Genomic DNA, 117,202 nt, shown 5'->3' with positions numbered 1-117,202 from the left:
CATGTCTTTGTTGACTTCTGTGTTTCCACTAATGTGTGTTCAGGACCCTTATCCTTTTGGAACAATAAATTGTCATACATTTAAGATTCTAGGTTTAACTTTTGAGGGAATCCCTCCAGTTTGTGAAACACACCAACAATGGCAGCACAATCGAACACAACAGTTTTTCTTCATCCCTTTTAGCTTAACCAGGAGACTAGTTCCTGTCAATGTTAAGGAACTGGAAATGCGGATGACTCAAACTAACCAGGGTAGGGGATTTTTATTTTATGGACCTGGATTATCCACTTCTGCTCAGCACAATGCTGGAACCCCCAAGCTTGATAGTTGTATGCGTCAGCCTATTTTACTTCTGTTTGTTTCTATTTAATGTCATTTTTACTTCACTTTATTCAATGATCATATTTCCTGTCACTGAGCCCAAATATATATATTTCCGTTTGTCTTCCTATAAAGCTTTTCTGGAGGAGGCATTAATCAGTCGTCTACAAAGTCCAATCGGGTTTGAAGGTGTCTGCTCTTGTTTGGTGCCATCTGACTAATTTATGGAAAACTCAATTCACTGACATAGCAGTTCAGCATCTTCCAATTTATAGCCATTTCCTGTCTATTCAGGTTGAAAGTTTGGATCTGATTTAGAGATAATTCTGTGTTTTAACAGGGCAATGACTCACAAATGGCTTTAGGATGTATAGTTAGGCTTTTACAATCCAATTGAATGGTTGTAGACTATTCTTTGAACCCAGTTCCATCTGAAGGGATTCAAATGTACCTCTTCTGCCTAGAAAAGAGGTCAGTTACCTGCAATGGGCCAGATGCATGTTGTTGGCTATAGAAAGAAAAGGTTAAAGGTAACTCTTTCATTTCTGGGTGGATCATCAAAATAAGTGGTCCTCCTAATTGTTAGTCATTCTGGTGATATGTTTAGGTAAGGCCGTCCTACATGCTCGTCCCCATCTTTTTTTGTTCATGCACACTTTTCAGGCGTATATATGTGTTGGGCTACGGCTTCAGTCATTGAAGCTCACCTTTTTCACCGAGGTTCTTTGAAAACGGCCGAGGATTGTAAGCGAAAAAGTGTCTACGAAGTATATACGAAGACAAAAAAAAGGCCTCGGAAGAGGCATACTTTGCACGGAGAGCTCTCCTTGCAAAGCATTATGGGATTTGCTATCACAGCGGCCCATTATCGCTACACGACAGCAGCGACTTATAACAAAGATGGCACAGACCCTGCATGTTTGAGGAGGAGATGTGGGACCAACTGGGAGCAAAAAGTAGTGATAATCTGTCCGAACAGACAGCTAACTTCACTATAAAGTCCACTATATAGTCTTCGCTCTCTATAGTGATTAAGGGATCTGGGGGTTAGGGCGGATTTTCAGGCACAGTAAGCTTGTATGACCTATAATAACAGCAACTTTTAAACAGAGCATGCATAAGGAGAAATGGGCAAGCCATCCCCCCTTTTTCCTCCAAGCTCGGGTATGGCCTGGGAGTTTGAGGGTTCTGCACAGTATCTTTGCTGTTCCTAGAACTGCACTCTTCTGGAACGAGATGTCTGGTGTATTTCCAGGGAGCTGCTGTAACCACTCTTAAAGTTTGGCGGTCACTGCCCCGAGTGCCCCAATGACCACAGTTAACACTGATGCCTTGACCTTCCAGGCTTTCTCCAGCTCTTCTCTGAGCCCCTGGTATTTCTCTTTCAAGTTCCTTTTTCCTGAAGTTGCAGTCACTTGGTGTTGCTATGTCAACCACAATGACTTTCCTTTGCTTTTTGTCTACCACCACAATGTACGGTTGGTTTGCCATTGTGTATATATATATATATATATATATATATATATATATATATATATATATATATATATATTAGTGCTGTCAATCGATTACATTTTTTTAATCGCGATTAATCGCATCAATGCCTAAGTTAACTCGCGATTAATCGCATTTTAATCGCACATTTTTTTCCTGATTGAAAATCATTTAAATACTCTCGATGACATACAAAAAAAAACATACAGGCTAGGTTTGTGCCAATGTTCTTTTTTTTAAATGAGAACAGGTCACAGATACTGATTTATGCCATAGAAACATATGGCAAGAAGATGGGGAGGCATGTAGCAAAAAATAACAAATATGTAGGCAAAAAAAAGGCCCTGAAAACAGGCTGATGTAAAAGACAGTCTTTACAGTTAATACAGTCTTTTGAACAAAGACAAGCATTTTACCCTACTGCTATAAAATGCAGTAGAGTTAACATTAGATGTTAATTAACCAAGATAATAATGAACAATTTTCAATCAATACATCAAAATCAATAGACCGACATTACTAGATGGAGGTAGTCTATGCTCTAGAAAGTTACTTTTCAGACTCTTAACAAAAATGAGAACACACACACAAGCACCCACCCACCCACACACACACGCGATACTGACCTGTGGCGTACACAGACGGCGAGAGTGCCGTAGCAGATTCCATTTCAGCTCAGTAATCTGTTTTGTCAGCGTATTTCAGGTTGCTACTAGTTACCAGACACTCAACTTGTTTGTTGGTGGTGGGGCTTAAAGAAAAGGCACTAGCGTCACCCAGTGTATGAGCGTCTTTTTCCCTTGAGGAGCTCCGCTCTCGAAGCCTATGAGAAATGCATAGACTGGGGGAAAATAGCCCCGCCTTCTCGCAGGCTGCAGCGGGATGTACTTGGAAAATTGTACCACATAGCGTTAATCTCACGTTAAAAAAATTATCGCCGTTAAAATGGCCTCGCGTTATAGCGTTAATAACGCGATAATTTTGACAGCACTAATATATATATATATATATATATATATATATATATATATTGTAACCTCATAGGATTTCAGAAAACAAACAACTTCAACAGTTCTTGCTTTTAAAATATAGAATTAACTTTTATTTATCCCTGGAAAAATATGGCTTCCATTATTCATTCAAAGTCAAACATTAATGGCATCCTTGGCCATGGTAATTTTATATAAACATTATCACTATAAAATATTTTTTCTTTTGTTTCACAATTCTCAAAAAAAAAAAAAAAAAAACAATCAACAGGAACCAAAGAAATATTATCTTTTTCTCTGGAGAAAAAAGATATCTTTTAAATGTCTAATTTACACTTTAGTTTACTAAGCTTAAAAAGTCTTAAAATAAAACCCTGATTAGGAAATCCCTTATTTCAAGGAACTGGCGGGTAATCAAAGCTCAAGTGCTTAAACAAGATTGGAAACACACTACCCAAAAATACAACAAAACAAGCATTTACAGTTACAGCTCCCTCATGACTGAGTTCATTACATGAACCAGATGCTGCTGGCTCACAATTAACCCTGCTCTAATTTAGGCACAGTTACCTTGTGCAACTCTGAATCTCTGCTTTTCATGTTTACACATTCTGCCTGCAAGACTCCTGTACAAATCGGTGTCGAAATCAAGATTTAATGCACAGCAGACCGTATCGGGCCTGTCTGTCTGTAAAGCCTTTTTCGGCAGGTAATCAGGCTGATGGGCTGCAGGAGCATTACAGGAAAAACAGGAGGTGGGGGCAAAAAGCATGCTTGATTTATAAATACTGTAAGCAATATTTCCAACTGTCCCATTCATAAACTGCCGGACAGTTTGAAGAGGAAATGTAGCAGCTAGATGTACCAACTTCATATGAAAATCTATCTAAGATTTTTGACTTTTAAGGTTCTTTTTCTTCCCTTTTAAAGTTATGTTTCATATACCTGACTGTACAAGTGAATCTCAATGAAGGAGAATACAATTAAAGTTAAAAAACAATATTGTGGATTTGATTAAATTTTTTTTAATTTAAATTATCACATTCTAATCAATTCTAATAAATCAAAAAACTCACATTTTATGTAGATTCATCTACCGTATTTTCTGGGTTATAAATCGCTCCGGATTACATGTCGCACCAATCATTAAAGTGCATAGGTCGCATTTTAGGGGGAAATTTATTTGATAAAATCCAACACCCAGAACAGACATGTCATTTTGAAAGGGAATTTAAAATAAAAATAGAATAGAGGCAACAACCGGCTTAATAATTGTACAGTAAGCTAACATTATCCTCTGTATCTCTTTTAAACAACTCCACCAACTCCAAATTTTCTTTCTGCGGCTCGATTACCGTTTTCGGACGCAAATTTTTTTACTTGCAGCTTGTAATTTGCAGGATAGGATTTTCTTTTAAGAGCCATTTTTGTTAAGCCTTTCTCAGTTGTTTTCATAAGTTAACGGCAATGTTGAAATTATCAAAACATGCCTAGAGCGCCCTCTTGCGTTTTGGTGTGAAAATAATGTTAAATTATATAATAATGTTTTAATAATTTCACAAATAACTTCCTCAAGAGTATAAGTCGCACCCCAGTCCAAACTATGAAAAAAACTGTGACTTATAATCCGGAAAATACGGTACAATAAAGCTCAATTGATTTCTGTTATTCTTAATTATGTCAGCAGTTGGAGTTTGATGTCCTCCAGAGTATATAACACTTGACTGTGGACATTATCTTTTATTGATAACATGGCTAATTTGTTTGAAAACTGCCTTCAAAAAAAGGGTATTAAAGTCGCCTCTGCACATTTTTTTCTGTATTTTTTTCCTTCCACTTAATTTTTCCATTAATATGCTTGAAGACAAACAGCTTCTTTTTGGAATACCCTCCTTGTGGACATGTCAGTGACTGCTAACATGACCTTTGTCCAGAAAACAGTCTTTCCAGTGATCCTGTAGGCCAGGTGTTTGGTGTTGGAGGAAGATTTTAGCCTGCAGATTTTATAAAGCTCACTTTATAAAATAAAAACAGAACCCGTATTTCACACACTGTGAGCCATACTCATTAAAATTAATTGAAATAAATGGTTGAAATGTCAGTGTGTATGTGTAATCAATCTATATAATGAGTTTTACTTTTTAAAGGGAATTACTGAAATAAATTATGTTTGCAGTGATATTCTAAATTATTGAGATGCATCTTCATTTGCTAGTTTCTAATTTTTTTTTTCCTGAAAAGCACAACAATTCTTCCTAAAATCCCTTTTCCCATAATAATTTTTCATCAAACCATGAGAACCTGTTTACGACTTCCCCACTCGACTCTCATTTTCCAACATCAATCCATTTCATGCCTTCAAGGCCCAGTTAGACATTTATTCTCCCTTAAACTGATTTTTCTCTTCATCTATTTTTCTCTCTCTCTCCACCCGCCTCTCGTCCTTCATCGCCCTTCCAGCAGCTTCATTTTTCCTGGAAGCCCAGCTGGATCAGTGTCTGCATCAGAGCAGAGTCCTCCACAAACCTGGCGTCCACATTTTCATTCTCCTCGAAAGGGTTCAGAGCTGTTCAAGAAAAGAACACCTTAACTTCCTGCTCCTCTGTTTTGAAAAATGCTTTAAAGACCTTTCCGGCAGGATATACAGGTATACTTTACCTTGTGACTCGATATCTGAGAGCATTTTAGCCAGATAGGTTAGAGGCAGAAACTCTGGTTTGAAGCCAGGTTTGTCTCTCCAAGTCAATGCAAATCCCTGAGGGGGGAAAATATTTTATAAAAGTAAAATATCTGTTTTGTAAGGTACACATTAAGACTTCTCTATAGCAACACCTGAGAGAAGTCATAATAACTCATCTTACAGATAAAGCTGGCTGAAAGTTTAGTCTTTAGAAGCTATATACCCCTGATATATCAGTATTATTTATTTTCTAGGTTTCTTTTCTGCAGGAAATATATGCAGCCTCTGTTGGAAACTGTACTGTTACCTTATTCTTGTTGTGTTTTTCCAGCAGCATCTTGACATAATCTCTTGAGATTGAGGCTGAGCTGACAGGATGATCCCACATATGGTATATCCTCTGCTCCATAGGCTACACACACAGACAAAAAAAAATACTTTACATTTTAGGCATGTAGCTCATACTTTAACCAGTAATAGGGAGTGAAAAAAAGATTTCCCCAAGGCTGTGACCAGCTGTCCCTTTCTATTTGAGCAAATGGAAGGCAACAGTGTTATCCAAGGGGGGACTGCTAATGAGGGGTCTTGGGGAAATTGTTCTATTTTTGGAGACACCAAAAAAGCACAACAGTCATAAATCAAACAGACAAAAAAGGGAGGATACAGTAAGATGACATGCTTATTTTTTTCTTTTCAAAATGCAAGAAAAGATGTTGGTTAAAAAGCTGCTCAATCACATCAAATGGATTAGTCTTGGCATTTTACCTCATTGTGTTTTTTTGGTCCCAGATTTGACATTTTTAGTAGCTCTCAGCATTTGATATAATCGTAAATTGTGTATAAATGTAGCATGACAGAATCATTCAGTCGGTTGCATTGTTTACATTTAAAGCCTTTGTGTTAAAAATATTCTTTTTTCTATTAATGAGCTCTAGATTGTAACTGGTCTTAATTAGCTTAAGAAAACCTTTTTATTAGGATGTGCTCTGAGGTATTAAAGGGATTTTGCTGGTTTACTCATGAGTAAACAAATCCTTTTTAGAGATATAATTACTATTGCAAGACAAAATTGAAACTCTTAGTTCCACAGGTTTCTCGCTTGTCATTGACTTTGTATTTCAATGTTTGCAATTTATACTTTTACCATGATTATTCAGATTTATCTTCTAAGAAACACCAGAAAATGAATAAGTCAAATATCTCCAACTGAGCACCTCTGTCTTGATCCTTAAAGATTTAAAATAAGGTATGCTTAATGGATAAGGCAACTTTTTCTCTTTCCTTTTTTATTTCTTTTTGCACATGCATTAGGTGGGCATGCTACCGGTGATCTCCAAAGATTACTGCACAAATTTTAAGAGATAAAAAACGATTCAAATGAAAGGATCTTGTGTGATACTAAGAATTGTCATAAAAGGAAGATGAGGTTCCAAGTCATGATGTTGGAGCTAATTATAAGAATAATTATTTAATTAATAATTATGGTTATACTAGTTTTTATTTTTAGGGCATTTATTATATATCTCGAAGTGCTACAAACAAAAGTAAAAAAATAAAATTATGCACAAAAAAAACTTAGAAGTTAAATATAAAAAAATAAATCTTAAACATGAGGAGAAAGTTCCATCATTTTTTTTTTTTTGCTGTAATTGTATAAAGATGAATTTCAGCCAGCCTGTAGACAATTTGCTTGAATTTTATTCTATTGTTAATCCAAATATTTTGACATGCTCTTTAAATATCTCTCCATTATCTGTCCTTGTACCATTGTTTCCTTGGTGATCACTATGGCCACAGAGATTTGTTTATGTAACTTTTGCGCCTGACATTCAGAAGTGCCAACAAAAAAAACGAACTCTGCAGCTGCAGTTGAGCTTCAGATCTGGAAAATGGCTTTATAGGTGGTATATGTTTGCATTTGCATATGCTCCACCCTTGAGGAAGGCACACAGAAAAAAGTTTGCATGCATTCATGGCTGTTCAAACACAAATCACTTTGTCTTTTTTACAGCGCTTTGAAGCCACACAAACCCTCTAAAGCTCAGGCCCTAAGTGTTAATACTTACCGTAGTTTTTTTGTAGTACCTTTTTAGTACTTCTGTAGTGGTTGGGTAATTGAAATATAAAACTTGCTGACTTTGTGCATCAGTCCACACAAAAACTCCTCTCCTTTACACTGCTGAAAACCAAAACGGCACTACCCCCTTAAAACCCCAGGACCTTTTCACCACATCTTCCTGTTTAGAAACACCAAATAAATTTCACCTGACTTTAAATGCCATTTTTTACTTAAAAAACAAACATATAAAAAAAAAAAAGTTAATGCGAAAGAATTGGTGACGGTTTCACTTGCTCTTAGGATGTGCGGTTTGATTGACAGCAAAGGCAGCAGCAAATATAAAAGCTTTCACCAGTGTCCTTGAAGTTACTGGGTGTACTCCACATTTTAGTGAAGGTCTCTAAAAGCAAATCCAAACAAGGATTCATCATCTCAGCTTGTTCCAAGAGGTAGAAAAATGGGATAAAAATGTTGTCCTGTACAAACAGGTGATGCTAATAATCTCAGTAGCAAAATATTGAGCAGCTCCACAACAAAAGGTTGTGTCCACTCCAACCTGACTATGAATGCAAATACACTATATTGCCAAAAGTATTTGCTCACCCATCCAAATTATTGGAATCAGGTGTTCCAATCACTTCCATGGCCACAGGTGTATAAATTCAAGCACCTAGGCATGCAGACTGTTTTTACAAACAATTGTGAAAGAATGGGTCGCTCTCAGGAGCTCAGTGAATTCCAGCGTGGAACTGTGATAGGATGCCACCTGTGCAACAAATCCAGTCGTGAAATTTCCTCGCTCCTAAATATTCCACAGTCAACTGTCAGCTGTATTATAAGAAAATGGAAGTGTTTGGGAACGACAGCAACTCAGCCACGAAGTGGTAGGCCACGTAAACTGACGGAGCGGGGTCAGCGGATGCTGAAGCGCATAGTGCGAAGAGGTCGCCAACTTTCTGCAGAGTCAATCACTACAGACCTCCAAACTTCATGTGGCCTTCAGATTAGCTCAAGAACAGTGCGCAGAGAGCTTCATGGAATGGGTTTCCATGGTCGAGCAGCTGCATCCAAGCCATACATCACCAAGTGCAATGCAAAGCGTCGGATGCGGTGGTGTAAAGCACGCCGCCACTGGACTCTAGAGCAGTGGAGACGCGTTCTCTGGAGTGACGAATCGCGCTTCTCCATCTGGCAATCTGATGGACGGGTCTGGGTTTGGCGGTTGCCAGGAGAACGGTACTTGTCTGACTGCATTGTGCCAAGTGTAAAGTTTGGTGGAGGGGGGATTATGGTGTGGGGTTGTTTTTCAGGAGCTGGGCTTGGCCCCTTAGTTCCAGTGAAAGGAACTCTGAATGCTTCAGCATACCAAGACATTTTGGACAATTCCATGCTCCCAACTTTGTGGGAACAGTTTGGAGCTGGCCCCTTCCTCTTCCAACATGACTGTGCACCAGTGCACAAAAGCAAGGTCCATAAAGACATGGATGACAGAGTCTGGTGTGGATGAACTTGACTGGCCTGCACAGAGTCCTGACCTCAACCCGATAGAACACCTTTGGGATGAATTAGAGCGGAGACTGAGAGCCAGGCCTTCTCGTCCAACATCAGTGTGCGACCTCACAAATGCGCTTCTGGAAGAATGGTCAAAAATTCCCATAAACACACTCCTAAACCTTGTGGACAGCCTTCCCAGAAGAGTTGAAGCTGTTCTAGCTGCAAAGGGTGGACCGACGTCATATTGAACCCTATGGATTAGGAACGGGATGTCACTTAAGCTCATATGTGAGTCAAGGCAGGTGAGCAAATACTTTTGGCAATATAGTGTATGTTCAGAGTGCATCTACAACCTTTTGTTTCAACTACTACACTAATGCCATTAATTTCATGCCACACGGGGAAATACCTCACATGGCCTATGTGAAAAATCTAAAGCACCTCTACCTGAAGGCTCCAATTTTTTGTCTTTTCTAAGACTTTTTATGCCACTGTTTATATTTAAGCAGTTCCAAAGAATCAACTGTGGTTAAAAACATTTGTATTAAATAGTTTAAGAGTGAGATGTAAAGTAAGGAAAAAAAATACCCCCCTTTCTTTCTCTTGCCAACCAAACTCACCCTGCAGAAGTCTTAGCAGACAGGAAGGGGACCAGAGATGCAAAACAATCAACATTCCTCTGATCACGTTGGGGATGAAACACGCACGTGCAAGCACACATGGAAGTTACATAAGAAGCTGAATACCTAGAGCCACCTCTAAATATACTCCTTTCTAAACAAATCAAAATTTGGCCAAGCAGCAATACCTCTGGTAGTCTCTTAAGGATGCTGAACTTCAGTCGCTCATTGGCTTCACTGTTGTCCAAATCTGAAAAAAAGATGACAATTTTGTAAAGTATTGAATTAGCATGCAGCATCTCATTGAGATGCATAATCTGAGGAGGAAAGGAGAGAAACAAAAAATTAAACCCCAAATGGAACACAACACAACTTAATACCAGTAAAAGGTAGAATTCTTCAAAAATCCAAGTTTGTTTTGAGGGCAGTTTTTAGACATTATTAAAGGCTATCAAGTGTCAAACATACCCCCATATGCAAGAGCAAGAAAGAAAAAGGCTGTTTCCAGAGCAATGCAGTATAAGACAGCCACCATGCCAATCTGTCTCCAGTTTTTTTTTTTTTTTTTACCAGAAGAAAGAAGTCATGCTTGTAAATAATACAACTACATTCTGTCAAAATTTAAACTCCTATGGGATAGGGACAGAAAAAAGAGCTCTTCAAACAAATCTCACTGATGATCTAATTTGGATTTTGCTGGTTTTCTATGCTAACAAAAGCAAAAATGGACCAAATTGTGCCAGTACTGCATTTCTAATGAAACCTGTAGCTACATACGTTTCTAGGTCAGAGGTCTGATGTTGGTGTCCAGGTACACATCTAATAACTGCATTCCAGATGTTACAACATAATATATGAATCATCATAGTACAGTTGATCACCTCTCTTAAAGGTATAGTGGAGGATGTTCTTTTTTGGGTTCGATCATCAAAATAAGTGGTCCTCCTAATTGTCAATCATTCTAGTGATATGTTTACATAAGGCTGCCATACGTGCTCGTCCCCATTTTAAGTTACGGGTGATGAGTCTGGCATAGTGGAAAAATTGCAAATCTTTTGCAAAGTAAGCTTTTATAAGCCATGCAAACAGCAAGTTCTTAAAGAGCTTGCACGAGGAGTAATAGGCTCATGCCTGCTCTCGCATGCTTTTAATAGGTGTTCCCTCTCGGGAGAGGGTACAGGGTTGTGCATGTGCATTTTATTTTTTTTTTAAGTTGAGAGGGTGGGTCTTTTTTTTTTTTAAATCATGAAAATCCGGCACTATACCTTTAACAAAAGAACAAAAGTAGTAAATCAATTTCCTAGTTTTCTCCACATCTTGTTATGGGAAAAATGTTGCTACTTTAAACATGGCATGAGCATATGAATTCCTTTTTATTGCTGGTGCCTTCTGTCCAGACTAATTTAGAAAGCAATAACAAAATAGGGGGCTAATATAAATCCTTGAGGAACACCCATACATATGTGTGGTGCCGATGTATTTCCTGCTGTTGTGAATATGTTCTCAGATAAATATTTAAAGACATCAATTTATCTGAGGGGAAGCCAGCACGGCCTGTCTCTGGCTGTGATTAAATGTTTAAGAAACAGCAGTAACATTTTCACATATCCCCCAACTGCAGACAACTCTGGCATGAGGGCACTATTAATGACTTTTTCTTCTGCATTTCTCTCTAAAATAATTCTTCTAAAGACTTGCATTACAAAAAACGCATCAGAAAAATCATTTAAATACCAAACCGGCTGCTTATCTTCAGCATGTTGGCAACTGCATCTTTTATTTCATCTTGTTAATTATGTAAAATGTGGGTGAAAAAAATGATGTAGTCTGAGGTCAGAACCCAGCCCAAAGGAAAACCCGTCCTCTGGAGAGAGGGTTCAGATTTTCAACACCTGAGAAGCCAATTACAATAAATGAAGCACACTGCGTGTTGAACAGAGACCTGAATATCTGATTCATCCCCAAGGAGAGAAGCGCAGACCCCCAATCACTACACAATCTTTAAGTATCAATTTCTATCCTTTTTGAAGTTTAAAACCGTTCAGCTTGAGCGTGTTACACAGTCACAGTGTCACTGTTCGAGTTTTATTATTAACAAAAACATTTTGCCAGGAAGGAAGGATCTGACAAAGTTTCATTTGATTTGATTTAGGATTCGAATTGCTAAATAGAACCTGTCTTACTACATGAAGTAGGCTAAATAGCAAACAGCAGCACATTTAAGCTGGAGCTAAATTAAAGAACAAAGAAAATATTAAGTTTTTTTTTTATGTCCAGTGTGAGCTAATAGGGGAATCTTTGCATAATGAGCACAACACTGAGAAATGGAACAAATCAATCACAGTGTTGTTTCTGGTTGTTAAATTTAAGTGACAGTAACGTTTCCCAGAGTGCAAGTTCAGTAGAAAATGTATCTGACAGAAAAGAGCATTTAGAGTTAAGGCCTAAGGAGTAACCTTAAGAGATGCTTTACATTTCCTTGTTTTCAGTTGATAGTAGTATAAAGGTTTGCAAAAAGATAATGGAAGAAGAATAATGACCAATCTGATCTCATAAATACAATTTCACTAGTATTAAAGCTCTGTTTGATTAACTGTGGGCTGGAGAACCATTGTGTTTACAGGCGCAATCTCTTTAATTTAACCATTACTTTTTATTTTACATAGGATTTTTTTTTACACAGTTTATACAGCTACTTTAAACTACATTACTTTTTGTAATAAGATGAATTTTGTGGCTTTAGAGGAAAATTCAGAAAGTAGTTTAGGCAGGTGTGACCTAAAGTAACCTTAACTTAGATGACTATGGTTGACCACAACCATGCTGACAGCTGTTAGGCTCGTCAACACCAAAAAAACACTGATATGAAATAAGCAGGTCAGACAGAGCACTAAAACCAGGCTGAGACTAAAAAAGGCAAATGTGATGGTCAGACAGAGCACGCAAACCAGGCTGAGACTTAAAAAGGCACATGTGATCTTGTGTAAAGTGATCGTCATTCACATGCAGATAGTGAATTCTAACAAATATTTTTAGTGTGAATTTTATCTCTTCAGCTCTACAGACTTTGTGTTACAGTTTTGCCAGCAGTTATTTCATATTCTGGGGTGTTTTCATATATAAAACCTGCCTTTAGCATTTAGAAAAGGTCATTTGTCTTTATACATAATAACACATTTGGGAAAGTTAAAACGAGATAAATGTTGCAGCAGCTCTGACCAGTTTTCCTTTAACTACTGTAGGGAAATATCCCCGTACCGTCATGCATGCTGCCATTGTGATGTTTCATAGTGTAGGACAGGGATTCCCAATTCTAGTTATTAGGAATATAATCCACACATAGTTTGTTGCAACCTTTAATGGCACTTATAAGAGCTTTCTTTGAAAATTGGTTACCTCTTGCCCCTCTTCCATAAAAGCCACAGCTGTCTGTTGTTGGACTCAACTAATTTTCCCACCTGGGCCATGGATCTCTGATCACATTAACATAAAACTCTTATATTTATGTTTGCAATTGTGAAACAGACTTTCTGTTTTCCCATTATGAACTGGACGGTGCTCCATTACACATCCAAAGCTTAGAATATCATTTTTTACCTCCCTACCAAAAAATAACCCTTGTCCTTTCTAGTGTTCATTAATCTTAGATGTTTTCCCACATACCGGTAACTTCTTTAGGGAACTGCAGAAATACCACAGTTTTGTTAAGGCCTCTTAGAATAAATTACACTCTTTACAAAAAAAGAGGCCTCTGAAATTGTACAAATATGAAGAGACCAGACCTAAGAGGACAAATGGACCCTGCAAATTGAAAAGTTGCTTTCATTCACAAATGAACTTAGTCGATCTGAATCATGTTAAGAATCTGAAAGAGCTGCATTAGAGCAAGACTGCATAACTTTTTTTGACGCAAGAATTAATTTCATTTTAGATAAATAATGTTTCAGGTCCATGTAGTGCACTTGGTGTTTATCGATGCTCTGTAATATGAGAGGGTCGGCCCTATCACTGAATGTTTTGAACTGGACGTTGAGCTGTAGCATAGCAGTAAAATCCTCTGACATCTGAAACCAACTATAGACAATTCAAAGGTAAAAGCCAAGAGACAATGAAAAGGGACTATAACTTGAATCATTGTGCTAAAGGGACATTATCCTGGCCTGACGGTCTCACCTGGATAATGCTTTGAACCCTGAGTAGAGGATGGCATCTCTTAAAGTCACTTGAGTTGCTAATTCATCTTTGACAAACTGGAAGCCAGGCCCCTGCAATCAATAAATTCTGTCCTGAATTACACACCAAGACCACAAACCACTAAAGTGTGACACCTACTGCATAATAAGCCAGTCCTCTTCATAGAAGAGCATGTTCACTTAACCAGAGCTTCTCTCTGTTCCACTATGGCCTCTGTCCCTGGTATCAACACCTCATCCTCTGTGGCGTTTTATACCAACTGCTCCTCTTCCAGCACTTTTCTTTTGTCCTGCGTGCATCCAGCATACATCGCTGCAGCTGTAATTGCTACCCTCAGCTGCCTTTTGGGTATCCCGACTAACCTCCTCATAATCGTGAAACTCAGCAGTCGTCTGCGAGGCACCTCCATGACGAAGCGTCTCTTTTTCAACTTGGCTTTGTCAGACCTCCTCTCCCTGTTTTGCGTACTGGTTGCTGGAGTCATTTTTGCCACTGGACCCCATTTGCCACATAAATTGTGCCAGTTTTTCTTTTATGTCTTCTTATTCTGCGTAACCTCCAGTTCCAACATCCTGCTGCTGATAAGCATTCAACGATACTACAAGGTATGTCATTCAAACTCCATTATTGTAGGAAAACAAAGTCAAACTGTGGTTGTTGCCGATTATACTCATTGGCCTATTTAAGAAACACTTTACTGTTTTTGACAAAAAGGAGCCCACATACTTTGTATCTTTGTGGTGTTTACCGAAGGGCATTTCCTTTCCTTTATTTGGAGACAATTGCATTTTAAAGCCCCTGTAACACCTTGACGATTTATCCAGAGTATGCCTGACATCCCAGAATCTCCTTAAACATTGGTTTATGCCGAACTTTCTATATATCTTTTTCAATTTTGGGCGTATACATAAAGTTTTAATAACGACTTATGTCCAACGACAGCCTAACTTATGCATAACGCACAGCAGCATAATGCCCATAAAAGGTCACAAGTCAGTGTCCTGAGGGGGGCAGCGATGCGCCCGGAGGCGCCCCGCCTACATAAAAAGATTTCTTTGATCGCTGTAAAAAGAACAAGAAGGTTTGCGTCGCAGGAGATTCAGCGTCATGTCTGTTAGGACGTTTGTTGGTCATGGCTGTGGCCGTGAATGCCGGGAGGATCCATCACACTCACCTTCTCGTCACACTATGATGGGGATGAAGTCTGGAGGATTATTGCACCAAACCGCTGCCAATACACCATAATACAGTAGCTGTAACTTAGAAAGATGTAAGCTGTCGTCTGGAATATGCGTTATATGTTAGAGATAAGTTCTTGATAAGTTACGCATAAGTTATGCACAAGTTAATCATAGGTTTTAGATAAGGTAGACACCACGATTTATGAGTGACTTAAATTTAACCTATGTTAACGATCAAATAACTGTAACTTATGCCCCACGTATGGCATATGCTGGCATACATCAAGACATACTCGCCATTTGTCCATGTGTGCCAGCGTGCTTAAGCGTGCTCATAACTTATGCAACATATGCCAGTGTTTTTGCCAGATCTTTTGTACGCTGTCATACACTGGCTTTAATCATCAAGGTGTGACAGAGGCTTAACAGAAACACCTCATTACCTCAGTGGTCCACAATTTCAAGCACAATAACCGGAAGTCTAGAATTGCTTGACAAACAGATGGAAAAAATTTTTTTTTTATTTAACTAAGAGAAGAATTAATGAATAGTTTACATTAAACATTGTGTAAGACTATGTAAAGAGATATCTGGCTAAAACTCTTATTTTTTTATTTCCCAGATTCTCCATCACTCTAAGTGGGGAAAATTGACCCGAACATGGCAGAGGGTTTTACTTTCCTCTGTATGGATGCTCGGGGCTCTGCTTTCTCTACCACCTGCTCTTTTACTTAATGAAAAGAACAAGGGAGATATGCCATCCAACAGTAGCTGTAGGAATAAAGAGATCCACCCAACAGCAGAGCTAGTCTACATTGCTATATTAATGTCAGGTCAACTAGTTTTGCTGTTCTTTTACATAAAGCTTGTCAGAGGTGTAAAGAACATTAAAATGTCGGACAAGCTAAAGCAAAAAATTAATAGGCTCTTCAGTCGGATCCTTGCTGTCTCTTTGGTTGACTTTTTACCTCTGATTGCTCGCCTTGTCGCTGTTGCTGCCCACATTACACACTTAGAAATGTTGTATGATATTAACAAGTATCTGACATGTTTGGAATGTATTTACTTTTTAAATCATTGTATGAATCCACTGCTGTTTTTCTTTGCCTCTCGACATCAACTAGGAAACAGAGAAAAGAAGAGAAAGCTCTTCCTCATGGCTCTTAATGAAAGTTCTTAACAACAATCTCCTTTAAACTTTTTATAGGTGTGATATTAATACAAATAGATTATATTGGTGTGATTCTATGTGCCATTTTTCTTTTTTTAAAGGTGTATTTTGGCATTAAAATGGCTCAAGACTGAGCCTTTGTTCTGTATTTTCTTCTAATGTGTTTCCTAAAATTCCCAATTCTAGAAGTACTTAAATTATTACAATAAATTTAAGGAAAGAAGTGAATTTAGAAAATGATTTGTATTCTCTGAATAGTAAATTGAAAAATCTGCATCAACATTAGAAAAATTAAACAGATCTTACTTTCGCTGCCAAGCTTTTGGTATGTTTCCACTTTAAGGCTAGATTACTTATTTGCTATAACCCTAATATTTATCTACCTCCATAATCTTTGGACTATTTTGTTGTCATTTGGGTTTTACGAGCTGGCTCATTTTAAAGGTGCATACACACCGAATGCGGTGTCTGCAGCGAGGGCGGTGGATTTACATAGTATCTCTGTGCAAACCATGAGGGGAAGAATGCAGGCAGCAGTAAATTTCACATGGTAGAAGAGGTCACTGCTCTGCTCTCACCACGTGCTGCTAGACGGCACTGAGGTGATTTCAAATTAAAGCAGCACAAAAAACTGTTTCAACTCCACAAATCTGCACTAAAGCAGCACTAAAAAATAGACCACTTGGGTTCAATTGAGAGCTTAATGAGGGGATGGTTAACCTCTGTGTGACCTAAAATTATTATCTATAATATATCTGCAAAAAAAGTAGATCATTTTAGCTGTACAAACCTGCACTAATATATCATTATTTTGTCTCTTTTGTTCTGTGATCAAATTTTGCTCCAGTCCATTAAAGGCTTAAGTGTCAGACATAGCCTGTCCTTTTATAGAGCAGGTCGTGGCAATTTTAAGGAGAACTAGGCATCCAGTTTCTTCAGGGATCAAAATGATGATTTAATCTTTCATTAAACATTTTCTAAAGTTTTTTTTTTTTTTATTTGACTTCTTTAATTAGACCTCAGCCCAGTTCGAATCATGCCCTAACGCTTTGTTTGCCAGTAGAGTTTAATCGGACTGGGGCGGGTGCTGGGGGGTGTCTTTGAAACATTATTTGAATAACTTGAAATTTTTATCATTTTCAAGTTATTTAAAATAGGGAAATCTGGCCAAAATTTCAAGTTCATGAATTATTTTTTTTTTTTAAGTAGGTTTCATCAATCAGACCTTAACATTGTGAATGAGGTTTTTACACTTGGGTTTTCACCTGTTGGTATGTGAATAGCTCAACACTGCTCTTACTATTGAAAGACTGAGGGGGAAAAAGTGTTAATTTGTGGGATTGCATAGCATTTTTTTTAAGTCAAAGACTCTTGCTGACTAATATCTTAATTAAAATCAGTGGAACTAAAACTAAAATCTGACTGAAGTAGTAAGTATGAAGTAGTAAGTATTTAACCACGTTTTTGCTAAAATAATTTACATTTTCATCTAAAGACTACAGTATAGGCCAACACTAATTTGAATAGTTTTAAAAGTTGACACCTTTTAAATACCACATTAGATTGGACCAAAAACAAAAGCGTCTATAAAGCCTCGAACTCAATGTTTTTTTTTGGACATTTTGAATTGAAAAAGCTTCCTGGATGGGACGTGAAATGTCTTTAACTTGGGAAACAAAGTCCAATTGATTGTTTTTTAAATTTTTTGGAGTAACTATGACCTGGATGACTTAGGATCTTCACCAGCATTTTGCTCTGCATGATAACCAAGAAACAATTGCAAAGTATTTAACTGATTTAAATCAGTTAATATGTTTGTATGGATTAGATTTTTAAGTTTCTGCAGATAATTATTAATTTTTCTGGTAACAGATTGAGATGACAGTTGCTGTAAATTGATATTCCAAGACATTTGATTTAATTGAAAGTTTAAGTTTCTTATATAGAAATAACAATTAAAGAGAGCATGAATTATTTCCTAAGCAATATTATGCCAAAAAGGGGGTAAAAAAAAACATTTTACATGTAGTGTCCCATAGATGCAATTGGTTTTGCAATCTAGACTAACATTGAGTGAAAGCATTCCAGGCATTTAAAGAAACATCTTCAAATACTATGAAAAATGTTTGTCTGCGATCCGTTTTAAAGTTAACAAGAATGACAGGCTTTTTCCTTTCAAGGTTTTCTGCTTGCAGAGGACCTTAGCTGATTTATTTTGCCTTAAAAATGTGTCGGTGTATTTACACACAAACCTGTCATAAGACGAGACACGAATGTTTCGGTGAGCTGCAGGAAACCGTGGTCAATGTACTGTAGAAAGGTTTGATGAGGGAGGCAACGAACAGCAAACACAGCAAACAGGGTGTGATAGCCTGGAGAAAACAAAAGGATGGCATGAAAAAAAATAAAGGAAAAAGGGGTGAAATATTCATAGAGGTAAAGCTGACTTTGTGGAATGAATTGTATACGAAATATTGCACGCTAAGATTCATGAATTAGCTTAGTCCAAAGTCACTTAAAAATGAAAGCTTTACTCCTGAGTGACTAAGAGGAAAGAATTATGTACCAAACAACTGCAAACACTGTGAAATTAATTCAAATGAGTGAAAATGTATTCCCATCCTCCAGGAGCTTTGTCAGCATTCCGCTAATGCACAGTTCTGTTGTGCCTCGCTGGGAATGCGTGTTTTTCTTTTACGGCTCACAGGGAGACAGACAGGATTATAAGAACAAGTACAAATGTGATTGTGCACGATGCTACCAGGTGGGAGGGGCAGGCAGAGACTCCGGGTGGATTCCAATATCCGAAGCATGAAGTGAAACACGGCCCATTCAGCCGAGCCGCCCTTCTGCTTCCTGAAGCCCACAAGTCAAATCGAAGAAAAAAATAAATAAAAATTATAATGAAAGGATTATATAACTCGGGCATCAACAGTTTCCAATGTAAACACAGCAGTGCATGTGCCTCTTCTTAGCTGGAACGCCTCAAAGTTGTCTAAAGAGGAAACAGAACTACTTACAAGCACAAAACATGAGGGCCGAGTTTGTTCTTCAGCCAGGCTGACTCCAGCATGTGCCTGATGAGCTCCAGCTGAACACAAACACAAGTTTACATGTTTTGAGAAAGACATACTCCATTAGATCCAAATAAAATGTTTCCCTCAGATGAAATCGGCTGCCTGGAAACTTTGCAACAAAACAATAATTTTTAAGGTTATGCATGAAAAGATACAAAAATATGCTATTTCTGCTATAATGATTGGAAGGCCCATAAAATCCGGACCTTCAAAGTCCCGTCTCTGAGGGAAGGTATCTTTCTACATTAATTTTATGTAATTAGTTCAACACAAGAATCAAACACTTGAATTGTCTTATTAGCACAGAGTGAGATTATACAGAGTCCTGCTGATGATCTACTTATCTGATTTAGGTGTTAAAAAGGAGACATCTCTAAAAGTTGCAGGCCACTAATAAAGGCCTCTTCCCTTTATTTAGGTTGTATTTAGGTTTGTTTATGCCCTGCAGATCATTGCACTGGTTTAGCATGACCTTAGGGTCACACAGAACATCCTCTGGATTTTTTATAATTCTACCAATTACAGCAAGTCATGTATGCCAGAGAGTTTTTATGATTTTTGGGTGATTTTTTTATGTTTTTGAAATGTCTCAGGGATGCAGTTTTTAAAGAAAGTTCCTCAATATTGATGTTAACCGAGGTAAGTGAGGCCTGTAGGGTTTTAGATGTTTAGAGTCCATTTGTGAAGACCTGGAAGAGATGACAGAAACTGTGTTGCCATTAGATATACACGCAAAGACATGTCGCTATTCTCCTAATTTTGACAATACAAAGTTTTGCATATGCAGTATTTTCATTAAATAACAAATGCAGTTCAAATTGCAGGTGACGACGTTTGTTGAAGCGATGACTTTATCCACTTCAGGTCTTCTTCTTCGTCTTTTTACAAAGCAGTAAGGTAAAGCTGCAGTGACCCATTTGATGCAAAAAAAGATGTTTCCATTGTAGTTTTGCAAAACAAAAATGTCATTACTCAGTGAAGCGGAAAAAACGTTTTAGCGGAAAAATGTGAAATTTTTCCAAATTGCAGTATATTCATTAAAATTATTTTCTTTGTGTAATTATAGTTTGCAAAGTTTGATGGTTAATTGAAATGCAGCTAGTGAGCTTATAGAGTGATCATAAGTTAGTTAGCAACTCCTCGGAAGGTTAAGTGTTTTGTGTTTTCTCGATTCGTCCAAAAACCTTAGAAATTACCACTTTTTACCTCTTTCCTGAGTATGAATTAGTTTGTTTTTCATATGTTTTTAATTTCTTGAACTGATTTTGTTATGGTTCTCTCCTTTGGGACTTTGAGTTTTCAGTTATCTATGTCCTTCTCTTTTGTTGATCTTTGGTTTATTTCCATTTTGTTTTATAGTTAAGCAGTGTTTAGTTACTCTCTGTTGCCCGCTTGTGTCTGTCTCCTTTCCCCTAGCTCCCTTCTAGTCACTTCCATCCACATTTGCTCCATATCAGCTGATTAACCCAGTCTTTGTTCTGTCTCCCATATATACTCTCCCTCTGCAGTTCTCCAGTGCTGGTTCCTTGGTGTTACTTCGCTCCCCATGTGTGTTTTCCCTTGATGTCTGCAAGAACTCATCTTTGCCTCCCTCCTCTCTGCATTTGGGTCCTCAACCAACCTCCACCCTCACGTTGACAGCCCTACGATGTTAGAAAAGTTGTATCTGAGGTTTCTAAATATATCAGCCAGGTATTATTAGTATTCAAGACTAGGTGTAGCTAGGCACATTCATATTGTGCAAGTTGATTTAAGCAGCATTCCCTCCTTGATACATTTAACAATTACATAAAGGTATAGTGGAGGCTGTTCTTTTAAAGGAGAAGTCTGGTCATATTCAGTATTCAAACTTCTGAAAGTACTTTAAACATCAAATTATTACATACTGTTCAACGAATGTGTTTTGAATTAAGAATAATTTTAATTTGAATGTGCTTTACTTTAGACACCCATGTTTGTCAAAGAACACTACTGCAACCTACCGGTTTGTGACATCATGGTGGGGCATTGGCTGTTGAGCAAGTCCCAGTTCTATATCTGTGTGTTTTTGTCACGGCGTGCTATTATCCAAGTCATCTTGAAAACATTCTTCTTCGAGCTGTTGGCTACATATTATGTGTTTTTTCTCTGGCCAGAAGGTCGATGGCAAACCCTCCGTCTTCAAGTTGACATTCCAACGACCACGATCGCAGTAACTCGTCCGTGGAGGATCATGAATCAGAAAGGTGAAACAACAAAATTTTTTTTTTTTCACTTTTACCCAATGTATTAAAACATCCAACTGCCATGCACTTGGGCATGTCAGTTTAACTATAGCTCTCGCGAATTTCAATGGTGAAATCCTCTCAATCTTTAATAATTGTTGATGATTGCAGATGTGAAACAATATTTGAGCATACATTTTAATTCATTGAATCACCGCAAACATATTAGTTTTAGGTATAGATGTTGATCCATTGATCATTCCTTGCCGACCGGACTTTTCCTTTAACGGGTGGATCGTCAAAATAAGTGGTCCTCCTGTCCAATCATTCTCGAGATATGTTTACGGAAGACCATACTACGTGCTCATCCCCATTTTCACTTACTGATGGTGAGTCTGACAAAGTGGAAAAAAAGCTTGCATGAGCGATGCAAACAGCAACTTTTAAACAGAGTGTGCATGAGGAGAAATGAGAACGGGATTGCTCTCATGTGTTTAATAGGTGTTCTCTCTCAGGAGCAGGTAGAGGGTTTTGCATGTGCCTTTTTTTAAGTAGAAAGGGTCGGTCTTTTCAAAAATGTGTGGAAATCCTCCACTATACCTTTAAGAACTAAATTTTTTATTCACAAAGATTAAAATTGCCTGATATTTAGTGGTATCTGAAAGGAATACAACAAAAACAGAAGCAACCTGTAAGGGTGAAAAAACCTATTCACAGCACACCTTTTCTAAAATCTATTCTCCCACTTCCCTTTTCACCATTTCATTTCCTCTAAATAACACTTAACTCTCTCAGCTTGTTTCACAATATGTTTGACCACAACCGAGATCATCCTAGCGCTGGTGAGTTGTTTGAAAACAGCCAACGTTTTTTTCACCAATGAGTGTTCAGCTGTCTCCTGAACAATAACAGGAAGACAGTCCGCCTCATCCACATCCTGAGCACCAGTGGGAAACCTGCACCTAATGCCAGCGGCAACATCCTCCTTTGACCTCAGGGTAGTAGTTTCAATTAGCTGATCTTATGTAACAGATAAGCCCGGAAAAAGGGAAAAAAAAACGCACATTGCGTTTCTCTGGGCCTATTTTCATAACTTCCTAATTCCCCGATGAAAGCTGAAGTTTTCAAAACATACGTCATAACTTTTTCAGCATTTGAACACATCAAACAAATTGTTATTCCTATGTGAAGAGCTCAAATGAGTTTTAAATATTGGGATTTGCTTCCAAAAACTCACTAATTATTCAGAGAAAAGGTCTATTTTTCCAGCTTTTTTATGTCTTATGATAATGGTTATTATAAAGTTGTTGTTTTTTAAACATTTCTATATTTATTTAAAGGCAACCAAGATACAGACATTTTAAAAAGTCATAAAATAAAGCTTTTATTACAATACATAAATGATCAGTTCCTTTAAAAATGTTTGACATAATTTAAACAATTTTTCTTTTCAAAAAACAAAGGCAACAATCATTCATACAGCTACTACAGTTTTCTTATGCTATATTCACACCGGCCATGCTTTGGGCAGCAAAAAAGTGTGTGCTGCTTCCTTTTTGATGATTAAGGTCAGACGCACCTCAGGAGCATCTTTAACCCTCCTGAAGCTCGTCCAGTAAAGCGTGTCCAGATGCGTCTGATGCTTCTGCTGCTGCTGTGTTTAATGCCACAGAGCAGTTTTGCTATATTTGCTCTCATAAGCTGGTAAAAATTAGCTTTAATATATTTTTAAGTGAATAGTCCACCTAAAACTTAGTTTGTGCAGTCAGTTCATCAAGATTACAATCCCGTTTTCAAATATTATTTTGCTGTAGGGGCTGCGCAGATCCCCACATACCGGCAGTCCACTTGGCACAAAGTAGATATTAGCATTTTTCACATACGTAATCAAAACTGAAGGCACCAAAGGCACCAGAATAATAAAGGTGAACATATTTTGCTGGTAGGTTTCAACATTTTAATTTATTTTAGGCGTTAATATTGTGTTGCAGCGGAGTGATCATAGCGTTCTGCATCAGTAGTACTGTGTCTGACTCCCTGCCAGCTCCCAGATCAGCTTCTCTTATTGGTTGATGTGGTGTATGGAGTGGCAAAAGTAAAAAAAATTTCCAACTCCAGCAGCTGCTGCTTGTAAGGTGCGTAACGCGCCTCAGATGCTTAGAAGCTCATGAGGTGCTGCTCCTGCTGCTCGAAACGGGCTGCAGGACCTTTGCACCGTGATGCGCATCAACCATAGATTTTGCATGTAAACCAGCTGCTTCTGATGCTTAAATTGCATTTGGTGTGAACATAGTTAGGCCATATACCCACATGTAGGTAGGAGGCAACATCATAATTTGATAACATAGTTACTTAAGCAAAAATATATTGGAAAAACAGAAAAAATTGAAGAATATTTAGGTAGAATTGATTTGGATTCTAAACCAGTGAGTGAGTACAGCACGGCTGGGATGGCACATGCACAACTGACAAATTCCTATTTGACAAGTGAGTAAGGAAAAAAAGTTCAACTTTAGGTAATATAAATCAGAGGAATGAGTACAATCTCAGATAAAACCAAAATGGCAGCATCTGGGTTCTGTTTTTAATTCAGTTGCCTTGCAGCGAGAATGACTTTAAATTCCAGCCTGGGGTCTTTCCCATTTTCCCATTACTCACAAAACAAATGACATTAATATTCATTTGTTTAATCGGTTGGTTTAATTTTTTTATGAGAATTATTAAAACACAAATGATTGTTGAAGGGTAAGTATTTCATGATAGGATTGTTGCCCTAAAAAAAAAGCTTTTTTTTTAATGTTAAATAAAAAATAAAAACATTTTGTTATCCATAATAGTTCTACAATAATCCATTAGTTCAATAAAAGGATTTTTAAACATTTTTACTTAAGGCTACCAATTAATATGTTTGTAAAAACTCCCAAACAATTAGAAAAAAAATAAAATAAATATGGCAAACAGTCATAGACTCATGAATTAACATGATTTGGCCTTCACTGAAAAAATGAATAAGGTCTATACAAAGCAATTAAAAAGTAATCGGTGAGGATCTCCTGCAGCAGAATAAACAAACCCTGGGGACAGAACAACTTCTCATTTTCGGAAAGCTGAATATCGCAGCCAGTTTGATTTAATTGCGTTAGTGTTAAATATGTGAGCAATTCATACCTAGCAATTAGCAGGTTATTCTCTGTCTGAACTGTTTGTTGCAGCTTGGGCGGGAAATAATAAATATCACTGACAATAATGCAGAGTGGAGCTGTAATCTATCAGAACAGAAACTTCCCTACCTCCTAAAAGCTGTAATCGATTTCATCCCCTCGCTGTCCATGCAGCCATTAGTCTAAATAAGCACCAACAAAAGGAGGACATGATCTGTATTTGTAGAGGAGTAGTCAGGTCTTTTGTTTTTTTTTATTTGAATGATGACTTAGCCTGACTATACAACAAGCTACTAGGTTTGTCGTCTGCACTTAAAATAAAGTGACCCTAAAGGCTGATTCTGTTTGAATAATTCTGTCTCTATCTCCGTTCCACTCGGCTGGATAAACCCAGTAATCACCTCGTGTCTCTGAGCCGGCGCGCGGCCAGAAATGATTACACGGCTAACTATTTCGGTTACATTCAGCAGGATGTTGAAGGTGTGTGGTTAAATTCCACGAGCTTGTCACAGCAAGGGAGGATTTCTTCCTCTCCGTTCCTATTTTACCTCTGCGAGTCTCAAAAACTTGGCATTCTGCTTTCTATTCAATCCAAGACTTACCCTTGGCCTGATTTATACTGCCGCGTTGATGTATGCTGTATGTCTGCTTTCAGCGCCCCGAAACCGTGGGGGGATTTACGTCAGTGGAATATTAAAACCTGACTTTACAGAACCAACAGTCCCAGTGAGACCCAGGACAAAGGCCTGGTGTCTCCTTTTACGTGGAAATATAAAGGAAAGCATCACCTGCATTTAATCTATCAAAAGATAAAATAATCTTCTGTAAAGTAAAATATATACCTTTACTTCATTTGTTCTAAATAAACCAGTTGAGTTTCTTGTGTTAAATCCCTGTAATAGCTGTATTCAGCCTTATAAAGTGCTTTCATTTAATGCGTGCTGACTCTAAGCTCTATGATGTTGACTTTAGTAGCTCTGAAGAAACTGCAGCTTTAGGAAATATGCAAATCAAAGCCAAATATAGAGACCCTGACATGAATGTGACTTGAAAACCCGCAGGTTTCTTTGTTGGTCTTTTTGTATTCAGACAAGACAATTATCAGCAGCGGTTCATCCAACATTGGTGCATAAAAGTACTGGCAGAGTCTGAGTTCTATGAGACTGACAAGTTTCCCTTTTTATGAAAAAAAAATACTTTTTTAACACTTAACTTTCAGCTCACAAAATCAAAATAGTCACGTTCTCTGTTATTATTTTAAATATTTTTTTATAAGTGTCATTTTTTGGTGAAATACAACATTTCTAATACTCTATCTCAGTCAACTCTTGCATGAGCTTATTGTGCCGCCCCTACACTACAAATTGCATGCACACTTCCTTAACAGTGAAAATTAAAAACAAATGAATCAAAATGGGTCCTAATACCAATAAAATATTAGAAAATATTTTGTGCTTTTCCAAAAGCAAATTTGAAAGTTTCATTCTCAGACGTTCGTCTTTCCTTTAAAATGTTATTTTTGTCATTCTGTTGAGATAAAAGTGCAACCAGATGTTTCCTTTCAAACTCTTGCCAGTTCTTACCTGCCTCAGAGATGTTTCTGTCCAAACTGCATGGGAGAATTACCTGCTGACTACTAACATGCTCTCTGGCAACCCCCAACTGTCTCTGGTCTCTGGTTTAAAGCAGGTAAAAACCTTTAAACAGTCCTAAAGTATATCGTTCCTGTGTGTCTCTCACTTCGCATTCTTGGTGAAATCACAGAGGTAGATTTGGAAACGCATTATTGCCAAAACCTTCGTGTAGTTCTAATAATAGCAAAAAACTACAAGAGAAAAAGCTAAAAGTGTAGTGGAGGATGTTCATTTTTCGACTTAGACATGGACTCAGTTTTACATATCCTTTGGGGTTACTCCTTCAGGGAAATTCTGGTTCCAGTAGCTTTTATAGAGTACAAAGAGTGAAAGCAAGATGCCATTAAAGATAAAAATATAACAGACAAAATAAAAAGAGTGTATGTAGTACAAAAAAAGCATAAAAAAAGAAAGTTGTAATGTCCTGGAATATGTTTCCCTTAGATAGAAAAATATCTGCAATATCTTTCTGGGTGGATCTTAAAAATAATTGGTCCTCCTAATTGTCAATCATTCTGTTGATATGTTTACGTAAAGCCGTCCTATGTGCTCGTCCCCAATTTCACTTACAGGTGGCGAGTCTGATATAGTAGAAAAATTGCTAATCTTCTTTTGCAAAGTAAGCTTATATGAGCGATGCAAACAGCAACTTTTAAACAGAGCGTGCAAAAGGTGAAATGGGCTTGTGCAAGCTCTCGCACGTTCTTAATAGGCGTTCCCTCCCAGGAGTGGGTACAGGGTTGTGCATGTGCATTTTTTTTTTTATAAAGTGGAGAGGGCGGGTGTTTTCAAAAACTTGCGAAAATCCTCCATTATACCTTTTAGAACTGGAAGAATATAACCAATTTCAGTATAAACTTACAATATATTAGCTTATTAAAGTAGTTATTAAAAGAATCCAAATGTGTTCTCAGAATTTGTGTTTGGTCTCCAACTAAAAGCACTGCATGGATGGAGCTGTCTGCAGTGAGGTGGGCTGCACCTATGTTCTAGTGGGGGTGTGGAGATGCCTCCTTACTGTTCCCATCAGGGTCTGAGGCTGAGAGGGGTGTTTAGAGATTAGATGTCCAGCCTGAGCCCCCACAGTGTCCACCTCCTGATCCCTCACACAAATGGAAGATCACAAGGCGTGGAAAGACGACTCTATCATCTGTACTAGGCGTCGTCCTGCACCTCAATGCAGCAGAAACACTAATGGCTTGGGGTTGGGTCTCATGCACCCCAGGCACAATAGCATTCTTAATGCACATAGTCATTGACATCTAGCCTCATTACAAAACTTCACATTATCACATACATGCGCACAACACCACAGGAAGGGAGAGTTTGAGGAGCCTGGTTCCCTTGGTCGCACCCAGCCCCTGTGCCAGTTCATCTAGAATGAGGAGAGTGAGGATGACCAAGGGAATCTGACTGCACCATTTTTTTAAGTCATTTTCTTTCTACTGTACTTCAGCTGATAATATCTTTATGCCTGCACATGATTGTGGCATTTTTTTTTTTTAAACTCATCCTAAAAATTGACTTCAAATCCATAGCTACTCTCCTGCAATGCTTAAAACATCTTGCATCATGCAAAATGTATAAAGTATAGTAATATTGATCTTAATAGCGAGGCTTCCTTATCCTGGTTGACATGAAAACCTTTACTACAGTTTTTCTTTCATTTAAAACTTGAAATAGTAGTTTATTTAAAAAGCAAACAAATGTCTTAGGATATCAAACTAACTGAATCAACTAAAAAACAAAGTTTTTCAAAGAATCAGGACTAACATTTGGGGTTGTAAATTACAAAATGTGAAAAGCTTAAAGGGGTTTAATTCCCTAAAAGTACCTCTTGCTCACCACACCTTATTTTCCACAAGTGTACTAACTGAACGTTTTACTGTCTTCTAAATGTGTTTCTGTTCCAACATCAGGAGCCAGCAGCTTGCACCGAAACAAAGAAAAAACTTATGCCTGTTTTTAAAAGACTCAAAGCATCCTTTCATGGCGTCTAGCAGCCTCTCTGAAGTAAAAAGTCATACAGTTAAAGTGGCAGCCCACTGACTTTTTTTCACGGAGCCATTTCCACTTTGTCACTTAAGCTTTCAAGAGTAGGGGAAAATTGAAATAAATTTTACTTCTACTTGGAAACCACTTTATCTTTGAGCAACACACACACACACACACACAGTGTACCCACCAGTTTGGCTACATAGCTGACCACCAAAGAGTCAATCTTCTTCTTCCCCAGTTGAGGCAGATGTCTATTGAGATGTTCTCTAAGCTTGTCGACTGTCTGCAAATGCAAGATACACACGTTCGGTATTTTTAGTGTATTACGTTTGGTGTTGCATTTATTTGCATGCTGGGGTCAAATTGAGTCCACCATGTAGTTTTCTGGCAATTTCTAAATATTTTGAAGAAGAGGGGATAACGTGCAGATGTGAAACGATGAAGAGGGTAAAAAGTCTAAGAAGCAGGGCTAAAGAAGTTTCTAGTAAGATTATTGAGGGCTAAAGATGATGTAAGTAGAAGTTGTGGAGGGAATGTAGTGAGTAATATCAGTGGACTGGGTCATCCAAAGAATAGATTAACGGAACTCTATTAAATTGAGGCTATCTTTTTCTAAAAAAAAAAAAAAAAAAAAACGTGCTGAGCACAGGGAAAACTCCAAAGATATGAAATTGTCCATCAAACACTGCACAGTTTTAATAAAGCTGGACAAGGACCTTAAGACGCCTCTTTTGTAAAGAGTCGATTCATTTGAAGTGTAACAGGAACTTCACTATAACAGATGACTGTGGGGGGGGGGGAATAACCGGTTGTCAGCATTTCACCGTGGATTTTCAGCGATCTATATATCAACTTGGGTTATGGGACAGGGGGGAGCAGTGGCAGGAACTGTTATACATTTCTTCAGCAGACACTGGAAAGAAAAATCAACACGTGATGATTTAAATTAACATAAAGCATTTCAAAGCAGGCGGTGCCTCAAAAAGAGCTGCTGATAAGCTTTCCTGGCTCTGCTCTTGGATTTTGAATTTATCCTTTTGAAGGATCACAGCCTTAGAAGAGACTTTGAAACATTTTAGCACGATCAAAACCAAAGAAATGCCTAACTAAGATATTATCTACATTTTAAAGTTATATTTGAATCAATCTTTTTAAATTAAAATTTGAAACAACTGTACATGTTGTCTGTTTATTGATTAATAATCTGACAAACAGAGGTTCCTTAAAGAAGATTTTTTTACTAAATTAAAGTCATTGGATTAGATCTGGATAGAGCATATTGACAGACACATTTTTTTTCATCCTTAAATGCAAAATGTTTACATATTTGTTTTACAATTTTGTTATAATTTCTGCTCTGAGTTCCGCTGTCAGCTAAAAGCATGTCTTACCATCTCTATACTCCATTTAACTATTAATCGATCACTAAAACAGTTGAGGATTATTTAAATAATCGATTAATCAGGATCAGGATTAATCCAATTAATTATTTCAGCCCTAACCACTTGTAGCTATGTTATAAAAACAAGGAATGTTTCACTTGATGGAACTTTGACGGTTTGTAGCCTGTTACTGATGCCAACACTTGGTAAAGATCACTAGAGATCATAAATGGTTGATCCATATTGTTGAGAAGCAGAGGTTTAAATTGCTTCTTTTTGAACTTCCTGTTGTCACCAGTTGTGCTGCAGTAGTAATTGTACTATAGCTTGTGTTTGAACAAAAAATAAAAGGCTCAATTTTAGCTGTATTCTTCTTATTTTTCCTCTACTTCTTTTTTTTAATTACAAATCTGCTTAAAAATTGTCACATCAGCTTGTGTAGAGATGCATTGATATCAAGTAAGCCATCTCAAAATAGCGATTTAAGCTTACGTGACATTGATCTGTGTCTTGCAGGGTCTCCTGGAACAGTGAAAGTTCCAGATGTGGAAAAAGCTAGATATTTTGATGTAAACACCTTGCCGTTTCACATATTCTTATGTCCTACCATGTCAGGACTAGATAGTTTATAATGTTATGGTTTACAAATGCTTTTTTCAGCTTTTAAGTGATTACTAAAAAACTAGTCAGCTGGAAGGTCAAGTCATCGATTTCACTTTTGCTCCTTTTTAGACTATGTTTAGTAAATCTTCATAGTGCTGCATGAGGTATAATGTTATTTCTGCAACATGTAAACTGTTTTGTTTCTGCATTATGCATGCAGAACAGCATTCTACAATATGCCCAACAGATCAAAGCATAAGGGCCTGTCCTGAAATCAAATTAAGTTTGATGCAATGTTAAATGCATGGGAAGTATTATTTACCTAATGTAGCACATCTTCCTTTGACAGGAAGATAATACAGGAAGGGGTTGCAAACCTGCTAATCGACTGTGCAATTTACATTTGAAATTTTTCCATAAACGAGTAAATATCAAAACACCTCTTCACTCTTTTACAGGTTTGAATTTCTTTTTCGACCTTTAGCTTTAAGAATAACTTCAAGCTTCGGAGTTACTGAACAGCCTTCTCTCATTTAACCTGTCCAGGTCAATTTATATGCAAATAGCCCACCTCTACCATCCTAAGACAAATTTTCTATTTTCCACTTTTATGTGTTATAATATGCTATAAATATTTAGCATTTGCATAAATATTAAAATCTAAATGTTATCCTGCAGAAAAGACGACGAAGAGCAAACATGATGACCTTCTCAGAGGTAGTTTAAAAAGTTGTGGATTGTGTTAATTGCATTCTTTTCTACAAGATTAGATATATAATATTCAAATAGACCTTTTTTCTAATGCATGAGCAAAAAGCTTGTATTCGGGTGATTAATGTTTAAGCATTATCCCTATGTGTATAGAACGTACCCCTTGGATTATTGATTTAAGGTATTTAAAACTTTAACCACATTCTCTCCGATGCACTTTGTTTTTTGTTTAAGATAAATGCATGCAAACGGTGATGTGCAAAACTTCATGCCTTCTCGCCTTCGTTGACATCATCTTGCCTTGTCAGTAGAAACGTTGTTTCCTGTGCTTTTTATTTCAACAATATCTAACCACTGTGCAGCACATTTCTCTTATCTTAACGTAACAAATCCGGTATTTAAAAAGGATATATTCAATAGAAACTGTTCACTTTATCTCCATATCTGTTTAAAGGGCTCACGTCCAATTTCTGTGGCAGTAGGAAGACTTTTCGATTAAATGATGGCACCCTGTTGGCTTATCATATTTTAATTCCTTGCTTAGCACTTTGGTTTGTTCCATTTGTAAGCAAAAGTGAGCACTTTTGTTTATTTACCATAGCAAGACCATATGACTGGAGGTATGATGCTACACATGGGAGGAAGTCAGCTTTTTCCAAGCAACGTGTGAAAAGAAAAAAAAAAGAACAGAAAGAGGGGAAAAGTGCAAAACCAAGTGTGAAAATCCCCCCCAAAAAAATTCTATGCTAAGAGGGAAGGACATGATTAGACCTTGGAATATAGTATGTTTGTTTTCACCGAGGTAACCGATACGGCCAGCAGATGGCAGTGGCAACAACAATAAAGTTTGCTGATTGCATAAATTCTTTTTAGTCTCAAGGAGGACTAAGTAAACACTAGCAAACAATGGATGTATTTTTGCTCTCTTTTGACATTAACATACGGCTTTGAGCATTTTTTTAGATGTGACAAAGGTCCTTAAAACAAAATAGAACCAGAGAAGTTAGGATATTTTGGAAAATTCTCTTATTTTTTTCAAATAGTCGTCTAAACAAGAAATTTCTTTTGATAAAAAATATTTACTGTAATTTGGAAGTACGCCTTTGCTTAAATAGCGTGATAGCCATGGGCTGTTCTAGACAGGGGCCAATGGGGGCCAGTGCCCCTGTAGATCAGGTCCTGGCCCCTGTTGTGGCCCCTGTACTAAAGACAAAATACTAAGAGAAATTCTAATGATGAAATGTGCCGGAGCAGACATGGTTTCTGAAAGGTTCTTTGGATCGATTTAATTTTATTTCTTAAAAAAATTCTGTTTTACTAATTATTTAAAAACAATAAGGTGATAGGTTCAGTGATATTGAAATAGGATCCCAGTTTTCATCTGTTTTTTCAAAACAAATAAAAAAAATACTTTGATTTTATAGAAAACTATAATTTTAACCTAAATTAAGTTAAAAATATATAGAATTCCTAAATGATGCATGTATATTGACCTAATATTCCAAATAATAGCTTTATTTTATCTACAATTTCTTGAGTTGATTTTTTTTGCTATGCTAAGGGATTTTTATTTTGATTGTAACGATAATCCAAATGAATATTTTCAGAAAGAATACATAACATTTTAATTAAACCCAATTGAAGAAATTTCTCTTCATGCAGCTCTTTTAATATATTTGAATACATTGCCCGTTTTTTTTTTTTGCTTCATGCTTTTCTGTGCCCCTCCTAAAACATGCTGCCCCCCCCGGAACATTTGGTCTAAAACCAGCACTGGTGATAGCATAATATTTCATTTTATCAGGGACATATAAGTCTGACAACCATTCCTAAACATGGCAGTATGTTTGTGTGAGTGCAGACTTGTAGCCTTAGGCGGTTTTCTCACCAGGCCGATGAATGCCCTTTGTTGATGATCCTCTTCTTGAAAAAGTGGCACCAACTTTTTATCTACAGGGGGAAAAGAAAACACACATAAAAGATGTTTTTTATAACCAAGTTTTGATGCCAAAGCAATATAACTGCAGCACTCTTATAAAGTAGCAAACTTTCTGTAAAAACGGGAAAAAAGTAAACCTTTTGGCAAGTTAATTAGACAAAAGAGATGATGTCTTATTAATCAGCAGATACATTTGGTGCATTTTCTGCTTTAAAGATACATCTCCTAACCTCAGGGATTAGGAGGCAGCAACCCTACTGCGCAAGTCGTTTTATGTCTGCCTCATGAAAGCAGACCATGCTGGGGCGTAGATTCTTTGGACACACTTGCATACACAAATACTTTTCATCTTTGATCATTCACACAAAAAACCAGCCTTTTTGATGTTATACTCTGACATGCTACCAATATAGAAAGCCCAGGCCTGTTAGATTTACAATATGCGTGTTTGAGCTCCTATATGTTCTGCTGGAAATTTAAACATTTTTCACAAAAGGATTCATGAGGATCTCTAAAAATGTCCATGATATGGCACCCTAAATCATCACCGAGTTGAATGGATTTTATTTAAGTGTTTTCAGGCCTGTAGTTATCCCTAATGCACCTTTTCCTACCAAAATATTTCAGTTCACACACATTTTTTTTTTTTTATGAATAAACTTTAACAAAGAACTATAAACAGTCAGATAATTTGCAATTATCACCTGGTGGCACTAACCTTCCTGTACAGTTGGCAGTCTTTGTGTAATAACTGCGTATTCTACTGACCCTGACTAAGACACCTTTGTAGAGGAAACCTTTGCAGGTTTTAACTTAGGGCAAAGTACTAAAATACTAGGCAAACTACATATGCTATTACTTTTTATGATATAAAAATTTCAACTGTCAGTTTAGTTATTAAAATATATATATTTTTTATGCTGGAAAGTCAATTGTAATACATTTATGAAAATGTAATTATTTTGTTCAATGTAGGGCTGCAGCTAAGGATTATTTTGCAAATCGATTAAACCGTCAATTATTTTTTCGATTATTCGATTAATAATCGGATATTAAATGGTTCCTTAAAGAATACTTTTTACATAATTTAAACCAAGATAAAATTCGGATTTTCCCCCTGAGGAGTTCTGGATAGAGCATATTGACAGAAGGAAAAGATTTTTATCTTAAATGCGAAATGTTTACACATGTTTTTTTTTTTGGAGTGTCTATACTCCAGTTAGAAATTTATCAATTACTGAATTAGTTGAAGATTAGTTCACTATTTGATTAATTGTTTCAACCCCAGTTCAATGTTTATCATAAAAAGATCAATAAAGACAATAAAACAATAAAAATAAATTAAATGTTTTACGCATATAAGGAGGCTTTAACTGGCTATGAATTAGGCATAACCCTGAAAATTATGCATTTTAAGCAAATTAATAAAAAGAAATTATACATCCTAGCAAAATTAAACAGTGGTCTTGCTGTTACAGAAATAAACACAGCAGGTATTTCTGTTTAAAATATAATATTGTGAAATATAACTGAATTGAGTAACTTCAACCCTTTGACTTCAGAATCAGTTTCCACTTTAAGAACGCTACCGCTGAACTGTGTGGCTCTCTGCCATTGCCTTCCTCCTCTCAGTCTGTGAGAGCAGTCATTGCATGCTGAACACCCGCCCACATTCATGCCCCTCAGACAGTCTGCACCACATGTGGCTCCATCTATGCTCACGTCCTTCTTTTCAGTAAAATCAGAAAAGAATCCTCTCCCCACCACAGATAATGTGTTTATTAATGCAAGCTATTGAAACGTGCTGCTTTAGATTACAAGTAATGCAACATAAAAAGGAAAAGCTAAAGCAGTTACTACATCGGTCGTAATTACCGAAATGCTAATATTTTTTATTATATTCCTTCTAAGATATGTTGGGTATTTATGATTACATTTACTTTTATATAATGGGGAAAAATATGTTTAAAATAAAAGCTCTGAATCTTTTTAACGTACAACAGAAGAGAGATTGAAAATACTTTGGCTCACCGTCCAATTTTCATAACTATGAAGAGAAATCTGAAGGTAAATATATTATTATAGAAATTAAGCAATTATAAGCATGTTACATTGGCCTTTTTCCTATTTATTTTCACATTTTTGTGATTTCATCCACAGTTTCCCAAGCATCGACAGTTCTCTTTATATGCAGTTAAGTATTTCCAAGTAAACCCAGAGTGACTTCAGCAGCTGTAAATGATAATGGAAACAGAAAGCTGGAAAGAGAGAAGGAGGGAAGTACCTTATTCCCCACTGTTATGTAATTTTATCATTCTCATTGTTTTCTGACTCATTTTACTGGGTTTGTTTCTCAACTCCCTCCTGCAACATGAATTATTTTCAGTGAACTCTCCTCTGGGCACGAGCAGTACAGGGATAGGCAAACACACTTGTGCAATGTTTGCTGTTGCATTATAAACTAAAGTTTTGTTATTTGCGTCATGCATGTGGTGTGTGTTTCTTCTCAGGGCTTTTGCTTGTAAGTTTATGTGTGTGTTCTTTTTGCTCTGGCTTACCAAGACACCAGGTGTCGACCATCGAAAGAACCCTGGAAAATAAGAAGAAAATTCATTATAATTTCTTTTTAAATCTCATGACAGTTTTCTGAAGTTCAGACAGAGGAGGCACCTAATTATAAGTTGAAGTCTCTTCGTTTGATCTATGGCTCAAAAAGAGCAGAGTTCTATTTAATTTTAAGCAGACCTGACATCAGTCCTCGCTGCACAGAGGTGTTTGTCCATCAAACTGCTTCATCTTTAACTGCTCAGAGACTGAAATCACCACAGTATGTTGTTTCTAGTATAATAGAAAAATCTGCCGAGAGCAGAGCATTTGCATAAAAAGGAGCCAACCGTGCTGTGACATTTACACGTCAATCAACGAGAAGACGGCTGCTTAAATTAAGAATTTTTATGGAAAAACTTTCTATATTAGAACCATCTGACTTCCAATTGGTTGAAATTTTGATTTGTAGTGGCTTACAATATTATTTTCAATCTTATTCATGCATTTTCACTCCTATGCAGCATTTTTTGTTGAAGGCCTCCTTTAGTTAGAACTACATGCACCATACTGACACTTCAAAGACGGCGTAAACAGCCAAACGGAAAGCTGCTGGGGAAGTATTCGTGTTTTCATAAATAAGTAAATAAAAATAAAATAAAAGGATCAGAAAAAAAAAATTAATTGAAACTGAAGGGGCATCCAGCCAGAGGCGTAGTCAAAACCTTTTAATAAGGGTGGCCAGGCAATAACCAGCGTAGACTGAGGGGTGGCCGATAGTGGATCGGTGCCAGAACCTCATGGTCAATCTACACTGTTCCAACAGGAAAATTAACAAGCAAAACATCCATATTTTCTTACTAAAGAGAAACTACCCTTCCCTGCAGCCTTTCTAAACAAATAGACACATATATTTAAACATCCATGCTTTCTAGATAAAAGCTATAGCGGATAAAATTGTTTCAGGTTTGAGTTATGGGGCGAACATATTCTCCATCGTCATTACTTGCCTACTTTTATAAATAATCATTCTGCATAAAATGGATATCTACAAGTACTGATTTATAGATAAATTGATTATTTATTAAGCTTTTATTAAAATAGTTATCTAGGATTTCACTAGATGACTTGCAGAAACGCATATTTTTCTCTTTACCCCATAAGACAAAATCTAGTTCCTGAAAAGAGCATGAATTTTGTATTTATCATCTTTAATGTTAGTATATTGATGTGCAAATCCACATTATCCACACTGCTTTTGTTGTCAAGTAATTGCTTTTAAAGGAATAGTACACCCAAAACATGATTAGCCTTCATTTTCTACTCACCCCCATGCTGAACAACACTCTGGAGTACTTTTTTGATATCTCAAATGCATCTGGAGATCTGGGAGGCTTCTTGCTGTCTGCTGACATTCAAATAATGGAGGTCTATGGCGCCCGAGACAGAAAGGTCCATAAAAGTCCACAAAAAACGTGTCAATATTCCTCCATACTGCTCGTCCAATTTATTCCAAGTGTCCTGAGTGGGTAGCATCCAGAATTTACTCGAAACGAAGTCATTTAGAATGTTTTTAGAGCATAAACAGTAGTGTATAGGATTTCCTGAAAGCGCGCACCTGCGCGTTCACGATGCTACGGAAGCCGGCAGACCAAACCAGATGAAAGTGCGCATTCAGCGTCTGCTCTGCCAATAATGCAAGCGTAGAAGAAGAAATGTGCTGTTTACCTGTGCAAAGAAAGAAACGACGAAAGAAAATGTCTGAGGACTTCAGTGTTGAGGAAGAGCATGAGTTCTTTGCTGAGCTGAATGCGCACTTTCGTCTGGGTTGGTCTGCCGCGGTTTCCGTAGCGTCATGAACGCGCTTTCAGGAAATCCTATACACTACTGTTTATGCTCTAAAAACATTCTAAATGACTTCGTTTCAAGTAAATTCTGGATGCTACCCACTCAGGACACTTGGAATACATTGGACGAGCAGTATGGAGGAATATTGAAACGTTTTTTGTGGACTTTTATGGACCTTTCTGCCTCGGGCGCTGGGCACCTCCATTATTTGAATGTCAGCAGACAGCAAGAAGCCTCCCAGATCTCCAGATTCATTTGAGATATCAAAAAAGTACTCCAGAGTGTTGTTCAGCATGGGGGTGAGTAGAAAATGAAGGCTAATCATGTTTTGGGTGTACTATTCCTTTAATATTTAAATATTCAATTTGAGAGTACTACTTCTGCCATCATCTGTATTAGAGGGGGGAAAAATGGTAGGGGTGGCCAATGATTGGCTAAGGGTGGCCTTGGCCACCCCTGGCCCCCCATCTAGCTCTGCCCCTGCATCCGCCATCACTCTTAAAAAGTTAAGGCTGTTTATGTTATTTTAGGCAAGGTACGTGAGCAGACAGCCCGTCTAATTAACCAGCTGCTGTTCTTATGATCACATTTAGCTATAGTAAAAAAATAATTTCTGTATCGATTGTTTTCATTAACTACAAGTGAGAAACTGTAATAATGAACAAAAACAAAAGCCTTGACATTTTTATTCTATTTTATTAAGCTTTAATGCACTGATAAAAATAAGTGCATATACATGTCAACACAAAATAGATTCTATAAATGATATAAAAACATTCTAAAATAAATACCAAGTATGCATAAAAAGGTACAATTATTATTGATTTTTATGTTAGTATTTCTACCTTAGTTGTTTATGACAACTGAACAGAAATAGTATATTTATTTTAACTTAAGATTTCTTATAGTATTTTATGCACAGTTCAAAAAGTAACTTCATTTTAGTAAAATGGTAAATAGTTGTTTTATGAAATAAAATAATAAAAAATGTGCAATGTGTTTTTAAAAATATGTACCAAAAGGTAAAAAGATTATCTATTTTAACGGCCTTATGTTTTCCTCGTTTTCTACCTTTTAAATTTCATTACTGCAAAATGTAGGAAAAGACTAAAGCAGAGGGTTTTGGATACTAATTTTAATTAGGTCATTAAACCTATTGAATTATATAATTAGAAATAAAAAGTACCACATATACGACCCTCGAAATATCAGTGTTGCAAGCCTTCTGCGGTTCAGTTGGTACCTTACGAGAGAGATTTTGTACAGATAACGCAAATAACCTGTCATGCATTCCCTCCCTCCTGCTTCATGCTGGTGAGTTTGGTCCATATATTTCTTATCAGAGCTGCAGTGGGAGGCAGACCTACTTCTTTGTGTTCTCCTCCAAGTGATTCACATGGTTGGAGGCTCTGCTCTCGGACCTCTAAAACAAAAACATCACCATAATGGGAGGGATAAAAGTGCTCTGCTAATGTTTGACAAAACCAAAAGGTACAGCATGCTGACAAGGACAGCCAGAAAAAGATCCCCCCATAAACACAACACTGACTGGCATTTCTAGAATAGAAGGCAATTCACAGTAGTTTATATGCATAAAAGCTTTCTTACTTTTTATACACAAACACACAAATAAAAGCAGCCTGGTCCCTTACCAGTTTATCCCAGTCGGCCTGAATGCATGAGGTTCTGTATCTTGCGTTTGGATCGGCATTCAGATATTTTGTCCTCTCTGTGTTCCACTGCAGCTCTGACCAGAAACCCTGGAGCCGTCCAGCCTGGACGGCAGTATATGGAAATAAACAAGATCCGAACAGCAAGGACAAAATAGAGTGAGGAAAACTGCTAATTAAGTGCAATAATGATAATGATGAAAAGGATTTTACTTAGCCACCCTTTACATGTCTCTGATTTAGAATCAGAGTGTGTAGAATATGGAGAAAGGTTATGGACATAACATACTTGAGTGGAATGTGAACGTTTTACTATAGCCTAAATATTTCAGAACAGAAATGCAAAAAAAAAAGATCATATGACTTTAATTAAATCCCAAAACAACTGTTTCAACTGCCTCTGAAACAATGGATTACTTGTTACAGGTATAATGTTAACTGTGACATTCATATTGCCTTAAAGCGCAGGGAATATGAATGTCACAGATAGCTTCTCATTTAATGAAGCTCAGTCAGCTTCTTATTAGCATAAGAACGATGCTAATTAGCCTTTAGTTTTCACACCACTGATGTTTGTGTTTTTGGTGACTAAAAATGTATCCTAACAGCCTTATATGCTTTTATTGTAAGCCAAAGAAATTGCTAGAACCTTACTGGCCAGCAATGGGCAGAAAGAAGTAGGGGAGGAGCAAGTCTGTCTTAATTTTCGCTCCATGCAACTGAATAAAACTCATCCCTTCATCTAAAGATTATAATTTATTTAGATGTCTGGCATGTGAAGATAATTTCTTTAAACTAAGGGAAACGGTTTGATAGGAAAATATTACAAGATTAACAGTTTAAAACTTCCAACTAAAAAAAATATAATTTATAAATAAAAATTTTTTAGATGCATAAAAAAGTTTTTAATACCTTTCCGTTAAAATCAGCCTCAATATGCAGCTCAGTGGTACAAAAGACACCAGGAAGCTCCAATAAGCACGCTGGGACTTCCTGAAACAAAAACATAAAACACACTAAATGTTGAGAACAAGGATAATTAGAGGTCATAATTATATATATATATTTTTTTATATGATTTAAAGATTTCCCTTTAGCTTAACCCGAAACGTTGGCCTATTTACCAGACAGGGCAGACCGATGACGTCAGGGAAATCTGGGCTTGGAGCCAGAACTCCCATATACAAATCCACTGTTTGCACATCTATATGCTGGTATCTGTGTTTTCTGGCTTCACAGTGTGTGTATATACCTTTTTTTCAAATATTGATGAAAAGGGCAGGACCTTATCAAGGCCAAGAGACTTCTCATATCCCATTCTGGACAAAGATGCTGCATGAGGGGAAACACAAATGAATATCCAACTACAGCACCAAAACAAGCTATCAATAACAAACTTTGAGTTATATGTATATCTGCATTTATAAATACTTAACCACGAATGCAATCAAGGTACAATAAGATAAATAAATAATCCTTCTGTCTAAATTCTAGCATATAACTTAAAGATATTTAAAGGCCAATAAATACCAATTTATATTCAATGTTATTATATAACTTGGGTGTGTTTTTTTTTTGTTTTTTTAAAGTTGACTAACATTTTAAGTGTTTTGCTTTCTGGAATAACCCTGACATCTATTCTCTGTTTCAAGTACACTGTCTCCAAGGTCTCCGAAAAAATCTATTTTCTAACTGCCCAGATTTGTATGGGTGATTTGGCACAAGTTAGTGAGGAGAAATTTGAGAGATAAACAAACTTGATGAAAGAATTTAGCTTTGTGTAGACCAGATGTAAGCATTCTAGTGGCTACAAACTGAACAAGGTGGAGAGAAAAAAAAAGGAGTGCAGTAAGACTTTAAAAGGGAGAATGAGGGGTTTAAACAGACCTAAAATGAACTCTTGGATCTGATTGAAGGAATCAAAGGAGTTCATGTTGTCACACAGCCATTCGATAATCTGTAATGAAACATTCACAATAGAGTTGACTGTACAGGGAGGAAGTCTAGCATATGTCTTGTTTTTTAAATTACTGTAACTTTTAGAGGTTATTTTGTTCATTTGGGATAAGGAGAAGCTAAGCTAACTTATGTCAAAAACAATAGTCCGTTTAATACTTTAGGAAATGATTATCTACAGGTTGCGTATTTTAACATTTTTGTCTCCTTTACTATGATGGAGTATTAGGGCCAGGCTAGAGATTTATTCTTTTTAATTCAAGAATAAAGTCGTAATATTATGAGAATAAAGTCATAAAATTATGAGAATAAGGTTGTAACATTACGAGAATAAAGTCATAAAATTGCGAGAATAAAGTCGCAACATTGCGAGAAAAAAGTCGCAACATTGCGAGAAAAAGTTACATTGCGAGAAAAAAGATGCAACATTACGAGAATAAAGTCGCAACATTACGAGAATAAAGTCGCAACATTACGAGAATAAAGTCGCAACATAACGAGAATAAAGTCGTAACATTACGAGAAAAAAGTCATAAAATTACAAGAATAAAGTTGCAAGATTATGAGATGAAAAGTGGTTATACTGCACGGATAAAGTTGAAACATTACGAGAATAAAGTCATAACATTATGAGAATAACGTCATGAAATTACAAGAATAAAGTCGCAACATTACTAGAGAATAAAGTTTATTCTCATAATATTGCAACTTTATTCTCATAATGTTACGGCTTTATTCTCGTATTTAAAAGACAAAATCTCTAGCCTGACCCCAATACTCCATATCTTCACTGAATGTATAGAAAATGTATCCTCAGCATGATGCCACCACCACCATTCTTGAGACTTGCTGCAGAGATTTTAAATTGGAAACTACACTCCACACTTTTTATTAGTACCAAAAACTTTCATCTGAATTTGTTGAGTTTTCTCACAAAAAATCAGAAATTCTAACAACCTTCATGATAGACCAAGTAAACCTCCATACCATGCTGCATCTGAGCTCTGTGCTTTAAAGAAATATATTTCTGCTATATGTCCATTTGAATTAGCATCTTTTGAACGAAGCAGAAATATGAACAGGCAATTACTTTTATTAAAGGCAGCTGTCCCCGCTGATAAGGACAACAACACAAGCTGTGTGGAGTGTGATAATTTTTTTTGCAAGGTGAACTAATGAAGCTGTTGAGTCATTTAACCTTTGAATACATAATTCATTTCATCTGCAAGGGCAGCTGGGATATCGCATTTTCGATGGAATACTAATAAAGTCTTAGTCATACTCGGCATGGTGTCCAAACCAAATATCAAGCCGTTTATTTCTGTCTTTGACTCCCACTTGTCTTCTCCTCTCACTGGTTTAATCACAACATCATGTAATGTTTATGTTTCTGCTGCCTTTTTTTCTACCAACTCAAGGTTGACACCTACAGCTTGTATACAGAAGTGCAGAAAATGGGAGATTTTAATGGGATCTATGAATTACTCCCATGGAATCAATTTTCCTTGAGGAGAGGTGTCTGAAAGTGACTGTATATGCATTCTTCCTCCTTATTTCCACCCTCCCTCTTTGCCTCAAGGAGAGCGCATTGATCTTGTGTTGCCCAAAACCCAGCAGCAATCAATGGCTTTGTTTCTCTTGATTTTATTTTCCACAGATATTATTGAAATGCATTGCCAAATGCAAGAGTGAGCTCTGTGACTATGGATTTTAGAGGTCAATATATTTGTCCACACACTCTGTTATACTGTCTGCATCTGCACCTTTATTTCCAGCTTCGGGTCATCTCCCATGAAAACAAGGAGGCAGTGGAGGGCAGCCAGGCGATGAGGGTCGGTCCAGCTGCGGGGACACCTTGGGCAAAGGTGAAAAAGAAGAAAATTGCATTTAGAACATAAGTGGATGCAGATAAAGAGGCTAAAAGCTGACATAATACCACTATTAGTTTAATATGCAACACAAGACACAGGTATATATAGAGACGGACATAAATCCTTTTTACAAACAATAATCTAAGTAATGCTTTGGTGGAAAGTCCTAAACAAACAATTTCCTCAAGAATTTGAAGATGTAGAAATAGAGCCAATATCATCAATATCATGAAAGATGGTGGCGGCAGCATCCTGGTGTGGATGTGCCTCAGGGAGAGGGAAGCAAGTCAGGGTTATCCACAGATGAATCTAGAGCTAAATACATACTGGAAAGTCTGTTACTGGCTTCAAAAGTTTTTTTAAACTAGACAGAGGTGCACCTTCTTTTTTTATGGTCTAGTCAAAGTTCAGACCTGACTCATTTAGAGCTACTTTCTGATATTTTCAAAGTTCATAGTTATGTTATGCAGAATGTGTAAAGATGTAGGGGGTGTGAATACGTTTTAAGGTTTTCCACATGCATGTTTGGTAAAACAGAAATCCAAATGAAATGCTGACTCACAGGTACACAGAGGAAAGAAACCCAGATACATCTTTATTGAGTCGGATTGTTCTTTCCAAGCTGTCGGCTTCCAAACACTGATTATATTTCACATTCTGGAAGTGTATACGTACAAAAATAACTTTTGCCAAAAAGAAAATAACCCTCTGTTTCCACCTGACTGCTTCTTTTCTCGCAATGCTCCTCCGAAACTACCCTCTGGTATTTTTTTGTCTGCTTATTTTTAGGACATTTGAGTCACAATTCCTGTATTTCTAGACAAATGTTTTGCATGCAACTCACCCAGGACGTGTGTCTGATCTCAGTATCTGCAGCAGGTAAGCAGGGCTAAGCTCAGCTGTGTGAATTGACCCACTTGCCAGCTCCAAAAGATGAACGCTTGTTTCATTTTCTTTGTGCATCACCGTGAGAGCATCTGACTGATACGGAAGGCCTAAGTTATCATCCTGACCTTAAGAGGGTTGGAACAGACAGAGAAACATGCTTATAAATCCATTTTTATGTGCAGCCACCACTAAGCTTTGATTTGAGTTACCAGTTAGAAAAAGAGAATGACAGAGCATCTCATGCTGTCTGGTGTTGATGCAGTGGAGGAAATAACCCTGCAGATACACCAGGATGTAGTAACCTGCATGTAAAAGAAACAAAGTCAAATTTTTGGTGCATTTTTGGGATTTTTTTGTTTGTTTATTTTGCAAAAGCAGCAAAAACCAGAGTTTTTTTCTACAAATAAATCGAAATATCCTGCACAACCATTTCATACTCTCTTTCCTTTTACAAAAACAAATCTAATATGTTATTGTTGGGATTTTAATTGATTCTCCAATCATGTATTTGCAAATAATACATCTCGTTTAATGCTGGTGAAGATTCTCAGTCATTCCAAAAAAAAAGTTTAAAAAAAACACTGGACTTTTATTTCTAAGTCTGAGGACATTTTACATCCCATCCAGGAAGCTTTCTGAATTCAAAATGTCTAGAGTACTATCCGGCTTTATAGAACAGCCCAAAAAAAGCCTTGTTATGGCTTAGAAAACATGCAAATTGAACCAAAATGGGTCCAGCCCTTTGTAATGGGGAGATGTTAAGGTCGTTCTTGGCATGTAAATAACCCAAACTGGCCCATGCCTCTGTAATGGGGAATCATTAGGGTTGGAAGGGGAGAACTCAGGTTTCAGCTCTCAAAAACCTATAATGCAGCGTTAGAGTTGATTCCTTCTCACTGTCATCTCAATCTGCATCACCATGAAGGTGGTCAAACAACGACCCTAACGACTTCCCATTACAAAGGAGTGGACCTGTTTCGGTTCAATTTGCAGGTTTTCTAAGACATAACAAGGCTTTTGTTGGGTTACTCTATTAAAGCCTGGAGCTTAATGCTACTCCAGACTTTTTGAATTGAGAAAGCTTCCTGAATTGGAAGAAAAACATTTTTCAAACTTGGAAAACAAAGTCCAGTGGTTTGTTTTCAACTTTTTTTTTATACGTTTTGTTATCTTTTCCTTCCCTTTTACAGTAAAGTTTACATCTTAAAAGTATCCTGGTGTTCGTTTATGCTATATTGTGTGTGCAGAGACCTATGGGGATGAAGAGCGGATGGAGCTGGTGTGAAATCTGTGACGGTTTGTCGTTTCCAGGAGACACTCTGAACCTCTTGCTGCAACCTAAAGAAGTGAAGTGAGAGGAACCAAATATTTTTCCATGCTGAGGATGAAATAAGTCCAGGAAAGAGGTAAAACAGTGCTCACCTTTGTGAACTAAAACCACTGTGTAGGTCAGCTCCTGTTTTTCTTTTAGTGGCTGACTGTAGCAAATACACATGCTTCCTAAAAGGTCAAACCAGAACACAAATCAGTTAGATTATAACAAATCTACTGGAATTTCTAATCTACTTCCAAACAATTTATTTATCTCACATTTGTAAAATAAAAGAGCAAGAAGGAGAATATGAAGCTTCAAATAAATGCATGCATCACATAACGGTTTAACAAGATGTTGTTTGGTTTTGTTTCCATAGAAACCTTCTTTTTATTTAACAAAAACTCCCGAATTACAGTTGTAGATGTTTTGTAGGTTTGTGTTTGCAAAATGAAATAAATGTTTAAAAATAAAATATTTCTTCACAATTCAGGTCACAGCGATGAGGCAAAAAGCACAATGTTGAAAATAGTTACAAAAATAAAAAATAATTGAAAAATGTTGGTATTTCCAGATTTTATTGTCTATATGTTCCTTTCATTTTTCCACCCACCCCTATATGTAATTTCTTCCTATCTATCCTTCAACTTTCTGGGTTTTGAAATTATATATTTAAAGCCTTTACACCTCATTAAGAACATCTGTATCACTAGCTTATAAATAAAGTAAATATAATTCAGATGAACAAAGAATCCAACACCACAGTGGATTCTGTAAAGAACTGATCTTTTTTTTTTTGCCCCTGACAACTTCTATAGATGCTTTGTTCTGTTTTCTTTAAGGCATAGATCTAAAAAATAAATAAATAAAAAAAAGACAGAGCAAGTGGGGAGACCATGACTGAGGCTTTGTTGTTGACGAAAAAACATAAACCAAAAATACAGAACCAAAAAGATAACAGAAAAAAAAACAATTTCCTGATTTAAAGTGTCCTATTGTAAATTTATGAATTTGTCACCTAAGAACATATATTCCCACTTATTAATATTTTTAGTGGAATTTTGCAGTATAATAATTAATCAACTTCCACATAGAATAACAGATCAAGGTGTTTTCCTACTTTCCATTGCATTTATTTATCATAAAAGAATTTTGAAATAAGTTCTTCCTCTTTTTTCCAAATGTTTCATCAAAATGATTTTTGTGATTGAGAAAATGCAGTGTCTGGAAAAATGATGTATATCCATTTAAACCATTAACATTTTTTTCATGCTGTAAAAACAAAGTTCAAATCTGTTAGGGTTTTAAACGATAAATTAACACAAATTAGTGTTGAAGGAAAAGGATTCATGTCTTTTTTCATATCTACAATAAAAAGGAAAAGAGTTGCACTTGTATAAAACCCAGTAATCGATACGTTATGGAAATGCCTCGTACAATAGCCACAGTTGTCATGATCTTGGTGCTGATGACTCATTTCATTCACCTACCTAGTTCCACCCAGTTCTCATTACCGTTCATCTGATCCACCTGCTTCAGCCTCTATTTAACCAGCCTTCAGACCAGTCATCAGTGCCACAATATTTGAGCCTTTGGGGAGAGTTCTCTAGCGTCCCCGTGTTTACTGATTTCCTTATCCTGACCGTTCTGCCTCTGGACCTCTAACCCTGCCTGTTCCTGTTCTGATCTCTTTGCCTGACCTGTCTTCTGACTCCTGCAACTGATTCCTGACACCGCCCTGGATTTCCCTTTGGTACCTCTTTGCACCTCTAAACTCCTGGGTCTGGCTACTGAGCACCTCTGCGACACCGGCCAAAACTCCACCCTCTGGATTATCCTGCATTTCTTGGTCTGCTCCGTTCTGATCTCTTGCCTGTCATCCAACCTCCCAGAGACCAGCGCCTGGGACTCTCTGGAAGGCGCTGGCCGCGTCTCGTTGTCAGCCGACCAGCTGGAACCAACCTATTCCTATGGGCTCGGACTAAGCTATAAGACCAGGTTAGTGACTCGCACGTCCATAATCATCCTCTGCCAGATGGACATGGTCACTAATTGTTGTCTCCTCCTGCAGAGGTCCCTGCATTTAGACACCAAAGCTGTTCACTGCAGTTCTGCCTTCAATAAACCCGTTTTGTTAGGTCTAACTATCTTTCTGCCTCGAATACTGGTCCTATTGTTCTGAGCCTGACAAAATGGGCTAAATCTGTTACATTTACACATCCAGTGACTGAAATTGTTATAAAAGTGTTTAGGGCAAAATAGCTCAAGCTGATTCGGACTGGCTGGATAGCACGTCTGTAAACCTCAGTATAGAAGAAAAGCCTCACCTACAGATTAATCCTGCCATTGTGGGCTTGTTTCCCTGGAGTATGTTTGCAATTGTACAAATTTGAAAAACCATGAGTCCTTTTCCTTCCGCTTCATAGTAATTTAGCTTTTTCTTAGTTTACATATAAAGATATTTGTGGTTGTAATGCGACAAATTGTCACTGCAACAAAACCCTCTACCATGTGCTGTGTTTAAAAAATAATACAAAAAATAGAAACAAAAATATTACACCTGCTTTTTTTTCCCCCCAAACAATAAATATATGTGAAAACAAAGGACGTAAATATGTTACCGATTTGGTTTGTGAAGACCTGCATCCTAACAAGCTCCTGCTCAGGTTTTTCCACATGATAGTGGTCAAACCCCAGACTTACAAATCTGTTGGACACAAACACACACAGCCAACACTCAAGGTCAGGATCAATGCAGAATACAGATTGGTTTTGCAAGGCAAAAGCAATGCCTTACTTACCTTACTGTGCAAAAAGCATTAGCAGGCAACTCTAAAACGAGCTCCAACTGTTTAGACGGCATAAGAAAATTAGTGAATGCTAACGCACAGTGGTGAAAATCACAAAAGGTTTCTAACGTTATATTATTACCTACCACAGTATCACAGCTATGGCTTGGGTGGAACTGAATGCATCTCAGCAGGAACTTGTCCTGCGAATAATATATTTATGTAGCTTGTTTTATTTACAGCTTTTTAATCAGGAGGAAAAGGACTAAGGAGCAGGTATTTGTTATGCACCACCTTGCGAGTGAGATAGTAAAGCCTTTGTGTGTGTCCGTCCCACTGGACCCAACAGAAATCCTCTACAATCTTTTCCGCCGCTCTGGACAAGCGCTCGGGATTTGAGATCACCTGGTACACATACATTTGTATTCAGCCTTGCAGATGCACCAAATTTATAATGCGAAATCTCCTCTAGAGGATAACACACTCATAATATTATGGCTCATGTTGAAACAGTATTCTTTGCTCACAGCTTTGGTAAATGCATTACAATGATTTTTCCTAATTATCCATTGAACGTGTGCTTTCTTAGGCTTGAGAAATGTCCACACAATTTATCAGACAGGGCAACCTGAATGCAAATGACTTCTGTTTTACAAAAGAAGTTGGAAGAATTGTATAACTTACCACTCTGTAGCCTTCATGTTTGCTTAAAAGTACATGGTATAGATCCACATCTGAAACGTCAATAATTCAATGTTTCAATATGTTTTTTCTTTTCTTTTTTTAGATTTTCTGTCTGTTTTCATCATGTATTCTGCAGCGGATTTTTTTAAATATACACTTCAAAGAGAGGAAAAAAGCTAGAACTGACATCCGTCTTCAGCGAACAGAAGCAGATGGCTCTCCAGCCCCGATTTCCAGTCAGTTTCTTGATGGAGGAACTACAACAAACATAATGCATATTAAAGAAAGCCAACATACCATGCATAGAATTTTTCATTAATAAGCCCCTTACAACATATAATTTACTTCTACTGATATTGCCTTAGAAAAAAAGTTATTTTTGTAAAACGAGGAAAACACTGCTGTTTTTCTGACTTTTCTCTTATATTCTATATACCCAATTTGATGGGTTTACACAATTAATATCAGTTAAATAATTCAAATCGATTGCTAAAGCAATTAATTGGATTAATTTTGATGAATCAATTATTGAAATAATCGTCAAATATTTCAGCAAGTGATTAATCGTTGATTGGAATGTACAGAATCTGACACATCATTAGCTAAAAGAGCAACCTAATCAGGGTAGAAAGGATGGCAAAATTGTAAAACATGTATAAACACTTTGCATTTAGGATAAAAACCTTTTTTAGTGTGAGAATCTATCCAAAACTTCTTATATGGCATGAAGTATCAGGTTCACCAGGTTTTAATTCTGTATTAATTCTTCTTTAAGTCGCCCTTTGCTATCTGATTATTAATCGATTAAGTAAACAAATAATTGACAGATTAATTAATCAATTGGCGAAATAATATTTAGTAACAGTCCTACATAAATCCTTATGCTTCTAACCAATCCCTGATTTCCTTTTCTTGAAAATACCTGCAGGAACTCTACAATTTGATTTTTAGCTTTAACTGAGATCAAATCCATATTTAAAAAGAGAAATCAGGCGACATGTTTAAACCATACCTGTACTTTAACTCTGCAGTCCACTGCTTTGAGCACCTTGGTGTTGTTTATGGGATGGATCTCAATCAGCAGAGTCAGACACTTTGATACTAGACAGATAGGCAATGCGAAGAAATGTTCATTAAAATAAAATAAAAACTCCTGTTACCTCTAAAAAGGTTTTAAATCACTTAAAGGGCAGGAATTTTAAAAAGCAGCATGGTGGATGTTACTTGGTTTGAGTCGTTCCTGTCCCCTGGTGTTCTGTGCCAAGCTGACAGCTGAAAGTATAAAAGAAAAGGCCAACGTAATGCTGCAGAAAAAAAAAATATCTGTATTCATTAACTATGCTTTGCCATGCCTGCACAGAATATATAAGCTTCTTCCCTGGTTTTATTTAACACATTTCCTCTATTATAAAAGCATAAAGTCTTACACCTGAGTGGCTCTCCACATACACACCCTTACATTTGATGTGAGGGTGACAATCAGGTTTACAGAATGACTTTTCCTGCTGTTAGATCTGCATTCGTGCATGACAGAAGCTCACCTAATAATGTCTCCTCCTTGTTCAAAGAGCAGCTGCTGACACACACCTGTTTGTCGAAAGTGTAGAGGAGCTGACGGGGCAAAATACACAGGATTCAGTGTGTAGGTCTGCAGCTACTAGATGCAGCACTAATGGAGAACTCTGTATAAACAAACTGGGCACCTTGTTTTGTTTAGTGTTGGGGTCATATTTCCCAATCCTGGTGGTGCCTGTTGCTCCCTTTTAAGAACAGAACAGAATATTATGTTAGGGTCATCAAGCATGTGTGGTTAAAGGGATACTGCAGCTTCTTATACATCTAATAAAACTATACATCTAGTAAAACCTCAAGTTAATCATTTCTCTTTCTAAAGAATTAAGGAGCTAAACACCAGGAGCTGCTAATAAAATGTTAACTGATCAGTAATTAAAAGCAAACTGCTAGGTGTTTGATAGTACAAAATCAGAGCTTACTAAGGACAAAAAACTACTGAATATGGTGGCAGAGGAATGATTATTTGGGCTTAATCAACAGCAACTGTAGGAGGAGTTTTCATTGCAATTTTTGGGTCAACCAGGAACTCATCTGTATACAAAACAAGGGGCCAAGATGAACTTATTTCCTTTATCTTCAGGCGCCATAAAAGGGGACTTCAGTTTAAGTAGCACCCACTTCCTGTATTAATATGCTCTGGTGTTATGGTTCTCCCCTTTTGGACTTCTTTTTGAGTTTTTCAGTTATTTATGTCATTCTGTTTTGTGGGTCAGTGGTTTTGTGTTATATTTAAGCTGGGTTGTATTTCTTGAGTTACTCTCTGTTACCCCGTTGTGCCATTCTCCTTTCCCCTAGCTCCCTTCTAGTTACTTCTATCCACACCTGCTCCCAATTAGCTCATTAGTCCATTCCTTGTTCTATCCCCCATATAAACACCTCCACTGCAGTTCCTCACTGCTGGTTTCTTGTTACCTGGCTCCCTATGTGTGTTTTCCTCTGACGTCTCCTGTTCTTTCATTTCCTGTATTTTATTCTTGGAGTTTGTTTCTGTTCTCTTTTTTGATTTCATTAAACCTGCAAGAACTCAACCCTGCCTCCCTCATGTCTGCATTTGGGTCCTCAACCAACTTCCACCCAACTTTGACATCTGCTTAATGTTCCTAATCTGCTAAAAGCACATGGCTCTATTTTTCCATTTGGATATAACCAGAATGCAATAAAAGACATTACTGTCATGTAATAAAATCTGTTATTTAATCAAATTAAATACCTAAAAAGTGAAGTACACTCGGACTAGCGAAAGAAAATCCCAAACTCAGGCACTCAGAAGACATGACAGTCCTCAACCTCTAAGAGCTGCACATTCTTTAGGGGGTCTATCATTAAATATTCATACTGTGAAGCAAAAGAGCAGACTAGTTTCCAATTCTAGATACGATCCCAAAAATACCCAAAAGTGTCAAGCTGATTTATAGCAGAATAAAGAGAAAGTTTCCCTTTTTTTCATTTGATAGCACACACACACAGGAATGGTGTGCTATGAGCTATTCCATATAGGATGAAGCAGCCTTTAAAATGTGATCATATTAAGATACTTCAAGTGAAAGAGCAACATAAATAATACGGCATTTTTATATCAGTATTCTGATCAATAAAAATGTTTAATTATAAAGTGCTTTGCTCACAGAGGACAAGAATGATCACATGTATCATGTTGTGTAAAGCCTTAAAACTAAGCATGCATGAAACGGCTTTAAACCTAGAAGGGAAAAGTTTATAGAATGAAATTAGCTTAAAGTGAATCTCATGCAGAATGTAAAAACAATCAAATATAGAGCTTACCTTCCAAGAATAAAGCATACTCCCATCTCGTTCAGTGTTAAGGATTCGAGGGTCCACATCCTCTGAGTATTCTGGTGGTACAGTATTATTATCAAACCGTGCAAAGAATTCATACCCCCCTAAACTGTTCTACTTATATTCTCAACAAGATTTACATTTGGCTTTTGACTGGGCACTCCTAAAACAATAATACTTTATTTAAATAAAATGGCTAGATGTTATTCATCTGATGGATTCTGCATTGCTTTTAATAAGTTTTCTCTGAAGAATTGGCTGCATTTATTTCCATCTAACTTCCTATCAACTCTAACCTGATCTATTGTCCCTATTGATGAATCTTCTTCATAGAGCATGATGCTGCCACCACCATGTTTTACCATTTAAGCTTTTTTTCTCTAGACTGTTTTCTAACAGATATTTTTTTAAAGGTAGACTTTAAAAAGGGGATGACTATAAATACATGTTACACTATTCATTTTAATAAAATTATTCAGAAGAATCTAAGATGATTTCTCTCATTTCAAAATTGTTTACTACTTTCCATAGTATAAAAACCCTTTTAAAATACATTGAAATAAATGGTAAAAAGTAGCCTCCATAGAATCAGAGTCAAAATCATGTATATATTTTTCAATGTACACAATTTATTACTCACTAATTTTAAAATAGTTAAAAAAAAATAGACAAAGAAAAAAGTTAATATATAAAAGATCTGTGATTTGAAGTGCATTATTTTAAAACCATCCAGGCAATTTATATAATGCAGCATGACAGATAGAGCTCTACATATACCTATTTTCTTTAACAAAATTTTAAAAACTGGTGAAAAGTGTATGTATACAAATGCTTTATTACTATTATTTGCAGCTATAACAATTATTATAACGTTTCCGCTTTATAAAAGGGCAAACAGCTCCACCTGCTGTTGATTATGCGCATTATCAAGATGGCTATATAACAAATCACAGCTGCTCTGATTTCTTTCTAGCTGATTAAAACTTTTTAAAGATAGTTGAGTAATAATTGTTGATTGTATATTTAAGCTTAGACATATAAGTTCAATTATTATTTTTGCCAAATATCTCTGCAAACACCTGAACGCCTCACCTTTCACCCTGCAGACTGAAGCCTCTTTCCTGAGGAGATCAAACACCACATCTCTCTGCAGGTCAAACTGTTGCTTCAGCTTTAACATGCTTCATCCAGTCCGCTGTATTGTTTGTTTGTTTGTTTTCTCCAAATCCGCTCGCAGAAAACAGATTCCTTCTTAAACTCAGGCAGCTTACATCTGGTTTCCGCTCACATCATGTGACCCAGAGGGTTTTTAAGAAAAGGCTAAACTACAGACTGCACGGATAAGCTTAGATCATACTTCCTCTGGACTTGTCAAACTTATTTTTAATAACATGCGGAAACAGCAGGCTGTTTCTGAGTTAACCACACCCTCTCCTGGGATCACACAGACCTGCTGCCATTGGTGCGATGGAATGTCTCACTGCAACGCTGCAGCATTCCGCAGGAGAGCTCACAACTTTAGAGTAGCATTTGGTTCTAAAACAGACTATATAATAAATAAAATACTAGTTTAACAGATACACAAATATAAAATTATTCTGAAAACCTTTAATCTATCTTGGCAAAAGGGTAAAACTGTTGATTTTGAGGAACATATACTTTAGATGAATGGTATGATCTAATCAACAGGTCTACAAATTTAAACAGCGACTAATTAAAACCGGGAGCGGTTGTTCCTATAATTGGTGTTTTTTTGTTTTTGTTTTTTTTTTACTTGAATTGTTTAGTTCTTATTTTATATATTTATTGGACTATTTGACATTGTAATGCCTGTTGAAGGACTGAGTGTTTTTATATTGTTTTTACTATTTTTGTATTATCTAATTTTGTGGTTTTATTCTATTTTATATAATTGTATCTGTGCTATCGAGCAGGTGAATGTCATCTATCTATCCATCTAATCTATCTTTCTATCTATCTATCTATCTATCTATCTCCCTCCATATCCATCTATCTATCGATATATATCTATCCATATCCATCTATATCTATTCATCTATATCAATATATCTATTTACATCCATCTATTTATATCTACATCTATCCATATCCATCTATCCATCTATATCTATTCATCTATATATATATCTCTCTATCCATATATCTATATACATCTATCTACATCTATCTATATATATATCTATATCTATGTATAGCTGAGATTTTAATGATTAATAACAATAATTGACCTCATCATTACTATCATTGCTATTATAAACAATCCCTGTCTCCTGGTTTCAGGGGATTTATAATCTACCATCTCCAGTTTAGACAAGGGCCCCAATTTTTGTGCTCATTCACTCATGGAGCCCATATATTTCTCCTCCACTCTGACTCATTGACAGGTTAAATTGCTGACCATAAAATTTGTGACGAGTCAATTTTCAACACATTTTCTACAATGCTGTTACTTTGTTGTTGTTGTAATTGTTAGGTAGCTCATAGCTCTGGCTACGCCTTATGTCATGCTTCTTGTTGTAGACTGGTTGGGGGAATATAGAGGCCTATGGTTTCACTCATTTACTGTTTTATATCTTCTCACTGTCATGTTAAGGGCATTCATCTGCACCACAAAAATTGGTCTACACAGTAAACTGGCTACAGAGGAAATTTAACACCAATTTGGAGTGGAACCAGCCCTTATTAACAGAGTTATATTCAACTCTGTAGGAGTTAAAGTTACACTTGGGTTTGTTTTTTTGTTGTTGTTTTGTTTTGTTTTTTTTTGGGGGGGGGGACTCCTAAAGCATTAATACCTTTATTAAAGCCCTTCTATACGGAAGAGGATTAGGGCCACTGAAAAAAAAAAAAAAAGTTAACTGATTTTTACATTTTATTTCAGTTTAATATGGGAAAAAAGTCAGAATGAATTCTGAATTTAATCTCAGAATTCTGACTTTAATCTCAAAATTCTGACTTTTTCTCTCAGAATTCTGACTTTTTCTCTCAGAATTCCGACTTTAATCTCAGAATAATGACTTTTTTCCCATATTAAATTGAAATGTAAAAATCAGTGAATGTAAAAAACAGTGAACTTCTTTTTTATTTTCTCAGTGACCCTAATCCTCTTCCGTACTTTTATGATGCGTGTTAATATGGATTGTATGACGATATGGAGTTTATGAGCCATAGGAAAAATGTTGAACGATGTTGAACTTACACGCCATTTAGTCAGTCACAGTACTACACATTACAATGCTGCCACCTTGTGGTGTTTTTCAAAAAGCGCACATAAAATTCTTAACTTTTCTAAAGATGATTCAGTAATGTCACCGACCAATAGGACCAAAAACCAACAGCAACTTTGTTCGATACAAATTAATTAACGTTATCCTGTGAGTTTTAATAAAACTGTATTAAAGAAATAAAATTATATTTATATATTATATATAGTGGTTTTCTTATATAAAAAATTAGGTGAGTCTCATAAAGTACACAACAGATACCTTTTGAAAATAGGTATTAAACATAATTTCCATTGAACCGATAATTCTATATTATATTTTGGGGTTCTCGTGACGTCTTCGTATAGACGATCTCTGTTTTCCCCGAACGTTGCCGAGAGTAACCGAACAGAGTTTTTTGACGACCCAAACCCCGCCCCTTTTCCCGCCCGGTTCCGTCCGCTTGTCCTTCCCCTCCCCACTATCTGGTGCCTCTGGCAGTAGAGAGCGCGCGACGCAACACAACACACTGACAGCCGCGACTCACAACCGAGGAGTGGAAAGATGGAGCACAGAGAAACCGACTTCAATTTATTGCTAGCGACAGACTCATACAAGGTACGGTATCTATGACGGGGTTCGGAGGGGAGGCCGGGCGGGAACGAATTAAACCCGGTGTGGAGATTGATCTAGTCAAGGTGGTTTCATCAGCGGACCGGAGGCCGTCACGCCGCTCTGTACCCGGTGTCTCTTGTTTAACCGCAGGCCGAATTAACTGTAAGAGAAGAGCACTGGTACTGCTGAGGCAGAAACCCAGATATAGAGCATCTTTCTGTGAAGAGGCTGACTCCCACCCTGGGTTACCCCTGGTTATAATGAGTCGCCTCCCAGCCGGCTCGTGGTTAGCTGAATTAGCCAGCTAGCTTATAGAAGGCGCAGGAGGTTGAAAGAGGGGATTGATATAAAAAAAATTAAGGCTAATATTAGCTCCCAGCTAGCAAGTGCTTTATTCATTATCCAGATGAACCCTCTTGGGTAATATCTCCCTATCCAATGCCGAGTGACTCATTAACCAGGAGGGACTTTCGAGAAATCAAAACTGAAAGTTAAAAGAGAAAAGCCCGCAGTTACATTTGTAGTGCCTCGAGACCAAAAGCAAAGTCATGCGTTTCATTTATCTGCTCGGAAAATTTCTACCCCAGTTAGCATTCTAGTGGAGGCCGTAATGGCAACAATATAAGGCTACTAAAAACACCAGCTCTTAATTACAATGTAAACAGAGCATTTGTGCGTGTAGTGTTTTATAGCACGTTGCCAGTGGTTGCCATGCACAAGGGTCACGTGACATCAATGGGATGCTGAAGATAAATGCAGACTGCCAACAATAAGAATTACTATATAATTAACTGGCATAACTGAAAAACTCTCACTAGAAGCCTCATTCTTAAATTAAGAAAAGAAAAATCATAATATTGAATCTATTTATTTGTATAACATTTTTAGGATGATTTCTAAAGAAAATACTTTTTAGACCAAGAGATATATTGTAATAAATGTATACACTTCTCATACAGTATATTCTAAAGCTAGAAGCTACAAATAAAATGGGTAAATACAACAAAAATGACTGTTTCTTTGTATAAAAAACGTTTTTCTTTTAACTTTATTTTACATATCTTTGACCACATTGTAAGACTGCAGGTTATTTGGGGGTTTATCGTTACATGAATCAGTGATACATTTGAAACCATGAACTGAAAAACTTAAAATATTATTCGAACACGATATCAAACTTTATTTAAATTAAGATTTAAAAGTTAATTTTCATTATATTATTACATAAAGATGGTACTTCCACTCACATGTTAATAGTATGGATGTTCTTTTTTATCATAAATGTAAATTTTATACACAGGATTATTATTTTAGTGATTAGATCTGTAAGATTTCAGAGTCTGTAACCTTAAATTTGCTCTAAATTATCCGTAGAACACATTTAGATGGGAAAACGTGGATAAAAGTGGATAGAGATTCAGTGAATAATCAACGAGCCCCTCTACTCTTCCCGTATCTCCTAAACTTTTTATATCCTGGGATGATAAGAGCTGTGCAGAGGGCCTTTTTATAGAGCCAGGTCTCAGATAAGCAAATTTATTCCACATTTAGTTTGAGTAACAGAAGAATAAACTGTTCAGCTTTAGACATGATATTTCATGTATTTAAATGAAAGCCCCAAAATATTTTTTGGTGGCCCAAACTATTTTCAAACGAATGAAAATACAAAAATGTACTTATATGATTTTTTTGTTGTTTTTTTACTTGAATTGGTGTATTGATAAAAGAGCACCTTTTATAATTAATTTAATGAGAAATTTCTTAAATGGAGAAGTTTAACTGAGGAATAGGGTTGCAGTATTTGATAACAAATTTAATTGGAATTTTAAAAAGTTAAAAATAAAAAAAAAGTTAAAATTAAAAATGAAATCTTTTTAAAGTGATTAAGAAGATAGTGGGTATTTCTTTGTCATACTATCAAATACTGTCTTAATGGTATGAAATGATTGCCTGTAAAAGTTTTTTTAAACGCCTGCTTTTATCATTCAGATATTTGTCTCCTTTATTAGATATATGTTGGAAAATCATACATGGAAATTATCTTTTAATAATTTTTTTTTATTGCTACCTGGGCTTAATTACATTATGAGATACTGGACTCTGCTGCTGTGTCATCTGATTGGTTGTCCTGCACAGCATGTAAACCAGGGGTGCTCTAGTCTAGTGATTCCCAACCAGGGGTACGCCTGCCCCTAGTGGTCTGCGAGGGCATTGCAAGGGGTACATGAAAGTATTTAAATTTCCTAGGTGGGAAAATAAAATAGGGCTGGAATCTTTTTTGTTTTGTGAGGAGCCAATTAAAAAAACAAACAAGCTTTTATCAACCAAAAAGCTTTTCTTATATGTTTGGGTTCCCGTTCAGCTTGGACAAACATCAAAACCAAGCAGAGGAACAGAATGGATGTAGAGAACAGCCTAGTATCGGCTGTTTTTCAAACTGAGCTCATCCAAGGTTTATCATATGATTTTGTTTTGTATTTGTTTTGATTCCTTACCAACTTCCTGTTTTTTTTATTTGAGATGGGAAGCTTAAACTGCCTAAGAATTAAATGCTCAAATTAAAAGATTAAGTAACATACTTTTTATTTTATAACCATTTCTTGTATGTTCCACTTTTGGACAGTCATCAATACTTTTGACTGAGATGGTTTACTCATGCTCAAAAGGTTCAAAAAAGGTTGGGAATTCCTGATCTAGTCCAGTCCTCAAGAGTATCCATCCTCTAACATTTAGATGCAACTGTTCTCTAAAACACCTCAACCTAAAGGTTCAATCCCCTCATTTATCTCAGCAGAGGCAGGGCAACGAGCCACTCATTTGATTCAGGTTTGTTAAAAATGGGATGCATCGAAAAGTTGCAGTAGCTCTTGAGGCCTGGACTTAAGCACCCCTGATCTAGACTATAGATGATGTGCAGCTGATGTTAGCCAATCACGTGACACCCTCGACTCCGCCTCCTTGGACTGCAAAACAAACCAACCTTACATAGAAAACAACAAATCTCTTTTCTTCTTTTTATAACAGTTTTTGGCATGCTGAGTGATTTAATATGTACGATGGAGAGATATAAAACATTTATGACGTACAAGTGAGCAAATTTATTATCTTCACAGCCGATCAGCGCCAGCCGCAAAACTAATGTGTAGGTGAAGAGCATCTGGTATTAACTTTAATTTAGAGCAAGTTACAAAAGAATGCAGCTTTTAATGTCAACTAACCCATCCCCCACCCCCCAATGTCAGCAACCTGGCCTGTTCTAATGATCACTTCGACAAGCAGAGATAACCAGCTGATCTCTAACTGAAACTGCAAAGTGTGCTTATGTAGAGCAGAGGATGCGGAGATGAGAGAGCTTTAGGTGAATGGAGTTAAAGACCAAACTATGAGCTCCATAATGCATATCCTTAGATATTCAAGCTTTCTTTCCAACCTGAAAATTAATATTTTGATCATCAAATCAACTTATTGAATGTTTTAGTTGCTTAAAATCAAAATATATTATTTACTGCTAGATGAATCAATATGCAAGTATAATTTACGTAAGTGAATTGAGTTGTAGGACATTTTTTATTATTTTATATACCTCAGTAAGAAAAACATGCAGAAAAACATCCATTTAAATTTAACAGTTTTCGTGTTCATCAAAGGAAATTTAAGTTTTTTTTTTTTTTTATTATCGATGAAGGTCTTGAAATTAACTTTCTGTAGAAATCTTGATATTGCGATTAGTATTAATTTTTATCTCTAACTTAGATCAATCAAAATTTTGATTCCGTTTTGTATACTTAGCTAAACTTACAAAATCCTTTTGCAACAAAAAAAAAGTTATCCTTTTATGCATTTGTGACAGCTTATAACTCTTTTCTGGAGAAACGTGGGTGTAGCAGGGTATGGTTTTTGTCCCTTTGAATGTTTGTTTGAGTCATGCAAAAGGTAAACAGGCTTATTTGGGATCGCTTTAAGCTCTTACACAAAAGAATAAGGTATTAGCCTGTGGTGTTAAGTGAATACTGTCTGTATTTGCATAACTTCCAACTAAAAGTCTGCAAAAGGGAAAAGAGCCAAAAGACATGAAGTTCTTATGAAGTCACTCATGCAGCATACTTTTATTGATAAGCTGTAAAAATAAACTACAGTTGTGTGCCTAAAGCTCTGCTGCAAGGTTTGCCTTCTGGCTAGGTACACAAACATGTAACATCATCTATCAGAAAGATAGATCGTTTTTTAATTAAACGTATTGTCAAATGTTTTTAACAATGTAAATGTATAATCTGCTCTTCAGACCTATTGTTATTGGGATAAATATGATACCATGTTATTATAAGTCTAAAATCTGTTTTCCAACTTTCAAACAGCCTGCATTAGGGTGGAAACTGTTTATTAAAAAGCTGGAAGGGTTACAGGAACAGTTATGCTTGGGTTAACCTGCCAAATGCTTTATATGTCACCTGGAAAGTTTGTTTTCATTGGCCAGATGGTGACTGCCCCCTACCCTGGTTTTCTCCTTGTTTGTGTTGGCATTGATTGTATGGAGGTGGATCAGTGCTGCTGCAAAATGATCTCCACCATTATCCTTGGTTAATAAATAGAAAAAGAAAACAAGTGAAAACCTAGTAAAAACTGAAAGCATTAGGGCTTTATCCTAAGGAACAGGTGCAAACATCTTAGTAAGCACAGAGCAGATCGTTAAAGTGGGAGCCGTGATTTGTGTGGGAAAATGAGGATATGCAAACGTACAGAGCATTCTTTCAAATCCCTCACCTGCCACTGCAGTTTTTACATCTGTTTTAACACTTCAAAAAAGGTCGGGTGCAATTTTGCATGCAACAATATTATTGAACTTATTAGCATTATTTCAGTGCCAGATGACAGAGATTTTTTATGCTTATAAACATTTTTTTAACCGCTAGAAATAACAGAGTGGGAAAAGATTTATGCAGCAGGACTGAAGATAAACTTTATAGAGTTAAACCCAAAAAAATTACGAAATTTAAATATTTAGGCATGTTATGTTATGTAGGCATTATTATTAAACGCTTACCTTGTTTTTCTGGGTCAAGGTGCTGTTTAGAGCAGCTGGTGGAGGTAAATCCAGCTGTTTAGAACTTAATCTGCTCTAATGTCAATCAGCATACAAAGAAAACTCGCCATTTTTTATGGAATTTTTTATTTTTTTAGATTAAACTTTAGTTATTTTCATAATTTAATCTTATTTCTTTACCTTTGTCTGTGACACTTTGAGGTTTATAATGCACCATATTTATATTAAACTATTTATAATTCACTATATTTAATTATTCAGTATTATCAGAATTTAATGGAATTTCTTCCAGGATTTCCTTGAATTTAGCTCCATCCATTTTCCCATGAAACTTATTGAAAGCAGAATGCTGTGGGGATATAATATTGAGGGAAACCAATAATATTTTGAATATATATTGTTGGGACTATGAAGGAATGAATCGTTTTTAAAATACAATGAGACTTGTACTAGTTTTTGTTCAAGGTATCAACCTCTTGGTAGCTAGAAGTCTTCTCAGTTGTTGAGGTTAATTAAAAGTCAATTTTTAACCTTGGCTTAAAAATAATGCAGTGATCTAATGTCCTCTCTGCAGTTTACCAATTTCTCATAGTTTATGAGCTGTTGTTTAGGGCAGTAAGTAAATAATATTGGATGATGGTGTTTTGCAGATAAGTTGGTTTCTGGGTTGTGCAGGTAAATGTTGAGGAGAATATGAGCTCACGTGGTACGGCCGAGTGTCATGTTCAGAGACTCCACTCTATTTTGAGTCCTAGAAAGCTCAGAGGAAAGGACACAGTAAGGTCAAAGAAACTTAGTAGTGCATTGACATTTATCTGATCTTGCCTTGGAACTGCATGGTTACCTCCTCTCCTTAATATACATGTCAAATGCAAAATTAGATTCTCGCTTCATTTTATTCGTCAGGGATTTTGGTCGTCTGGAGGACAAATCCGACTCTGTGTTAAGAGAAATGCTGTCTTATGCTTTTAATTACTTCAAATTAAACCTGTGACCCCTTCAGTTTCCACATTTGCTCCAAATGTATCGTGAGGACATTTCTGAACTCTTTATTTGATGCCCACATGACTTTAACCCACTCACACTTTAGCTTCTCTTGTTTTGGGGGAGTGCATCCTTTATTTTGAATCTCATTGCAGTTGATTCCTGAAACATGCCCGGACATATCCCCAGCTGTTTATTCCTTCTCACGCCACCGACTTTGGACAGTTATTGTTCGTGGAAAATGTTTGCAGTAGATTAGAAAACCCCAGATGAAGCACGCAAAACTTACCCAGTGAGCAGATAGGAGCAGTGGGAAGGAAAGGAAGGCGCTCCGTTTAGAAATCCAGTCCCTTTTCCTCAGATTCTGACATTTACAAGAATTTACTTGATTTAACACAATATATTATCTGCTATCTAAAAACGGTAGTAGCGTATTTCTCATTTATGAGAGGATCTTTCTTTTTTTTTAATATAACATCTCCAATCTTCATGTTTTTCAGTATTTTTCCAATAAATATAAAAAGTTCTCACTGTTTCCCAAAGTTTCTCACTGGTTTAGTGACTCAATAACCATACCTCAGCTAATACAGAAACCACCCGAAGAACCTGTCTTCATGCGTTGATGACTCCCATTTGCTTATGTAGTGCTTTTTTCTTTGTTTTAACAACTTTGAGATTTATTTTACACATCTTGACTAGTCTGTGCATGATCCGGGTTCAGGGCAGGAGCTTAGGGCAGAGCTTAGGGCAGAGATCCACAGCTCAGGTGGGAGAATTTATTGAAAAGGCAAGAGCAGATGGAAGACAAGAAAAAGATGGCAAACATGTGGAAGAAGGTGCTCTGGTGAAATCCCCTACTGTTGGGTACGGTTGTGGCAGCATCATAGCACGGCGATCCATTATCTTCTTCAGGAGCATATATTTTTGAATAGGAACATGGGTAGGGTTGCCTTTTCCTTCCACTGTCTGATTATTAGCTGCTTTGTGTTGCTTTATCACATAAAAGCCCATGATAGCAGGTTGAAGTTTGTGTTTGATAAGTTTTGCAATCACTTATTTTTTATTGTTGTCTGGAAAAGAAAAGTGTAGAAATGTTTTCTTCTGATAAAATCATTTAGGATGTGGGTCACTGCAGCATGGCTTTGAAAAATTCTGTTTGTGTGTTGACAGGTAACTCATTACAAACAGTATCCCCCCAACACGAGTAAAGTCTACTCCTACTTCGAGTGCCGCGAGAAGAGGACGGATCCCAGCAAAAGCAGAAAAGTAAAATATGACCAAACTGTCTTTTACGGCCTGCAGTACATCCTTCACAAATACTTAAAAGGTAAGTGTCCTTTTTGCTAGAATTTAGCATTCCTAAATAAAAATTCCCACTGAGTCACAGCTATTTTTCCAAAGACGTCCCCATAGGAAGGTTTCATGAAGTTTGCCTTTACATTAACTGGATAAATTCAAAAAGCCAAAATTGGCTAAAAAGAAAAGTGAATATAAAACCAACCCTGAAGAGTGAATACAGATATTCCCTGATCTAATTACCTGGAGTTGGAGGAGTCTGATACTCACACGGTTTCCTCCTGAGGGAGATCAACAGAGAGCAAAAGTTGGAAGAATGCCTCCGCCTCCTACTTCTTAAAAGGATTTCATGGTTTGGTAGCAGAGGTGGGGGGGGGGGGGGGGGGGGGGGGGTACAAAGAGAGAAAAGGAGACAAAAGCACAGCTGCTCCCTCATTGTTAGAGGGAGAAAGACGTGTTGTCTCCACTGAGCGTCTCGCTTAATCGGTGACTATTGAGGAAGCGTGGATGGACCTTAAAGAACTAATATAAGGTTTATGATTTCATATTAAAAGAGATCGGTTTGTAAACAGTGAAATAAGACTTTGTAGAAGCACCTTTATCAAACCTGCTTATGTAAATTGAGTAAATTAAACTGGCAAAAATTAAAGCATTCAAAGATTAATAAATGTGATCTGTGATGGAATTTTCCCTGTTTTTTAGCACAACTAGACTCTGTTAAACAAATGCCTTAAGTTCTAACAGAGGATAATGCAACCTAAAGATTGCTGTTAAAGAACAAAGTCAAAAGGGAAAAAACAGTTTAATGAAACTTTCTCTATTAAAACTTTCTGATTTTATTTCTCATTCTTATTCATTGCGGAGAAGGACTGTTCTTATCATACAGATGGCAATGAAGTAGCTTTTGTCTTGGGTTAGGTTTAAATAAATAATTGCTTTACACATCATTTTTTTAAGTCAAAGAAGTAACAAATTATACTTTAATTTGAATAATAGTGCTTTATTTGACTTGTAAGCGACACTATATTTAGACACTACAATAGTAGACAGTTTTCAGTAACTTTATAATTAGTAACTCCCAACTAAAGCCAAAAAGTTTCTGACTTGTTGTGTTGGTATTAAAAATTGTTACAATGATATTTGAAAAGGTAGTAAATATAAAAGTAATAATTCTTGCATATACCCTGGATGTGAAAACTTTAAAGGTCAGAGTTCAGTTATCCAACCGTAAAATATGTTGATATCAGAGGCAGTCTGAGAGTAGAAGCTAAGATGCAGACTTGTTTTGTTTTTTTCTGGTTTTCCATACAGCAGAAAGTTTAAGAGTTATAAATTATAAGTTGGACATAATTGTGTTTTCAATTCTTACTAGTTTGTTAAATCCAGTTTTCTCAAATCTGACATCTTCTCATTTTTCTTCCTCTGTTGTGTTTAACCTTTTTGGTCAAACTGATCAAGTAACAGTAAAGCAGGTTTCTGGTATGTCTGTCTGTGAGATAACAGTTAAAAATGTCCTTTCGGTTGTAAAGGAAGTAACGGCCTTCAAAATAATAGATTTGCACTTTTATTTCTTTTCTTCAGGAACGGTGGTGACCCGAGAGAAGATTCAGGAAGCCAAGGAAGTGTACAGGGAACATTTCCAGGATGATGTTTTTAATGAGAAGGGTTGGACTTACATTCTGGAGGTAAGAACTGCTGTTTGCTTTCTTAGTTCTCTTTTCCTGGTGTGTTTTATCCAGGGATCTGTACTGAAACTGTTAACCGCATAAAATGTTTTCTCTCCTTCTTTTAATTCTTCTTCCTTCACCTTCTTCTTTTTGGTCACTTCCTCTTCACTCATTTCCTTATAATGGTCATTTGAAACGTTTCCTTCGCTATATTCCTTCTTTTTCTTCCTACCCTGTCTTTTTCTTTCCATTTTCTTTATTCATTCTCTCCTTAATACAAAAACTTTTCGTCTTACTCTTTTGGTCTTTCCTTCCTTTCTCTCTTTGGCCTTTTCATCCCCCTCCCCAGTTGCTTTCTCTCTTTTAATTCCTTCTTTTCCTTTTTGTACTCTCTCTTTGTTTCTTCTTTAGACTCACCTTGGAACAAGAGCTACAAACAACAGCCTCAGATCATAGATAAAAAGATTAATTACTTAGTAGAAACTTTCAGCACCTTGGATAGAGAAAAACTAGAAGAATGTAAACAGTCTAGTTTCCATAAACTGATTCTTATGTTTCTTTTTCCAGTCTGTCGTCCTTGTTGACAAAAGTTTCCGATTCCACTGTTGATAATCTGCAAACGACACACAGCTGTAGAGGGTGTTGTTTTCAGTGAAAAGCTATAAAATACACCAAATGTTATTTGTTGCAGGTCTTCACAGCAGTTGTATAACATTTAAAATGTGCAATTTTCTTTTCTTTTATTTATTCTGTGCAGGGCTCTTGTGCTCTACTCTGACTCAGAAATTTGTTTTTATGTTGGCAGAAATACAACGGACATCTTCCCATTGAAATCAAGGCAGTACCAGAAGGAAGCGTCATTCCTCGAGGCAATGTTTTGTTCACTGTGGAGAGCACAGATCCTGAATGCTACTGGCTCACTAACTGGGTGGAGGTACGTTTGCTTAGTGTTGCTGATATTACATAACTAAAATCTCAAACTTTTTTCTTTTGGGGTTTTTTTCAGCCATAAAATGCTGCATCGTGTCACCTCAGTATTTGTCAGCAGTTTCTGCTCCTTCTTAAAATGTTTCATTGTTACTATGACTTCTATGAAAAGCTTGTAACCTAATTAGATAGTTTTCCCTAAAAAAAAAATACAGACTTATACTCAAACATATGCTGAAATGATGCCAAAGTGAAGCTGTTCTTCACTATAAATGTTATCCCCTCCTACATCTGGCTGAATCACAGAGCTGTTGGAGCTAATTGCTTAATTCACACCATAAAGATCTCGTTTGAACTGGCCTGGCTACTTTTTTCCTCATTCCTTCTTCCCTCTCTCCCTTTGTGCTTTACTTTGTTCCCTAAATTAATCCATTATTCTTCATTTATCTGACCTTCATTCCTTTATTACAATTTTACTGTTTATTTCTCCTCCGCCTTCATTCATCCACCGCTTTATTTATTCCTTCCTTCTAAAGATTTCTTATTCTTCTGTTAAAAGTCTGACCTCTTTTCTCAAAAGACAACCTGAAACCATGTTGGTTCTGGAAAATTATGGAGGATGTGTGTTTCTCAGTGAACAGGTGAATTATGCAGCGAGAGTAATATTTAATCTCCGCCCTCCTAACTTGTGTTTTACTTGGTTTTTTTTTGGTAACGGGCACTGGTTTCTTGCACAGGTTAACCCATTGAGAAAACTGAGCTCATGTTTGGATTGATTGGACTGATGTAGAAGAGATTTAAAACAATATAAAGGCAAAACAAACCCATATATACACAGATGTACACCTTTTGAGTGTCTTTCCTTATATAAATCCGTTCTTAACCTGTCATGCTCTGCCACATTGCGTCATTCTTCATGCCTGGTGTAAAATTAGCCTCAGCGGTCATCCTGATGTCCTTGAGTTGCGTCACTGGGTCAGTCCTTCTCGCTCTCTCTCTCCCATCTTCTTTTATTTATCTGTACCTTCCCTTTGTAACATATTTCAGTTTCCCTTTTTTTGTCTTCATTTCTTAAAGCCTTCCTCATTCCCTTCACATTCTCTACTTCCTTATCTGTATTTTAATTTTGTTTTTGTTAGAACGAGTGACAGGCATTTTTTGTGAATGTAATTTCACGTGAGGTTAAATTAGGTTAAGGACTGGGATAACGATTTTTTTTTTTTCTACACACCACAGATGGCCCCGCAACCTTGTTTGTTTGGACGTTGGCTTTACTCTGGCGGTCACGAGTCCATACAATGTTTTATATTTGAGGAGGCATGTGACCTTGGAGTTATAGGGTGGTAACAGGCTGCGCAGTGTTTGCAGAGAAAGTCAAGTGACGCATCAAACAGGACGTTTCCAAAGATTAGATTTGGTTACTTTTTACTTGCGCCATTTCCCGCAGCATAGATGACTTTTCTGGTGTTTTTTGACAGGTTTTTTTTTTTTTGCTTCCTCATTTTTGCTCATGACATGTCTGATCACAATCATAAATGACATAAACCTTAAATCTTCCAACTAAGATTCAAAAACCACATAAAAAAAAAGCAAAAAACTAGCTCATCTTGCTAAAGCGTCGTCTAGACCAGGATCTGAAAGCCCCAATGTAATAATCACAAACCAGTAATATAGCAATGGCTCTAGTCTGTTTGTTATTGCAACAAAAGCATAACAAAGAAACCTGATTTACCCGCTCAACATAAGGCTTTAATTGCTTTAAAAGACAAAACTTCTCCCTGATTCCTCCGTGACTATTTTTATGAGTTTACATGTGAAAGCTTATTATTCACAAGAAGTAATTATCCTATCAAGGTCACCGTTCTGCTTTAAATCCTTTTATAATAATAATGCAGGGTTATTTTTTACCTTTTATTTTTTTATTAACAGCCTTCTACAAACTTATAGATTAATGACTTGATTTCCAGGTTCCTCTTCCTCCATTTACCATTTGCTGGTAATGTTTTGTTTGTTAATAGATGTTTTCGTTCTTACTTAAATTGTTATAATTTTTTTTTTTTTCTAACATAAATGGGAGGAAAGAAGCAACATTGACTCAAAAAAGCCCCCCAAACATTAGCAGCACATATTAGGGATCAGTTAGATGACTGTTTTTGCATCTCTAAAGTCTATTTTAGAGAAATGCTGGTCTCAGTGGCACATTGGGTTTGATAAGTTACATTAAGAAAAAGTAACTTTTTACTTTAATAAATGTGAACATGTGGGTCCGCTAGGGTTGTCATAATATAAAAATTCCAAACTCGATATCGATCCCCATAAAATATTTGCCACTGTGTTCAAAAATGCCAAATAATTGAAAGGATAAATAATGTATTTAATAATATGAAAAACTCACCTTTTTCATCTAAGTATGGCCCATGCTTTTGCCACAGAATCAAAGATTCCATTAGTTTACCAAATGCAAATAATTACCAAATAAATATTATATAAATATAACATAATTTGACAATATTCTAAGGCTCTTCGAGGTATTGTTCTTTTAATGTGCAAATAATCTGGAAATATAACATTTAAAATAACATAACACTTGTATTTAGTATCACTACCTTGCCAACTTGGTACTGTATCTGGAGTTTTTGATACTTTTGACAGCCTTAGGTTCTTCTAAGGCTTCCCACGGAACAGAGTGTTTTAGTTAGAAAGACAAAGATTTAGTTTCTTAACAACAAATATTTAGGTATTTTGTTGCTTTCCTATTATTAGGCATGGAGGAGGAGTAGTCATGCTGTAGATTCCTTTATACAAAAGTCCTGGACATCCAGTTAGACTGTATGGCCTCTTTGAGTCTGTGAAATACCTTCACATTTTAAACAGAAATCCTTTGGTCTCTGCCTGAATGAATGGATCTTCCACCAGAAGAAAGATCCAAAATATACATGAGGTTTAATAAAGGAATGGTTCCCAGGTCAGATTTAACTGGGTTAGTTTTTAATCCATGTAAGGTTTTTCCAAGACCAGTAATGAGTGGAGTTTTTTCTTTTCTGAATATTGAAGAAAATTGTACTCACCTTCTTTCAGCCAGCTGACCTATCAGTGCACAGTAAGCAGTAAGTGAAAGGGCAGCAATGTGCTACTCTGTGTCAAACAGTTAAGTATTTAGTCAAAACCGGCTGATATTTTTTAAAACCACCAAACCAGATTCCAAAATCAGAAATGAAGGTCTAAAGGGAAGCTGCCAAGTAGACTATATTTCTTAGAGATACTAAGACAAAAAAAAAAGGAAACTATATGCATTATAGTTCACGTTGCATTGTCTTTTTTAAATTCCCCAGGCAATGAGCCGCTTGTTTTCATATTATAATCACCGTCTCTGGTATTGAAGCATGAACCATCAAGGAAGGTATTTTTCCCACAGCGGGCCTTGTGTGAAAGTGCTTTGAGCTTTCATCTCTCCTGAGCCTGTTGGTTTTCGGGTTTAGCTCCACTGAATACTAGAAAACCAGGCGGTCACTGGGCTGTTCACGTAGTAGAAAGTTTGGCAGTTCCTATGACCATAAAAATAACAGCATTGAGAAATAAGAAGAAACGGTAATTGGAGATAAAACATTTTTTAAAGCTGTTTACTTTAAAGGAAAAACATTCAAACAAATCTATTAAGTGTCCCTTTTTTCATTCTTTCAGACTATTCTTGTTCAGATCTGGTACCCGATTACAGTGGCGACCAACTCCAGAGAACAAAAGAAGATCCTTGCCAAGTACCTGATGGAGACCTCTGGGAACCTGGACCGTCTAGAGTATAAACTACACGACTTTGGCTATAGGGGTGTATCTTCACAAGAGGTATGAAACCCACTAAACTATCAATGATTTAACCACAGATAGACTCATTGAACACATTGACGTAGAGATTCACTAATCAGAGGGGGTTTTTTTGTGCCTATTTTGGCAAAATTCTATTCTTACGAACACTTTTTTTTTTCTTCAAAATATATGATATAAAGTATGATAAAAGTATGTTTTGTTGGGTTTTTTGTTGCCTTTTTTACCATAATAGATTATGAATTACTTATATAACTTACATAAATACTATACATTTAGAAGAAAAAAAAAGAAAATGATCAACGGGACGCTGGATCTCTTTTTTTACATTATATATTTGCGTGGTTAGCATAACTGGCTTAACATCACATTCTTTGGGTGTTTTCACTAAATGATACAGAAACAAGATTTCTAAATGCTGCGTATTCCAGGATAGACTGAGGTTTGAAGCCCAAAGGGGAACCCTGAAACTTTGCTGAGCTCCTTCAGGCTTCCTGTTATCTACTGAAAGTAGTGCTCTCTCCATTTCTGGACATGTAGTAGATTATAAACATATTTTGTGCTTCTTTGGTCTTCAGTTTTAGACATTTTGCTAATTATTTAATAAAATAAATATGATTCTAGATTAACAACCTCTATCCATTAGGGATAATTGAAGTGCAAGCTGTTAATGATCAAACGTTTTTAAATCTATAGTCTTTATTTAAACGGTTATGAGATTTTATTTAATATTGCAACTCTTTATAACTACTATTTGTGAAGATAAACTCCTGAGGTCTATTCCCACTGCTATTCCTAAATAATTGTAATGCTGGTTTTGATTTCCTGGTTTCTCACAGCTGAATCACATTAATGGTTTATTTGCAGTCCTCTTCTAAGTAAATTTCTGCGGAATTTCATGAAGAAAAGCAGAACTTGCTCTTAAATCTCTTTAAAAAGTTATTTTAGATTGAGAAATTCGAAGGAAGCCCCAAAAACGATAGAAAATGCTGCTGTGTTTTAAACTTCCAGGTCAAAGCTTAGTTTGAAAATGAAATGCATCATTTTGTTTAACAGTTCTATCTACCAGAAGAGGCCCTATATTACAGAAAAGGCTAAATTACTGCTCTTCATTCACAGACTGCTGGCATTGGAGCCTCAGCCCATTTGGTGAACTTCAAGGGTACAGATACAGTCGCTGGGATCGGCGTCATCAAGAAGTACTATGGCACCAAGGACCCAGTGCCTGGTTTTTCAGTGCCGGCTGCAGAGCACAGGTAAACAAACAATTCTCTCCAGGGTTGGTTTATTTACCTGGAAATATTTAGAAATAAATATAGGTGGTGTTTGCCATAGGCAGCCTAGCACCATAATAAAGGGTTTGTTAATGAGTTGTTTTCAAAATGCATCTGATTTTGTTTTTAAAGACTATTTGGAAAAAGCTGTTCTACTTGGTTGATGCTGCCAGGAAGAAAAGAGGCTAGTGTTAGCAGTTTTTCTGATACTAAATGTTTACCTTTGATGCCCCGTTCACCTTATCTAAGATGTTAGGAAGTTACCAAGGGCAACAGTAGCTAACGGCAACATAAAATCTAGCATTAGCTTAAAAGTTAGTTAACAGGAAAAGACGTTTTTCATGAGTTTTAAATAGAAACTTCAACCAATTTGGTAATTTAGAAAAATAAAATAGTATCTTTCACTAAAGTTTGAGCATGTTTCCTGTAGAAATCTTTGGTTCTAATGCACTGAATGTCCATGTGTTCATTAGTGTGGCAGCTGTCAGGATAAAATTTTTTAGCGCCTGCCCCTCCACTAATGAAAGGTGTCTTCCAAGAGACTACAGAGATTTTTCAAAATTAAATCAGGACCTTTTTCCTCTGAGGCTCCTTATTTCTTGCACAGCGTTAATTACAAGAATATGCGATCTGCTTTATTTAAATATTCAAAGAAGCGCAGTGGTGATACACATTTTCAGTGTCCTACAGACATACAGGGATCCACATTCAGACCAGAAGCCATGTCTAAAACTGAACTTTTTTTATCTTCAAGATTAAAAGGAAAACCTAGCCTATTAAATGCTTTTCTGCTAATGTTGTTGCTGCTGGAATCTTTCTCACTAGAAAGAAAATTAGCTCAGCATGACTGAAGTTGGCGCTAATTTACTCAGTTTCCCTTACCCGCTTATTATCCTGTTCTTCAGATTAATTTCTCGAGCATGGCTTTGATTGGCTGGAAGTTCAGACTTGCTGCTGCCCTATCATCCATTTCACATTTAGCTGATGTAATTTTATGGCCTTTATACGCTTGGATGCTCATTCCTCCTTCATGCATGCACACCGGGATTTCTTAACTCTCCAGCCTGGCAGTAATTCGTCCAAAGAACCCCCCTTTTGTGTGTTAGTGTATTCTGGGACATTGGCTTTGGTTGTTATAGCAATTGCTGAGTAATGCTCCGGTCATAAAATCAGTTTCATTTTTTCCTTACTGGAAGGAGCTGTTGTGAAATTCCACTTTGATCTCTATCGAAACAGAAAGCAAGGGAGGGATCGTTGTTACCAAGCAAGTGTTTTAAATGTATATATATATATATATGTTTTATAAAAAATGTTTAACTTCAGAAAACAGCTGCCCCTTCTACAGAAACAGTAATATTAGACTTAAACATTAAATTCAGTGGTTTATTGCTTGAACTACAACATTTCTCTCTTCAGTGCTGTGACCCAGGGAGTGTCTAGAGGTTTTAATAATCTTAAGTTACAACCTGGATAAAATCTCAAAGGTCATTTCTCGTTTGAAACAAATGGTGTGTAGCGCCCTCTTCTGGAAATTGATCAGAAGTGTAATTTTATAAAAGTCATGTGAGTTTTGTTATCAGGAGTTTGGTTTCATCTCAGGAAGGGTTGTCCTTGTTTTAGTGGTTTTACTACAACTTTATATTGAGTTCTGCGTGTGTTTTTAAACTGATGTAAAATAGTTTTCTCTTCATGGGTTGTTTTTTAATCTTGCCAAATAATTTGGCCATGGTCTTATTCAAGGGTATAAGTACCCATGTGTTTTTCCTGTCAGGATTAGTGGATACTTGTTGAGCCCCCAGATGCAGAGATGATTTCTTGCTAAATGAGATGAAGAAGTCAAAATACAGAAGCCATAATCCAGAACCGATTGACAAAACCCTCAGGAACCATAAACTACGAGACAATAGGGAGGAATGAAAAGAGTGAAGAGAATCCAGCAAACACTAACTGTAGAGGGAGAGTATATATGCTAAACAGAACAATGAATGGAGTACCGTAATTTTTGGACTATAAGCCGCAGAAGCTCAATTGCATGATTTGTACATATACAAAACGCAAGTCGCAGGTTTTTTATGTTTATACATAAACTGTCTTGCGCTCGGAATGTCCGTCTTTCTCGCTGTCGTTCTGTCTCGTACCACTCAAGGTAGAAGTCTGCTTCCGGAGGACCTCCGCATACCCACGCGCGGCTACCGTGCTTGTGTGTTGAAGCAAATGTGACGTCAACATGGTGGATGGTAAAATCCATAGATTTAGGTATTACCCTAGTGGCCGTTAGCTGTAAACGTCCATCGATAAGCTGCATGGTTATATAAGCCACAAGGTCAAAAAATGGGGAAAAAGTCACGGCTTATTTTCAGAAAATTACGGTAATCAGCTAATTGGGAGCAGGTGTGGACTAAAGGATCTAGAAGGGAGCTAGAGGAAAGGAGACTGGCACAAGGGGCAACAGAGAGTAAACAAGAAATACATAACTGCTCAAATACAACAAGAAAATGATCAGATTGACACAAAATGGTAATGAAACCAATAGCACAGAAAACATATAATCACATAAATCAAAGTTTAACTCAAAAGGAGAAACTAAACTGAACCAAAAATTCCAGAAAGGGTAGAATCATGACATCTCTAACATATAACCCACTTCCCTAACTATTGTTTTCAGTTTCTAGCTCTTAAATCCTTCACACTTATGCATTGGAACAGCAACAGCAGCTTAAACCAACAACCACTCTGCCGATTCTCTCTGCAGTACCATAACCGCATGGGGGAAAGACCATGAGAAAGATGCGTTTGAACACATCATCAAGCAGTTTCCCAGCGTCCCTGTGTCCATCGTCAGCGACAGCTACGACATCTACAATGCCTGTGAGAAAATCTGGGGGGAGGACCTGAGAGCGCTGATAGTGACCCGCAGCGCAGACGCCCCGCTGGTCGTCCGCCCGGACTCAGGAAACCCACTTGATACAGTTTTGAAGGTCTGTCCTGTTTGCTAGTCGATAAAACGTTCGCCCCCCCATGAGGTCTGAACTCTTTTTTTTGTCAATGGCAGGTTTTGGAGATCTTGGGCAAGAAGTTTCCTCCACAAGAGAACTCTAAAGGTTTTAAAGTTCTTCCTCCTTACATCAGAGTCATACAAGGAGATGGAGTGGATATCAACACACTGCAAGAGGTAAGGAGGCTTGGTTATACAACTGTCTGCGTGTTCGAGGGGTGAATGTTAGGTTTTTTATCGTGTATATGTTTCAACAGATCGTGGAGGGTATGAAACAACACAAGTGGTCTATCGAGAACATTGCCTTTGGATCTGGGGGGGCACTGTTGCAGAAACTGACCAGAGATCTGCTCAACTGCTCATTCAAATGCAGCTATGTGGTGACAAACGGACTGGGGGTGAGTATGGACCTGCGGCTAGATCAACCGCTCTATAACCCCTTAACTTTATTGCTAGAATATGAAATATTTTTGTGTGGCTTTTCAGGTGAATGTGTTCAAGGATCCGGTGGCAGACCCCAACAAGAGATCGAAGAAAGGTCGCCTGTCTTTGCACCGGACGGCGAGCGGCGATTTCGTCACTTTGGAGGAGGGCAAAGGAGATCTGGAGGAGTATGGGGTGGTGAGTTTCATACCCCTACAGCGCCTTTCAGAAGTATCCATACCCCTATTGAGTCATCACAATAAAAAAAATAAACAAACATGGAAAAGGGTGCCGGATTGGATTGAAACAAGATGGCATCATGATCAGGGCATGATTTTCTACAGTATAGACGGGAAAAGTGGTTTGAGTTGATCGAAGTTTGATGGGGATAAATAAATGACGTTCTGCAGGAGATTCCTGGGAATCGGTCCACCTCCCAGCATGAAAACACCTCTTGACATGTTGATGAGAAAATCTAATCTGCAGCTTCAAAGCAGAATCATATCCCAGCTATTTCCCATTTCTAGTTTTAGGGGTATGAATATTATTGAAAGACATGGTACAATGATTGTTTGGTAACTTAGTGTAGTTTGACCTCATTGGTTTCCTTCAACTTTTATTTAATTTTCAACCCCTCTTCTTGTTTCATTGTTTTTCAGGACCTGCTGCACACAGTGTTTCAGAACGGCAAGATTGTGAAGAACTACAGTTTTGATGAAGTCAGAGACAATGCTAAGCTCAAAGACAGCGAGCTTGAGGAGCTGTTGCACTGAGTGCAGACCCCCCCCCAACATACACTGTTCATCTTAAAAGCCTAAAGAAGTTTTTTTTCTTTCAGATCACCTTTTTTTTTTACCTCCAGTTCCACCAAACAAAATGGAGGCATTTGCACTTCTAATAAAACCGTTTCTCTTCCAAATTATGAGAACTCCAAACACGCTCCATAAATGATACCCCCCAAAAAAAAAAAAAGTCCCCAAAACCAATTGAATTAAATCTGTGCAACCCATAATTGTTAGAATAAAATAAGTCAAACCAACTTCATTGATGTGCTGCAGCTTCAAATTAAATTGGAGCATCTTGCAGTGTTACGCCTGGATGTTTTGCACCCAATGTTTTAAGCTAGCGGCTGATGGTTGGTGCGTCCTGCTGACGTTCAGTGCGAGACGAAAAGCCACTCTAAGCAGTGACGGTTCCACGTGTCTTTCTGTACAAAACTGCTAAGAAAAAAAAACACATTTTAATCTGCTTCGTTTTGTCTTTTATGTGAAGGAAGGACTGATGATCCTTGTAAACTGCTGTGCACTGAGAACACTGAAATAATTTAATTCTTCTAAAGTTTTCCTTCACATTGGTAGCAGTAAATCCGAAACCCTTTAAATGTAATTATAGATGGTAATGTCACTTTTTTTTTTTCCAACTCCTCGCTTTTAATTGGTAATTACAGCCTAAACTATACCTATATGTACGCTGCCAACACAGATGCATTGCTGAATTTATACAACTGATCATCTCTGTGTCGTTATCTTGCCCGTAGTGCATTTTTATCATCAAGATCCGAACCAAAAACAAAAAAAAATGTATGAAATTTGATATGAAGAAAAAGACTCCTTCAGATCTTCATGATGGTTAATGCACAGCCTTTTATGTAAGATGATGTAAAAATATGCATCTCAAAAGTCACCTTCACTGGTATGGAGCTGACATTGTGTTTATGAATGATTCTAATTGTATGGTTCCTGGATGAAATGTATGTTAAATGTTTGTCCTTATATGTGTATCTGTCTGTGAGTGTGTATACAGGTATTTTCTTCCTTTAAACAACTGTGTGGTATTCTTTCATGCAAATGCAATTGTCGATGGAAGGATTAGAGAACACAACATTTGATGGCCTTTGAATCTGTAGGGGTGGGGCATGGGTTGTGGTCTTCTTTTATTTAGAGTCGAGCAGGTCAGCAAACGTTCAGTATCACTGCCTTAAGTCAGTCAGCAAAGCTATCTGTTGAATTGAATATCCATAAATCCATCAGATCGGATCGCTTTCAGTCTAGTCTGAGACAGCCATGCTTCCTGGCTTTGATGGGTCTCTGTTTTGTTGATCTGCTTCCCAGTTGCAGGGGAGTTCAGATAAGATCAGAGCTGCTGATATCACAGAAAACTAATCTGTCGCTGGGAGTTGTTCACACTGAGCAGCTGGTAGAAACTATTAGATTTATTCCAATGAGTTTTAAAACTTCTACAGTTTTTATGGGCTGCCTATTAGCAGCTGCAGAGTTTTACCGATTCTTTAGTTACAGCATGGTATCTGCATTCATGGCTTTACATAGAGGATTTAATTTCTGTTTTGCTGCTACATTCTCATGTCCCAATTGTTCTTATCAGTGTGTAGTTAGTGTGGATGCTACTAGCTTTGGGTATGTGAAGCTTTAACCTGCCAATATTGATTATAGCCAAATCAGAGAGATAATATATATGATAATTTAGTTGAATTAGGAGCAGAGGTGATGTCATACTGTGTGTGTGATAGAAGGGTCACTGGAAAACAGGGTTTAGCTAAATTATTTAAACAAATTAGCTTAGAGTTGACATTTTCAGCTATATTTAGCATAATCTATGACACTAAACCTGGTTAGCTCAGTTAGCATTGCTAACTAAAGCAGTTCAGTACAGAGAGTAGATTTAAACCTTAACTCGGCTTTTTATATTTAAATCCAGCATCTTCCATAAAGTACTTAAAAGGCTCAAAGCAGTTTTATTGTCCCTCTTTAGCCGTCCTGTTATCTTTGGTAAATCAAAATGAAACACACATGGTTTGAAGCCGTTTTTTTTTTTTGTTAACTTCTAAACATCACTCTGCTTCCACTGACTGCAAACTGATGCCTCCTCCTTCAGTAACCACATCCACACCAAAGAGTGTTTTTTACCTCAACCTGGTAGCACTTTGATATGTCAGGATCCCTCTTTGTAAACTGATTTTCACCTTATTTAGGATGAGGGGAGACTGAAAACGAGCCATTTCAGGTGGATCTTTGATACTTGGTTAAATGCTACTGTGCAAATATTAACATTTAAACTATTGTAGGCATTATTTTAAACACCAGAATGTAAAAAATCTCAGAGCAATGTTTAATGTTCAGCCCAGTCTCCAAAGTTCTCATGAGTTTAAGTCTTTAAAGAATTCAAGCAGTAGTCAGACATTCAGCTGATCTGCTTTCGCTGCACTGCTCATTTTTACTTCACTGTTTTATGGCTCTAGAAATGCGTTTCGGATCATCATACTTTTGGACAAAAACCTTTCTAGTCTCAAACGTCTATATGTTGGCCTTGGCTCCGATCGAACAGAAAAAAGCCAGTGAAGACCACAGCTTCTGACCTGCTTTTTTTAATTTAATTTCTAATTATACCCGTCTGTTTTGCTGCTCTTTTGTCTCGATCCATTCATTTTAATGATGTTAGTTGTTTTCCTTCCCAAAAATGAGGTGCATTTAGTAGAATATTAATTTACCGTTTTGATACTATCTCAGTTCTTACCTCAGATTAATATTTTGTATGACTAGGGAGAAAATATCACAGTAAATATCCTTATTTACAATGTGGCCATACTGCCTTCACATTTGTACATAAATCTAAGGGGGTGTAACTCAAAGCAGAGAAGGAAGGTTAGATGACCGCTATGTACCATTATTTTTGTCAGAATGGCCATTTTTGTACCAACAGAAGAATATCCGAAACGGCTCGACGGAAGCGGTGCTGTTTATCGTCTTTGGGTTTGTCAAACCTTTAGTTCCTGCGTGAGTGGAGTCCTGTATGAATGCCGTGTTGTATAATGGATGATACAAAACAAAAAAAGAAAACGTGGTTGTGAATACTTTTTCTTTAAGCTGATTTAATCGTATGTATATGTTGTTTTAAAACATTTTTTCCCAACATAACTGAGATTTTAATTAACATAACTTGCTATATTGTCAAGAATACACTGATTAAAAATGCCACCCTCTAAGTTGCAAATCTGTCTTTTCACTCTTTTTCTTCAAAGATGATGTGCATCCATTATTTTTTCAGTAAAGACTTGAAGTTTCTGTTATCAGCTAAAACGAGCACAGCGTGGAGCTAAATAAGTTAAACCATCTGCAGGGATTAGAGTTTAAAAAATGTTTGATCCGTCTTGAAGCAGAATCTAAGCTGCTTATACTTGGTGCTGAAACTTAAAAAGGATTATATGGGAACTTTTCTGTCCCTTCAACCTTTCTGTTATCTGCAGAAAGTCTTGCTCTCACTCTCCCAGATGGAAAACAGACTTTTATAGTCATAGCAGCTTCTCACTTTCAGCCTTCTTCCTATATCATTAAATATCTTTACAGTCAACACAATCCAATGTTAGTTTTACAGGTGCTGGTCATAAAATTAGAATATCATGAAAAAGTAGATTGATTTCAGTAATTCCATTTAAAAAGTGAAACTTGTATATTATATTCATACATTACATACAAACTCATATATTTCAGATGTTTATTTTGTTTAATTTTGATGATTACAAATGACAACAAATGAAAATCTCAAATTCATCATATCAGAAAATTAGAATATTGTGAAAAGGTTCAAAATTGATGGCCCCTGGTGCCACACTCTAATCAGCTAATTAACTCAAACCACCTGCAAAAGCCTTTAAATGGTCTTTCAGTCTAGTTCTATAGGCTACACAATCATGGGGAAGACTGCTGACTTGACAGTTGTCCAAAAGACGACCATCGACACCTTGCACAAGGAGGGCAAGACACAAAAGGTCATCGCTAAAGAGGCTGGCTGTTCACAGAGCTCAGTGTCCAAGCACATTAATAGAGAGGCGAAGGGAAGGAAAAGATGTGGTCGAAAAAAGTGTACAAGCAAGAGAGATAACCGCACCCTGGAGAGGATTGTGAAACAAAACCCCTTCAAAAATGTGGGGGAGATTCACAAAGAGTGGACTGCAGCTGGAGTGAGTGCTTCAAGAACCACCACACACAGACGTATGAAAGACATGGGTTTCTGCTGTCGCATTCCTTGTGTCAAGCCACTCTTGAACCACAGACAGCGTCAGAAGCGTCTTGCCTGGGCTAAAGAGAAACAGGACTGGACTGCTGGTGAGTGGTCCAAAGTCATGTTCTCTGATGAAAGTAAATTTTGCATTTCCTTTGGAAATCAAGGTCCCAGAGTCTGGAGGAAAAGAAGAGAGGCACTTCATCCACGTTGCTTGAAGTCCAGTGTAAAGTTTCCACAGTCAGTGATGGTTTGGGGTGCCATGTCATCTGCTGGTGTTGGTCCATTGTGTTTTCTGAGGTCCAGGGTCAACGCAGCCACATACCAGGAAGTTTTAGAGCACTTCATGCTTCCTGCAGCTGACCAACTTTTTGGAGATGCAGATTTCATTTTCCAACAGGACTTGGCACCTGCACACAGTGCCAAAGCTACCAGTACCTGGTTGAAGGACCATGGTATCCCTGTTCTTAATTGGCCAGCAAACTCTCCTGACCTTAACCCCATAGAAAATCTATGGGGTATTGTGAAGAAGAAGATGCAATACACCAGACCCAACAATTCAGAAGAGCTAAAAGCCACTATTAGAGCAACCTGGGCTATCATAACACCTGAGCAGTGCCACAGACTGATCGACTCCATGCCACGCCGCATTGCTGCAGTAATACAGGCCAAAGGAGGCCCAACTAAATACTGAGTGCTGTACATGCTCATACTTTTCATGTTCATACTTTTCAGTTGGCCAACATTTCTATAAATCCTTTGTTTTTATTGGTCTTCAGTAATATTCTAATTTTCTGATATGATGAATTTGAGATTTTCATTTCTTGTCATTTGTAATCATCAAAATTAAACAAAATAAACATCTGAAATATGAGTTTGTATGTAATGTATGAATATAATATACAAGTTTCACTTTTTAAATGGAATTACTGAAATCAATCTACTTTTTCATGATATTCTAATTTTATGACCAGCACCTGTAGTTAAAGTAACCATTTTAGCCTGGGATACGTGTGCTCAACTAAAATAACCATATGAGATAATTAAAAGCAACCTGATGACCAATTTAAATCCTCTGTAGAAGTTGGTATAAGTTTTTTCTTAAGGAGTTTGAAGCATTTAATAATACAGGTTGCTAGGTGAGGATGACAAAGCATAGAAGGAATTTTTTGATGACATCTTTGGCCTCTTTTTTTTTCCATAATACAAAATGAATCATACAATGCATTTAAATATTGAAAGAGAAAAAGTACAAATTTGCAGTATAAATATCAGTTTTTGGACTGGAGATGCAGCTGCGAAGCAATCAACAAGACGGGGCAGAGCAGAGTGGATTGGATAAGGATGCTTTGGTCCTGCAGTGTTTGCAGAAAGAAGCTGCTTTTGATCGCTGAGTGACCCAGTCTGCCACCATCTGCTGGAGTACCAGCATAAGAGCCATTAGAACAGCTCTGATGGGACTCCTCTAAAAGCTGGAGATGCTTTCACTAAGATGTAATTTTTTTTTTACATGAAGAGCATAAGAGAAAACCTCGAGCATCCTCTTCATTTAGAGAGCTTAACAACTAAATGTCTTCAGTTAGAGGCCTCTTGGATCCACCAGGACAGAGCACTGCTGGAAATCCTTCCCACAGCCTTCAGCATCTAAAATTCCTTGAAGAAACTCAAAGATTCATAAAAAATCTTAAAATTGAATATGGACTAAGTCACACTTCTGAGATATAATGTAGAAAATTAACACCTGATATCAAATGTGGCCGTCGTAAAGAATTAAAAGAGGTAATATTCCATGTTTCCTTTAAAGCAATGGCAGGCACAATGCTTGGCAATCTCCATTGAAGAGATTTTTCCTCTAAGTATCAAAGAGGCAAACATCAAATTGCTGATGGATAATATGTGGCAGCCATATTGGACACTGGAAATCAAACTTTAGGTTACAAATCACCAATTTTTCAGTACTGATGACACTGATCGCATGCATCACTGTCTAATCAGGTTTGAGTAACCCTTCCCTAGAAAGGCATCCCAACATGGTGTAACCACTACCTTGTTTATCAGTAGGGATGGTGCAGCTATTCGCTTGATCATTTTCCTACACTGCTTCACATTTAAGCCTTAAAATCCCAGTTTAAGTTTTATTAAAAAGGATCAACTTCACGAGTTTCTTATGTTTTGCAGCAAACTAAAATAGGGACATCTTGGGCTTTTTTTCTACAGAAATTAATTCAGTGTTATGTTTTCAGTAGAGGGGCCAACAGGGGCCAGTTCTATTTTAAAATTGGCCCTTCTACTGAAAACATATAAAATGTATTTCTTTTGAAGATATGCACTTGCAGATGAGAATGTAACTGATTGATCCTGTGGTGCAATTTAATCTTTTACCTTTACAGTTTATTTTAACAGGTATTTGAGTCACTTTAATCTTCAAACATATTACGATAATGCACAGAAAAAATAATGCAACCGTTTTTGGTATTTACTTAATCATATTTAGTTACTTTAACACATTTTTTCCTGTTAACATGGTAGGACATAAAACAATTTTGTTAAAGTAACTTAATATGATTTACTAGATACCAAATATGGTTCCATTATTTTTTTCTGTTATATCTAGGGTCTGCAACCTTTTTTGTGTGCCTCCATTTAAAAAAAATAAAAACTTTGTCCCACCCTGGCCCTTGGTAAATCTAATCTAGAACCGCCACTGGATGTAATATTCTGATCTTGAATTTTGAGTATTTATTTGCAGTAATTAGTAGGAAATCTCCTTAAACATGGGCAGTTCTAAACAGGGGCCAACAGGGGACAGTACACCTGCAGAACTACTCCTGGCTGTTCTGGCCCCTGTACCAAAGACATAATTTAAAATAAATGTATGGTAAATAAATACTAGTATGTGCTGGAACAGAAAACACAACTGATAGACTAATTGGACCCAGAGGCGTAGCCAGGCAATAACCAATGTACGTTGAGGGGTGGCCGAAAGTGGATAGGCAACAGAACCTCAGGGTTAAGCTACACTGTTCCAACAGCGAAATTAATGAGAACAACATCCATGTTTTCTAAATGAAGATAAACTCTCCTTTCCTATAGCCTTTGCTAACAAATAGATGCATAAATGGTGGATACAATTCTTTCAGTTTTAGGCTCTGGGGCAAACATCTTTTCCATTGTCATTACTTATTTTTATCAATCTGCAAAAAAAGATAGTTAAGAGTAAAAATATCCACATAAATTGATTATGTAATGTTTTTATTAAAATAGTTATTTATCTATGATTTCACTGAAGACTCCCAGATGATTTGGAGAGACACATATATTTGCTCTCTCATCAACAGTTAGTAATCTTGGTGTAAGAATGGCCTCACAACTCACCTTTGAAGCCCACATAAATAATTTATGCAAGACCTCTTTCTACCGCCTCCGTAATATTTCCAAACTCCGTCCCATTCTCACCCTCCCAGACGCCGAAAAGCTGATTCATGCCTTTGTCTCCTCCAGACTGGACTATTTTAACGCACTTGTCATTGGGATCCCTAAAAAGAGTCTGCAGAGGCTTCAGTACATTCAAAACTCTACAGCTAGGATCCTGATAAGAGTGCGGAAACATAAGCACATTACCCCCATTCTCTGTTCCCTACACTGGCTTCCCATCTTCACCAGGATTGTATACAAGGTTTCTTTCCTCACACATCAATGCATCCATGGACATGCCCCACTCCATCTTAAAGAACTTATCAACCCACAGAACACAACCCGCTCCCTTTGCTCAACTCACTCAAACCTGCTCCACATTCCCAGAACCAGACTCAAGACCATGGGAGATAGAGCATTTTGTGCTGCTGCCCCACATCTGATGAATGGCCTCCCTGACACCTTGAGGGCACCTCAATCCACTGAGGGTTAAAAAAAAAAAAAAAAAGGCTTTAAAACATTTCTTTTTAGCAAAACTTTTTGTTGTCTTTAGATGTTTTTTTCTCTTCTAAAACAGCTTTTATTATTATTATTTTTATGTAATTTTTTAAAAATTTGTATGTATTTCTTGTTTAATGCTTTTCTTTTTGTAGTACTTTGAGGTATTTTTGGTGAAAAGTGCAGTACAAATAAATGTATTATTATTATTATTATTATTTATGTGCATAATTAACCACAGTATGTTTGTTGTCAAGTAAATGTTAATATATGAAAAATTAAAATGGTTTGAATATTCTACTTGAGAGTATTACTATTGCCACTGTTTGTATTAGAGGGGGGAAAGTGGGGGTGGCCACAGGGGTGCTCCCTAGCTCTAGCTCCGCCCCTGATTGGACCTTTTTGGGGTTTTTTTTACAGTTTTATCAATAATTTGAAATCTACCCTCCTGGCTTCAGTCATATTGACATTAGATCAATATTTATTTGCTATATCTGAGGTTTCCAAAGTTACAAATGACTATTTTTAATCGTTTTATATATCACACCTTTTTTTTCTCTATGAAAAAATAACAATTACCCGTAAATGTGGTCTAGAACCACCACTGCTTTACACCTGAGCAGTGGATTTCAGACATTGTAGCTGTGAAATGATCTGATTTGGTGTTTCCATGCTCTGAAAACCTCTCCTTATAAGAATGCTGCTCTTTCCTTGGAGTCACATGACCAGGTCAGCAACTATTCCCTCAGCAAAGGGTTGGCTCCATGTGTTTTTATGGTAATCTCATAAATGGAAATTAAATGACTCCCCCTTATATCTAGAGACGGAACCGAATCTGTAGTTCATCATTTGCATGATTTTTCTTTTGCAGATGTTCAGCCTTGCTCGAACTGCAGCTGTGGGATATTTTAAGACCTTTTTCCGGCTTTCATTTTTCATAACTGTTGGGGTTTTTTAAGCCCCTGAAGTAAAATCAAGACTTTCACTGCTGTTTTTTGCATGCTGCGTCTTTTGGTAACCAAATCCCTCACATGAAGCGCCCCGAGGGGGGAGTTTGGCACACTTTTACGCGCGGCATCCGCCACATCTTGCGCGCATCGCTGACCAGATCTTACACTGAAAAAAGTGCTTACATTAACAGAATAGTTTTATTGAATTAAAAAAAGGTTATTAAGAAACTTTCAACCAAAAACAAGCTGTTTTTTAGGTGCGTATATGTTGTTTTGCATTTTTCTAACTTATTGGGGGGATGATAGAGAGGAAAAGCTGTTTTTTTTTTTACTTGCTGCGGTCATTTCTTGCAGCGTCAGGAAGACCACGTCACTGTGTTGAAGAACTCCCACTTTTTCCTTCCAGTTGGATCATCATCCAGCTCTACAGTTAGAGTGGAAACCGGATAAAGACTTGAACTGAAAACGGTTTAATCATGATGACCGGATTTCGACTCAACTTGTCGCCCCTGAAGGAGCCTCTGGGGTTCCTTAAACTGGTAGAATGGGTAAGTTAGATCCGTATCTGTTTCTTTTTTTTAAGGGAAAAGGAGATCCAAACTCTCCTTCCAATAAAAACCCACAGAGATCAAAGTTTGCCTTCATTTCTTTCAATTTTGCACATTTAAATGCAAATAAATCCTCACTAAATCCTAATTTTCTCATATAATCTTAAATGTGTAAATCCAGATTAGGTTAACATACCGGTATATCAAATTTTAGCTGGATTTGCTTGTTGCAGAAAAATGCAGGCCTTAGAGGAACTCAGTTACAGATTAATACATCTCTAAGCAATAATTGACCCCAAAATAAGCTCTGAAGGACATGTAACATTTTAGCCTACACTCAAAAGGTTCAGATTTCTGAGTGTTTTCAGTGAATCTAGATATTGTTTCTATCAGCTGATCATTATTCTCATAATATCCTCATCTACACACTCTGAGTCATCTGACTCAGGACAAGGCAGTGTGTTGAAGTGTGTGTTTTTCTTTACATAAGCCTCATTTAATACAATGGATTTGCTTTTCCAAGCTCCATGTGGAGCTAAGGTATTAATACGGTGAGTAAATAACCAAAACTGCTTTGTCTGGGGAATTTTGGAGGCTGTATTTGCGCATGTCTTGGTCAGGTTTGAAAAAAGTAAAAATTCAAACTTCTACATGGCGCTGAGTCAACTGTTGCTTAACCAAAACCTCATTGATTTGTTAAAGAGTAAACTTTTACTTTTTCTTTTCGAGGGGGGGTACATTTGGGATATCTGTTCTTTAGCCGGACCAAGATATAAGCAAACTAAGTTGCTTGTCAATTCCTCCAGACCAGAAGGGGGAAATGAAGAGCTCATAAATTCAGACACAGATGATGGGCTTTTGGGGCTGCATCATTTTAGTAATCCTTCTTCCATAGGGTGTGTTCAATTTCAACACACCCTGTTGTGGCCCAGCTTTGATGACACAAAAAAGTGGAAATCCACAAAAGCCACAGATGCACCATGGACTAATTTTATGCAAGCAAAAGAAAAAATGTTCCAGGTAAACTTCTTTTAGTTTTCTCAGCTTATTTTCTCCTCAGGCAAGCAAACAGAAAAAGACAAACATTTCCTCCATGTTTCTCTTGCGCTGGTATAAAAAAACCATAACCAGATGCACGCTGGTCCTACCATTGACTGCCTATTTATATAACATAATTCACCCAAATTAATCATAACTAACAAAAAGCAAAGGAACATGACTAAATAACCAAAAAAACATACTCTCATAACGTATATCAAATCATAACGTAAATAAATGTAGCTAGATTATGCACACAAAAAAAAAAAAAGTTAATTATTAACAAAAAATAATTGGCTCCTACACCGCCTATATGCTCTGTCGCTTAGCAACCGGGCCCGTTGACACACAAAGCAGGAACAGAATTAAAACAGAACTTCTCACTGCTTTTTAGTTTTATTTATTTATTATTTAGCATTTTCGAGGTGCTTCAACAGGAGTATCAGATTTATCATCCCCATACTGCCAATATATTAGAATCTATCATCAAATGTCAGTCAAACCCATTTACACAAGGCTAGATAAAACCTTTCAATAAACCAAACATTACCTACCTCATATCTGACTTAATAACCATTAAAAAAAACTATTTTAATGAATTCCAGATGGAACTGTTCACATACTTGTACAGTATTACATTAAAATGCCTTTCCAATATTCTCCACTGTTTGGCGCCAAGTACCTTTTTCCTCTGAGCACGGAGCAGCTGCCTTGCCTGGTCTTGCAATGAATCATGGGATACCCAAAGCTACATAGGATACACTTGGACCCGTCCTTTAAAATGGGCAGAAAGAAGGATGCATTTGTTGGCCACATAACGAGGAGTCTTGGAATCCGAACAGGCCTCGGTGCCGCGCTATAACGTAATCAGCCTTCGAATCTGGTCTTCGGAGGACGCATCACCTGAATTCGAACTCAATGATACACTGGATCATTCGAACAATTTGGACAGTCTAGCCTTCAGCAGATGTACCCGCACTCACCTGAGGGTTGTTTCTGTCCCCAAGTGAGCATGACAACATGAATTCCAGAGCTATTCTGCTGTAAAAATGGACCCAATCATTTTTCTTTTCCCATTTGATAGAAACAAATATAAGATGTATATCAATTTCTTTTGCCATTATCTTAAATGGCTAGTATAAACAGAAATAGACATTAAAGGTTAATAAAACCATTCAGTTTTGAAGCTTTGCTTCCATTTCAACTAAACCGGTTTGCTTAGTAACATATTAAACCCTTAGATTAGCCAAACATCAACTATTCTATTTATTCTGACCTATAATTAACTCAGAAAATGTAAGAATTAATTGATATCTTGATAAATCAAGCAGATATTTTATTATAAAAAACTAAATTCTCACCTAAAAGCATATTTAGAGATTATTTAGCATCACATTAAGTGTTAGATATAATTTTTAATCAAAGTTTTTGCCACTGACATCCATCTTTGCTGCATCTGTTTTAAGTCTGTTGCAATCTGCAATAAATCATGGGATAGATACGCCTGACCTGTCAAATCGGGGGAAGACGAGGATGCATGAATGAGCCTTTCAATTCACAGCCTTAGTTGTACGCTGCGATGCAATTGACCTACAAATTTGAACTTTGGAACGACGCAGGCCCTGAATTTGGAAACAAAAACATATTTTAGGTGGTCAAATTCAGAAAAACGCAGCCTCATTTTAAATGCTTGCCAGACTTATATGACCTTCATTCTCTTCCCTGTCTGTTACCTTACAACTAGAAACATTCATGTATTTTATTTATATTTTACAAAATAACAAAAAGGTAACTCTTTAAGGCTGCTAAAAGCTTGGAGTTAACCTTACAGAAGTGTGCCGGCCCCGAAACAATCAGAGCTACAATGCAATGCTTTACATCAGAGCATATTGATGAATATTGATGAGTGGATCAATAAAAGTCCAAAACGTAATCCAGCTGACCTGGTAGAGACAGTTTAGGAATCAAGTGAAGATTTTTTATTATATGTCAAACTTTTTAAATTTTATTTGTTAAAAAGAAAAAAAATACCTCAACTGAACATTTATATCTATTTCATAAGATCCCAATAAAGCCAGTGGTCATAATACGACAAAATATAAAAAGAAAAGAAAAACTAATAGAGGCTAAGATTAGTAAGGTATGTATGATAAAGGTCAGATTAGAATGTGAATGATGAGGCCTAAACAATTAACCCTCCCCTGATATTATCTGTTCTGAGCTGCAAACAGGAAGCAGTATTTGAGAGAAAACATTCTGGAAGTCTCTACTGGTTACTCCGTTTACTGAAGACAGATGGTAAAAAAAAAAAAATTCCCTTGGTGTTTTGGACTTTGGGAGATTCAAAAGCTGTGAAACTTCCATAGAAATACTCTGTAGTGTTTGTATTGGAATGTCATAGCTTGTCTGCATAGATTGTCTGCATTTTGTGCATATTTGAAATTCTCACCCAGATAAGGCGTCAAAGTTTCTGTTGTGGCTGCTACTGTGACAAAAGGAGTTGTGTTGACAAAAAGATAAAAGTGTCACAATCTTAGCACAAAGAACTAGGACTAAAACATATAATAGGATTCATCGATTACTGAAATAATCGTCAACTAATTCAGTAATCAATGAATCGCTAACTGGAGTTTAGAGATGCTAAAACATGCCTTTGAACTGACATAGTGACTCATTTGAGCAGGAATTATATCAAAATTGTTAAATATTGTGTAAGCATTTTTTCATTTAAGATGGAAAAAAAATGTCTGTTAATATGCTCCATCTAGAACAGCTAAAGCGGAAAAGTTTTAAATGCATCTGGTTTAATATTGAAAAAAATTCTCTTTAAGGAGCCTTTCGCTATCCAATTATTAATCGATTATTGAGAAAAATAATCAACAGATTAGTCGATTTGCAAAATAATCGTCACAGCCCTACAAAGAACCCACTCAATGCAAATCCTTTTTTCTTTACAATATTCCTGCTGCTTGATATTCATATATATATATATTCATTTCTGGGGAGGAATCATTTTATTCCTCCTGGTTGCTAAATTTACCACTTTGACCTCGTTTTGGAGAGGTGACTGAGTCCCAGAAATGAGCGATGCTGTGTGATGACCAAAAAAAAAAACAAGAGGAAGTGGCAGAAAAGGGACATCTGGGAAAACATCTGGAGTGAAGCCTTCAAAGGTGTGGCTGTGAGCATGTAAGCACTTTTATGGAGAGCATGTGTGAATCAGTTGTGCTGATGAGACAGAAATGAAGTCTTTTTAAACTGGTTTTCTTGGTTTTTGCCATTTCTACATTCTTTGCTCCAGTGATGAAACCTTATCCAGCTAAATGCAAACCAACTAGCAACAAACGTTTTGAATTAAATGTTTTTGGATTATTTAGACCCATTAGGGGCCAAGTTTATTAGCTTCCCTCCATTCATTTTATTACACCTAAGGGGTCAGTCATGGGGCCTCTAGTGTTTAATTAACGCATATTTTCTTAAAAGTAAAAAATATAGAAGCAAAATAAGTAACTTTTAGAATATAGCATCTGTTCTCTCCAGTTACATATTTGCTTATAACAGCTCAAATGCCTTCCAATCAGACTAAAGCTTCTAATGTGATTCTATAGCCAAGGTTTGGAATAAGAGAACAAGTTTCTGCCGAAAATATTCCCTTTTTGTCAAGAAGAGAAAAGAAACCGGATGATAAATTGCAGTGATGACTTCCGTATAACAAATTATTACTAATAAATTCTATGTATTTGTTGTATGATTACATATGGACAAGCATGCTGTACTAAAGAAAGGCTCTGCTTTTTAGAATAAACAAGTGTAGATTTTTAGGTATTTACTAAATGCTCAGTCTGAAAGGCTATGCATTATTTTTATTTCTTAGTTTTATGAAAAAAAAAGATAAAAAAATAGTGTTAGACACAGTGGTGCCTGCAGCACCTAAAGTGCTATATTGATAAAATCCCCCTTTACTTGTAGACACAGTTTTTATAATGATATCATAACTAACACATATATAAAACAGGCCCTAATATAGAGCTCTGAAGGACACCTTTAAAAATATTTAACAAGTCTTTTTTTTTTATCTGCAGAAATACTTTGATCTCTCCCTAAAGCTTCTCACTTAAACTGAAATTTGTCTGTTTAATAATAGCTCGTGATTAGAAATAATAAAATGCCTTAATGAGATCAGGAAGCAGGCGGCTGCTTTCTGTTCGAGGCATTAAATATAATTTTTTGCAAAATCTTCCTGCTCTTTTAGTAGAAATATTAAGGCATTTCTACGAGATCCCTTCACCCAATCTAAGATAAAAAAAAAAAAAAAAAAATGGGTTTAGCCAGTCATAATATATCTGCAGGGATGTTTGAAGGTTCTATAATCAGTTGCATAAACTACCTCTGAAGGTTTCAGTGCAGAAGAGACTAGATGAGACCCTCCCTCATTAAGCTGCTCACCGCATTGATGACCTCAGTCTTTCAAGAAGACATTGTCCTGTTAGAACAATGCAGCACAAACACAAAAAAACGTCTGACTTACCATCAGAAATAAAGAATACTTCCAAAGCAACTAGTTTTCTGGTCATGTAAAGCACTTTTTTAAACCAGAGCTGCCCCTCCCCCACTTGTTACTTTTTAAGATGGCTTCTACACTTTTGATTGAAAGAAATGAAAAAAAAAATTGTTATACTTTTGTTCTCTGAAAAAAATTTAAATGATTTGTTTGTAGACTAATTGAATTCTGAAGGTTGGTTTATAGCAACAAATGGCCCAGATAGATAGATAGATAGATACTTTATCAATCCCAAATAGGGAAATTTACCAGCCCGATGGCAAATATAAAAACATAAAATAGGATAAAAAACACAAAATTAGCTAAATAAATAAAAAGCACAAAATTTATATAAAAAAAAAACACTTCTTTAAGAGGCATTAAAATGTCTAACAGTGGCCGAGACAAAATACCGTCTGTATCTTTCCTTTCTGCTTCTCACAGAGATCAGTCTCAAACTACGGCTGCTTTCCTGATCCACCATAGTGCTGTGCAATGGATGGCTCCCATTGGCCCTTATGGACTTCATTATAGCCCTAGTCCTTTTCTCCACCATTTCCTCCATAGGGACTCAACAGAGCAGTAGCTCTGTTTAGCCGACTAATTAAACAGTTCATATAAACTCGTTTTACCTGTGCAAATTAATAATAAGCTGAATTAAAAAAATAAGCACCTTAAATTGACAACTAAGTTAAGTGGATGTTTATTCCATGTAGTCACTGAGGCCCATAATTCAAAATCAAAAGAACAATAAATTAACATGAATAAAATGGAATAAATAGTGAATGGTCTGTAGTTATATAGCACTTTTTACTGGTCGGAAGACTTGATCAAAGCAATTTAAACTACATTCAGTCATTCACCCATTCATGCAAACACTCACACTACTAAAATAATTGTGGCTGATATAGATAATCGCCTTCCAACTTTTCCCACTTATTCCATCAGATGATGGAGACACACAACGACATAAACCAGATCATATCTTAGATTTGCTTTTTTTTCCTTTTTGCAGTAGGAATATCTCAATTTTCTCTTTAAAAACAACAAAAAAAGAAAATTAGATCTTGACATTAATGTTCTTTTAAATTGTTCATGTAAATATTGCCCCCCCCCACCCCACCCCACACATTTTCACAACAGTCACATTTATTTTCACTAATAAATTCCTATAAAATAGTTGTAACTAAAGTATATTTTTCTATATTCTTTCATTTTCCAAGTTGATCAAAGTGTTGAATGAAATTATATTTGGTCTTATTTCTATAGACCTCCCTCATCATATAGTACTTAAAAAAAAAAAAACATTTTCTGGTTGTTAAAATTGATCATTTTAACCCAGCCTGCTGTCCACAATAAGCAGTGCTGTGTGAGGCTGACTCAGTCTATAACAGTTTTTACAATCGGTCCAACAAAGTGTTGGGATTTACTTTGGCACATTTTCATCTAAGTGGCGTTGTAACATAATACCAGTAAGAATTTGAATTAGCTTGACACTCGGTGAGTTGTGTGGTTATAGTTTGTGCTCTCAGGCAGGCCTTGGCATAGTCTGCCTGAAGAAAGGAATTTAGTCTTCCTTGGTTTTAAGGGGGGCGAATTAGTGTCACATGGTGGACAAACTGAGTCAGATGTTTTTCTATCCTGAGGAATCCAACAACTGAATGGCAGCTTAAGTGAAAAAAAAAAGAAAACACACAAAGGGTTTTAAATATACAGATTGAATACAATAAATTTATTATAATAACTGTGGAGCTGCCATAAAACATATATATTTTAAAACTACGGCTCTTGAACAGGGTTGACCATATAGTATGATGGTAGTTAAATCAATAATCTCTTTACTTCTGCAGCATTTAATGTTAATTCTCGCATGCCTTGCTAAATCTAATAATATTTCATTAGATATTTTCATGCTTTTTACATGTGCATCCTTAACATGTGTCTCTGCTCTCCGTCCAAACAGCTCACCGCCATCTTTGCTTTCGGAAGTTGTGGTGGATTCTCTGGTACCAACATTGTGTCTCTCTTCTGTGGTGACGGCACAAATAAAACCCTCAACGCCAACTTTCAATATCCATTTAGGTATGATTATTAAATAGACTGAGGCTTCTGCTTTTGAGTTCTACACAGATGTATCTAGATTTTTTGGAAACCTGTAGATTCTGATTAGTCTTTAATAGCTCAAATAAAGTCTGATCATCAGTGGTCCTTAATTACTTACTGTACTTATAAGGATTAGAAGCACCCTTACATTGTGAGTTTAAACGAGCCATTAATGGAGAATAAAGCTTTTCTGATCAATTAAAGCTGACATTTTGGCTTTTTAGAATGCTTTTCTTCCAAATGTAACCTCTCACAGTACAGTATTTTTATATTTTAATTTTGTTTATTTTACAGAGACTTGACACCCATTGCGCCAGCATTTATAAATCCAGCATGATTTATAACGCAGATACTGGCTTCATTTTAAACACCTTACGTATCCTTAAAGCAGCTCAATTAATCTTCATTCTTTAATGACTTCTAAACCACTGCAAAAATTATCTATAAATAAGTAAAAATTGATTAAATTAAGTGCTTTTACCATCAATTTTAGTAGGTAAATTAGATGATTTTCCAATTAAATGAATATTTTTACTATTATAATAAGATAATTAGATAATATGCACTTGGTATAAGACAATGCAATTGTTTTTTTCTTATTTTAAATGTAAATTGTTGTGTTCCATTGGCAAAGTGTTTTACTTGCCTCCACCATTTCAGAAAAAAAAATGTTTATTTAGATTTTTATTTTTCCATTGATTGTTGTTGTTATTTGTTAGTTTGACCCGTTACAGATGGAGGCAATCAGATTGTCTCTGCATTTTACTAAAGACAGATAAATCCCAAAGCTATTTAACAAAATCTTGTCTATTTTCGTGTCTATTTGCATCATGGACAGACTCAGCACATTTCCACTCGTGGATGGAAACACCACTATTTGCAATCACTCTGTCCCTACCACACATCTGATGGGAGACTCCGCATCGGCCGCTGAGTTCTTCGTCGGCATCGGGGTCTTATGTTTCCTGTATAGCATGGTAGCTCTGCTGGTTTACTTAGGCTACATGCACGTCTACAAAGACTCTGACTTTGGTCCTATATTTGTGAGTAGAAACATTGAAAGCGATTGGAATGGCTGAGCATGTATTATTTTGATGCAAAGCAGCAAACAGCTCCTTTTTTTCTTTTTTCAAGGACTTTGTCATCACAGCTGTCCTAGTTTTCCTTTGGTTGGTGTGCTCATCTGCCTGGGCAAAGGGCCTGCAGAACGTAAAGGATGCCACGGACACTGAAGCAATCAGCAACACTCTAGCTCTTTGCAAAGGAAGCAACATAACCTGCGAGGTCACAGACTTCGCCAACATGCGGACGCTCAACATATCTGTGGTGAGAAGAAATTAACCCTGACAGCTTGGTTGAAAAGGTTTCAGTAATTAAAACTGAAACTAAAGCTGGCATTATCTATTGATTGGTAAAGTTGGTTCTAAACTGCTGCCTAGTTTAATGTTTGATTCATTTCATAAATGTTCCTGTTCTGTGTCCTTGCAGGTGTTTGGCTTTCTCAACATGTTCATTTGGGCCGGCAATGCCTGGTTTGTTTACAAGGAGACTCGCTGGCACTCCCAGAAATTCTCCTCCCAACCAGGACCTGGAAGGCAGCAGGTCCCTGCGCCAATCTAACGCCGCCATCCTCTTGTTGCCTCACGTAAACATGCATACAACACAGAAAGAAAGTCAAACCTTCACCTTATAAACACATGTTTAAAGATACACTTAGGAGGTTTTGAAAAGAGTCAGTAAAATGTTTTTGATAGATAAAATAAAGGAGAGATTGGTGGAAATTGTCATCAGTCAACTTAAGCCTGGTGTTTTTTTTTCATTGATAGCTCTGGAAGGATAAAATCATATTTTGCGTATATTTCTTCCTACAGCTTAGGAACAATAAAAACAAAGCTTCATCTGACCTTCATGCTGGCCCTTTGGCCCAGATGTACACAAATCCAGTTTATATTTTGCTAGCAAATGCCACCATCATTTTATTTAGAATGTTGGTACTGGTGATTGAAAGATAATCATTATAAAATTCACTAAAACTAGGTCTGCAAACCCACAGCACCTTCGAGCCTTCACCTTGCTTAATAGTGGATTTGATTTGCTTTTTAACATATTTGCTTTTTCACTTAAGCCCAACCAGAGGGAAGCTTATGGTTTCTGTCAAAGTTAGGAAGATCCAAGTGTTTTCAGTCCCGCAGCATCACAGATCCTACACCGTATTTAAAAGTGCACACTTAGTGCTTTCCATAAATGTATTCTTAGTTTAGTGTTTCAATTGTTATTGTCCTCGTTGGTGTGTGAAGCCACAAGGTGCAGCATTGTCCACATTGCAGAGATTAATAGTCACATATTATTAGTTTATAGCTCACAGATGCTTTGTTCATCCATCCAACTTATTCGCCAGGGTGACGTGGGGCTGGTATCTATATCCAGAGGTATTTGGGTAAAAGGAAGGGTACATCTTAGAATAAATTGCCCGTCTATTGCAGGAAAACACAAAGACATACAGTTACAGGAATTAAGCGATTTCATTTATCATGAACAACTATTTCTTCAGACTTTATGTTTCTTCACCTAATAAATGTACTTAAATTAAAGTTTAAGAAAGGTTTGACGAAAGAAAACATTTATTTTGATGGTTTTTTACACGTTTTCTATGACATAAGGAAAGATAAATGCATTGGAAACGACATTTTAATACATTTAAATTTTAAAAACAAAATCACCCTGTTTTTTTATTATTTTTTATGCCAATATTTTTTTCTTTTTTTTTATGAACTATGTAAGCATTTAATTCAAATATGTATAGTATTTTGATATCTTTAGAATTAATGTTTTAGATTCGCCACCTACTGGTTGGTGGTAGTAACTACACCTTCAGGTGAGACTTAATCTTTTGCATCAGCTGTATTATATTTTGCTTTTCAGCTTTGGGGGGGGGGAGAATATGAAGTCCTTTAAAGCTCAAATATCAGGGACGTGGTTTATCTCATGGAGCTTAATGTAGTACAATTTTTTAAGCACAAACCGAAGAACACCAGAGATGCTGTGTTAAGTGATGAAACACTTTGAACTGAGGTACCAATTAAAGTACTAAATATTGCTTTGATTGTTTAGCTTTCCCTGTAATCCTAAAGAATGTAATATTCATTTTTTTACTCTATGCAAGTTTTATTATTTACATTTTTCGGATTACATAATATTCCACCAAAGCACTATTTTTGCAGCTCGTTTTGTTTTATCGAATGTCCATTTTCATAAACCTTCTGTAAACCCAGTCATGTTTCTATATTTTACTTTGTCTTCAGTATCTAATGATATTTCATTCTCTGCTACATTGTAATGGTATCTTTTTTCTGAAAAATAGGTCAAATTTCAGTAAAACAGCGACTGTCTACAGTGTACTGGTCATGCATTTCTGCAGTGGTGCTGAAAAGGAATCCACTCTCTTCAATGTGAACCGATGATTTCATTGTGTGTGTTGATTAAAAAAAATAATAAATGCATTTTTTTATTCAATTTCCTTTGCAGAAGAGGGTTTGTGTGCTTTTAAATGTGCACTTCTTCACATTTGTTTTCTCCGGTTCCATTGCTCGAGTTGAAATCAAATGTTTGGTTTTAATATCTGACGAAAAACATACATTTGAGATTTTCAAACACCTATTTTTTGCATAGTTTTCATTTGCAAAAATAGATAATTTGAAAGTTTTATGCTTTGATATTTAGTCCATCTTGGTCAGAACCTTAGAATCACCCCCTGCTACAATTACCACTGCAAGCCTTTAGGTTTAGGGCTTTAACAGCTTTGCCAAACTTTTTTAATATATCACATTAACTTATATTAGAGGGAGACGCCTTCAATTTCGGCTTCGACTATGCAGTCTTCCTGCACATTCTCGACTGGATTTAGGTCTGGAATTTGACTTGTACATGATGATTACAATAGATGGTCATTCTAATTATTGCATACTGTTTTTCTATAGCATTTCTTGGAGTGCTGGTTGTATAATTAGGGTCTTTGTCTAAAAGCAGGTGAACCTCTGATGGCTTGTAAAAGTGTTTTTGGTATAGAAAGCTAAATGTCATTTAAAAAAAAAGTTTTGTTTATATATAATATTGAAGATATTGTGTATAATGTGTAGAAAAGGTGTTTATAAAAAAAAAAAACTTTTAGCAATTCCCTGACTGTTGTAGTTCTCTTATATTCTCTTCGCTGTCTCAGCATTTTGAGCATGAAATAATCACTAATAGTTTAGTTTAGTTTATTTAGGATCCCCATTAGCTGTAGCAAGCTACAGCTATTCTTCCTGGGGTCCAACAACAAAACATGAAATAAAAAAAATTACAAATTAAATGAAATTATGTGGACATTAAAACAACATCTCCCATAATCTATACATATACATATATACACTATATTGCCAAAAGTATTTGCTCACCTGCCTTGACTCACATATGAGCTTAAGTGACATCCCGTTCCTAATCCATAGGGTTCAATATGACGTCGGTCCACCCTTTGCAGCTAGAACAGCTTCAACTCTTCTGGGAAGGCTGTCCACAAGGTTTAGGAGTGTGTTTATGGGAATTTTTGACCATTCTTCCAGAAGCGCATTTGTGAGGTTGCACACTGATGTTGGACGAGAAGGCCTGGCTCTCAGTCTCCGCTCTAATTCATCCCAAAGGTGTTCTATCGGGTTGAGGTCAGGACTCTGTGCAGGCCAGTCAAGTTCATCCACACCAGACTCTGTCATCCATGTCTTTATGGACCTTGCTTTGTGCACTGGTGCACAGTCATGTTGGAAGAGGAAGGGGCCAGCTCCAAACTGTTCCCACAAAGTTGGGAGCATGGAATTGTCCAAAATGTCTTGGTATGCTGAAGCATTCAGAGTTCCTTTCACTGGAACTAAGGGGCCAAGCCCAGCTCCTGAAAAACAACCTCACACCATAATCCCCCCTCCACCAAACTTTACACTTGGCACAATGCAGTCAGACAAGTACCGTTCTCCTGGCAACCGCCAAACCCAGACCCGTCCATCAGATTGCCAGATGGAGAAGCGCGATTCGTCACTCCAGAGAACGCGTCTCCACTGCTCTAGAGTCCAGTGGCGGCGTGCTTTACACCACCGCATCCGACGCTTTGCATTGCACTTGGTGATGTATGGCTTGGATGCAGCTGCTCGACCATGGAAACCCATTCCGTGAAGCTCTCTGCGCACTGTTCTTGAGCTAATCTGAAGGCCACATGAAGTTTGGAGGTCTGTAGTGATTGACTCTGCAGAAAGTTGGCGACCTCTTCGCACTATGCGCGTCAGCATCCGCTGACCCCGCTCCGTCAGTTTACGTGGCCTACCACTTCGTGGCTGAGTTGCTGTCGTTCCCAAACACTTCCATTTTCTTATAATACAGCTGACAGTTGACTGTGGAATATTTAGGAGCGAGGAAATTTCACGACTGGATTTGTTGCACAGGTGGCATCCTATCACAGTTCCACGCTGGAATTCACTGAGCTCCTGAGAGCGACCCATTCTTTCACAAATGTTTGTAAAAACAGTCTGCATGCCTAGGTGCTTGAATTTATACACCTGTGGCCATGGAAGTGATTGGAACACCTGATTCCAATAATTTGGATGGGTGAGCAAATACTTTTGGCAATATAGTGTACATACACACATATACACATACATATACATACCCATATACATAAACAGAAACAATCCAAACTAATCAAAACAAACTACAAAGCACAGCAAGTGAAGAAGACAGTCCTAATCGTGTTTTACCTCTATATTTAATAAATGTTCTTTCAATGATTTTTTAAATTTCCTTAAATCAGTTATCAGTTTAATGTAATTCGGCAGTAAATTCCATGCTTTCATACCTCTATACATAACAGTTCTTTTTAAGGCATTTGACTTTACTTTAGGCAAACTAAAGTTTCCTTCAGTCGCATGCCTAGTCCTGTATTCGTGATTCTCTGAACTAAAAGTAAGGTTTGTAAATAACATATAAGGTGTTTTTAATACAGATATGTTTCTAATCATAACAGTCAATGAGTATGAAAGTCTGTCTTTAACCAACAACCAGTTTAACTTTTTATGCATTGTTATGATATTTGTCCTTAAATCACACTTCAATATTATTCGGGCAGCTCTATTTTGTACACGTTGTAGTTTATTTAGCATCTCTCCAGGGGCATTTGACCAGACGACTAATAGTAACTGAATCGATGTTTTTTCTTCAAATTACTTTAATGGAAACATTATTATTTCATTTTCTATCTTCCACGCTGTTGTATGATACAGTTAATTTTAATTTTTCCTCCTACAACTTTCACTGTAACAGCTTCTAACCAGCAGAGGGCGGTGTAGGGCCATAACCTCCATCTGCTGAACCATCCACAGATGATATATGAGTTATTTTGAATGAGCAGATGTAATTATTTGGTTCCTGGTGTTAGATGTTATTGTGCGATGTAACAAAGTCAAACAATCCCTGCTGTTAATTAGTGTTTTGGTCTTATTGGTTTTTCTCTGTGCTTTTCCAGCTGCGAGGAGTGTGTTAGTGCTTCTTCACCTCACCAGAATTTACTTGCCTATTATTATGAACCTGTATTTTCCACTTAAATTGGACTTAAATAATTTTTTTTTTATGTTTATAAATTCGTCTCTTATCTTATTACCTATTTGATTCCACTTGCAGCCACATAAACTTTTCTTCTTGTTGGCTAAATGTTAAAACCCAATTATAATCCCCAAACATGCATTAAAGTTGCAGGCTTTAATGTTGATGTGAAATATTTTTTTTTTCTCCAAAAACTATGTGTGTATATAGTAAAAGGATTTTTGCCATAATTATTTCAAGTAACATTAATTAGTTTATACAAAAAATGTTTTGCTCTGATGTAAAATGTGACAGCTGCCCTCTAAATGAGGTCAAGTTCCAACTCGAATATGTGGTCCTGCATTCATTATCAGCACAGCTACATCATATTTAAAAAATATAAATACCCATAACTTGGTGATATATGTTGCATTTATCATTTCTGGGATTAACAATGTTTATGATTAATGTTCCAAAATTATTCCAATGCACAGATTCGTTTGGGAGCCTTAAAATTCACATAGACTAACGATATTTAAAAAGAGGCCCTGATCATAATGCTTCCTCCATCTTCCTATGCATTTGCTTTCTGGGTTAAATACTGTTAGCATCCCTTTTCGTATCAATGCATAATTTTGCATTTTTCTGTTGCTGATATAGCTTATGATTTAAATTAATTATTTTTTTAAATCATTGATTTAGGAGAAATATAATAGGTAAAGAATAAATTGGGAATATGGAAATAAACCTGTTTCTGTTAGTGTGACTTTTCTGTCATCGTTAGATGTAGGACTGAAACAATAAATCGGATTAATCGTGATTAATCGATTATTGAAATACTCGTCAACTAATTTAGTGATCGATTAATCGTTAATTGGAGTGTAGAGACTCTAAAATATGCCTTTAGCTGATAGAGCGACCCATTTAGATTTAGATTAGATCAAGATTGGTAACAAATATATAAACATTTTTGCCTTTGAGATAAAAAATAAATCATCTGTCAATATGCTCTATCAAGAACTTCTCAAGTGAAAAATGTTGAATTTCACCTGGTTTTCAACCGATTATTAATCAAAAAATGATCTATAGATTAATCGATTTGCAAAATAATCGTTAGCTGCAAACCTAGTGATAAGGTCCTGGTGGCTATGTTTTTTTTAAAGCACAAATTATGTCAGAGTAAACTTCTCATGCACTTTTTAATAGCAAATGCCTTCTTGGGGCTATGTTTTTGCTTCTTGTCTGCATTTAAGATTTCACTTATTACTGTTTTTATCGAGGTCATAAAAAGTGCAGTAAATTTCATTTATTTTATAAGTGCATATTACATTTCTGAACTATTATCAGTGTATAAATCCGAATCATTTTATGCTTTTAATTACCTGTGAACTATAATACTTTTCAATCAAATGGGAGATTAAAAAAAGTTTTCATTTTAATTAGAACAGTTGATTTATTTATGCAATGCTGATTTATTTACAGTTAAATTTGTGTATTTTTTAACATTTTTACTTCCGGTCATTTTATGTACAAATTACAGGTCCTGGTCTACAAATGCGATATTAAGGTCATTCTTTTAAATACAGTGAACTTTCAAACTCTTAAGTAGCTCCTTATCTGTCGCTCAATCCGCCGGAAACTGCCGAGGTGAGCCGAAGCATTTCCGACAGTGACGTCACCATATCTCGTTCTTTCGTTTTTCGCCTGCTGCGTGCGAAGAGAGAAAGAGAGAGAGGGAGAGAGAGAGGAAAAACGACTCTCAGCAAAGCAACAAGAAGGGGGAGCAATGGCGACACTGGATCGCCAAATACCAAGTCCGGATTCCTTCTTGTGCGAACCTTGGTCTTCCTTCGTCAGTGCGACTAAATTCCGTTTTGTTGACAGTAAGTTGGCGCCTCTGTGGTTTCTGTTGTTTAGCTGACAAACTGTCGGGGGAGCGCGTGCTCCAACTGTCTGTGATTGAGTTGAGTAAGCTTCTCCACCATTCAGGGTCTGTCAGCGCTCAGCAAAGTAACTGTCAGAAATACTATCAAAATGCAGTATTAATGGCTTTGCTTTGACAGTAGCGCACATGCGCGCGAGCGAAGCTTCGCGTTTCGGCGCAGAGTTAGTGTCTCTGACGCGCTCAGTCATGACGTGCTCAAGTGTCCAGCTGTAAGTTTGTTAGCTTTGACAGATCTACTCGGTGCTGTGAGGAAGCTCCTCTCGGGCTGCCGCTAGCAGGCTAATGCTAACCTGGTAGCCTCTGGAGCTGCACGGGCTCCACGCATGGCCCCTAAAGTTTGTTACGGACGCTGCCTGCGTGTTTGTAAGCGGATGTTTTGTTCACGCAGACGCAGTCTCCTCTTCGGAGAAGGACGACACGGACTCTTGTTGCCCCGCTGGATCCGCGAAACTCGGTAGAAACGGTAAGAACTTAACCCGAGCAGCGCCGTCACGTACCACACGGTGATGGTTTGTTATTGTTTTCTGGGGTTTTTTTCTGCAACCCATGCATGGCAGCTTTTTAGGGCACCATTTTAACCAATTCAGTTCAAAAAAATACATGCATATTCTAGTTTCTAAATTGCATATTATATTAGACTTTACAATGCGGGATTATACCTGCAATAAGTTGTGCAACAACTAATGTGCAGTTGCTAATGTGCAATAACTATTTAATACTCTGTACAATAACCTGCTTTTATATTTAATACCCAGTGCAATAACTATATATGTATATTTAATACCCATTTATATAAATATCCATTTAATAACATCTGCAATAACACTGTGTAATAATCCAATTAAATAAGCGTCTTCAGCTCTTTTATATGTGTGCAGTAGTCTAGTTGTGGAAAAAAAAGAAGGGGGATGGTAGATTTATTTAATTTTTTTAGAAGCATTCATAGCCTGATTAATATAGTCTATTAACCTAAAGCAATATGCATGGTGTAGTTGTTACATGTCAGGTACACCGCTCCTTGACCTTGACCAAAGCACCTTACAGTAGAACTGCAGTTAGTCCCTGGACTAGCATGGCTATCACTGCCCCTACATAGTTAGGAACTAATGCAGAGGACTAATTTCCCACTAAGATCAGCTTCATATTCATGGTAGGCCACTTCTTGGATTTTATTTATTTAGCTCAGGCCATAGGTAAGCCCACAGCACGCACACTAAATGTTGAAAGGCCAATATAATTGGCATTACTGTTAATATATAAGAGAAATATACAGTAATAAAATGTCACAGGGGATGGTCATTTAACAAGGGGGAGGATTTTTAAGATTTTTCTAAGGAGGATGCCATTCCCCCTCAATTCGAGTGTGTGTGTATATATATATATATATATATATATATATATATATATATATATATATATATATATATATATACATACATACATACATACACATATATATATATATATATATATATATATATATATATATATATATATATATATATATATATATATATATATACATACATATGTGTGTGTGGAGCACTGTATATACCCCATACACCTTTTCCTCCTTTTGTCTCCTTCTTTTTTAATATTGAGGCGATTTAACAAGTAAATTTCTTTACTGTGAAATTAATCAAATCAGTCAATCAATCAATATCTGTAAACATTCATTTTAGATCGATGTTTGCAAAACAGACTCCGTTCAACAGCTACCAAAATGGACCATTCCAGAATCTCTCTTCAAATGTGACATACATTTTATGTTGACACAAAAACCGGCTTTATTCATTCAAATATTTCTAAACATCTTCTAGTTTATAAGCTCTCATTGCTCCCATCCAGATCCTTATTTTAATATTTCATCTATTTTTTTCCCATTCAAATAACAGGTTTTCTTTTTTGAGTGTGTGTATTTAATTATGACTAAGTTATAACCACTTCAACATAAAATTTAAAAAAAGAAAAAACAAATATTCTTGCCAGAGCAGTAATTGCTGATGCTGATTGTTTTCCAGATCAGGGAGGAAATTGAGCCTTTTTGTGTTGAAGTAATTTTTAAAATGCTTTATTTGATTTTAAACAAAATATATTTCTTTTTTTAGAGCTGAGGAATATATTTAGTGGCAGTTGACATTAAAATATCTCTGCACATGTGTCTGCAAGCCGATGTAGGTATTAGTGAGCAACATCACAGAGCTCTGGTTGATTGGCAGGAAGATTGTGATGATAGAAGATGCCTTAGTTATAGAAATGTGGTTTAAGCTGCATGTTTATCATATGTCAACAGAGAGTGTTTACAAAATACCAAAACAGTATCAACGTCCTGTTTAAATTAATTTAGACCAGGGCTGCAATTAATGATTAATCTGCAAATAGATTAATCTGTTGATTATTTTTTCGATTAATAATCGGATAGCCAAAGGTTCCATAAAGAAGGCTTTTTGTTCAATTAAACCAGGTGAAACTAAAACTTTTTCACTTGAGCAGTTCTGTATAAAGCATACTCACATATGAAAAAGAAAATATTTTTATTTTAAATGCACAATATTTACCCTTTTTTTGTATATTTATATGTATATATATATATATATATATATACATATATATATATATATATATATATATATATATATATATATATATATATATATATATATATATATATATATATACATACATACATACATACATACAATTTTGGTATAATTGCTGCTCAAGGTGGGTTGCTCTGTGAGCTAAAAGTACATTTTAGAGTCTCTAATTTCCAGGTAACAATTCATCGATTACTAAATTAGTTGATTATTATTTCCAAAATCAATTAATCCAATTAATTGTTTCAGCCCTAATTTAGACCACAACTTTCTAATAAAATTCGGTTAATGTGGAAGTATTTTTCTTTTCCTCTTTTCTTTTTTCTTGAAGTTGTAGCAGCAAAGAGCTTCTTAGATGCGATATGTATAAGGCCATTATGCTGTAAGTTGAATGCATTAATGCTCTGTATGTAAATTGTATATTAGGCTTGTTGGATAAGCTGCGCGTTATATATATATATATATATATATATCTCATCAAAGTTTTAAAAAGTTCTAAAATTATCTTCAAAATTTAAGGTTGTTGAAGTAACAAGGCTTTTTCTTTTGCTGGATTCCTCCCCTCTCCAACCTGTTGCTGAAAGCTAGCTGAGAAATATTTAGAGAATTTTCGTCGCCAGACACAAAACTGTGGAAACCAAAATCCTGTTACACTTTCAATTAAACAGTGTGTCCAAAGTACAATTCACTGGGCTGTGAGCAGCATCCTCACAGGGTGGCTACCTGAGCTAATAGCTGATCGAATTCAGCAGAAAAAAATGTGATATTTTATGCAAAAAGATGCTAAAAGGTACTACTAAAATAAAGATGGCATCATTATATGTAATTATCAATACTTTCATTTTCAACCAGGAGGGATAATCACTGCTTTTCTGATTGGGACTTAAAGCAAACAGATATTTTATTCTTTGTTTAGAACCTTTCAGCAAACATGGAGAAGCTGTTTTTTTTTTTTTAGCTTAAGGAGTAACCTCTATGTATCGTCTCGCTCCAGCCCCCTTGAGGGGACAGACCCAGAGGAGATCCTCCACACCTCTGCTTGTATAAATACCCTGCAGGCGAGTGGGCTGCAGTGTGTCACACAAGAGTCATCCCCCCCTCCTAAAAGTTTGAATGTGCCAAAGCCGCCTCCGGTGGGCACATGGTGACGCACGCTTAGAGCCTGGGAAACTCTTCTCACTCTCACTGGTCAGATACCAGCCTCCCATCTCCTCCTACGCACACTTGCATGCTTCATCTCCTCCCTTCCGCCGGAGTAAAGCTAGAGTGCTGCTTCCAGAACTGCTGATCTGCTGGCAACATGACACTATGGCCTGCTGGGACTGATACGCAGACAGACAATCGGGGGGTGGGGGGGTGTTTCATAGACTCTATTTATAAATGAATATCCAGTAGAAATGTGACTGATCATTCATCATGACGTGTCTCGCCGTCATTGGGTGTAATTTAGAGATGCTATGAGGTCAGTGTGCCTGTAATTGCTGTGCAGCGCGGGTCATTATCGCTACCTCTTTCTCACTCTCACACATGCACACCATGGAGATGATGACAACCAAGAGAAACTTGGCCTGATTAGACAGACAGCCACTGGCATGATCTCATTACAACTAGACGGCGTCCTAATGTGGCTATTTGTGGGTTAACATACCTCTTCGGTACGTGCCATATAAACCATTAAGCAGTCATTGCAGCTCTTTAGATGGCAAGGCAGGGAAATGGCCCAGGTTTTTATGTCTTTTTTTGGGGCCATTCCAGTATGTGTGATACTTTCTCTGTTGGTTGAAACAGATGAGAGATTTTGGAAAGTGGCAGTCTCCGAATTAGTCATGCAGCGGATGCTGCAACATTCGGTGCTGAAATTAGTCATACCCTCCTTTTTAGCCTTAAAAGTCCAAAAATAGTGACGCCATTTGGATTATTATTTTTTATTTTTTTGTAAAATGTCACAATGACAAATAATGTCTGATATGACTGCTTTCATTTATGTGTAGAAAATGTCCCCTAAAATGATCCGGCATCTGTTAGGATTATACTTTGTTAGGTTTTATTTTTTAATTTTTATTTACTCATAACTTATCATAGGATGTTGTCTTCATATTTATTCATATAACTTTGTATTTGTGTCTGTGTGTATTAAAAAGATGGATTAAATTTACAACACATTTAAATTTTGTCACAGCATGCATTTTTTTTGTTAGGTTTTCATTAAAAATAAACGGATGAAAAAAGCGTTTAGTAGAATCTCTGTATTTAAATTGTAAAGTTACAAAATCACAGTTGAATATGATCTTAAATACGGTTTTTGGTTGTCAAAAATCAAATCTTAACTTTGTACAGCAGTGAAAAAATAAGATTCCAAATCCAATATTCAGGCCTTTTTAGAGGGAAAATGTAGTTCTAATACTTTCTGAGAGCATGCAGGGTCCAGCTTAGTGGTAGAAGTCTAAAAAATAGTAAATATGTATTTTTTTTCTTGAAAAACTTTGTCGAATTTTATGCTGCTGAGCTGATCGGGGTCCCCAAACCGTGACACTTCCACCTCCATGCCCCACAGATGTTTATTAGGCCCGAGCAGCGAAGGCTGCAAGAGCCTATTGTATTTCGAAAGTTTCTTATTATTATTATTAGGCCCGAGCAGCGAAGGCTGCAAGAGCCTATTGTATTTCGAAAGTTTCTTATTATTATTATTATTATTATTATTATTATTAGGCCCGAGCAGCAAAGCGCTGCGAAGGCCTATTGTATTTCGAAAGTTTCTTTTTATTAGGCCCGAGCAGCGAAGGCTGCAAGAGCCTATTGTATTTCGAAAGTTTCTTATTATTAGGCCCGAGCAGCAAAGCGGCTGCGAAGGCCTATTGTATTTCGAAAGTTTCTTATTAGGCCCGAGCAGCGAAGGCTGCAAGAGCCTATTGTATTTCGAAAGTTTCTTATTAGGCCCGAGCAGCATAGCGCTGCGAAGGCCTATTGTATTTCGAAAGTTTCTTATTAGGCCCGAGCAGCAAAGCGCTGCGAAGGCCTATTGTATTTCGAAAGTTTCTTATTAGGCCCGAGCAGCAAAGCGCTGCGAAGGCCTATTGTATTTCGAAAGTTTCTTATTAGGCCCGAGCAGCATAGCGCTGCGAAGGCCTATTGTATTTCGAAAGTTTCTTATTAGGCCCGAGCAGCAAAGCGCTGCGAAGGCCTATTGTATTTCGAAAGTTTCTTATTATTATTATTATTATTATTATTATTATTATTATTACGATTCTTGTAGCACTTTGAACGCATTTTACGGGGACTTCGCATATTCAAAAACTCAGGAAAACGTGGCAGTAAATTGTCCCCCGCGTGAAATAGCCGGTCTATAATGGAATCCAAAATGGCCGCCCCCAAATTACGCCACAGCGCCACCTAACGTGAGTTGGGGGAAACTGTAAGTCCCAGAGATCTGAAAGTTGGCACACAGGTAGATCTCATCAAATCATGAAAAAAAGTCTCTTGGAGGTATGCCCTAAAACCCACAGGAAGTCAGCCATTTTGGGTCAAAGTGCGATTTTTGGCCATTTTTCATTTTCGCTCATGTCGAACTTTAACGAACTCCTCCTAGGGATAATGAGCTATCGGCTTCAAACTCGGTCATTATGCAGTTAAGGCATTGGAGATTAAAAGTTATCAAAGGTTTTCGTTTTTGAGCATGTTTAAGGGGTCCCCAGGGGCCCCAAAGTTAGGCTACTTTTGAAGAATTTCAAAGTGGAATAACTTTTACAAAAAAAATTCAAATCAAACCAAGTTTGGCAGTAAGGAGCCCCTTTGGGTGCTTGACCATACTGGATGGTCAAATGATGACATCATCTAAGCCCCGCCCCCTAAGGGAAGAAAGTTACTTTTTTCACTTGGGAGGGTCCCTTTCAGTCATTTTAAACACCAGCACCTTGAAACTTTGTCAGATGATAGAAAACATGTTGGTCTAACTTCGTTTAAAGCACAAAGATTTTGAGTTAAATGGTGTTGCCATGGTGACCTGGCAAAGTCAGGCGTTTCGCCGTGACCATACTTTTGGCTCTCATCTCCTCATAGATCCTTCAATCTGCACCAAAGTCACTAGGATGGAACTTGGTCCAAGCCCACACAAGAATCTAGGCCAATAATCGATGGGCGTGGCTTACTTTCTATACAGCGCCCCCTAGAAAAACTAAAACGACCAGCCCCAAGCCATGCAATGACTTAGGATTATGAAAGTTGGCACACCTGTTAAACACCCCAGGACCTACAAAAAAGCCTCTTGGACCCATGGTCTAAACCCCACAGGAAGTCGGCCATTTTGGATTGAAGTTCAAATTTTCACCGTAATTTTGCATTTTATAGCCTCTATATTTGAACGAACTCCTCCTACAGCTTTTGAGTCACAGGCTTCAAACTAACTCCAACTTGACTTGAGGCATTGGGGATTAAAAGTTATCAAAGGAATTTTTCTACATCAAAGCATGTGGGCGTGGCCAGGCGTCAAACTTGGTCATTAGACAGGGAAACAAAGGGTAAGCCCCGTGCCATGTTATGACTGAGAGTTCTGAAACTTGGACCACTTATGTAACCCCTCAGGACCTACAAAAAAGTCTCTTGGGGCCATGGTCCAAATCACACAGGAAGTCGGCCATTTTGAATCAAAGAAATCCCTTTGCTTTTTTACCTTTGTGACCTATTTGAGCGAACTCCTCCTAGAGCTTTTGAGTTACAGACTTTATATTCTACTGTTATAAATGACTTGATGACATTGGGGGATTCAAAAAGCTTGATAAAGGAATTTTTCACTGTCAAAGGCATGTGGGCGTGGCCACGCCCACATGCTTTGATGTAGAAAAATTCCTTTGATAACTTTTAATCCCCAATGCCTCAAGTCAAGTTGGAGTTCGTTTGAAGCCTGTGACTCAAAAGCTGTAGGAGGAGTTCGTTCAAATACAGAGGCTATAAAATGCAAAATTACGGTGAAAATTTGAACTTCAATCCAAAATGGCCGACTTCCTGTGGGGTTTAGACCATGGGTCCAAGAGGCTTTTTTGTAGGTCCTGGGGTGTTTAACAGGTGTGCCAACTTTCATAATCCTAAGTCATTGCATGGCTTGGGGCTGGTCGTTTTAGTTTTTCTAGGGGGCGCTGTATAGAAAGTAAGCCACGCCCATCGATTATTGGCCTAGATTCTTGTGTGGGCTTGGATCAAGTTCCATCCTAGTGACTTTGGTGCAGATTGAAGGATCTATGAGGAGATGAGAGCCAAAAGTATGGTCACGGCAAAACGCCTGACTTTGCCAGGTCACCATGGCAACACCATTTAACTCAAAATCTTTGTGCTTTAAACGAAGTTAGACCAACATGTTTTCTATCATCTGACAAAGTTTCAAGGTGCTGGTGTTTAAAATGAGTGAAAGGGACCCTCCCAAGTGAAAAAAGTTACTTTCTTCCCTTAGGGGGCGGGGCTTAGATGATGTCATCATTTGACCATCCAGTATGGTCAAGCACCCAAAGGGGCTCCTTACTGCCAAACTTGGTTTGATTTGAATTTTTTTTGTAAAAGTTATTCAACTTTGAAATTCTTCAAAAGTAGCCTAACTTTGGGGCCCCTGGGGACCCCTTAAACATGCTCAAAAACGAAAACCTTTGATAACTTTTAATCTCCAATGCCTTAACTGCATAATGACCGAGTTTGAAGCCGATAGCTCATTATCCCTAGGAGGAGTTCGTTAAAGTTCGACATGAGCGAAAATGAAAAATGGCCAAAAATCGCACTTTGACCCAAAATGGCCGACTTCCTGTGCATTTTAGGGCATACCTCCAAGAGACTTTTTTTCATGATTTGAGGAGATCTACCTGTGTGCCAAAGTTCAGATCTCTGGGACTTACAGTTTCCCCCAACTCACGTTAGGTGGCGCTGTGGCGTAATTTGGGGTCGGCCATTTTGGATTCCATTATAGAACGGCTATTTCACGCGGGGGACAATTTACTGCCACGTTTTCCTGAGTTTTTGAATATGCGAAGTCCCCGTAAAATGCGTTCGAAGTGCCAAAAGAATAATAATAATAATAATAATAATAATAATAAGAAACTTTCGAAATACAATAGGCCTTCGCAGCGCTATGCTGCTCGGGCCTAATAATAATAAGAAACTTTCGAAATACAATAGGCCTTCGCAGCGCTATGCTGCTCGGGCCTAATAAGAAACTTTCGAAATACAATAGGCCTTCGCAGCGCTATGCTGCTCGGGCCTAATAATAATAATAATAAGAAACTTTCGAAATACAATAGGCCTTCGCAGCGCTATGCTGCTCGGGCCTAATAAGAAACTTTCGAAATACAATAGGCCTTCGCAGCGCTTTGCTGCTCGGGCCTAATAATAAGAAACTTTCGAAATACAATAGGCTCTTGCAGCCTTCGCTGCTCGGGCCTAATAATAATAAGAAACTTTCGAAATACAATAGGCTCTTGCAGCCTTCGCTGCTCGGGCCTAATAATAATAATAATAATAATAATAATAAGAAACTTTCGAAATACAATAGGCTCTTGCAGCCTTTGCTGCTCGGGCCTAATAATAATAATAATAATAATAATAATAATAATAAGAAACTTTCGAAATACAATAGGCTCTTGCAGCCTTCGCTGCTCGGGCCTAATAATAATTGAACTTTATTGATCTCACATTGGAGAAATTCACCTCTGCATTTGACCCATCCCCTTGGGGAGCAAGGCCCCGGGGAGCCGTGTGGGGTTAAGGGTCTTGCTCAGGGATAGAGTTGGGAATTGATACGATTTTCATGATTCAGATTCTCTAATCGATTATGTGAAATGATTCGATTCTCTAATCGATTCTGTGAAACCTTAGACATCCTATTTCTGCCTGCCTCGGCGAAGACGGAAGGCAGTGAACGGGAGCTGCCAGCCTCTGACCCAGCCAGGCTACTCGTCTCGTTACAGTCGTCTAAATCTAATGCAGAAGGCACCTGTTTAATGAAAAAGCATTACTGTGCAATTTTGGGAAATAAACTAATTCCTATGATTTAAATAAAGGAGCGTCACCTTTCTCTCGCTCCCTGAACTGCGGAGCAACTTCGTAGCATGTTTCCTTACATCCATTGCAGTGGCTAGAATCATGTAAGAATTCCAGCTACCAGTAGTTTTAATGTAATATGCTAGCAATGAAGGGCTGGATTAACGAGAAGGTACAGTCCCTTAATATCCCCAAAGAGAGGTAGGAAATTGGTTTATTTCCAGAAATGGCATATGATTAACTAGGAACCACATTAAGCACAGCCAGTTTAATAAAACTAGCTACTTACCACCAAAGTTGCCTTCCATGCTGGTGGTAACTTTAGCTTCTGTCCAGAAGCATCAAAAACCCGACATTCGTTCAAATGTATGCCATGTTGTGTGCGCAGGTGTTTCTGCATGTTGGATGTATTTCCTCCCCTGGATGTAATTGCCACTTTGTAATGATCGCAAAGCACCTTGTCACCATCTTTCTCTTCCTTTCGATTGCTTTACCCGGTGGGACGCCATTTTTTTGTTTTGCTTTTCTAGACTTACGCCTGGTCATGTCGTACTTGCTTACTGAATGTCATGTGCGTAAATTGCGTAAACAACGAGACGTAAGTCGTGCTGCCCAGCGTTAGGCTCTGGTGCTGCCTGGAATCATTAAGAGAATCGTTAAGCGAGCTGGAATTGGAACACACCAGTGGCGGCCGGCCCATAGGGGGCGCTGGGGCACCGCCCTCCCTGATAAGAAGAGAGAAACGTAAAATATATTTTTAGAAATTAACTCATAAATGTCAGTTTTACTCTCTAGACTGTGTACCTATAAGCAAAACAAATTATATAAACTACATTTCCCTATCTACTGTCATTAATTTGTGGATTTCCACAGACAGACTCCTACCGTCTCTGTTCTGGGGGCGCTGATCAGACTGACCCACATTTGCAGAGAATCTGTCAATCATGTACTATTGCTAGGTGAATTTAATGGCCAATCAGCGTCTCTGAACTTTATGGTATTGGGGCGCTGAAAATACTGCGCTTTAACAGGCTTCTGAACCCAAGCGCAGGTGCAGACAGTTAGAGGGAAGATGGCGAATGTAACGAACGAGATGCAGCTTCCACCAAATTCGGTGAGATCCTTATTTATCTACCCGTTTGCCAGAAGAACATCCCTGTTGTAGGATATGAACATTTCATGTCATGGTTATTGTGACTGTGACGAATCCACCTCGTCGCTTAAAACAACCTCTCTAACTTTGCGTGCCACACACACATTCCTGTTATACTGTGTTTGTGAGGACCAATACACTCGCGCTGAGATCAGTAGCTCCATGAACTTAAAACACACAAGCTGTTCCTGGTTACCTGCTGGCATATTGAGGGTGCACACTTAATATTTCAGTGGGGTTAGCCGTGTGTGTGTGTGTGTGTGTGTGTGTGTGTGTGTGTGTGTGTGTGTGTGGGGGGGTGTACGTGTTTATGCTACGGGGACTTGTCATCTTCAGTCTGGCTGCGTCTTTGCTGGGTTCAAACCCACTTTGGTGTAATTGAATAAGTCAATGAATCTGTGTAAAAGAATTAAGTTGTAAAAATGATTTGTTTTTGTACATCAATTGTTTGTGGAGGTAATATATGGACAAAACTGATTAATGAGAAGAAATCAGAAATAAGAGAGCCTGATGTGAGGGGCTTAAACTTTTTATTGAGGGCTGTGGGAAGAAAAGCGGCAATTTTTGTTTTCTGTTTCTTTGTTACATTGCTGGTAACTTGAGGGAGGCTGAGGCCCAGAGTATCTTGTATATGTTTAGTTTCTTTTGCACCCTGTTTTGAGTTTTTGAGCTCAATAAATCACCAGCACCGGTAATCCGACTGAGACTGGATTCTTGGAGGCCAAAGAACCCCGTCACAGTGACCCAAATCATCACTGTTACTGTTATTATATAGTAAATTAAATCATTACTGTTAAATTGTATGTATTGTCCAATTGTTTATTTGAATTCTTATTCCGGATTAGTTGGAGACATACACTAGGCTATATCAGCCCCACCAAAAATTCTTTTCACCAGCCGCCACTGGAACACACGGAACCGGTTGTGAACAGGAATGCGATTCCCATCCCTACTCAGGAACCCAGAGTGGAGGCTGTGGGGATCGAACTGGATACTTGCAACCTTCTCAGAGCGCAAGCGCACTGCTCTAACCACTAATTTATTTATCCCTTTATTTATACCTTCACAACTAGGGGTGGGTATTGCCAAAGAAGTCACGATTCGATTTGAATCACGATTCACAGGCCACGATGCGATTCTATCACGATGCATCACGATACTTAAATTATTGCGATGCATTGCAATATTTTATCCTCCATGTTTTGTTTTTTAATGACTCGGCACAGTATCCCGCGGCCGGAAATGCTTGTGACACAAGGCAGCGTGCGTCAACACATTTGCAGCGACATCTACTGGACTGGAAGTTGTATTACACTTGTTTTTGGCGGATGTTCGCCAACCATTCATGCAATTTTATTTATTCATTTTTTAAAATTAATAATCGATTCTTGGCATCAAGAATCGATGCAGTAGATCACGAAAATTAGAATCACGATGCATCATCATCACGATTATTTTGCACACCCCTATTCACAACACAGTGAGGTACAAAAATAAAATAACATCTAGACGTATATACAATATAAATGCAATATAAAAATGTAAAAGGGAACAGTAGTGGTTAAAGTACAAGTAAAATAAGTATAGGGTGCAGTGAACAGTCATTTCTTGGAACCATAATATTGGGAGGCATTTAAATGGACAATGATTAAGATCAGCTGTTCACAATCTGACATTAACCCAAAAATAGACCCTAAAAGCCAAACGAAATTGATGAATTTAATTATTGGATTTGCACCAGAATGCATCATTGTAGGCTGCTAACATCTCAAATCAATACTCTATTGATCCCTTTTAAAACCTAATGGGCCTTTGAGAGACAAATCTGTGCAGTTTTATTAAGGTTGCACAACTAACAGAAATGTTTTTTTTTTTCTGCTTTTATTCACTATAGATTTGCCTGTTCCAATTTATGTATAATGGTCCAAAATTTGAAGATAGGGATGTTTTTGAGGTTGTTACTCTCCAGTCTAGACCTGCTTCACTGATGGCCTCCATGAACTAATAACGTAGATGTCTGATGGGTCCAAAAGAGGAAGACAGTCCAGCTGTCCCACAGGTTTCAGGAGGAGTCCAGGGCAGCTGTGGTCTGTAGCCACACATTCATGGCCGTCGTCAGACATATTTTAGGCTGATGGCCATCCTGGTTGAGCTGAAGATGATCTTTAACTTTGAATAGTTCTTTCTGAGGCCGGTTCCGTCCAGACTCTGTTGGTCTATATGGATGTTTTACCTGCTGTGTAATTACAGACATGTAACTTGTCTCACATGACAAAACTGATGCAGGGAAACAAAAAGCTTCTCCTGCTCTGCGAAATCCATTAAGTATAGTTAATTTAAGTTTAATTTAAGTTTATTTAGCTGCATTACAGTGTTTAATAAAACACTGAATAATAAAATTCAGTCAGAATGTTGTTATAAGGAAGAAAGACATGCAGCTGGACAAAATATTTCTTTGTTGCTGTGCTCTCAGCAAATACAACTATGATTATTCTGTAAAATGAATGTTTCTTTTTCTCATTAGAAAACTGATCATAGTTGTAGTTTCTCACATGTTTGCGTAGTGTTCTAGCTTGATGGGGATTCACTGCTTCAACTGTGGTAAAGATCGGGTCTATTTCCATGATCTAAGGCCCCCCAGGATTTATTCATCACTCACTGCATGGACCAGTGTGAGGGCAGCGGGTGAGACGGTAGCAGTGAAAACCTGGCAGCAAACATGTATCAAATCTCATGTTAGACATGACCAATGACAGAAAAACACAAATGCATGTTTCAGAGGCCATTGTTCTGGAAATGTAAGGCAGCAGCATAGATGAGCGTCTATTGGCTTTCGGAGAAGAAGACCGCCGTAGGATTGCTGTTGTTTTTCATCAGATCAGACGTGATGTGAATTTGTTTGTCAATGTTAACCAGGGCTGCAACTGTCGATTATTTATTTATTTATTTTTTAGGTTAATAATCGGATAGCCAAAGGTTCTTTAAAGATTTGTTGACGAAATTAAACCAGTTGAGATTAAAACATTTCCACTTGAGGAGTATATGCTCTATATTGACAGATGAAAAGGTTTTTTTTTTTATCTCAACTGCAAAATATTTGTGTGTGTGTGTATATATATGTGTATATATATATATATATATATATATATATATATATATATATATAATTACTGCTCTAAGTGGGTCGCTCTGTCTGCTAAAGGCATGTTTTACAGCAGTGGTGCCCAACTAGTCGATCGCGATCTACCAGTCGATCGTGGGAGGAGTTTCAGTCAATCGCGAGAAGTTTCACAATGTAGACCTATTTATGGCTATGACAAAAAAAAAAAGAAAAAAAAAAGCGTTTTGAAAAACACTAATCAAATAATTAATCGCGAGAGGCCAACGTCTATTTTCATAATAATAAAATGAAAAATAAAAAGGAAAAGCTGGATTCGTTGCTCTGTTCAAGCTGTCTGAAAATTTACTGGATATTTGGATCAACCACTCCATCATTCAGCAACAACAGTGCGGCGATATTTTAAATATGAAGCATGTCATGGACATTGCGATGAAGATCGCTTGCTCTGTTCGGGCCGGGAGTTTTTCAGGGGCGTTTATTCTGTGCCCAGGTACACCGACGTCAGGTGGCAGAGCCTTGGCAGATTCTTAGAAAGATTTTTGGAACTGTGTTGTTCTTTGATTCTATATGGAACAGACGAGGCGTGTAAACTTGTTCTGTATAATTATTTCCAAACCTCCACAGAACCTTTCAGTAGCAAGCTACATTCAGAACTGCCCTCTCGCACTAGCCTCCAACCCGTGACGCCACGCGCCCCATTGCATGCTGGGAGTTCAAGAGCTTTCCGGCTCATAACATCACAGGAACTTTTGCCCGAAATTAAAGAAATAGTCAACAACCCATTCTGCTGTATGTTACATCTTCACATCCACATAGTTTGTTCTTAGTATTTTCCTATTTTTATCTGTTTCCTGTTGAATTTTAATCCATCTGCCAGTTTCTCTGCCAATGCCCAGTGAAGTTTATCATTCTGAAATAGTGGACTTCCCTTCTCCTTCTTGATCTTAGACTTAGACAGATTTTATTTGTCATTTTGTTTACACAAGTGTAAAACAAAAAGGAAATTTAGTTTGGAAACAGCTCTCTGGACAATTTCATCTTCTTTAAAGTGCAGCCTTGAAAAGTAGTAAAAAATCTATCTATATATATATATATATATTAGGGGTGGAACGGTTCACAAAATCCACGGTTCGGTTCGATTCACGGTTTCTGGTCACGGTTTTCGGTTCGATTCGATACATGTTGATTGTTACACCCAAATCCCATAAAAAATTATGAAATTAATGAAAAAATCCCCCAAAAAATAATGGATTGTAATTATTTTAAATGATCCGCGGAAACCCTGGATCATTTCCGTATGTTTTGCTGCTTTGAATTTAATCATCTGGCGCATGCTCTCTACCATCTCCAAGGGACTCAGAGGGGAGCAGACGAAGCCACAGTGGGGGCTGTAGGCTTTGCTTTGAGCAGCCGGTCTGGAGCGCAGCGGGGGTTGCTGACGGAGTATGAGGGATTTCGGGGTTAGCATGACATGTTGCTGTTAGCATAAACAAAACGTGTTGCACAATGCTTGCACACTGTTGCACTTTTATCCACAACTTTCTTTCCGCCGTCATCGTAGGTCACTCTAAATGCAAAGTGGTCCCATACAGCAGACCTATAAAGTGCTGCTGGCGCGTCTTCCAACTCCTGTTCTTTCCCACTCGCCATACCCACACAATTCTCCACAACATCTGATTTTTTTCCCCTGCTACACCCGGCTACGCTGCTTTGCTTCTTCTTCTTCTTGTTTACTACTGGCGGTTGGCTTTGGTCGCAGTACCGCCACCTTCTGCTCTGGAGTGTAATCGCTTCCTCTATGAGAAAAAGGAGCAGGCATGAACCGAACGAAACACACGCGAACCGAACCGAGACAGTCGAACCGAACGATTCTGACGGTTTTCATAAATCGTCCCATCCCTAATAAATATATATATATATATATATATATATATATATATATATATATATATATATATATAAACAGTGATATGAACATATGACTGTAAATTTACAGTTCTAACGTTTTTTTGTTTTCTCTCTACTGGACTGTGTGTGTGTGTGTATCAATTGGTGTATTTATATTTTTTGACTGCACAGCCTTTGTCTGGAGGTCTTGACTGCTCTTTTCTATAGTTTTTGTTGAGTGAGTGAGTGATATGGTGTGAAGTTCTTATGAGATTGTTAAGTTCTGTTATTGCAACCTATTTTTTGACACAATTGATCATTTCCCCGTTTGTTGGACTTACTGTTTATTCTCCACCCGGTCAAATAAAAAAAAATACTGCCCATCCCTTGTGTTTGGCTTGGTAGATCTCGGCATGCCATCAACTTCAAAAGTAGATCTTGGTTTAAAAAAGGTTGGGCACCCCTGTTTTACAGTCTCAATACTCCATTTATCCATTAATCAATGACTAAACTAGTTCAATAATCGATTACTCACGCTAAATCCCATTAATTGTTTCAGCCCAACCATTTCATCCTTATGAAATCCTCCTCATGGATGGTATATGGTGCTTACTAGCTCCTCTACCTTTTTGTGGCTGTGGTCCTACCCTGCTCAGCTGTTTGATTTTTGGCT

At 37.1% G+C, this 117,202-nt stretch overlaps 4 protein-coding genes across 6 annotated transcripts; 3 read left to right on the top strand and 1 right to left on the bottom strand.

Moving 5' to 3' along the window:
• Positions 1-5,010: 5,010 nt before the first annotated feature.
• Positions 5,011-53,310, bottom strand: LOC119776356 (gamma-secretase activating protein). 3 transcript variants are annotated; one of them, XM_038274733.1, is made up of 32 exons: positions 52,939-53,310; positions 51,832-51,902; positions 50,178-50,234; positions 50,016-50,085; positions 49,699-49,746; positions 49,487-49,575; positions 48,662-48,731; positions 48,475-48,524; positions 48,085-48,195; positions 47,937-47,993; positions 47,803-47,849; positions 47,623-47,708; positions 45,112-45,189; positions 44,941-45,027; positions 43,899-43,991; positions 43,646-43,814; positions 42,694-42,772; positions 40,862-40,931; positions 40,227-40,306; positions 39,887-39,967; positions 38,957-39,079; positions 38,672-38,727; positions 35,471-35,502; positions 32,862-32,923; positions 28,465-28,560; positions 19,224-19,294; positions 18,965-19,059; positions 18,456-18,575; positions 9,846-9,907; positions 5,792-5,896; positions 5,463-5,559; positions 5,011-5,370 (listed from the first exon to the last, which is right to left on the bottom strand). In XM_038274733.1, exons 1-32 carry the CDS (start codon positions 53,024-53,026, stop codon positions 5,270-5,272), a joined length of 2,601 nt encoding a protein of 866 aa, XP_038130661.1. In that variant the 5' UTR covers positions 53,027-53,310; the 3' UTR covers positions 5,011-5,269. The 3 variants fall into 3 exon arrangements, with proteins under 3 accessions (XP_038130661.1, XP_038130659.1, XP_038130660.1); XM_038274731.1 differs by having other exon boundaries at positions 42,694-42,784; positions 52,939-53,309; XM_038274732.1 differs by having other exon boundaries at positions 42,694-42,784; positions 48,665-48,731; positions 52,939-53,309.
• LOC119776358 (apelin receptor B-like) lies at positions 14,000-16,342 on the top strand. Its single transcript, XM_038274734.1, has 2 exons — positions 14,000-14,456; positions 15,655-16,342. The coding sequence occupies exons 1-2, from the start codon at positions 14,058-14,060 to the stop codon at positions 16,210-16,212; spliced, it is 957 nt and encodes a 318-aa protein (XP_038130662.1). The 5' UTR covers positions 14,000-14,057; the 3' UTR covers positions 16,213-16,342.
• Positions 53,311-55,527: 2,217 nt separating the features above from the next.
• On the top strand, positions 55,528-75,387 carry nampt1 (nicotinamide phosphoribosyltransferase 1). Its single transcript, XM_038274719.1, has 11 exons — positions 55,528-55,688; positions 62,881-63,037; positions 64,588-64,691; positions 65,479-65,607; positions 69,282-69,440; positions 70,539-70,675; positions 73,446-73,671; positions 73,746-73,865; positions 73,946-74,086; positions 74,175-74,309; positions 74,771-75,387. The coding sequence occupies exons 1-11, from the start codon at positions 55,635-55,637 to the stop codon at positions 74,882-74,884; spliced, it is 1,476 nt and encodes a 491-aa protein (XP_038130647.1). The 5' UTR covers positions 55,528-55,634; the 3' UTR covers positions 74,885-75,387.
• Positions 75,388-83,888: 8,501 nt separating this feature from the next.
• On the top strand, positions 83,889-95,731 carry sypl1 (synaptophysin-like 1). Its single transcript, XM_038274730.1, has 6 exons — positions 83,889-84,246; positions 84,344-84,537; positions 92,079-92,197; positions 93,057-93,261; positions 93,353-93,544; positions 93,707-95,731. The coding sequence occupies exons 2-6, from the start codon at positions 84,466-84,468 to the stop codon at positions 93,836-93,838; spliced, it is 720 nt and encodes a 239-aa protein (XP_038130658.1). The 5' UTR covers positions 83,889-84,246; positions 84,344-84,465; the 3' UTR covers positions 93,839-95,731.
• The last annotated feature ends 21,471 nt before the right edge of the window (positions 95,732-117,202 follow it).

The sequence above is a fragment of the Cyprinodon tularosa genome, unplaced genomic scaffold (assembly GCF_016077235.1).
Source record: "Cyprinodon tularosa strain WSP-4 unplaced genomic scaffold, ASM1607723v1 ctg927, whole genome shotgun sequence".
NCBI lineage: Eukaryota > Metazoa > Chordata > Actinopteri > Cyprinodontiformes > Cyprinodontidae > Cyprinodon > Cyprinodon tularosa.
Note: the sequence above shows the minus strand (reverse complement) of the source record. Positions and strands in the feature narration are given on the sequence as shown.

Excerpts from the sequence above, each read along its gene's own strand:
- LOC119776358 (XM_038274734.1), top strand. The coding sequence starts at position 14,058 with ATGGCCTCTGTCCCTGGTATCAACACCTCATCCTCTGTGGCGTTTTAT. Across the intron at positions 14,457-15,654 it reads GCATTCAACGATACTACAAG|ATTCTCCATCACTCTAAGTG; the intron begins GTATGTCATTCA and ends TTTATTTCCCAG.
- LOC119776356 (XM_038274731.1), bottom strand. The coding sequence starts at position 53,026 with ATGTTAAAGCTGAAGCAACAGTTTGACCTGCAGAGAGATGTGGTGTTT. Across the intron at positions 40,932-42,693 it reads ACCCGAAGCTGGAAATAAAG|ATTATCGAATGGCTGTGTGA; the intron begins GTGCAGATGCAG and ends GTTTCATTACAG. Across the intron at positions 40,307-40,861 it reads GATCCAAGAGTTCATTTTAG|CATCTTTGTCCAGAATGGGA; the intron begins GTCTGTTTAAAC and ends CCCCTCATGCAG.
- nampt1 (XM_038274719.1), top strand. The coding sequence starts at position 55,635 with ATGGAGCACAGAGAAACCGACTTCAATTTATTGCTAGCGACAGACTCA. Across the intron at positions 63,038-64,587 it reads CCTTCACAAATACTTAAAAG|GAACGGTGGTGACCCGAGAG; the intron begins GTAAGTGTCCTT and ends TCTTTTCTTCAG. Across the intron at positions 70,676-73,445 it reads GTGCCGGCTGCAGAGCACAG|TACCATAACCGCATGGGGGA; the intron begins GTAAACAAACAA and ends TTCTCTCTGCAG.
- sypl1 (XM_038274730.1), top strand. The coding sequence starts at position 84,466 with ATGATGACCGGATTTCGACTCAACTTGTCGCCCCTGAAGGAGCCTCTG. Across the intron at positions 92,198-93,056 it reads AACTTTCAATATCCATTTAG|ACTCAGCACATTTCCACTCG; the intron begins GTATGATTATTA and ends CATCATGGACAG. Across the intron at positions 93,262-93,352 it reads CTGACTTTGGTCCTATATTT|GACTTTGTCATCACAGCTGT; the intron begins GTGAGTAGAAAC and ends TCTTTTTTCAAG.